Source organism: Uranotaenia lowii, chromosome 3 (assembly GCF_029784155.1).
Source record: "Uranotaenia lowii strain MFRU-FL chromosome 3, ASM2978415v1, whole genome shotgun sequence".
In the NCBI taxonomy this organism is placed as follows: Eukaryota; Metazoa; Arthropoda; class Insecta; order Diptera; family Culicidae; genus Uranotaenia; species Uranotaenia lowii.
In genome coordinates, this window is record NC_073693.1 from 273,894,088 (window position 1) to 274,038,266 (window position 144,179).

Consider the following 144,179-nt stretch of genomic DNA (forward strand, 5'->3'; position numbering starts at 1 on the left):
GTATTTTTGATTTTTCTCTGTTATCAATTCTTTAAAGGTGTTTTCACTTTAATTTGTTAACTCGGGGCGAACAGAGCTCCATTGATCGGGGCACAATGAGTGTTTTCTGCCAAGAATCTAGCAGCGAATTCAACTCGATGAAGTCATCTGAATAAGAGAGCTACAACTGACTTGTTTTCATCTGACGATTTACCTTGTTGGTAAGATGTTCTGAAGACTCGAGTTCGAATCCCGATCTAGGTGATATTTTTTCATTTCCCATTCATCATCGATTATTTTGATTGTTGCTTTATACGGCTAATAATATCATCCGCCAAACAAAGCACCAGAAACAGAATGTATGAGTGTATGTGAACTGTTTGTATTCTACAAACAGACATATATTATTTCGTTTTTGCTTTGATTGATGGATCTACGACTCATAGTTTAGTGCAAAATGCATAGATCATGAATGGTAAATGAAATAAAATCACCTTGGCAAGGAATCGAACTCGAGCCCTCTGATTATCTTTCCGGCACCTCACCAATACCCTAAATTTTCAGATGAAATTTGTCAAGTTGACTTCAGTTGATTCTTAGAGTTGAAATTGCTGCAGGATTCTAAGTAAGAAAAAGGCTTATCGTGCCCCAATTAATGGTGCTTATACTGCCCAAAGGGGGGTTCTCATTATGCCCCCACAGTGAATAATTATCCGCTTTTGGCAAAAACTTTTAAAAATGCATTTATAACATAATTTATAACTTTTATTTGATAACAAGGCAATAAGAGAGTTCCAAAATAAAAAAATGTCTCTAAACCAAATCAATTCCATATGTCACTTCCAGGGTTTCGTTCCAAGGTCCCATGACAACATTTCTAACCTACATTCATATTTCAACAACGCAACAAAGGACGGAAGGACTGCCATTCGTCCCACAACAACGAGAACGCAAATCGGTGCATCGTCCTTCAGCATGGGATCCCCTGTTCGCTTTTGACCTAACGCAATAATGAATTCCATCACGTGACATCACCCTTTCCATTCCTCGTCGGATGGTTTTCTTATCAAGGTTAACTTCGGGAAAAGTATGTCGATTCGAGGAAAAAAAAAACTTACCGGTGGCGTCCGTCCATCGTCTCCGGCAGCGGCGGCCGTCGTTCCAGCGGTAGTTGTTGCACTATTACCACCACCGCCAGTTGTCGCCGCCGAGGCCGCCGTCTGCTGATATCCACAGTTGCAGCCTTCGTCACAACATATTCGAACCAGCTCGTGTTCCCCGCAGGTGCACGGTTCCTCGTCCTCCTCGTCGTACGGGCAATCCTCCCTGATGAGGATGATGTAGTCCGCTTCGAAGAACTCATTTCGGGTCTCGTCGAAGACGACCCGGTTTTTGCGGAGCGGGGGTGGTCGATTCGGTTTTTTGAGGAGTCCCCTCAGTGTGCCGGCCGTTTCGCGCATATCGATCGGTTCGGTCCGGTAAATGGGAACGGCTTCTATCACACAATCACACGCGGTCGGATGGTTTTCGTCGGTTGAGATTAGGAGGCCGTGGGTAGTTTCGCTGGGGGGTCCCAAGAGGAGGCCCCCGACACTTCCGGTTTCGCACTCTAGCTCCTCCTCGAGTTCATCGTAGCAGTAACGGATCTGGTAGACAGTCGGTTCGTAGTGAGCGAGGTGCCTTGTGTCGAACTCGCAGTTGGTGTGCGGATCGGTGGCGAGGATTTTTTCTAGGTTGAGAAATTCTAGGGTTTCTTCTTCTGTGGCACTGTCACTGAGGTCCGGGTCTAGGAGTTCGTCTTCGGAGGGAGTTTGGGAGACTGGGGGGTTTGAAGGGAGCTCAAGATCGGTGTTGGTCACTCGCGGTTTTCCACCGGGGAAGATTTGGGAGATTTCTTCCGATTCGACACTGGATTCGGAGGGGGTGGCGCGATTGAAGGGATGTTCCGGTTCTGATTCCGATGATTTATGGACGTTGTTGTTTGCGTCTTCGTCTTCGGGGATGAGAGGTTGTTTTGGGGTAAGGGGAGCTGGGAAAAGGTATTGAGGTAGCAGGGAAGGGAGTGAGGAAGCTTTTGATAGGGCTTGCTGGGTAGGATGATCTAGATTGAGCGAGGTACGGATTCCTAATAGGTTTTGTTCTGGCTGATTGGAATCTTGATTGTTGTTATGGTTGGTTTTGGTGTTGGTGTTGTTATTGTTGACTATGTCCTGGTGCTGTTTCTGTTGTCGTTGTTTTCGTTCGAGATCGATACAGGACAGCGAGAGGAGCGAAGATGCCGAGAGGGAGAGAAGTGAGGAGGACAGTGGGGGTAGGATGGGGGCTATCCGTTTTGATTTGAAGCTGTGGGAGTTTTGGTCGTGTTCAGCGAGAGTATCCTTCTGGAGACAGCTGAGTGATGATGTTTTCCAGGGCGACTGTAGGGGGTTGTCGTTGGGTCGAGTCGATGATGCTGGCAGTGCAGAAGTCGACGAAGTTAGAGGCAGCACGGAAGCTGCCAAGTTAGTATTGGTGCTGTCTTTGGTATAATCTGCGAGCAAAGTCGACAAGGAACTAAGCGACGATGACAAATTTTGTGGGGGTACAATTCCACTGGAGGAGTTTGATTCACGTAATATTTTCTTAGTGTAGGCAAATCCTCGGAAGCGTTCCTCCAAACGCTTTAGCCGATTGCTAGCTTCAAAACACTCACTTTTATCAAGGGGGAAATTGTTTGACCCACTACTTTTAGATGGAAAGGATGGGTAATCTTTTCGTTCATCTGTTTCCGTTTCACTTAAGCCAGAATCGGTTGGGGCACTGCCGTCTAGATGGCGTAGGTCGGAATCTTCGTTTTCACATACTTGTACACTTATTTCACTAGTAGATTTGTTGGGGCCAGAGTAAGGGCTAGAAGGAGATCGAAAAGATTCGAGATGGGACGAAGTTTGGGTATCCTGATCCCGACTTTGCTGACCAGCAGATTTCCTAAACTCGGAACTACCAGCTCCTAGCACTATTGGAATTGGTTCACAGATTTCACCTTCTTCCGCACTAACACCACAATCGTCGACGTCATCGTCGATAATAATAATTCCACTGTCAGCACTCGATGGGGTAACGTTGCTGGTGTTGTTCCTTCCACTGTTCCTGCTGGTATTGGTAGCAGAATCCTTCAGAATCTTTCCGTCTGCGACGACGAGACTTCCTGGACTGTGCGAAGCAGCTGCTGTCGCAGCGTTGAAGAAGTTAAAATCACTTAATCCATGAACACTGATATGAGCGTTGAGGGTCACTTCCACGTTCAGACTTCCGTAAGAACCTTCCGCGACACCGTGGGACGTGACTGACGATGCTGACGGTGGCCCCAGTAGAGGTGGGGAGCAGGTGCCATAATAATTTTCACTCTCACTGTCCGAACTTTTGTGGTAGGAATTTTCCTGCTCCTGGTTCTGGTCGCGGAAATTGGGCGTAGAGCAACCAGATTTGAAAGGAATCCGATCCGTGGACGGCACTTGAATCGATTTTTCACACGATGAATCCCGAATGAGCTGGTTTTCCTGTCCAAATTCCAGCTGTCCGTGAGCAGAGGTACGCGTTCCTGCTGTTACAACATTTTCTACTTGTTTGACCAGTGGCTGTGGACTACGACTGGATTCTGGCTGTTCATCGATTCTTTCGCGGAGGACCCTTTCGGCTCCCGTTCGGGTACAGGACGTGCTGCCAACTTGGTCCTTTCCGTTGAAATCACGTTCAACGTCAACAAAATCTACACTGCGAGAGGCAGCACTACTGGAATCGATCCACGACCGAGGCTGTTTCAGACTGCCGGAAGAAGAGCTGCCAGCCGATGCCGCACATGCGTTCTGCTTCCCTGCACTCTCTACGCTCCGGTAGTTGTCCTCTGGCGATGGAATTTCGTCGATTTTGCTCTCCCACCTCGGTGTCATCGGTGTATCGGAATTCAGCACCACTTCCGCAGCTGTGTTAGTGTCCCCGTTGTCTGATAAGGTGGCTAAGACTCGAGGAAGCTCCAGGGATGCTGCGCCCCCTTTTGAGGCTCGACTTGTCGAATCTAATACTGCTGGATGCTGGCAGTTTTGCTGATGATTATGATGATGGCAATGTTGTTCGTGACCATCGTAATGTAACATCGGACATGCGCACTGGAGCATCTCCTTTGCCTCCGTTTCTGTTGTTGTTGGTACACAGTCAACGTGACCACCAGCAGCGGCAGCAGAAAGGGATCCGGTGGCACCTGTCCTCGCTCCCCTCGTCTCCCCACCGTTTCCAAAAATCGAAACAAAGTCATCTGTTTGCTTAGTCTCTGTTGATATTTCATTACCAGCAACGCCTTCGCTAGTTTTCCCCCACCCACTCGTTTCAAACCCAATGATGGTATCAGTTACATCCCATTCACCTTCTTTTGTTACAACATCGCTGCCGATTTCATCGTCTCCCGACTCACTATCGCCTCGACCTCCATCCTCTTCCTCCTCCTCATCCCGTTCGTCAAAATCATCATCCAAAAGAAACGTAACCCGTTTTACTTTCGCCTTCGGCTGCTGCTCCTTCTCATTGTTCCCGAGAACCCCCCCGGGCTCGGCAATCTCCGTTTCGAAATCAATCAAATCGATTAGGGGACCACCATTGTCTACCTCAACATCGGCAGTCGCAGCAGCGGCATCATCATTATCACCACCATCAGCATTGTTTTCCCTCCGATCTCCAAACACCAATCGTGCTGTATTCGGAGGACTATGAAACAGATCCCGATGCCACCGTTCTAGAATCTCCGCTTGGCTCAGTTCCCTCATGGGAACTGAGTCCTGCTTTTGTTGCGGTTGCTGCTTCTGCTCCTGCAAAACAGCTGTTGTTGTTGTCGTCGACGGCTCCGACTCCAACTCCTTCCCATCAAAGGGAGTAGGTTGCTGCTTTCGGAGGGTTCGCTTCACTGCCACCCCCACAATGACCGGGGTCGTGGCCGCTGCCGTCGTCGAGCTACTACTACTGCTGCTGGTCGTTGGCACCAGCGGTGGGATGAAATCGTTGACCGCGTTACTGCTGCTGCCTCCATTAGTTGTTTTGAAGAGGTCATCGAATATTAGCAGAGATTCGACGGCAGACGGGGGTGGCGGCACTGGCGGTGGAATGCTCGTTGTCGTCGATGTCGGGGGATGTTGCAACAGTAAACTTTTGAGCGTTTCCATTCTTGTTGGCTGCCTATCTTCGGAATCGGAATTTATTAGCTACCGGAGCTATTTTGAGGGTATTTTGTCGAGCATTTTTGTGGTTCTGTTCGACGAGATGACGCTCCTCTGGAATGAAACCGAGAAAAAAACGGGAGAAGAACTTTATTAATGGATGTAAATTTTGGGGGGGAAAAGCAGTTGGTTAGTTTTTTTTTATTTCTTTTGGGTGGGGAAGGGCAATGACTGGAAGTAGGTAAGTATATTGCTGGTATTTCGCAACGTTGCGACAGATTGCGACAGCATTTGAATTGTTTTGTGGTAACGAACTGTAGTAAACGTACTGCTTCAATGAACACCTGGTAGATGTGTAGATAAACCAAGCGTCTCCATTATTTTTTTTTTTTTGGATATTTGATTTCGTATGTTGAACTATTCTAATGGAGGCGCATGGTATAAATTTGATAAGTATACCTTTTGAAAGTTTTGTTAAGTTGAATCTTTCAATTTAATTTTCGTACCATAAAATAAAAACTAATCAACGAAATAATAGCTTCTCTAAATAGCCTAGCTTCTCTAACATTAGGAAGAACAAAGTTTTAAATAATAACTACTTTCGTTTAACGTGTTTTTATTTCAAAAGTCATCTTATGCCAACTATAGTTATAACAGCAAATTTGATTAGGAATTGAACAAACTAGAAAAAGTCAGAAACATTAATTTATAATCGAAACGGAAACATCTCAAATTCATTCTTTGAAAAAAAAAATGTGACTTAAAATAATTTTACTACTTCTACGTTTAAAATAAATCGGAATCATCATCAAGTTCGCATCACTTGATATTTACAGATTTTGAACTATTTACATTTAATTCTATATCAAATTGAGCTTTAAACAAACAAATTTTATTTTTATATTGAAAGACATCAATTGATTGATCAAAAATACCCAGCAAACCCGACTTATACATACAAGTCTTAGCACCAGCAGTTTTTTTTGGAATTTGTGCCAAATAACTTTGAAAAAAAAACATATCCGTACATTTTTATGACATGAATGTCAACACTTTGGAAAAGAGTCACGAATTAAAACAATAGAAATAATTTTTATTTATAAAAGTTTTTAATGTCAATAAATAATTTACAATCAAAATCGTTATCAAGCCAAACAGTTTTAAAGAGAAATGCGATTTTTTCACGTCAATCGGTACAAATCATGAAGCCATAGCGAAACAATTTTATATGATTTAGTAAATACTATTAAAGCAAGTGGAGGTTGCTTTGCTGGTAAAATTTTTATTTTAAATTTGATTTGTTTTATTTTAAACTATTTCAGAAATTCTTATTCACCATTTTTTTTGCACGTTTTTCGAATGCACGTTAACTGTAATAACTGGGTTTGCCAGAATGCCCGGATATTTGATACAAAATTTGGGAATTGTTCAGTCCGGCCCGGTTGCCCGAATTTCATTGAAAATTTCCGGGTTTTGCCCGAACTTATTGACTTTATTTGCCTATTTATTATTTGTGCTTCCAAAACGAAAGTTTTTGAGCAAATTTTTTTAAAATAATAATCAAAGATTTTGTTAAAGCCATACACACGATTTAAAATCTGCTGATAAGTTTTGATGAACAAAGTTCCTTTTCAAGTTTTTTTTTTCTTTATTTTTGTTGAATAATTCCCGGGTTTGTACAAAATTTGCCCGGATATTACCCAGATTATCGGTTGACAATATTGAAATCAAATGCCTGGTTGTTGCCAAGATTTTAAATCAAAAAGCCCGGATTTGTCCGGCCCGGATATTTGCTGAAAAGTAAAAACTTATCACTAAATTAGTTTAATTAATATTTTTCTGCTTAAATTATTTAAAATTAAAAAAAAGATAAAAAAAATAAACAGTTTTTGGACATTTAGCTTGCTCTATGTCCAAGGAAAAAAAAATTAGAGAAAAATCCAATTTAAAAAAAAACAGAAATTTAATCTACATTTATTAAACCTGCCTCAAAATAAATATGGACTTTTTGTAAAGATTGAGGAATAAAATTATGTAATTAGCCTCTCGCTGTTAATAAATTAATTTTTAAAATATATAGTTTTTTTTGTACATTAATATGATGACCGACTTCTTGATTAAAAATGTATCTGAAAAAAAAAACATCAGAACACAATAAAAGTAAAAAACTTTCAAAAATAAACAACATAAATAAAAAATTTTAATTCATGAAACGATACAAGTATAAATCCACACAAAAAAATTACAATCGCTTGAACAACAAATGACAACAAATTAGTCATTGATTAATAAAAAATTAAGGAGAGAAAACTTATCTATCAGAAATGTGGACAAAAAATTAAAATTATCTTCCAAAAAGTATTTTAACGAATTTATTAATGAAAGAATGATTTCAAACGTCAGTTTAAAAAAAATTTATACAAATTGAAAATTCCCAGTTGAGTACCTACATTAGACCGCTGCAAGCTTTGTATGGAAATTTTAAATTCTTAAATTTTTACACCTCCCATAACTTTTTTTGGTTATTTTTGCTGCCAGAAATAGCAATATAAATTTTGGAAGCGATCAATCCAGTCCTGAATTAGCGCAACGAGTTTTAATTTTGTATGGAAATTTGTATGGGAAATCAAATTTTTTCATTCAAAAATCGCCAAAAAAGTTCTGAAAGTTCCAAAAAATATATCTTTGGATGAAAAATATTTCTTGATTCTAGCAGTACATTTCATGTTAATAAAACACAAACCTAAATTATACCCCAGAAAAGATATTGAATGTTAAATAAAATTTTTGTTTTCAAAAATAATTTTTAAAATTTAATCGTTTTTGACTGTTATTTTAAAGCTGTGTAACAGTAGGATGGAAATTAAATATCTCAAAAAACTGCTTTACATTGCCAGAGAATTTATTGATGTATACAGCATTTGCAAAAACATTTCATGGAATTATTAACAGCTCTAGCAAGCAAAGTCTGCCATTTTTGAATATTTTTCAATGAATTCAGATTTTTTATTTTGAAATGGTTATAACTTTTCCCATGCAATTTTCAGCTGCTTGTCATGTAAGCAAAAAATGAAGCTTAAGAATAGTCAAAACCAAAAATAAAAGACCGACTTCATTTCAAGCTTATTTGAATTTTCTGGTTGATTTAATGTGCAAAATTTCTTCTTCCATACAAATTTCCATACAAAATTAAAACGCGTTGCGCTAACTCAGGAATCAACCAAATCATCTCGAATTTTACACTGATGCTTGGTGACCCAAAAGGTATCGAAAAAACATATGGGAGCAAAAAGTCATTTTTTGCAGCAGTCTAACCTACATATAACGTCAAAACCAAAACATTATCTTTTTTTAAACTGCGACCCAGAGATGGGTCTTGACTCAAACATTCAGTCAGCAAAACTATTCATACGCCAGGTTGGTCTCCTGTAGTAGAATGTTAGTACATGGGCCCCGGGGAGGCGCAAGATGTGGGTTCAAGTCCTACCGGGAGACAAGGCGAATTTTTTTTGCATGTTTTTCAATATCGATTTTCTCTTATCTAGTCCCTGAAATTTCATATAACACAGTTGGATTCATTTCTCTACAAAACATTATCATTTAGTTAAAATAAGCGGTGAATTAGGCTGATGGAACTGAAAACTAATGATAAAGATCGTTCTCTAAATCTGTGAATTGAATCTTTTAACTAAGCTTTCATACCAGTTTTAAATGGAGTTTTTGCATAGAATACGAATGACCAAGTTGGTAAAAATCCTCTATAAATAAACGAAATTGATTAGAATAGAAAAGTCTTTTGAAATTTAAAATTCAAAGAAAATTTTGTTTAGACAGAAAAATAGTCCAGCTTAATATTAGGGATCGACTTTCTGATATTCTATATTTTGTTGTTTTCATGAATCATTCATCCTATAAAGTGTGAAGTACATGAAAGAAGCACTTTGAATTTATTCGTAGTTACAGTTTGAACTGAAATAAATTTAAATGTACGATTTTCTAAATCTAAAATCTAGAAAATTTTCTGTCTTCACCGACCGTGAGGATAGCGTTTAAGTTTTCTCAACCAGATGTCATGAGATCGAGTCTGGGTCACGGCATACATAGTACTCATTCGGTGGGCTGGTGGTGTTAGCATTAGTACGATGCTAGCCATGAAACTCTTGAAAGATGTACGCTTTAGTCTTAAGCAGAATTTAAGTCTCTTCAAAGAAACATGGAGTTTCACTGAGATCCTATATGTGTGTGTTCGTTTTTAGGAGAATTTGTCGATCTTGGATCGATCTTTTGAACTTAAATTATCGATTTTTTAAATCGATTTAGTTGGATTATTTCTGAATCTATCTTTTGAATTTTTTTCTATGAATTCCAAAGATTTTGAAATTGAATGTCCAGTAAAATTTTTATATTTAGTGGTACACGAAATACCGCTTTTCATAATTCGTACCACCATGTCTCTCATTGAATCAAAACCGGTTCGATAGATAGAATTATTTTATTTTATTTATTTAGTATTTCATCACACGACATAATTTGATGAATTTATAATTCCTCCAAATAACCTGGCCCATGGCAATCGTTCTTCAAATTCTTTGGCATTACACATTTGCCAGATCAATGAAAATCATATTTGAACTTATATTGAATGCTCCAGCAACTAAAAGTTTCATACAACGGTCACCTAAAAAGTAATTCAAATCTGATTTAAGTATCTATAACATTTTGTTTAGCTCAAAATTTAAGTTTTAATAGAAACTTTCCAGAGTTCCAGAGTCGAAACTGAGTAGAAGGCTATTCAGCTTTTGAAAAAGAACGAAAAAATGTATTTAAAGAGAAATAAAATGTTTTAACTACATTTTATTATTACATTCCTCAAATTAATTCTTTTATATTTCCTCTCCATGTAATCAAAATTCAACTTCCCTAAAACATTTTGATACTTAAAGAATTGAACCTGAGCCCACCAGGTGATAGCTGATTATGTTACCTCTGTACCATGACTGAAGATGCCAGATTGCCCGATTTTATCCGGGTTCGCCCGGATATTTAATACACGGTCCAGTTGCCCGGATTTCATTGGAAAATTGCTGGTTTTGTCCGGATTTATTCACTTTATTTGACAAAAGAAACGAAGAAAAAAACAAATTGTGATTTAAATTGTTTTAAATATGCTACCAAAGCAAAATTTCCAAGAAAACCCGAGACTGATAGCCGTTAAAAAATCCTAAAAAAAAAGAGAAAATTTTATAAAATAATCATGAAGGGTTTTTTGGAAGCCTAAAATACAATTGAAAATCTTTCGAAGAGATTCGATGATTTTTTTTTAAATTTTTTTTTTTTTATTTTGTTGAGTAATTTTTGGGTTTTGACAAAATTTGCCCTGACATTGCCCGGAGTCGTCAATTTTGAAACCAAATTCTCAGATTTTGCCAGGTTTTTATATCAAATTACCCAGATTTCTCCGGTCCCGATACGTGCTCATAAAATCTGGAAACCTCAACAATGGAGTATGACTGAATTGATGATATTAAAAATACCAACTAAAAAAACCTGATACCAATTTCAAGAAAAAAAAAAATTGACATATCTAAAAATTTACCACTTTTAAGAAGAGACTCTCCTCTGTTCAACGCACTATTCAAAAAAAAATTCTAACGGGGGGTCCACAAAATTTGGTATTTAAGATTTGAAATTAAAAATTTTTGATACAAATTTCATCGAATAAGTTCGAATTAATTTTACATTTTTGAGCTCATTCCATCAAAAATAAATAATAACTTCTAAAGTTTTAATAAAAAATGATTTCTAATACAGTTTTTTTTTGACAAAAAAGCTAAATTTTGAAGGAAATTTGAAAATTTACACAAAAAATAACACAAAATTTTCAAGGATCCGCTTAGCAAGTATTGTATTGAAGAATGATTGAATTTTAACTTTCTTCATTCAACTGAAAACTACATTCTGTCTTCGATAGAAATGATCACCTTCTTTATCGTTCTTTTTATTTATCTCCTACAGTGCTGTCAGTTAATTTTAAGAATAATTCAAGACAGTGCATGTTGTAAATTATCAATTTTTCTTCGAAATTTAGCAATTTTACGAAAAATTTTGATTAAAAATCATTTTTTTCAAAATTTTTAAAGTTATCTTTCAACAAATTTAGGCTCAAAAATGTAAAATTTGAAGTTTTTAGGAAAATTATTGGCATAATGCGAAAACTTGAAAATTTTGCTCGTGTATTTTGTTCGCAAATATTCAAAAAAAAAAAATGCTCTAGGTGGGGTCTAGACCTATCGATTTTTTTCCTGAATAGTGCGTTAAGTAGTGGAGAGTCTCCTCTTTAATGCGGCAAATTTTCAGAGACACCGATTTTTTCCTTTAGATTTTTAGAGGTCCAGCTACAAAACACATTTTAAAACTGAAAAACTTCATCAAACTTCACATCGGCTGTTAAAACACCTGTAAATACCTTGAATCAGTTCTCGGCAAAGTCACATTGTATCTTTGTGGTTACAGTTATGAGAAACTTTACTAAATAAAGTAAAAAAAAATCTGAAAAAATCACCAAACATAGTTTGAAATATGAAGAGTCGTTTGACATTATTCACTTAAAATCGATCATTTTTGCACTTATACTCCTTTGGAACTCAGGGCCTCATATTTATTGACAGAGGTTTACAAACCCATAAGATGATTGAAAACAGTTTCAAAAGCTTGCGTTGTTTCATAACAAAGCTTTAACGCTGTCGATTTAATGACTTATTTGTTTGGAAATATTAATCATAGTTAGACCGTCATCGCAAAACGGTAGTAGCTGAATCCATTCCATTTCTAACATTTTTAACGACTAACGACTATAGTAAACCTATTTCCCTTCGATGAGCATCTTGAATCATTCATTTTCATCAACATCGTAAAGATCAGAAGTCAAACATTTGCAACGGAGCAGGAAGAATAATGAATTTGAACTTTTTTACAACTCACAATCGTTGGTTGAATCATTTTTACAAAAACTGATGAATTCCTAGGATCGACGATCCTTTGTTGGTCTCGTTTCATAAAATATTCTAAGCCATTAGTCCCTGAGCGAACATAAGAAAACGTACCTTGGTTTACAATTGCAAATGAAAATACAAGCAGCCCTTTCATTCGACATCGGAGATCGGACTGAATCTTACAACAACAACAATCATGGAACGTTGATTGATAGCATCACAATCATTATCATCAACTTCGCCATCATCATTGCCATCAGCATCATTTCTCCCACAGTGGATTTCTTCATCCCTAGCATAATATGACTTCTTGGGTGGCATAATATGTTTATCTACAATCAGGGTTGCGAACTTTCTATGAATTTTTTCAAATTAGGTAAGGTAATTTTTAGTTCTTATTCAAGATTCACAATTAGAATTCTAAATCTTTCTTCAAAGTCTTTGTCAAAAATTAGTTTAAAGTCATTTTCTTCCTGAAATTCACAAAAAACCGATACGAGTTTTCCAATCCCTGGCAACCGTTTTCGATAAAATGGGCACCCCCGCTTATTTTTTATTTCTCTCTTCACTATCTTCGGCTTGCCATTTTATTTGAATGCAATGCAATGTGGTATTTTCCCTAGCAACTGTTTTACGTTTAACCACTTCTTTTTTTTTGCAACTCTCTTTACCAAAACCGATGCCGATGATGATGGTGATGCTAGAGGGTCGTATGATGTAATTTATGTGTGAGAAAGTTCGTAAATTATACAAACCATTGGCATTGTTCTCGGATTGGTTTTGGGTTCCTCTCGCTCGCTCGGTTTTAGGCTTACTAAAGGGCTCTTGTAGATCTTTACAACTCATCAGAACTTTTGAAAAACAATTTCCTTGCTGAATATTGCTTAAAAATTTTATAATTTATCTTCCATTGAAAAAAATAAACAATAAATTTATAAAATTCTACGGCAAAAATAAGTAAAACTGCACTGATGTTTTTCCAATTAAGTTTTATCCTCATTTAAGGGTATTGCTTTTATTCTTCTTCAAAAATTTTCAAGAAAGACTATTTTTCCTGACATCCCTTACGAATTCAGAAAAACTTTAACTATTACGTGTATGGATGCTCCCTGATAGTCTAGGTGTTGAGCTTGAACGAAAATTTCTTATTTAGGAAATATGGACTAAGTTCATCTCCCAAACTATTTGAAGTTATCTTATGTATATAATTATCTTCATAAAAAAACACTCAGAGCTTTTGAATTGTCGGTATGTTTGAACTTAAAATCTATAACTCTCCCAAGTAACACAGATTAAGTCGACTAGCATTAGAAAACTTAATAATGATTTTATAAAAGCATTTTACATGCAGCTAGTTTTATAACTGTTTTATTATTGTTATCTGAAATGCTCAGATTCTTGATACAAACCTATGTTTTCAGGTAGTTCTGAAAACTCTAAAAAGGCTCTTATACACTGAAAATAATTTTCACTTAAAATTTAAGTGACATCTGGAGTGAATTTCGGCCATTCGTATATTCATGTGAATTTTAAGTGACCGTCAAGTGAGATTCACTTAAGTGGACTATCAAGTGAATTACACTATGACGATCAAGTCAAATTTATTTGACTCTCGAAGTAAGTTTCAAGTTAAATTCAAGTGAATTTCACATGAAGTAAAACTTAAACGATTTGTCTTGAAATATAAATTTAAATATAAAAAGATTTTTCATTCACGAGAGCTTTTGAGCTCAAAATAAAGAATACAGAATAAAGTTTAAAAATAATTCAATCTTTTATTAGAAATACATTTTCATATTTTCATCAGCCACTTTACAATACACACTTAATCTAATTTACAATGCTTTCTTTACGTCTAATAACAATTGTCAAAACTATTTTTCACTCTGAACATAACTCCACCGGAAATGAAATTCAATTTTATTGGTGGGCCATCGAAGAAATTGATTTCAAAAATTAAAAACTGCGAGGTACTACCTTTGGCTTCATATGCTAAGAAATGGTTATTGTATATTCCTACTTCCCAATTATCGCAAACAACGAAAAGTTTTTCTTCGTACAAAATGAATTCAACAATTTCATATAAGTTCATTAACGAATTTTCAAATTTGACTAAAAAGTAACCGGTTTTGTATAATGTTCCCTTGAACTCAACTGAACTGCTGCAATTCACGTTTTGAAATTTAATACTTGTTTGAATTGGCTGAACAATTTTCCCGAAATAATGTCTACATCTTATATCACATACTTGAAAGTCCCCTTCAATTTCTTTTGTAAAAAAATTAAGATTAATAAGATCATAGCAAAATTGCAAGCTAGCTTTGATGCACAATGTGTAGCATATATTTTTACGAGACGATGTAACATGCGCATATTGTTTAAAGCCACGATGTTTCGCTTCATTCCTAAAGCACATCATGTTTGAAACGGGACCAGATGTTAATATAACGGTTGGATAATGTGTAATTATATGGTGTTTGGGTTTTAAATATTTTCCAAAAAGTTCTACAAACATTCGATGATGTGCCTCAATTTCATTTGAAAGCTTCGCTATGTCAGAGTTTGAAAATGATCTTTTCAGGCATAAATCTACCAACTTTACTAAACACAAACAGTACTTCCAAATCATATCTTCATGTGGAACAAATTCTCCTACCAATAGTGTAAAATAGTGGACAAAACAGCGCATCTCACTGGAAGTCATTTTAAACGTAACGGACTTCTGTTTTTGTTTAGAAAGATACATTTCTCCAACATCTGGCATACGTTTTAGTTCCGTGTCAATGCAAGTATTTCCTATAATATTTCTTTGCAAATTCAATTGTTTTAAACTAAAGTAGCCTTTCTTATAAATGCAATGATTTAGTATTTCTGTTAATCCTAGTTTACATATACCTTGGGAAAAAAGATCATGCATAGGATCTACACTCATGTTTTCCACAACATGAAACGATGGAAGGTCATTGAAGGCTGAGTACCCAGAAATTCCGGTTTCACCCTGATTGGCGGTTAGCAAATCCTCATTATAGTTAGTTTTGTTCCTCATGCTATCAGAAAATTCATGTGTATCATATTTTAACAAATCTTTGGGTCTTTTGCAGAATCGACAGTAGAATCTAGCATTAAATCCACTGGATAGCATTAGCATACTGTGAATTCCGAGATTATCTCCTTGGAGCAAAGATAGAACAAATCGAATCTTAATGGTTTCTCCATTCATATCAAACAAAATTCCTCTGTTTTCGATTTCTTTAAATTTGCATATCATTTCATTCATAAGCCTATTTATGCCAACATTTTTAATGTCATGTTTTTTTAGCATCCCGGCAACTAAAATGTTGCTTAATTTAGCTTTATAATGGTCTGGAATGGTTGGAATGTTGTAGTACACACCACACACACTATGCCTTGAAGAGTGGGAGCTTAGGCTATCGTTTATTTCGAACTCATCACTATATAGCCACACTGGTAAAACTATATCATTTCGATATTTATTTTCAATTGATTGCCATAAACTTCCGTTGACAAAGTTTTTTATTGCTGATGACTGCTTGAGCTTTGTAGTATTATCAAGCGTGGCTTGCAAAACATTTGGAGCATTAAAATAAGCCTTGATTTGAAATTCTAATGGCATTAATAAAAGAAAATTTTGTCTTGGTTCAAATTCATATTCTATCGTTGTATCAATTGGCATACTAATAATTTCATCCCGTGCGATAGTGATAATAGAAGGCAATGCAAAGCAGTTTAAGTTTTCCAAATATTTGAACAATTTGTAATCTGTGTTGAAATTTTTGAACAAATTTTTCATTGTACTAAGGTGGTTTTTAAACTTAAATCTAGTTTCTGCATCTGAAGCGTCTAGGTTTAAATCTTCGATTGCGCACGCCAATTTTGAAGCAATCTTGCTGACTTCGCTTTGGATAAAGTAAACATCCTTCCTGTTTATGTTGTGCCTCATGTGCATACCTTCAAAAAAAGAAACTGACATTTAACTAAACAGGAGTTACAGAATATTTACGCATACTTAATGTGAAATTGACTGCAGCAATCTCCGTCTGGTCAGGGTCATCAAATGACAAGGTCACTCCGTCTTCAGGTGTGCTATTAGTTATATTAAAAGCTGTTGTTTCTGGCTGATTAGATGGTCCGGCGATTTCAATTGAATGTGTATCAACTTTCCTTTTTTTATGGCAGGGTACAGAAGCAAGCTCAACAGATTCTGACTGATATTTTGAATAATCGTTGAACGATTTTCCATCTATAAATTTGTGTTTCATTACATGTCTCTTGAAGTGGCGCCATATATTAAATATCTGGGGACAGTTTTGGTACGTGCATTTGTAATGAAAATCGTGCTTCGGAATTTTGTGTACACTCTCCAAGTGTTCCAGATATTCGTGGGCAACCGGAAAACTTTCCGAACATTCGTCAACCATGCAGTTCATTTTCAGTCAAATACCGCTGGAGCTTCAAGATACTAGTGTAGGATTCTATTTGGTCTAGTTGATAAATTTCGGATGAGATGAATTGCCATACAAGCCTTGAGAATTTAGAATATTGGAGTCCGAGAACGGCTGTTAGCTTTATAAGAACGTCCAGTGCCCTTTCTACAGAAGCAAATTTGTAACAAAAGTCCAAGTAGAAGATATAGTATGGACCAGTTACTTGTTTGTACCCATTGCCAACAATCACCAGTTTTGGTACATTGGGTGAGTTGTACTGGGCGTACGTTGCATAGACGTTTTCAACTGATGTCCGTATCTGGTCTTCAGATTCAACCCATACAATTATGTCTTCCTGCGCCTTTAATATGGTAGGTTTAAAGCTAGCGGTAACAGCTATCGGTGGTAACACGGTAGCCAGACCAAGCATCAATGCGCATAGCTTAGCATCTGAAAAAAAATAAAGATATCATTAAACAACATTATGAAAAAATCTTTTGAAGCACTTTTATGAATAATCAGCTATTTATCAAAACATTTTAAAAGGCAATCGAAACATACTGTTGAACAGGACCAATGATTTCTCCTTTCGCTCCGATAAAACGCAACCCTGATACCTGGACATTGAACAGCCTCAGGGTAATATTACCCTCATATGTCAAAAATTCTGATTGCTGACAATCAGCTGATCGTTTGAAAATTGAGGAAAAAATCTTATTGATTATTGTAAAGTTTTAGATTAATATTCAAATTTAACAGTTCTGAACTCGACGTGGACTCTATTGAATAATGAATAGAATCAATCATGTGCCCGTCCTGCATAGCAGGAACAAAATCGGTGATTCTACGTTTACAGAAACAATAAGTTATCATAACCAGATAATTATCCTTCTAAACAACCAAACTGGTCAATCGATGCACATACTATCTGAACTGAACTATGTGCACCCGGAAATTTACCCAAAATACGTAACTAAAGCTGATGATGGAAAAATGCAGTAGTTAAAATTGGTGCTGGCATCCGGACAACTTTGTATAGGCTGTGGATCTGAGGATGGCTGAGGATTATGGATTATGGACCAAGCGTTACTTTTGGCATAGCAGACAACTTACATATCTTTATCTTCATCAATACTTATACGGTAAAGAAATGGAATTCAAAGAATCAACATTAGTTGTTGATAAGTGGTAAACATTATAATTTGATATACTATAAATCAAATTTTTTGGTAATGGTTTTTTTTTAATTTGATCATTGCAGGTAGTCTACAACAGCCTCAAATTCATCCTAGATTACATAAAATCACTTGAAAACACTTTCTTGCAAACTGGAGATATTTAAAATGATGCATTAAGAAATACGTTAGATCCGAAAATGAAATTGATCAGTGGCTCTATTCTCGGAATTCAAAAAGCTGTACAGTATTTTTTGTTGAAAAATAACTTCAAAAAACAATTTCTTGTATTCTAGAGACGTCTACAACAATCGATCAACTGTATTTTTCAAAAGTATCTCACTATCAAAGGAAATCATTCATCGCCTATCTTTGAACTATTATAGCTTCACGATGGATGTGGAATAGTTGCAAAAAAAAAGATGTTGATGAGGAAAACGGATTTCGTTTCTATTTGCGTATTGTATTGTCATTGTAAAAAAAACGCTCTGGAAAAAAATGCGGAAAAAATACTAGCACTACCATTAGTGAACACGCTGAACGTATTGAGAAAAACCTGTAACTTATAATTATTATTTTATGTCTATTAGAGTATTATAGTTATGTGAAAATATAATAGGCAATGACATTGCTCGACGAAAAATTATGTTGTACAACTCAAATAGAAAACCTGGAATGTAGCTCTAAATTGAGATGAAGATCAGGTTTAAAACCTTGATTTTGATCCATTAATATTAAGTTTGAAAAAAAAAACGTTTTCATAACATTCGTATAGATAAAATGACAAATTTTCATATCAGATGAAAAAATTTCAATCTCATTTCAATTTGACTTTCTGGTTTAAGGTTTTAATTAAGAATTCATGAAATATTCTAGTTAAATATGTTAAATTTTAAATGAGTTTTATATAACCATAATAATTTTCAATTTCAGATTATAAATACATAAGTTAATAGCATACCTTCACACGTTGAAACATCCTGCAAAAGCTGGACTATGTCAGCCGCAGATGGATCTCGCGCTTTTTTGGAAATATATTCCGTAATACTCGGTATCAGTTTCACAAGGCGGTTGTTGCTATAACGATTCCCAAATAAAAACCGGAAATCGATATCGAGCTGCAAGAAAAAAATAATATGTAGTTCAAAAGTAATACAGTTTTCAAATTCCAATCCTTTACCAGTTGGTATCCGTATTCTAATTTGTAATGGGGAAACGCTGCAAACAGTTTCACAATGTTTAAATTGCTTTTCAACAGTGGTTTTCTCAGAACAAAGCAAAGCTCCCACTGTTGCAGAACGGTTTGCCAAGGCTCCTGGTTCAGCAGCAACCAATCATGAGCAGCTTTGGTCTGACCATCGATTTCAGCAACCTCAATACCCTGATCTAACTGCTTCGTATGTTCTTTTTCCCGTGTTGCTATTTTTCGTCGTTTAGCTTTCAAATTTACCAATTTGTTGGCGATTTTGCCTCCAGGATTCCTCCGATTTCCGGCAGCCGGTATGTAGTATATGTTCTGTAAAAAGTACCAAATAATAAACTTGTATAAAAAGAAAAAAAAACTGTACTTTTTCCTCATACGGGAACAGTGATCTTATGACCTCATCATAAAGCTGCAGATCTGCGCTAATTATTCCGCTCTTTGCTCCTTCGTGATAGTCACATACGATGTTACACAACTCTTTCTGATTATGCTCCGATAGAGGTCCAATTTTTCCTTTGGCTAGAATACTCTTTCCACCTTCGGATTTGTTCAAAATTCTTTCCAAAATAGATGGACAAAATATCTCCAATTTTCCTGATTCACAGGATGAAAATGGTTGAGGTTTCACCGAGGATGTACCGGATGTTGACGCTAGTGTCGGTTCTTCGTAGACAACTAAGAACGCTTGTTGTTCTAGAGGATTTGAAGGATTGTCCCCAGTTTCTTGGGTTTCGTGTTCAACCAAACGAATTTTTTTTCCTATCGGTTGACTGCCTTCTGGATAAGATGGTTGTCCCCCTTCGAAAAGATCGCGAAAATTTTTTTTCTGAAAAAAACAATAAAATGTTTAATCCGCTCGTGATCACTGGCGTTTCCAAATTAAAGTAAATTGTATAACACAAAATTTTGATATCTTTTTTATACTTACATTACGTTTTCTCCAAGAAATAATTATTTGGAAAATCCCATCGTAATCCCAAGGCAGATCAGATACCGCGGAAAGTGCCACTTCTAAATCCTCTTTACTAATAACCAGGAAATCAGTCCAGTCTAACCCACAAGCTGAAAAATATAACACTTTTGTATCACTTGTACTTATAACACTTTTAACACATCCTACCGTCAAAATCAACTAACAAACAATTTGGAAAATCCAAATCTAACATAAGCTTGAAACGTAACTCTGTTAAATCAGCCATTTTGAAAAGCAAAAACAAAAAAAAAACACATCGAAACCGACATTCACTTAGAATTCAAGTGATGGGTAAGTGAATACTTGTTCTCTCACTTCAAATCCAAGTGGCGGCTAAGTCGGTGGGAATGGATTCACTTGAAATTTAAGTGACTGGCAAGTGAAATGTACATGTCTCACTTGAATGTGAGAAAATCACTGGATCCTTGTTTTTAAGTGAATCATCAGGTGTATTTTAAGTGTGAGTTTGGGTTCAGTGTACTAAATAAGGAGTGTATTCGAAAAAAATGCAACACTTTGTTGTGTTGATAACTTCTGCATACATGAATGAAAATTTATGAAATTTTCAGCGAAGCTGCCTAGTAATGTAATGTTTGCATGTGCAAATTTTTGTGACGTTCTGTCAAGTAGTTTGAGAATGCGTCCAATAAAGAAGTTCATCGACTTTAAATTTTGGACGCCATCTATAATGCACACTATGAACCAATCTTTTCCAAATCTTTGTTCATTTCCCTAACATCTAGCCGAGACCTGTCAACGAAAAGTGACTGACTGAAACCTGCCAGGAGCCCGCTAAACAGTTCGTTTTGCTGTCCTTAACGAAATATTTCAAAATATCTCCCCGCTAGTGGTTCCAATATTTAGCGCACGATTTGACCACCGTATTTTGTTTATTTTTAAGACGGACAACTTTTTTTTTGCAGGAATGAAGTCAGGCGTGTTTTAGTAAGCTCCTTAAATGGTTAACCATATGAACTTAGTCAAATAGTTTTTGAGGCTCCCACTTGGACTTTCCTGAATTTCGTGATCCGGTTAAAAAATAGTTCAATGACATTGGATAATTGGATATTGGACAAAAACCACAACCGTCACAAACATTTGCACATGTAAACATAACACTAGTAGGTAGCTTCACTGAAAATTTCATCAATTTTCATTCATGCATGCAGAAGTTATTAACAAAACAAAGTGTTGGTTTTTTTCGAATACACCCCTAAGGTATACTGTTTAAGTTGTTTAGAAATAGTTGAATTCTCTATTTTAACTCTAATGAAACATAAACTAAGAAGCTTGCTCCAATCTTTTTAGCATGTTTTATAAAGGCACGCAGTGTTTGATTTTTAAACCGTAATAAAATTAGATGACAGTTCTAGATCAATATGTCAGAACAGGGCAGACTCAGGCTAGATTGCACATATTTGAATATGAATTTTTTTTTTGAGTTCCATAACAAAAATTAAAAAAAAAAACTTAAAATACTTCAAATCTTCGAAAGTGGTATGCATATCCTTATTATATGAGTATTGAGTGAAAGGATTCAACTAATGGGAGAAAAAAATTGTTGATTGACGCCATCATTAATTCAAGATGGCGGCTTCCACTTTTGATTGCAAAGCTTTAAATGACTGAAAATCTCATGAATCCCCGGAATATGGGTAATAGTTGGAAGGGCCCAACGAGTAGATGTCAAATTTCGTTATCCGACATAATATTGAAATTTTTTGTTTTCAAACCTGTATATTATTGATAACACTAGTTTACAAAATTTAAAAAAAAAATCGTGAACTTTATTAACCGACCTATATTTTTAATGTAAAATTGGGTGCTGAATCCAAAAATGAAATTAAAAAAATCTCAGTAGAACAGTTTTTGAGGTATGCTCCAAATATGAAATTTTGGAAAAATAAAAAAAAATAGGTACTTGTACTTAGATTGAAATATCTCGGACTGCATAACTGTAATTTGGAATCTCTGTTTTGCAGATTAAAGGTGAACAAATTGGCTATCGATTATTTCAGCATTATTTTTGCACATCATCAACATTTTTGTTGATATCAGTGGCTTCAAGAAAGAAAAAATTATACAAAACGCATTTTTTTAGAGAAAATTTTGTTGGAGTGAAAGTTTTAGACTCGATAGTAACATTAAAAAAATCTGATTTTCTATTGGACTTAAATGTGAATTCAAAACAAAGATTTCGAGTGGTTATTTTTCAAAATCGGTTGAAAATTTATGAAGTTACGGTTACTTTACCATAACAGTAATTTTCTGCATTTTTGAATAATTTAACGAACCGCAGTATACTAATCATAGTATAGGAAGAAATAAACATGGTAATTCCCACTCCCTCCAAGTCAAAATTATTGTTAAGCTTACGAGAAGATCACATGCCAATTTTCAGAACGATCTGACCATGGGGAGGGGTCGCTTGAGTCTCAAACCTGAATAGGATTTTAAGGTATAATGCTCGGGAGAAGCAAAATATACTGTTTTTTTCAATAATATATTTTTTCTTCACCAGCCGATTATTTTTTATGGTTGATATGATAAAAGCCTATGTTAAGATAAACATTTCACTCGAAGACTGTAACACGATTGGACTTAAAACGAAGAAGTTATTGCGGTTCAAAGATTGTATTTCAGCAGAAAATTTTCGTATAAATCGCAATGCGTAAAAAGTACTCATTGCGTGTTAGATAAAATTTGCGGTCTTTGAATCATATATCACAAATCACAAATCAATCATAAAAAACAATCGGCTGGTGAAGAAAAAAGGTATTATTCAAAAACCAGTATTTTTTGCTTCTCCCGAGCATTATATCTTAAAGTCCTATTCACGTTTGAGACTCAAGAAACCTCTCCCCATGGTCACATTGTTCTGAAAATTGGCATGTGACCTACTGGTAAGCTAAAAAATAATTTTGGCTCGGAACTAATGAGATTTACCATCTTGATTTATTCCTATACAATGATTAGTATACATACTGCGGTTCGTTAAATTATTCAAAAATGCAGAAAATTACTGTTAAGGTAAAGTAACCGTAACTTCTTCAATTTTCAACCGATTTTGAAAAATAACCACTCGAAATCTTTGTTTTGAATTCATATTAAAGACTAACGGAAAATCAGATTTTTTAAATGTTACTATCGAGTCTAAAACTTTCACTCAAAAAAAAATTTCTTCAAAAAAGTACGTTTTTTATAATTTTTTCTTTCATAAAACCACTTATATCAACAATGCTGTTGATGATGAGCAAAAATGATGTTCAAATGATCGATAGCAAATTTATTCACCTTAAATCTGCAAAACAGAGATTTCAAATTATAGTTGTGCAATCCGAGATATTTCAATCTAAGTACATGTACTTTATTTATTTTTCCAAAATTTCATATTTGCAGCATAACTCAAAAACTGTTCTACTGAGATTTTTTTAATTTCATTTTCGGATTCAGCGCCAGATTTTACATTTTAAATGACCTTCAGTTTACTAAGTTCAAAAACGCTGTAAACTAGTGTAATAGCTTGAAACTACCAAACATTGAAAATGAAAGGGCAAAACAAGAAGAAGTCGAATTGGCGGGTTCTTCTTAAGCTCAAAATGCTGTAAATCACTGAATATCAAATGATCATGACTATTTATTGAATGAAAACGCTTTACTAAACGAAGTCGAACTTGGTATTCTGACGCAATCTTGAAATCCATGATGGCGGCTTCGGCTTTTCTTTTCAAACCTGTATATTATCGATTATCGCTTGAAACCCCCTTAATATGGGTAAAAGTTGAAAGGACTAAACTAGAAGAAGTCGAATTTCGCTGCTTTACGTCATCTTGAAATCCAAGATGGCGGCTTCCGTGTAACTTGAGAATGCTATAAATCGATAAAAATCGCATGAAATTTAGAGGAGATTTTTAAACTGCGACCCAGAGATGGGTCTTGACTCAAACATTCAGTCAGCGAAACTTTTTTTTGTAGAGAAATGAATCCAACTGTATTAGATGAAATTTCAGGGACTAGATAAGAGAAAATCGATGTTGAAAAACATGCGAAAAAAATTCGCCTTTTCTCCCGGTAGGACTTGAACCCACATTTTGCGCCTCTCCGGGGCCCATGTATTAACATTCTACTACAGGAGACCAACCTGGCGTATGAATATTATACTGGTTGAGTGTCGATGTCTATCGGAATGTAGGGAATAGTTCTCCCATGTGATCATAATCATTTTTCTTGTTCTATTTCTATTCCCATCATTTCATCTTACGGTAGTTGGAATCAAGTTTGGACATTTTTAAAGCACGGCAAGATTTGCATTGCCTTCTCATATCCTGCACGGGTTGTCAGTTATGATGAGAAATGATGCGTTTGCCGTATTTGGATATCCAGCCAATTTCGGTGTTTGGCACCGCCTTATTTCTATTAATAGAGTGTACGGACAAATTCATTCGTTACAATATATCAAAAACGCATAAACTTTAAATTTTGAAAAAAAAATAGGTCGGATAGTACTTTTTACAGGCAACAAAGTGCTGTCATATTTTTGAGTGTCTTATTACTAGTAAACGAGGTTTTAGCAAAAGAAAGTGTCCCATTTCTAAAAGAACTGAGCTTTATTTTGAAGCAAATTTCTACTTAATTAAAACCTTATTTCATGAAGTCTTTTTGACATGTAAATTTTATAAAACGAATTATGGAAATATTCCAGTTTATGTTAAGAAGAATCAAAAGAGTGGTTTAATCATTCACATCTTAATATGAATTTTAATCTATTAAACCTATTGAAAAAATACAAACAATATTGACGGTTCCTGGAAAGGATCGAAAAAATTATAAATAGTGCATAGAAAATATCATCAATAACTGAATTGATCATTTTTCCTATGCATTATTTTTAGTTTTTTCTGTCCTTTCCGGGAACTGTCAATATTGTTTGTATTTTCTCAATAGGTTTTTAGTTTACAGATTCCGTAAGACAGTTATGAAATGCAACGTAAAGTTCATTTGTGTTTCATTCAAAAATTCTCACTTCAGATGCATTTTCTGCAAAATAAAAGTATTTATGAATTTATTTTGGGTTATTGCTATACAGATTTTTAATGTTTTTATTTATTAGGAATCCACCAAAACTTTTTTATGAACTGCATTCAAACACCAAATTAAGGTTCCCTTTTTCTAATCTGATTTGGTTCTCTCAATCTGAATTCAAATTTAAAATTTATGACCTAATTTATTTGTTTTTCAATCCTTTTTCAAAAGATTGTCTTATTTAAAGTTCGATCAATAGAATGAAAATTCAACATTTTTCTTTGAACAAAAGATGAATATTTTCAAGAAAAAATCGATAAGTTTTTTTAAAAGAAAGTCCTATTTTGAAGCTTCTTATATTTTAATGATGATAAAACTCTAAAATTAGAGTTTGTTTAGAGTCAATTGTGCCTAGAAAAAAACGACAAAAATCATGTGATATTATTTTTGGCAATCGTTTGGGAAAAAAAACTCTTGCGTACCAACTTATAATTTGAGGTCCTAAATTGATTGTCCTTTGATATAAGAAAACAAAATTCAACGAAACCAGATTCAAACATGATTTTCTGTTGGTTTGTTTGTTTATTTTTTCTACTAAGTGAAAATCTTCAATGTAATGTAAATTATATAACTCAAATCCATAAAATGAAACATAAACTTAAAATTGTTTACCTAAATTAAGATTCTGGTCAGTAAATAATGTTTTGGTATGCTCGGGCTTTTGAAATAACTATAAGCTTAGCTTAGCTTGATTGACCACTCACATCCACCTTAACCAATGAAATCCGAAAATTCTTCATATTCAGTTTTCTTAGTTAACAAAAACTATCTGTTTTAGATGGCATTAAACCACTTTCCTGTTAAATCCACATTAACGCAGACGGAGAATGAGAAATCCACATCGCCAACCATTGCTACTCCGCGATTGACCGATCCATCAATTTAATACAAAGCTAAAAAAAATGCTACTTGAGATTAGTAGCACTGTACAAAACTGATGTTCTTTCTTTGAATCTCTCTATCAATAACGGCGCCGGCCATGTCCTAGTGGTCATTAGACAATTAGCAAAAATAGAGAAAGGGGTGAAAGCGCTTTAGGACCAACTTCACCTCTGCATCCTAGCGAATAATTTTGTTAAAAAGAGCGGGTGCAAGGATATGATCTGGAGATTCTCCGAAATTCATATATTAATTCGAACAGAGGTAGAAAATGCTTCAACAGTGGACGAAAGATTTTGTTTAAAAATTTCATCTATATATTATTGTTTTAATTGATTTGTGTTATACCAGTGTTGAATATCTTGGACCTGTTCATTAACTAGTGCTTCTACCTCATTTGTAATAAAGTTCAGCTAAGCAGTTACAGAGATATGAAGTTCGAATCTTTGAATTTTTCGCTAGGATTTTCTTGCTGTCTAACATGTTCGTCAAATTCTGGCTTATTATGTTTTTAGTTTATAACTAAACTATTGAAATTTCTGAAAAAAATTATAAAAATAAATGGTACTGTGAAATGGAAGGAAACCAAAAAGAAAATTTCCGATGAACAGGGAAAATTTTAAAAAAAATTCTAATGAATAAACTTTTTAGGTACAAATTTAAGAAAAATTTTATGAAGAGATTAACCACCGTAATTTTTGTTTGTTACTTTGATTTATCGGCCTAGCGGTGAAAAGTGATGTCCTTTTTAGTAGGGACATCTAAAGATTATGAAATTTTTTTTTTATATATAGATGGATAGAAGGTTAGAAGAAATGAAAGATGGTGAAAATGAGCGGGTAGAATTTGTCTAGAAGCATACCATCACATACCAAATTTTTGTTCCTCACGAGCCTACTACTATGAAGTGGTAGATACAGATAGAGTTGCATCTACCACCACACATTAGTAGGCTTAGCGTGGTCCGCCCCACAAGCGAGAACTTGAAGTGCGGACGAACTACAAGTTCTCGCTTGTGGGGCGGACCACGCTAAGCCTACTAATGTGTGGTGGTAGATGCAACTCTATCTGTATCTACCACTTCATAGTAGTAGGCTCGTGAGGAACAAAAATTTGGTATGTGATGGTATGCTTCTAGACAAATTCTACCCGCTCATTTTCACCATCTTTCATTTCTTCTAACCTTCTATCCATCTATATATAAAAAAAAAATTTCATAATCTTTAGATGTCCCTACTAAAAAGGACATCACTTTTCACCGCTAGGCCGATAAATCAAAGTAACAATTTAAGAAAAATTTCATCCTTTTGGAATATTAATTTTCAGCTCCAAAGCGAAGAACTGATTTTTTTTTTCAAACGAATACAAACACATACAGCATCTCAATGAAACTTGATGTTTCCTCAAAGAGATTCCCTTTTCTTAACTCTAAGCGTATATCTTTCGAGGATATGATGGCTAGCATCTAACAAATTCTAAAACCACCAACCCACAGAAACTGTACTATGTTTGCCGTGACCGGGAATCGATCTCATGTTCGCAGGCTTAGAAGACTTGAAGGCTATCCTCTACGCCACGGGCTGCGGCATGCGTCCATATTATAAAAAAGTCTAGTTTATGAAGATCGCAGGTTTTACATTTGAAAACAAATCAGTGTTTAAACTTTTCAATGAAATTCTAGTATTATATTTAAAATTTTAAAATGATGATAAGAAAGCAAACTTAATCTCACTTATCAACTAAACTTTGTTCCTTTCTTTCCAATTTGTTTATCCAAAAAATATTAGTACCCAAGATTTGAAAAAAAAACAATGCAAAAAACTGCTTATATATATAACATAACAAATTGATTATCGTTCTCGAAAGGTCTTTAAAGTCTCTTTCAACAAAAATAACTCAATCAATACAGAGCAAATAATTTGGAAGATTCTGAAAAATATTTGGTTTTTACCATTTTTGGATAAATTCCGTGCATTCAAAATTCCACACATGCATAACCGAGTTCATTGAATTCCACCGCACATTAAAGCCCGAAACCCCAGCCAAATCCGTAAATCCTCCTTTAGGGGTAGTTTTTTCGAACTCCCAAGCAAGCAGCAAAAAGATAACGAGCAGGCAAGCAAGGGGTGAATGAAGGAAAAACATTTCCCACCCGATGATGCTGGCTGGCGTGTATGTTGCAAGAAAAAAAAATTATAAAGAAGGATGATGCCAGCAATGCAGAGAATCATTGTTGTCTGGAATCTCCTCCGTATTCCGAAAATAGCTGCAAACGGATGTCAGCTTCGATGCAATGCAATGCAATGTGTGTCTGTCGGTATGTTCTGTTTTTGTATGCATCTGACGATGCGTATTTTGGGCGATCGAATGTGAGTTTTGGGAGGGGGGAGGGGAGTTGTCCGAAGGAAGATTGCATTGTGAAAAATTAGTTTCCTTGGTGCTTGACGGGAGTCGAAAATTTACGATCTGAGGATGAGGAAACTTCTCAATGCTATTCCTTAATTTTGCTTGGATCGCAAGTTTTAGTCTAAATCTCTCATGTTTTTTTTTTTTAATTCCAAACAACCAAGGATTTGGGCATTATAAGAATATGGATAGCGACCTCCATTAGAAACCTTAATTCAGCCGATATGGAACTTTAAATGCACGTAGAGGGAAACACAACTAGATGATGCTCATTAACAACATGAAAAATTTCTATTGGCAAATATTTACCGAAAGATGCAATTAGATGCCAAAACATCAAAAGAAGTTCAACCGAACTTCCACTTAGAAAGAATGTTTCGAACTAGTAACTATTCACTTGAAGTTGGCAATCATTTCAGAATATTCATTGAGGACGTCAACAGCAAAAACAAAAACTCCAAAGAATTTACATTGTTTGGCAGTGCAGAAAGCAGCTCCTACACTACACTCTGTCCTTCGTAGCGCAGCTGATAAATTCCTCCCTCGGGGCAACAGGAATTTTCCCTAAAAGGCGCTGAAGCAAAGAAAAGAAGCGAAATTCGTTCAAGGACGATGTTTCTTCTCCATTCTTAATCTGAAAGTTCGCTCCACAATCGAATGTAACATCAGCAGCTAAGTCAAGAAAGAAAGAAAAAAATGGGTGACGATGAAAATTGTTCTATGCACTTTTGTCAGACTGCCGCATCACTGCCCTATGTCAAGGATTTTCTTTGTCAGAGTACCTATGTAAGCCCAAGGGATGAATTGGAACGAACGCTGACATCTTCAGGGAGATGAAACGTGATTCACGAGAATGGAAAATGGCGCATTTGGAGTCGTTGTTGTTTATTTAGCAAGGTGCAAACATTAGTGTAAACGCTCGTAATTTTGGTATTATCGGATAATGCAAAAGTAGACTACTTTTTGGAAAAATCATTAGATTGATTATAAGGAAAGCAAAAAATTTGACCCCAGTTACCTTCAAAGTCTTCAGGTTACTTCAGGTCAAAATTAAGTAACTTCATTTTAAAATTTAAAAGTCGTTTTGCTTCCATATGTTTTTTTTTTCGATGCCTTTTGCGTCATCAAGCATCGGTGTAAAATTTGAGAGGATTTGGTTGATTCCTGAGTTAAGAAGAAATTTTTGCACATTAATCATCCAGACAATTCAAATACGCTTGAAATGAAGTCGGTCTATGATTTATAGTTTTGACTATTCTTAAGCTTCATTTTTTGCTAACATGATAAGCATCTTAGAATTTCATGAAAAAAGTTAAATCCATTTCAAAATAAAAATTCTGAATCCATTGAAAAATATTTAAAAACAGCAGACTTTGCTTGCTAGAGCTTTTTAATATTTTTATGAAATGTTTTGGCAAATGTTATACAAATCAATAAATTTCCTGGCTATGCAAAACAAATTTTTTGAGATTTTTTATTCTCACCCTACGGTTTCACAGCTTTCACATAAGCAGTCAAAAACGCTAAAATTTAAAAAAAAATTGAGAACAGAAATTTTGTATAACTTCAAATATCTTTCCTGAGGTAAAAGTTAGGTTTGTGGACATGAATTGTATTGCGAGAATCAAGGAATGTTTTTCATTAAAAGTTATGTTTTTGGAAATTTTCAGCACAGCTCTGGCGATTTTTATATGACAAATTTTGATTTCCCATACAAATTTCCATACAAAATTAAAACTCGTTGCACTGATTCAGGACTCGCTGGATCGCTTCCAAAAATTTTATTGTTATTTCTGGCAGCAAAAACAACGAATAAAAGTTTTTTTTCTTTTTTTCTTTATTTTAAGAGACGAATAAAAGTTGTTTGAGGAGTAAAAATTTGAAATTTTCATACAAAGCTTGCAACGCAGCGGTCTGATAACCATTGAACAACCTCTTGTCTGTTGTCAATGTATTTCTTGAAATAAATTAGTACCGTAAACTGGAGAAACTTTGATAACAACGAAGTAACATAACATGTACAGTACCGTTCATAGTTGTATAGAAATTAGAAGCACGCACACTGTCACTTCGACTTTGAACTTCCATAACACTTTACTCTAATGATATTTTTTATCAAATTTTCTGCGTTTGATGGATCAACTATCACACTGTTTTACCACAAAATTTGAGCTTTCTGGAATTTGTGTGGCCTGGGATAGAGTAATTCTACGAAAATCGGACTTTTCAGACTTTGCTCATTCAAACTGCAATATCTACGAACAACAATGCATTTTTTATTAAAATTTTGCAGAGTGATTGTTGAAGTATAAAGCTAGCATGTCTGAAGTTTTCGAAAAGTTCTATCGAGGGGATCAAAAGTTACGCGAGGTACAATATTTCAGGCATGAAACAAGAAATGCGATTTCTATAGAATTTTGGACGAATGTTTCCATCGTGAAATCCAATTTTATGTTTAACAACCAGAAAATCTATTTCAACTGAAATATCAAAACAATTGTTATATTTTAACCCAAAAACCTTAACAATTTACTTCAGCATGTAATCGATGAAGAGTAAATGAGAAAAGAGAAAATACTAAAAAAGGGGACATGAAGCCCTGCAATGCTTTGCCCAATAAATGCTGGTTCATTACATTTTGGATCGTAAAGCTGAACACTACCCGTCTTATTTATTTTAATATCCGTCCACCTCGACTTTGGCTTTTTTCTCCACCTTAAGTTATATCAACAATATCGCGAGATTCTGATTTCAAAACACAAATGGATCATTTATTCCATTTTTTCTTTTCTTCATTGCTTTTGCCAGACATTTTTCGACTGATTTGTGGATGGAAACGATATTGTTCTCATGAATCGTCCAAAATTCTATAGAAATCGCATTTTTATGTTCATGCCTAAAATATTGTACCTCGCGTAACTTTTATTCCCATCGATACAACTTTTCAAAAACTTCAGACATGCTTACTTTATATTTCAACAGACACTCTGCAAAATTTCAATGAAAAATGTAGCGTAGTTTCTGAGATATTCCAGTTTGAATGAGAAAAGTTCAAAAAGTCCGATTTTTTGCAGAATTACTGTATCTCAGGCCACACAAAATCCAGAAAGCTCAAATTTTGTGGTAATCATCAGAGTGAAATGTTATGGAAGTTGAAATTCGAAGTGGCAGTGCGCGAGATTTAAATTTCTATACAATTATGAACGATACTGTATGTTTCCTACGTATGAAATTTTATACATCAAACTTCAATTAAGTAAAATTTGGGTTCTATTCAAAAAAATTTAATTTTTTTATTTTAAATTTCAAATTTCTAAAAATATTTGTTTTTTTTTCGAGTGGCTTCAACAAACGGTTCTGCTGAAAAACGGAAAGAACTTGGAAGGACAATGTTGACTTCACGTAAAAATTTAACTTTTCGGCTCTGTGTGAGTATAATTTTAGTGATTATGTTATAGTTATTTTGCAATCTAATTTGGGATTGTTCCAAAAAAATATTTACACTAGGTTCTTCCAAAAAAAACAAACCTGCAAAAAAAATTTTCAGGAACACATCTAAGAGGTGACTTTAAATAAAACAGAAACAGAAATATTACACACAGTAATGGACAAAACAAAGTAAATACGCACTTGCTATCAATATTTTCAAATCCCTGAATCTTTTTTACACATAAGGAATATCAACTCATTGTATTCAGATGGATTGTAGTATTTTTGATACACTATTGACGAAAAATTATGTCCAAAAATTTAAAACGTTCTTCAGTGTAAATGTTGTCAAAGTCAGTTTTCGCTTGGACAAAATAAAATACGCATTCTTATTAACCTTAACAGATCGCTATTTCTCTCCTTAGAAAATTATTCCGTCTTCTTATAAGTTAAAATGGATTCTTATCCCTGAAAAAGCCGTCGAAGCTAAGGTTTTCATTATTCGTTTATTCACGAGGGGCACGATTGAATCCGATAAGATGGTGAAAAAGCAAATATCCGTAGATGATCGTAAACTTTCAGCCAAAAAGCGTCAGGAAGATTTTTTTTTTAAAGCTGTACAACACAATAGAGGAAGCAAGAATCTAAAATCAGAAATATCCGTTGAATTCTTCGGGAAAAAGCTAAAAATCCTTTCGCCACCTTGAATATTTTCCTGATTTATTTCAAAAAATGCTGATGCCGCCCTTATTCCAGAAGTCATCCATACCAAGGCCCAATAGCTCATACTTGCTTTTTTGGGTTCAGCTTATCAGAATTCTATAAAATTTTCTGATATGAAAATCAACCTAAATTTTATGCTGAATGCAAATTCGAAAAATTGAACCTATAGTCTTCGTTCTATTAATAATTTTACCTTATGCTCACGATTTGTCCAAAATCGTTATATTTAATATTATTAAGAATCATCCAGATGGTAAAATCGTAGATTTTAAAACATTTCTCAAGAAATTCAACAGTTATTGCTGGTTGCCAGATTGCTTGGTTTTATCCAGGTTTGCCGGACATTAAGTTCAAAATTTGAGAAAAGTCCGGCCTAACCTGGTTTCCTGGATTTCATTGAAAAAAGCCCCGATTTTGCCTCTGGCAACCTAAGTTTATATCCTCCTGTTCCAAATTAAATTCAGCGTAGTTTCAAGCTATTGTTCTAGGAAATTAAAAAAGCTTCCTGACGCATTGTGGCTTGAAGTTTACGCTTGCGAAGCTTGCTTTTTAATCGTCTTATCGTGCCCTAAAAGGATAACTCTGACGGCTTTTGCAAGGAATTGAATCTTTTTTTTTTAACTATTTTGTTCCATACAACTCTTATTTTGTCTGTTGTACGAAGTTATTTTTTTTAAGTTTCATATTTTTACCCCTAAATGTAGGCAGCCTCATTATGCTTTTTCGAAAATAAGAGTTGGTGGATGAAAGTGTGATATTTTTCTTTAAATTAATTCAAAAATGATTGAAACTGACATTTTCAGGCTATGATAGTTGTTTGGCATCTAAAATTCGACTCAAATATTGGGGATTCGGCTTGAAATCGGTTGGGTGATCAAAGTTACTCCGAAATATGAAAAAGTTTTTTGGGTTAAATATTCAAATTAGCATGTCAAGCCGTTCGAAAATTTTGTGATTAACGTTAAGGTTTTTTATTTTTTATCATAGTAAGGGATTTAGAGCTTTCAGGTGTCCAGGTGTTGAAAAAAGAATGAAAAAAATGTGCCAAGTTCTCCCAGTTTAATTACGATATATGGGTAATCAGGAACAGTTTTCGAACTATCCTCGTAATAAATATTTCTGTCGAATTTGTCTAGTTCGTATTATGATTTAATTCAAATGGTGTATTTGTACTTTTTTTGTGTTTTGTTTTTGAAAATGGTAATCGTTGTGCAAACTGCAAATCAAGTTTCCTCCAGAACTAGTTCAATCGATGAGTTAAAAACATTCTACCAAACTTCCGTTTTCTATTTCCATTAGATTGTATGTATTTATGTACATATGTTGTGCATAAAAAATTTAAATTCCCGTGATATAAGGTATTGATTCAACAAGTATCCAATTTTAAAAAATAAAAAGATCTAAATCAAAGAACCAAAAAAGTATCATATCCTATTATTACAATGATTTACAACAAAAGCATAAAATCAGTACCGAACAGAAGTTGGTAAATCCAAATGGAAAAATTATCGAATATCTTGTCACTTCTAGAAACGTAACAATTATCTTATACCTTACTTTGTTTTTTTTTGTGTCTTCGTATAATATTATAATACATTTTCAAATCAAGTTATTTTCCGTCTTTAAGAGGTTGCTAGTTGAACCTAAACAGAATCATACAAACATTCCTCCTTTTTTTCCCCATTGACTACCAGGACGTGGCCGGCGCCGTTATTGATCCTTTTCAAAGGGAGAGCATGAGTTTTGTACATTGTGAATGAAATGCTATGAACAATATGTTATCTGAAGTTTTTTTTATCGTTGGTTGGTGTATGAACATATCTTCACAGCATTCCGAAATCAATGATTTAAGGTTTAAGGATATGAGTAGTCAACCAAGCTTAGCTAAGCTGAAAATGGAAATTGTTGTGCCTAAACTCAGGAGCAAGGCTGGTAATTTTCAGTATATTTTATTCGATCCGGACCAGCGACTTATAGTCAATGTCAAAGTCGTCTACGAATTGAATGATCAAGCGACAAAATCAGACAGGCTGCAATTTCAATGTTGTATGACATTGTTGTATTCCACTCGAATTACGCAATTGGGCAGCTTTTTTTTATTTAATTTTGTGATTAAGTCGGAGAGAATCTCATGTTATTTGTTGCGCAACAATTCCAAAAGAGAAATCTTTTACTTTTAGTTGATCTTTCAACTTGGTCATGGCATTGTAAGCTTATGTCGAGGACCAAAACTTAGTATCGCATAACATAACATTTTTTTTTTAATTTTTTAAGCTTAATGATATAATTTGAAACTATATTTGCTTTGACTCTATGAATCATGGAAGTTATTGGACTTGAAAAGGAAACGTAATTCTGTGTAGAAGGCCAGATATTAGCATCATAAAATATTTCCTATTTTTTATTCAAATGTACCTTATTTTACTGTACCCTCGATCAGAAATGAACAATTATTCTGTTAAAGTTAATTCCAGTGTGAATGTCACTTTCATTTCTCAGTTCTGTCATACATTTTTTTCTTCTTAATCACTTCAACTTAATTGGCTACACAACTAAGAACAATTTACAATACAAAAAGGATCAAGATAAGATTCCAGATCTTTATTCTAATCCTGTTCCGGATTCAGTTCTCGATCATGATCTAAACCTTAATCCTGTCTCTGAATCGATTCAAGATCAAGATCTTGATGCAGGATTTGAATCCTGATTCTAGAACATCATCTCATTTCTAGGTTTCTAGATTTTGATCCTGAACCATATAATGAACTCTGATGCTAATCCCAATTAATATTCCAAATCCTGGATCATGCAAACTAGTTCTGATTTCAATTTTTATTCTGGATCTTAATCTCTAATCCTGATCTTGATTATAAATCCTGAATTATCATTCCAGACCTTGATTCTGATCCACTATCCACAATTTCGACCCGGATTTCCCGGACCAAACTAAACTTATCCTGGCTTTTGGTGCTGTTAGGAGATGTTTTACAACAAATTAAAATATGAAGTGAATCCTTCTAATATGTGTTTTGAGCCTACTTGGTTGATTCAGGAGAAGTGAGTGTTAATTCAAGTTTTAACTCAGATAAAAGGCTAATGCCTAGGATCCAAATAAATAAATCGCAGATATTGAACCTGGATAATTCTTTCGAATTCGGGATTCTTAATCCTTGGGTTCTAATCCAAATTCCTATATTCTGACCCCTCATTTTGATCTCCCTGCCTTATCTCAAATTCTGTTTCATGTCCTCGACCTTAGACCCTGATTTGAAATCATCTTGGTTTCCAATGCTAATTTTTGAATAGAGAACCCTGATCAAGAATCCTGATGCTGATCTTGGATTCTATTTCTCATCCCGGATATTGATGCTTGGTTCCAATACTGATCTCGCATTCGCGATCTCGATGCTTGATCCCTAGTTTCAATCCTGGATCTTAATCCTGGTTCCTGATACTGTTTTCAGATATCAACTACTCTACCGTTTTAGTCACGTTACACCGAAGCTCTGAGCAACGAATGGATGGCGAAATGCTTTCAAAAGGGATGTTCTATTAGTCATCAGGATTACAATCGTCTCGTGACGGCATCTCTGCCTTATCCTATTGCTTCGACTAGAGAAATATTGAGTTATTAAACTCTATTTAAAAAAAATGGTGATCATAAATAATATTCAATGTATCAGCATTTTTATGGAAGGTATTTCATTTAATATGATCAGTATGATTTTGATATATGAGTTTTAATACCATTAAAACATGTACAACCCTTCTTTAGAATCAATCAGTTTTAGTTGCCACCTGACCGATCTCATCAATAAGTTTAAATGTTAAAGTAAGGTCTCTTTGAATTAAATAATTTGATTTGAGTTCTGTATCCTAATTATAGAAATGGAATCGAAGTTTCAAATAAACTTCAAGCGCATTTTCAAAAGTTTTGTAAGATTGCAATTTGAAAGTTTAAACAACAATTTTTTGTTCTAACTATTCTTTTAGAAAGATTGGAATGCTAAGACAAAAAAAAATCTGTTAATTTGTTTCTGAATTTTAAAGGTTGTTCTAATATGTCTCTAAAAATAATGACAAAAGTTATTTATGTATATTTGAAGAAAAATATTTTCTAAATTCTAAGTTTTTCTGAACAATTTTAACAAAAACGTCATATTTGTACATGAAACAGTGAACATTTCAACATAGTTGACAAAACACAACTTTAAATTTGAATTGATTGTGACGTTAGTAGTTTTGAATATATTTTGAATCTTAACCTGTGCTTAATTTATTTATTTTCATTAAAAAATATTCTTGAAGTTTTGAATCGTCTGGAAAAAGTTAATGACTGGAACGATTTCAATAACGTATCGCAATGAGATTAAGCCACTGATATGAAAAAAAAAACTCAATTGAATTTCGCTGCAAGTTTCTCGGATTGTGGGTTGTTGTGACGTGACATCTAATTCGCAGACTTGGTACCTAATCGCATCAGGAATCAACGGCAAACCACAAAAACAAGCGGCTCAGGCTAAGCTCGAGAGGTTAAATCAGGCTGCATTAAACTGTCAGCTTTATTCTATGTATATATTTCTACCATATAGCCCCAGTGAAATAAGCAAAAGCAGATTCTCTCATAAAGCGCCTCAGGGGGGCTTCAATGAAGATGAACACAACAGCAATATGCAGCAAAGAAATGGGGGTGGAAGTTCAGGTTTATTTTCGTTGCCGTTGCCGTAGGTTTTTTTTTTATTTAGTCTACCTTCCGGTTGACTTCAGCCTGGTGTAGCGGTCGCACCATTATGAAAATTTTGAAACTACTTATTCAGCTGAATCGGGCGCCTTTTAGTAGACTAGCAGCTTTGATCGATTCGCTGACTTTGTCGATCGTTGCATCGAAGATTGAATGCCATGCTTACTCGTTTCATGGCGGCTTCATGTTGTTTGGCGACATGATTTGGAAAGGAAAAGCAAGACCCGAATCAAAAGTCGATAGAACGAGCGACAAACCAAATTCGTCAAAACCCCGAAGAATTTCTAAAGACTTCGGGATTAACGTAGTTCCGCTTGGGGTCAACGCCCGATATCGCTTTCCCTGAACTGAGGAACACACTTCCAACCACTTTGATCTGATTTGTGATCGCGCGTGGAAGTGTGGTTTTGGTTCGCGAATCGTTTGCTGACCTTTCGATTTTTCAAAAGGTATTTCTTTAAAGTGATGTAGTTCAGAAATAATTTAGTTACTAATTCTTTTTGTTGTGTAGCCCCGCATCTATAGGCTACACTTCGCGAGCTAGGACCGTATAAGTGCGTGTGAAATAAAAATTAAAGCCAGGTAAAGACGTGCGTTAGGAACCGTGCCCGTGCATGTGCTTAATATGTTGCCGTATTGGCCAGCCTTTCATTCACAGCGAGTTGGCAGCAGCACTTCCGATCACAACGGATCAGCAATTCCGGCCAATTCCATCATTATAAGGGTTGATGTCGATCAACCCTGCCGGAAGCGCACATCAACCATCGTAGCTGTGAAACATCGCAGCTCAAGTGAGTTTTCCGACCCGCCCCATCGTGTTCCGTCAAAAACGAGTGGAGCGGGGGCGAAGCATCCCGAGAAGCTCATTTACACCATCATCATCCATTTCGGCCAACCCCGCCGAATCAGGTCCGTCACGGGCGAACCCATCAGGAGCGCAGCATCGAGGAGAGCTACGACAGGAATCGATCGCAGGTTTGGTTGAAAAACGCTATATCGGTGAGTCATTTCTCATATTCCTCGCCTTTGTATTTATCCCGCAGAGTGCCGTCCACGACGGATGCAACATTGAAATTGTTGAGAAATTACGCGTTAAACGCACTCAAATTTTGCTGATTTTCGAAATGATCATGATCTTCAAAATTTATAAAATTGAAAACCACATGTGGTAAAAAGTTGGACGACCCCTCCAACGAGAGAGAACGTACCTAGCAACCTAGCATGCTCTAGCCTTTGCTCTGCGGTACAGTAACTGCAAGATTTTACGAACCGGAACGTCGACGAAAGCACTGCACGGTTAGTTAGTTAGAGATTCGCACGCACTGGTAGGAGAGATTTTTAGCTGTAAGAAAAATGTAAATAGAAAATTAGGCCTAATTAATGAAAATGTATTAAACAACAAATACTTACCCGAAAAGTTTACATGAAATGAACTCTACTTTTGTTTGTACATAAAAACGCTTTAAAATGCTAATACAGAAAATTGAAATAATATATTTTTCTGATGTTAATCTCCACCAAGAATTTTGACTTTATCATTTATGAATTCCATCACTACGCGTGGCGTGTTTAAATTTGAATTTGAATGATTTTAGCTGTCTACACTTCCACAACCGTTCACCTTTCGGGGATGGGTTTTTGGTAGTCCAATGATGATAATTTCAGGTATGGGTGGTATCGTACCGGATGTCTTTGGGAATATCTTCTAGGATTCGATAATTTTGGGGAGTGAGTCCGAGGTTCCCTCGAGTTCTATCGGTTTGCTGATACGGAAGTCAACCTTGTTCGATCCTTTATCTAATCGTATAAATTACATGGACTCGCCTTGAAGTGAGTCTCAGCCGGGCAATTCAATCTTGGGGTGCTGTCCCTTTTAGGGTGGCGCATAAGCAGCACGCTTACTTCGGGTCGTTCAAGGCTGACTACAAATTGGCGCCCAACGAAAAGGTTTTTAAGGGAACTTTTAAACACTTCGTTGCAGAAAACGGGTTCAACTGAACTGCAGGTTCTAAGGCTGCAGTTGAATGAAGAACAATTCGGATCTTATTTCGTTTTTGGACTTGTTTTCATATTTCATATTTCTTATTTAATCAATGCTATGTACCTTTAGGGTTTAGGTCAATAGACGTTTCAAGTATTTTCTGGTTTATTATTTGTTTGGATCACCATTGCTTAGGAATGCTTTCATACATTTAAATTCAAAAATATATTGCGTATAGTAGAAGACTATACTGAGCCCCGTGCGCCAAAGCGCGCAGTCAGTTTTAAAAATCCTTAGAAAAGATCGCTTTCAAGAATTTTCGGAGCAGGAGAGTAACTAAATAAAATAGTTGTTGGTTTCTGTGTTCCTTCCAAAAATTTGCTCATTTTTTTTTGTATTTTCGATTTTTTTTTTTTATTTTTTTTTTTTATACATATTTCAAATTTATCTTTCAATATTTTCTATGTTTTGTTTTATTTAATTTTTTTTTAATAATATTTTATTATTTATTTATTCGATTAAAACAAGTATTTTTGTTTTTAAATCAATTTTCTGCTGGTAATCAATAAAAATGGACAGTTTTCCTCGAGTGGACCATTTGTCCAACGATGAGGTCAATTACGAACTCTTGATTCGGGGCGAAGCAAAAGCGTTAGAGGGTGATTACGACGACAAATGTAGATTGTTGAGGAGATTGTTTCAGGAGGATATGAAAGACAATCGCGATTACACGTCTCCTTACACGATCGAACAGGAATTTGATCACATCGCAGGACACGTGAACGACCTGCGCCAGAAGATGGAAGAAAAGTCGGATGAGGTGAGCTTCTCACGCTTGAAGCATTACCTGCAACGAACTTTGAGAAGTCACGCGCCGGATCAGGCATCGAAGGAAATGGTGAAGGAACTTGCTAGCGATATCAGGTTGATTCTGGGGAAATATCGGCAAACAAGGGCTTCGAAGAAAACTACCTCGGAAACAGAGTCGGATAGGGACCCACAGAAAGCATTGTCGGTAGGAAAACATAGAGGTTTGGGAACGGCTGGTCAGAATTCACCTCCTAGGTCTCGACATGAATCTAGACCACCTGGGACACATCAGCAGGCCCCACTTGGGAATATTTCTCCTCTCGTACCGGTAATGAAAACGTGTGTAGGGGAAACGTCAGCTGTGAGTATAGACCATTCACTTGGGAATGTGACTATACCACAGTCTTACTATTCTTCTCCGTCGTTACCATTTCCGGTAACGGTTCCGAATTTTTACACTGCACCATCGGCTTGGCCCATGGGTCCATATCCATTACCTCCTCCAGTACAAACAGTGTGGTCACAAGGGGTAAAACCATACACTGGAACCATCCCTAAGTTGCAGCATACGGAGCAAAACCAAAACGGGAACGGAAATGGCTCAACGGATCAAACCACGGCAGCATTGTTAAAGAGGATCAAAGAACTGGAAGAACAGCTTCTAAAATATCAGAAGCCGACTCAAGACGGAATTGCAGAAGGGTCGAACCGTAAAACAAATCCGGAACCCCCAAAAGTAATCGCAGGGAAATCTCTGATGAATCGTACGTCTAAAAATGCGGAACATCGATGGAAGAAACAATACGACGAGTTCCAGCAAAGGCTGCCGGATACGGAAAGCGAATCTGAGGAGTCGGGAAGAGAAGGAAGCCGTGAGCGTAACCGTAGAAGATCCGATGTTTGGAATTCGAGGATGAGTCGGGATCCAGGAACCGATGAACATTTTTCCAGAGCCAGAAACGAGGGACGCAGGAGTGAAGGTGGTTGGCGGAACTCTAGACAAGATTACGGGTCGTCAGAAGAGGAACTGTCTTCAGGAACGCGACGAAGGCAGAGGCAACGAGTAATCAGCGATGCTGAAATTCAAAACGCAGATCGCAGAATGGAAAAATGGCACCTGACGTTCGACGCGGATCCACGCAACAGGTCTTTGGAAGATTTTCTTCACAAGGTGAGAAGGTTAGCCAAAATGGACCGAATCGCGGAAGATGTCTTACTACAGCGAGCTCACACGATTCTGAGGAAAGAACCATACGATTGGTACCTCAGCTACGCAGAAGAGTTCACGTCTTGGAGGGAATTTGAGAAGGGTCTGCGATACGTGTACGGTAATCCAGGTAAAGATGAGGGAAGTCGCCAGAAAATCCATGAGAGAAAGCAGCAGAGAAACGAAACGTTCCTGTCTTTCAGAATGGATGTGGAGCGAATGAATAAAATGCTCTCGAGGCCTCTAAGCGAAGAAGATTTGTTTCAGGTTATCTTTGAGAACATGCGACAACATTACAGGTCTCGACTGTCGTGTAGAACCGTTAAAACCCTGAGTAAATTGGAGTACTACGCGTATAGGATCGATGCAAACGATCCCGCGCTCCGAAATTTTCGCGAAGGGCCTTCGAAGTCGTCGAACTTGCACCATATTCAAGCAGCGGAGGAATCAGATCAAACTTATTCGGAATATTCGGAGACGGAAGAGGTGAATGCAATGTCAGGAAAGTTTCAAGACAGGCGTCGAAATACGAACGAAATCGGAGCTCGGAAACAACCGTTCAAAGAAGGCGATCATGCAGCGACAGCAGAGAGGCCAGGGACGTACTGTTGGAACTGTCGGAAGCAAGGTCACCTGTGGAGACAGTGCAAGGAGGAGAAGCGAATTTTTTGCTACATTTGTGGGAATCCGGGAAAAACTTCAACATTCTGCGATAGTCACCCCCGCAATCCACGTGCGGGAAACGAAAGGGGGAATGCAAGAGAGGGAACGACAGCATTCCACCAATAGATCAAGTTCCCAGCGAGGAGACCTTTAGTGATCCGTTTATGAAAGTGTGCGAGGTGAGGGTCCATCCAGAAACTTGTCCCCACGTTAAAGTTAGAATTTTTGATCAGGACTACGATGCTTTGTTAGACTCGGGCGCTAGCGTCAGCGTAACTGGAGTCAAGGACATAGCTGAAAGAAACGGATTGAAATTACACCCGAGTCCGCTTAAGATTGTGACTGCGGACAAAACAGTCCATGAATGCTTGGGGTACGTACAGCTTCCTATCGAGTTCTGGGGAACAACCAGGGTTATTTCCACACTTGTAGTACCGCAAGTATGTCGGAGATTGATTTTAGGCTACAATTTTTGGAAGTCCTTCGGCATTCAACCCATGATCGAAGGAAGAGACGGGTTTGAACGAGTTCCAATTGCTGAAGGAGAAGATGGAAGGTCACCAACAGTTGACTCGATCGAAATCACCCTATGTCCTGTTGATACGTTACCAGCTCTGAAGCAAACCGAACCAGATGAAAGTTTGGATATTCCAGCATTGGAGCTTCCGGAACCGTCGAAGACAACACCTGAGACTGTGGAGACAGAGCACGAGTTAACCACCAGAGATCGAGCAGCACTTGTGGAAACCATTCGTCAGTTTCCGGTCACAACTGGCAATCGTCTGGGCCGGACTACAATGCTTCAGCACGAGATTATCCTGAAGGAAGACGCGAAACCAATTCGTCAACCCTTGTATCGATGTTCGCCTGCGATCCAAGCCGAAATGGACATCGAGCTGGAAAGATACAAGAAGTTAGATGCGATTGAGGAATGCACGAGCGAGTGGGCTAGTTCGTTAGTTCCTGTGAGAAAATCGAATGGGAAGCTTAGAATCTGCCTGGACTCAAGAAAAATTAACGCCCTAACCAGGAAAGACTCCTATCCTATGCGATCGATGAGCGACATCTTCCACAAGTTGGAGAAGGCGAAATTTTTCTCGGTCATCGATTTGAAAGACGCCTACTTTCAGATACCGCTGAAAGAAGAATCGAGGGACTACACGGCGTTCAGAACGAGTACCGGATTATGGAGGTTCAAGGTGTGCCCTTTTGGGTTGACAAACGCCCCATTTTCAATGTGTCGTCTCATGGCAAGAGTAATTGGTTTCGACCTCGAGCCACATGTGTTTGTGTACTTAGACGATATCGTCGTAGCCAGAAACACATTCAGCGAACATGTTCGACTTCTAAAGATAGTTGCAGGAAGGCTTTCTGGGGCTAATCTTACTATTTCTCTCGATAAAAGTAGATTTTGTAGGAAACAAGTGACTTATTTGGGCTACCTACTAACAGAAAACGGGGTGTGTATAGACAACTCGCGTATTGCTCCAATCCTCGACTACGCTAGACCAAAAAGCGTAAAAGATATCCGCCGTTTACTTGGTTTAGCAGGATTCTATCAACGCTTTATTAGGAATTACAGCCAGATCGTCGCTCCGATTTCAGATCTGCTGAAGAAAACCAAGACAAGATTTACGTGGGTTGAAGCGGCGGAAAAAGCGTTTACAGAGCTGAAGGGTGCTCTAGTCTCTGCGCCGATATTAGGAAATCCTGATTTTAATCAACCTTTTACGATTGAGTCGGACGCGTCAGATAATGCGGTAGGCGCGGCGCTAACGCAAGAGTGTGAGGGACAGACAAGGGTGATAGCTTACTTCAGTAAGAAGTTAAGCAGCACCCAAAGAAAATATGCAGCTGTGGAGAAGGAGTGTCTGGGGGTGCTTCTAGCAATAGAACACTTCCGACATTACGTCGAAGGAACACAGTTTCGGGTTGTGACGGACGCACGAAGCTTACTTTGGCTTTTTACCATGGGTGCGGAGTCAGGAAACGCAAAGTTATTGAGGTGGGCGTTGAAGATACAGTCGTACGACATTATACTGGAGTACAGGAAAGGGAAAGCGAACATTCTGCCCGACTGTCTTTCACGGTCGGTTAATTTCGTTTCAGCAACACCCATTGATGACGAGCATCGAGAGCTGGCCAAAAAAATAAAAGAAGAACCGGCGAAATATCCCGACTTCCGAGTCATAGACGGAGAGATTTGGAAATACGTGAAAGCCAATGGAAGAGTCGAAGATCCTCGATACCAATGGAAAAGCTACCCTGCGAAACCACAACGAATCGAAATTGTAACCCAAATACATGGAAAGGCGCATCTTGGAGCAGAGAAGACCTTGGCAGCAGTTAGGGAGCGATACTTTTGGCCATTGATGACCTCCGAAATCAAAAAGTACTGCAAGTCTTGTTTAGTCTGCCAGACGAGTAAGGCGACTAACCAGAACACAACACCTCCGATGTCGTCGCAGAAAAAGATAGCTGAGTACCCGTGGCAGTTCATAACGATGGACTACGTCGGGCCATTGCCAGTTTCCGGAAAGCGACGCAACACCTGTTTATTGGTCGTGACCGACGTATTCAGTAAGTTCGTTATCGTACAACCGTTTCGTCAGGCAACCGCGGAATCGCTGGTCAGTTTTGTTGAGAATTCCCTGTTTTTGCTGTTTGGGGTACCGGAAGTTGTCTTATCCGACAACGGAGCTCAGTTCGTATCGAGTAGGTTCCAGAGTCTTCTACAGAAACACGGCGTGACTCATTGGCGGACACCCAACTACCATCCGCAGGTGAACGATGCAGAAAGAGTGAACCGGGTAATCACGACCGCGATACGAGCATCGATAAAAAAAGACCAGAAGGAATGGGCGAACAACGTCTACGAAATAGCTAACGCCGTACGAAATTCGATTCACGAGGCTACCCGTTATTCACCGTACTTTGTTTTATTTGGCCGAAACATGGTGACCGACGGACGCGAATACCGAGGTCTTAGGGACACGACCGAGGGTAGTGGGCAGTTGGAACCGAAACAGAGGGAGAAATTGTTAGAAGAAGTGCGAGAAAATCTGAAAAAGGCATATCAAAAACATTCCACCTACTACAATTTAAGATCCAATGCTAACTGTCCGACCTATTCCGTAGGAGAGAAGGTCCTTAAGAAAAACACAGAGCAATCAGACAAGGGAAAAGGATTCTGTGGGAAACTGGCCCCAAAATACGTGCAGGCAGTGGTCAAACGAGTGGTGGGAAGTCATTGTTACGACTTAGATAATTTAGAAGGAAAAAGACTAGGAATATTTCACTGCAAGTTCTTAAAGAAACTTGCAGATCCCTCATAAAATTTTTTTAAAGTAAAGCTACGTAAACCTATCTAGTAGGCAGGACAAGGTGCCATGACATTAATGATCTGGTATATGAAACATCGTACACTCTAGTGAACGATTATTCTTCGCGAAGTTCTGAGATAGCTTCTCTTATTTTAAGAAATGTTGCGGCTAACTAAGCGTTCCCCTCGACATGAATAATAGAGCGAGTTCCGCGGTTTTACTGCGAGAACGATGACCTTAAGTCCACAAAACTCGGAGTCGGAATGACGTTGATGAGGAGTACGAGAAATCGGAAGCATAAAGCGTGAGTTCGGCAGTGGGGAAACCCGAACGTTGATCGCGGTAAGACTCAGAAGTCGAGCAGGCGCGAGACAATGTTGAGCAAAATTAAGTAAGTCGAGCAAGCTGCGACATGTTTTAAAATTAAGGAAAGTGGTCTTAGAATGAACGCAAGATGTCTAAAGAAACCACGAAAACATATCGAAATAGAAAAGAGATAAAACCTAAACCGTCTGGAAACAAGACGAAACCGAACGCGAACGCGACTGTACATATTTGTAAATAAATAGGAAATGAGATTGAGGTGACAAATCTTGCATCCGCTCATTTTCCCTAACCTTAGCCTACATTTTCATTTACCTCATCTCATTGTTCCTTTCAAGTTCTTTTCCTTCAATAATGTTAGTTTTTAGTTCACAAGCTTAACCTATTGTTAGTTTTAAAATTAATGTGGTGTTTTTGTACCCACTTACATTTGTTTCTTCCCTTACTTTCTATGATTACAATGGGTCCTTATTGAATCTAACATAAGTCCTTATTGAATCTAGGTGGAAGAATTAACTTTTTGTAAATATTATTAGAATTTAATTTATCAGTTTGAATTTTTTTTCTTTGATTTGGTTTTTGAATTATTTTGTATATATTAATGGAATATTTTAAGGCAGTTTATTAAACGTGGAGTTGGTAAAAACCTTATCTGCCACGTTAGGTTTAGGCACGTTTGTTTGCCGAAAATCTGTCCAGTGTGGGACATTTTTCAAATCGGTGGCTCACCATGGGAATAGTTTTATTGCCACGATTTGGATCGATTATCCGCAACTCCGGTCCATGTTGTAAATCCGCAACGACCAGGGGACCAACCAGGGGAGTCAACAATCCGCCGAGCGTTGACAAAGCATTGTGTCGCTAATCCAGCAACAGGTTCAACAACAGCAGTAGTTCATACGACCCGGAACCGGATGGAGATCGAATGTCAGGCGGTCATCGTTAGCACCATCATAGCGGGCACTTAAATCCACTTCGAATCGGTTGAATCGCTTGGAAAACCTTCTTCCGGCTGCACCTAAAAAAAAAAAAAAAAAAAAAAAGGATTAGTAAAAATTCAAAACTTTTACCTTAGGACCGAATACTGATTCCTTAGCATGATGTTGATTGGAGAAAGTTCTTCAAAACGGTCGAGCGATTGGGAGATTCGTTCTGGTTGGTTATCCTGGTTGGTTATCCGCGTTGACAAAGCATCAGGACGCTAGTCCAGCAACAGGTCCAACAACAGCACCAGTTCATACGGCCCGGAACTGGATGGAAATCGAATGTCAGGCGGTCGTCGTTAGCACCATCATAGTAGGCACTCTTAAACCCTCTTCGTAGCAGTTGAATAGTTCGGAGAAACCTTCTTCCGGCTGTACCTAAAAAAAAAAAGAGCATTAGTAATAATTCAAAACCATTTACCTTAGGACCGAATACTGTTTCCTTTGCTTGTTGATGATTGTAGAATATTCTTCAAAACAGTCGTGTGATTGGGAGTTCGGTTCTGGGTTTTAATCGTCCATCACGACTGATGGGAATACACACGGAGCTGGCTTATAGTGCTGCTAAAACACCCTAGCGCAAAGAAGCTGTTGTTTTCCGTCATAGCGAACATCCGAGTACATTTCAAAAAATGAACATCCACCATGGCCATTTTAGGAAGCTTCCAGAACATCTATCGCATTGGCTCACATCTCGAAGCAGTGCAAGTACTTTTGCAGGAGAGGGTATCTTTTTTGGTCGGAAACCGAAGCATTGTGATTAACAGCAGCAGCGACCAGATCCAGCAGCAAATCGTTACGGCAGCAATTCTCCGGCAGTCGTAATTCACCCGTTGTCGCTCTCTAAAAGAAGAAAAAAATATCATTAACACTTATAATTATGATTACCTGCAATATTCCGTACAGTTTCAAGAATTTCTTGTAGTATTTCCCAGATAAAAATTAAATTTTTCGGAACACAAAAATTTTCGCCACAACTTTTTTGTTTACATTCGCGTTTTGACATCTTCCGTCTCGCAAACATGGGTTGCTTGATTTTGCGAACAGACATTTTAGCTGTTCATTAAGGTTGTGCGGTATGCAAATTTCGAGCACAAAATGAAAGTGTCGAAAAATTATTTATGCTCAGTGCACTAGCTGGGTGTTCATTTTATCAAACGAATGTTTGAGGTTAGAACACTAATGCTAGTTGAATAATTAAGTGGTTTCATTTGGCAGGGATTCGTTGATCGGTCAATATACCGGTGTTAGTAATCTGCCTAAATGGTATGATTCAGATCACTGAATCTTGTTACTTACAGAGTGACAAGGTCAGATGAGTTCAGGATAAAACTAATATGAATGATTATTTTGTTTTAATGGGTAGGGATTCTTTGATCGGTAAATGTACCGGTGTGAAAAATCTGCCTAGATGGTATGATTGAGTTCGCTGGGTTTGTTACTAAAGAGTGACAAAAACAGACGATGTTAGAATAAACCCACGTGAAGTTTTTCCAACAAATGGATTGGAGTGATCAAGTAGGGATTATCGGTTTTGGGTTTAAAAGAGAAAAGTGTGAGTGAAGCTCTGAAGGAAAGAGCTGGGAGTTGATGAGGTTTTTCAACGCCAAAGCCAGAGGGAGAAGTCAAAATGCGAAAGTTTACTTTTCTTAGGGGTGATTCAAGAATATTTGATATGTTTGTTTTTGTAAATAGTAGTTTAGTTAGAATTAGGTTTATTCCATTGTACATAGCTATTAAAATTTTCAGTTTAATTTCCCCTTACGAAAATTTGGTTTTGCTCCGAAAACCAAATTTTCGTAAAACAAGTCCGGTGTTATGTAGCGGTCGCACCATTATGAAAATTTTGAAACTACTTATTCAGCTGAATCGGGCGCCTTTTAGTAGACTAGCAGCTTTGATCGATTCGCTGACTTTGTCGATCGTTGCATCGAAGATTGAATGCCATGCTTACTCGTTTCATGGCGGCTTCATGTTGTTTGGCGACATGATTTGGAAAGGAAAAGCAAGACCCGAATCAAAAGTCGATAGAACGAGCGACAAACCAAATTCGTCAAAACCCCGAAGAATTTCTAAAGACTTCGGGATTAACGTAGTTCCGCTTGGGGTCAACGCCCGATATCGCTTTCCCTGAACTGAGGAACACACTTCCAACCACTTTGATCTGATTTGTGATCGCGCGTGGAAGTGTGGTTTTGGTTCGCGAATCGTTTGCTGACCTTTCGATTTTTCAAAAGGTATTTCTTTAAAGTGATGTAGTTCAGAAATAATTTAGTTACTAATTCTTTTTGTTGTGTAGCCCCGCATCTATAGGCTACACTTCGCGAGCTAGGACCGTATAAGTGCGTGTGAAATAAAAATTAAAGCCAGGTAAAGACGTGCGTTAGGAACCGTGCCCGTGCATGTGCTTAATATGTTGCCGTATTGGCCAGCCTTTCATTCACAGCGAGTTGGCAGCAGCACTTCCGATCACAACGGATCAGCAATTCCGGCCAATTCCATCATTATAAGGGTTGATGTCGATCAACCCTGCCGGAAGCGCACATCAACCATCGTAGCTGTGAAACATCGCAGCTCAAGTGAGTTTTCCGACCCGCCCCATCGTGTTCCGTCAAAAACGAGTGGAGCGGGGGCGAAGCATCCCGAGAAGCTCATTTACACCATCATCATCCATTTCGGCCAACCCCGCCGAATCAGGTCCGTCACGGGCGAACCCATCAGGAGCGCAGCATCGAGGAGAGCTACGACAGGAATCGATCGCAGGTTTGGTTGAAAAACGCTATATCGGTGAGTCATTTCTCATATTCCTCGCCTTTGTATTTATCCCGCAGAGTGCCGTCCACGACGGATGCAACATTGAAATTGTTGAGAAATTACGCGTTAAACGCACTCAAATTTTGCTGATTTTCGAAATGATCATGATCTTCAAAATTTATAAAATTGAAAACCACATGTGGTAAAAAGTTGGACGACCCCTCCAACGAGAGAGAACGTACCTAGCAACCTAGCATGCTCTAGCCTTTGCTCTGCGGTACAGTAACTGCAAGATTTTACGAACCGGAACGTCGACGAAAGCACTGCACGGTTAGTTAGTTAGAGATTCGCACGCACTGGTAGGAGAGATTTTTAGCTGTAAGAAAAATGTAAATAGAAAATTAGGCCTAATTAATGAAAATGTATTAAACAACAAATACTTACCCGAAAAGTTTACATGAAATGAACTCTACTTTTGTTTGTACATAAAAACGCTTTAAAATGCTAATACAGAAAATTGAAATAATATATTTTTCTGATGTTAATCTCCACCAAGAATTTTGACTTTATCATTTATGAATTCCATCACTACGCGTGGCGTGTTTAAATTTGAATTTGAATGATTTTAGCTGTCTACACTTCCACAACCGTTCACCTTTCGGGGATGGGTTTTTGGTAGTCCAATGATGATAATTTCAGGTATGGGTGGTATCGTACCGGATGTCTTTGGGAATATCTTCTAGGATTCGATAATTTTGGGGAGTGAGTCCGAGGTTCCCTCGAGTTCTATCGGTTTGCTGATACGGAAGTCAACCTTGTTCGATCCTTTATCTAATCGTATAAATTACATGGACTCGCCTTGAAGTGAGTCTCAGCCGGGCAATTCAATCTTGGGGTGCTGTCCCTTTTAGGGTGGCGCATAAGCAGCACGCTTACTTCGGGTCGTTCAAGGCTGACTACACTGGATAGATAGAAATTGGCTCGTTGTCGAACAATGTCTAACCGAAAATCCTCCCGAAGAAAACAGAAACGAGAACCAGATTGGACACCGAATAAACACATCCAGTCAGCTCCAGGATGATATCGATTACACCTGCCTGCTGGCTGGCAGTTCCCAAAAATGTTTCAGGGTAAACTTGCTCAGCCAGACGAAAATTGTTGCCTGAACTCTTCGGGAGGCTTTGAAAAAATCTAATTCGAACTTTCAGTCCACAGGGTTTAAGTCAATGCAATATGTAAGAATATTTTTATTTACAATCACAAGAAATATAGAGAAACTTACCATTTTCTTGAAATCCTCTGTAAAGGTAAACCTGAAAAAGAAACAAACTTTTATTATTATTTGATTTATTTTTTAAATGGAAATAATTTACCGAATGCTTAAAAAAATATTTCAGATCCAATAAAATTCAGAAACTTAAAATTCAACTATCTTTTTCATTTCTGTCATTTACCACTAGACCTATATTTCAGAATACAAAACTATGAGAAGAGTGGACTTAAATTTACTTTCTCGATTAATGTTAAAAATTCACTACTAACATGGAATTCGTCCCTGGTGAAATCAAAATAACTTGATTAACGAGAGTCTAATGTACGCTTTGTTACGGATTATCTTTCTTTCCGGTAGTTCTCATTCCGATAAAATCAAACTCACTGAAACTTCTTGGACTACCTCAAGGTCGGGAAAAATATTGAAATTTGGTACCTCAACGATTCGTATCTCTGAATAAAGAAAATCTATCATTGGTTAAACAATTAATCCCGACAAAAGAATTGCAATTTTATTAATTCATTAGATTAAAAACCAAGTAAACAAATTAAAGTTTAAACTTTTGGTGGTTTAAACACGGTGAATTTAAAATTTGAAAATGATGACAAAAATAACTAAAATAACAAAAAGACAAAAATGACAAACAAAAATGACAAAAATGACAAAAATGACAAAAATGACAAAAATGACAAAAATGACAAAAATGACAAAAATGACAAAAATGACAAAAATGACAAAAATGACAAAAATGACAAAAATGACAAAAATGACAAAAATGACAAAAATGACAAAAATGACAAAAATGACAAAAATGACAAAAATGACAACAATGACAAACATGACAAAAATTACAAAAATTACAAAAATGACAAAAATGACAAAAATGACAAAAATGACAAAAATGACAAAAATGACAAAAATGACAAAAATGACAAAAATGGCCAGCAGATCGTGGCCTAGTGGATAGCATACTTGTCTTCTAAGCCAACGTTCATGAGATCGAATCCCGGTCGTGACATAACCTGGCACACATAGTATGATGAAGGTTGGCGGTTATAGCATTAGTGAAATGCTAGCCGTGTATACCTTGGAATTGTACGCCTCAATAATGCAGCACATGCATGTGGATGGATCTTTTCAAGGGAACTTAGATTGCACTTGGAGATCCTACCTTGATGTGTGTGTGCTCGTAGTGCTACCGGTAAACAACTGCAGCTTCAACCAATAGTGCAGGGGTGTCAAGTAGCATAGCAAAGTAAAAATAGTAACGCGGGGTAATACCACAATAGATCAACTTAATGGTCGCAGTGGACTCTCTCCCCAACAGGAAAAAAAAAAAAAAAAAAAAATGACAAAAATGACAAAAATGACAAAAATGACAAAAATGACAAAAATGACAAAAATGACAAAAATGACAAAAATGACAAAAATGACAAAAATGACAAAAATGATAAAAATGACAAAAATGACAAAAATGACAAAAATGACAAAAATGACAAAAATGACAAAAATGACAAAAATGACAAAAATGACAAAAATGACAAAAATGACAAAAATGACAAAAATGACAAAAATGACAAAAATGACAAAAATGACAAAAATGACAAAAATGACAAAAATGACAAAAATGACAAAAATGACAAAAATGACAAAAATGACAAAAATGACAAAAATGACAAAAATGACAAAAATGACAAAAATGACAAAAATGACAAAAATGACAAAAATGACAAAAATGACAAAAATGACAAAAATGACAAAAATGACAAAAATGACAAAAATGACAAAAATGACAAAAATGACAAAAATGACAAAAAAGACAAAAATGACAAAAATGACAAAAATGACAAAAATGACAAAAATGACAAAAATGACAAAAATGACAAAAATGACAAAAATGACAAAAATGACAAAAATGACAAAATTGACAAAAATGACAAAAATGACAAAAATCACAAAAATGACAAAAATAACAAAAATTAAAAAAGTTACAAAAACAACAAAAATGACAAAAATCACAAAAATGACAAAAATAACAAAAATGACAAAAATGACAGAAATGACAAAAATCACAAAAATTACAAAAATAACAAAAATTAAAAAAGTTACAAAAACAACAAAAATTACAAAAATTACAAAAATTCAAATATTTCATAATTTCTATTCCATAAATTACAAAAATAACAAAAATTACAAAAATAAAAAATGAAAAAAAAATTATAAAAGATTTTTAATGTAAATTTTTTTGAAAAAGTAGTGTTCCCAAAATTGTTGATATTCTTACAGATTTGAAAATTAATAACAATTTTTTTCGTTCTCAATCATTTCCAAACATTTTACTGCATCAAACGAAAAGTGTACTGAAAAAATTACAAATTTCAAAAATTATTTCCATTCTAGTTTAGAAACGTCATTCGAATTAAATTTTATTATTTTTCCATACCAATAGTTGACCCATACATAAAATGCATGCATTATTGGGTGAAAAACTGAGAATAACTAAGACTGAATACAGACAAATGAATAAAAAATATCAGTCGAGTTCAAGAATCAGAGTGAAGGAGATTGAAAATTCATAATTTTCGTCCAGAACTTGATACTTCGTGACCGTTAAACGTAAGATCAAAGTTCAGATGCAGAAAAAACACCCATTATTCAACAGACATACGAATATTCTACGAAAATTCGTCAACAGTAAATCTCACCATACTTTAAAATTCATGAAAAGCAAAATTATAACCAGCATAATCCAATACAGAAACCCAATGACATCAGTTCAAGATAAGCCAAATCAAGCTTAACAAGAAAACGACACATTATCATGTAACGGCCCGTAGTAGGCAAAGTGGTAATATCCGTAGTATCTCCAATGCATAATTTGAACATGTATCATGTCAGTCTTATTGGGAGTGGATCTTTGTGTGCTGAAATGTGAAGTTTCGGTAAAATGGAAATTCCACCCATAAGGACAGCAGAATAACTTATCGTTATTCTGACAGTCACCATAAGCTACCAAAGGTGGCTTTTCTATGGGAGGATGGAAAATGGAGTTTTCTTGGAGACCAAAAAGAAAACCTGGAGGTCTTAGCATTTTGATCCTGGAGTTGTTCGGTCGGTTTTTGTCAAATAAGCTGCATTTTGAGTAAATCGGAGTAAGGCGGTTATTATCCTACTGCCTTCAAGTATTTTCCCCGTAAATTCGCCGTAGTAGTACGTGCCGCGCAAGTTGTGAATCGAGTCAAAGACGATCTCGGGAGTTAACGGCCTATACGTTTTGGCATCCAAACCCAGGCCGGGAAGTTCTCTGGCGGTAGCTTGTGTGCAGGTGCAAGGACGATTTTATCGGTAAGTTTGCCTTTTAGTTACCTTTGTGAACCTCTTTTTAAGCATTGTGTTTGGTCATTTTATGCTGCGGAGAACTACGGATATTGTGCGGCGACTAAGTTCGTGAACCTACACAAACTTTCCTCATTTCGCCAACACCATTTTGGTTAGTTTTCTTTGGAAGCCCACCCCTGGGAAGAAAGTCCGGGTTTTAAGAGACTTCAGCACATCAACTTTTTAAGTTGTTGGCGCTTAAGTGCTGTTAAGTTGAGCTACGCAATTTTGCTAATAAAATTTACCTTTCCTTTAGCACGAAGTGGGATTCAGTCCTGATTAGAATCAGTGGCTGTTGGTTTTTGAGAGTTTTGTCGTCTTGTTTCAGCTTCGACTTCCGAAGGAAATCGAGACGGTACATTTGGCGCCCGGCAAGTAGGCTCATTTTGGATTTGTTTTTTAGAAGTAAAGTTGAAATTTTTTATAGCGATTCAAATTTGAAATTCCAATAAGATTTGGTTTTGGTTCCGTTTCACATTTTTGCTCTAAAAAGAGCTTTATTTCAGTATCAGCTGTTATAGTGTTGAAGCGGAGAAGCTGAGCGTAAGGCTTGAAGCCTTATTCTAATTGACATATTCATTTCGTTCCACCTATTACTCAGGAGAAAAGTTCCGGCATCTAATCATAGATCAGAGCTGATCAGGGAGAGTGAGTACCCACATATCGAGGTTGTTCATCGACTGTAAACACCTTCAGTTCAGTTCATTCCTGATCGCGTTCCTGTAAAGTCATCGCTCGACTCGTAGTTGTTAACGTGTTCGGTAAGATCGGTTTGATTGGTGATTATTTTATACGAAATATTAGTGTATTTTGGAATATATTTTGATGATATCTTCGGTATATGTGATTAAGAAATAATTTTTGGTATTCAAAAAAGTGTTTTTTTTTGAAAATATTGGTGTGATTTTAGAAAAAACTGGTGAAACAGAATTGGAAGAATTGGTGTGAGTGTGTGTTGAGAGTGTGTATTTTTCAGTAACCCAGGGTGTTATTTTAGATTCTTTTCTTCAATTTCCTATTTGCAACAATTTAGCTCGTTGTTGAATTTTGGACTGCGATTAATCAAAAAGTGTAACAATTGGGTACAGATTTATCACATTGGTTCTAAACTTGGAGGTTCGGCCTGGTAAGTAATAAACATATCACATTAACTTGTTGTATTTTTTGGCCGGTGGCACTATTCTTTAGAGTTTTTTTTCTACATCTATTTCACGAATACAGTTAAATAAAATTAACATGTCGATGGTGGTTGCAGATTTATTTCCTGAGCAGATCGACTACGAATGCTCTATCAGGAAAATTTCTAAATCGTTTAATGACGGTTTGCGAATAAAATTTTTAAACCAAACGCTTATCAAGGAACAAAACGGCGATATAATTACCCCCAAAGCAGAGGTTCGTACAGATTTTGAGAAAGAAATCTGTATTTTACGACAATATTTAGAGGATCTGATTCCTTGTTTAGATGAGGCGGTGGTTCTGAAGGATTTTGCCAAAGTTAAGCCCTTTGTTTCCCAACTTTACCATTTACAACAGCGCGCTTCTAGAATCCTTTCCGACGACGACGTTTTGGTTCGTGATAGAGAAACGTTATCGATTCAAATAAGTTGCCTTGCCGAGGACTTAGAACAGAGTTTTCCCGCGGAATTTGGTGCTAGTGCGTTAGATTTGAGTGACACAGTTACAGTAGCGGACGAAAAGCTAGATAGAACGGTAGGTGATTTGGAAAAGCGCGTTAATCTTTTAATGAATAAATTTAATGATGAAATTGTAGTGGATGATGGTGATGAATTACCTCCTTACGATACTGTCCTCAGAACTCCGGTTCGTAATAATGGTGCTATCAGGAAAACAAGATTCTGTGCCAACTCGACGACATACGATAGAACGAGTGATAAACAAGATCAAGGTACCTTTTTAACTGATGGATTGCGAGGTAATAATGCTGCTCTTGTTGGGGGAGAAAATCAATCTTTGGTGATTGGGGAGGTGAGTAGGAACGAAGTCAATTCACTTACCCAGAAGCTAGAGCAACTAAGCAACTCCATTAACAACATCGAGAGTTTTCTAAGTCGTGAGGGCAATCGTACCCGAAGAAATGACGTTTCGCTGTTAGGTAATTCGGCTTCTTCTCTATCGAGGTCTAATGGTAAACCTGTTCACCAATGGAAATTGAGTTTTTCCGGAGAAGGGGGGTTAAGCGCAAATGATTTTTTGGACTCCGTCTCCATATTGCAAAATGCAGAAAAAGTCTCTGATCAGGATATGTTGTCCTCAGTTTTCCACCTCTTGCAAGGAGCTGCCTTGAGATGGTATCGCGAGAAATATTATGGTTTTCGTTCGTGGAGAGATTTCCAAAAAAAGTTTAGAGATCAATATCTGCCGCCACACTATGATGAGCTACTCCTCCAAGAAATAGATACGCGATTGCAAGGTGAAGAAGAGTCGTTTGCATCTTACAATTCGGCCATGTCTTTGTTATTTCGGTGGATTTCGGTTCCTTTCAGTGAAGTTCAACAATTGTTTTACTTGCGCAAAAATTTAAACCAATTTTACTTTGAGAAAGTAGTTACGCATGACCCAAGGACTGTTCAGGAATTGGTAGACCTTTGTAGGAAAATTGAGTCTGCTAAGTTTTTAATGGATAGGCGAAAGTTCGTCCGAAGAATGCCATTTTCGTGTTTACTTGAACCTTCTCTTTCGGCTCCTAGCCGTTCTCGAGCGTTGAATGTTCTCGATGAGCCTGTCAAAGGAAGTCTGGATGAAGGAAATGCAACAGTTAACTATGAATTAGATTATTTGAGGCATGCGAAGCATACCTCGCTTAAGGTCGATAAAGCTACCTCTACTTCGTCAGGTGCCGATCAGCTTTCAGTTAGGATTCGGAATTGCTGGAACTGTGGGTCTAATGAGCACTTTTTGCAGCAATGTCCTTTTCCTCGCGAGTGTCTCATTTGCTACAAATGTGGTCAGAGGGACACTACGGTCAAGAATTGTCCCAATAAAGAACAGCATCGGTCGGACCCGGGAAACGAGCAAGCGAAATTGCAGTAACTGAGGATTGCTGTACTTTCGCATGTGAGCCCTCTCCTCACCATAATTCTTCGGATTATCACATTCCAGCTACTTATCCCGACGAACAAGTTCCAACTTCTAGCAACTCGCTACCGGTTTCGAAATCAGTTTTCCAGAATACAGATAACGAAAACATCGATTATGACTTAGACTCGTCGAGTGATGATTCCTGTATATCCATTCCCCAATTCATGTATGAGGTGCCTGATTCTGGGGTATGTTCTATTTCGATTGGGGCAAACGGGGATGAACGTCCATATTTATCCGTCAAAGTTTTTGGCAAGTCGTTTTTTGGATTGCTTGATTCGGGTGCTAGCGTGACCATAGCAGGTTCACACGAGGACTGGCGTTTGAAACAGCTTGAACTTCAAGAATTTCCATCAAATTTAGTGGTCGCAACGGCGGATGGTACCAAGCATCGGTCTAGTTCGTTTTTGAATGTTCCATTTGAAGTTGATGGTGTTGTAAGAGTCCTTCCTGTTCACTTGGTTCCATCAATAGCAAAGCCGCTTATACTAGGTATCAATTTTTGGAATGCCTTTGGTATCCGACCGTGTTTTTGTGATACTCTGTCCGCGGAAGATCCTTTACCCCATTCAGTTAAACCGAAGATTCTATCAAAACTACAACAAGGAAATTTAGATTTGACTATTGGCCTTTTCCCTTTTACTGTTGAAGGAAAACTGGGTAGAACTTCCATAATTGAGCACGAGATCGATACGATGCCAGACCAATTAAACAAAGGTACTATCCTGTTTCAAATCATCGCCTTCAATTGATGCACCAAGAGTTGGATAGGATGCTAAGCTTAGGTGTTGTTGAAGCTTCGTCTAGTTCCTGGAATAATCCGATTGTTTGTGTGCCTAAGAAAAATGGCAAAGTTCGGCTGTGCCTCGACTCACGTAAACTTAATGAAGTGACCAGAAAAGACGCTTTTCCCCTGCCGTATATTGAAGACATTTTCAGTAAGATTGAAGGAACCAAATATCTTTCTACCATTGACCTGAGTGATAGCTTCTGGCAAATACCTTTGAAAGAGTCGGACCGTTGCAAGACAGCCTTTACCATCCCCGGTAGAGGTTTATTCCAATTCAAAGTCATGGCCTTTGGGTTAACCAATGCTCCTGCTTGCATGAGCCGAGCTGTTTCGAAAATCTTAGGTCATGACCTACAGCCGAAAGTTTGGACCTTTTTGGATGATATCCTTATTGCAACAGAAACATTTGAAGATCATATCCAGATGCTTACGGAGGTTGGTAATCGTCTTAAAAACTCAGGAATAACAGTTAATCGAGAAAAATCTGCCTTTTGCGCTCCCAGTGTAAAGTATTTGGGTTATGTGTTGGACAAAGAAGGTGTCCATACGGATCCGGATAAGGTGTCAACGGTTGTTAACTACCCTACGCCACGTTCTTTAACGGAAGTGAGACGGTTTTTAGGGATGACTGGGTATTACCGTCGGTTCATACCCCAATACGCTACTGTTTGTACGCCACTCACAAACCTCATCAAGAAGTCCCAGAAATTTGCATGGACACCGGAGGCCGATGACGCTTTTTCACTTTTGAAATCTGCCTTAATATCGTCCGCTGTCTTATCTATCCCGGATTACACTAAGCCATTCCGAATTGAATGTGATGCCAGTAGTTTTGCAATAGGTGCCGTTCTTTGCCAAGGTGTTGGTGATGAGGAACGCGCGGTAGCCTTCATGAGCAAAAAATTAACCGGGGCTCAAAAAAATTACAGTGCTTCCGAAAAAGAGTGCTTAGCGGTCATCAAAGCGATAGAGCACTTTAGACACTATGTAGAGGGCTCGCACTTCACTGTCTGTACAGACCATAAGGCCTTAACGTGCTTAAAGAACCTTAGAGATCCATACGGAAGATTGGCTCGTTGGGCGTTACGTTTGGCCGCTTTCGATTTCGATATACAGTATCGGAAGGGTTCCCTTAATGTTGTTCCTGATGCCTTATCGCGCATACCGGGGGAATCTTTAAGCGTTGATGAGGAAGTGGCTGTGGATACGGTTGATTTCGATAAAAAAGATGAGTGGTATGAGTCACTGTTATTAAAAGTTCAGAGTTCTCCGGATGACTTCCCACAGTACCGTGTTGTTAATGACCATTTACAACGTTACGAGCCGCTTAAGACCCCAGATGCTACCCTCGCGTGGAAAATAGTGGTACCAGTTACAAACAGATCTACTCTTCTTAGTCAGTTCCACGATACTACCAACGGTTGCCATCTTGGTGTTCGGAAAACAGCTCAAAGACTGTGGCAACATTATTATTGGCCTGGGTTGTCTCGCGACGTTAAGCAATATGTTAGGAAGTGTGATGTGTGTAAAAGCTCGAAACCTACGAATCGGAATGAAGTTGCTCCAATGGGTGCTCAGAAACCTTCAGATTATCCTTTCCAGGTAATTTCAATGGATTACGTTACTCACTTTCCGCGCTCAAAATCCGGTAATTCCGCCTTACTCGTAGCCACGGATTGGTTCACCAAGTGGGTAATCGCTAAGCCCTATCGTGCAGCAACGGCCGCGAATGTAGTTTCTTTTTTCCGCGAAGAAATCTTGTATAAGTTCGGAACCCCAGAAATTGCAATTACAGATAACGGAAAACAGTTTATTTCACAGAGTGTTTTGAATCTTCTAGCGCAGCACAACATCAAGCATTGGAAAAATTCATTTTATCATCCACAGTTTAACCCCACCGAACGAACAAATCAAATTATAGGGGCTTCTATCAGGAGCTTGTTGCAGTCCGACCAAAGGGAATGGGATAGATATTTGCAGGAAATAATTTGTGCCATTAATACCTCTATTCATGAATCTACCAAGTTTACTCCATATTATTTAAATTTCGGTTTCGAAATGAGGACAGAGAACTCAGTTAACAAATCTAATGATTGTTCGGATCCCAACAGAACCCTTGATAAACTTAAAGACATTAGGGAAATCGTCAAGGTAAACATCGCCAAGGCCTACAACACAAATAAGACTCGATATGATCTTAGGGCTAGACCTATAACCTATGCAGAAGGCGAAACTGTTTGGCGTAAAAACTTTGCTTTATCGGACGCAGCAAAAGCATACTCTTCAAAATTAGGTCCATCATTTATAAAATGTGTGGTTGTTAGTAAACTAGGTTCCAGCTCTTATAAACTCAAGGATCTAAACAGCCAGAAAGTCGGAGTGTACAGCACAGAACACATTAAGCGGGATTGATTTGTCCGAAAATGATTATTTTCCCCATATTCTTATTAGTTATTTTTAAATTTCCGGTGCAGGTTTAATTTTAAGCATATGGAATTTATTTTAGAATAAGATTGAATGAATTTTTTTTTATACCGTGAAGGAAAGATTTAAGTTATAATAGATAGAATAAGATTAATTGTAAGTGTGCTCTTTTAAAAATCAACCTTATTTTCTTAAAAACATTTTAAAGTTTGGTACTGAACCATTTAGTGGTATGAATAAGGTTTAGCAATTGCTTCGGTAGCTTTTACTTAGCTCGAAATCAATCAAAGCAAAAGTCCAAAGCATTTGCTTAGTTTGGTATGAATAAACATTTGCTTAGCGGATGTGTACTAAAGTCTTAGAACATAGCTTTTGCTTCGAAAAATAGAGCTATCCAACCAGCAGAATCTGAAGTTTTCTAAAGTAAAATGAAAGAAGACGATCAGAAAATTGAAAAGTACGGCTAAAGTAGCCTTGAAGTCGACGAAGCGGGTGGTGGGTGTAAGAACGACCGGATTTTTTTTGTTAATGCGTGCTCGTATGTTGATGTTTAAAGAAAAATGAATACATATTCGAATATTGTCAAACAAAAAATGGCCTAACTTTAATATTTATCATAAGCTCTCCCACATGTATTCGGATCGGGATAATCCGATGTATAAAAAATATAGGCAATAGACGCGCATTTTAATTTAGATTTATTTTTTAATCTTAGGATTAAAAAAAATTATATAAAAATGAGAGATCTGTATAATGTTTTAAATTATTACAATTTATTTCTTACTTTGAGCCAATTGGGACTTCTTCCACTATAGCCGGATTTTTTTTAATTTGAAATATTTACTAATTGATTTGTTTATTGTCATCTTAGACGAATGATTTTATACAACGACAGGAATATGAAAAAAGTTGGGTTATCGCTTCGATTTTGAAGTGTTTTGAAGTGAAATATTGCTAATTTGATAAGTTCTTGACGTTGTTAAAGAATTTTTTATTGGAAAAGTCTGCTACCGAGCATGCTTAGAAAATAAAGCAATTGCTATGAGATTTGTCGAGCAATTGCTTCAGATTTGAGCTTTATTCATACCAAACAGCTTGTTCTAAAAGTAAAAGCTCCTGACTGAGAAAACAGCTGTCAAAAAAAAATTTATTCATAACAACCGAAGCAATTGCTTTAAGCGACTGCTCGACTGCTCGATTCAGTTTAGCAAAAGCAATTACTAATTTTTTTTCATACCACCCATTATGCTTCTCGCTGGAGACCTGAGTTTTTTTAACGCTGACGGTCAGTAGCTTCTAAAGTGAAATAGAGTTGTAGCTTTCGGGCAATGATCAAATATGACCCCGAGTTGCATCATTGGTTTGGGGGCCTTCTGTTTCAGCCGATTGCTATTCGGAACGGGGCATGAAACAACACTCTTAGAAATCACAACCCGATTTAATTGCGAATTTGGTACCCGCGGGTTGCTTCTTGCACGAGGGAAGGGGTTTTTTTTTAGTAGAACTGTATAGCGCTTCTTAGTACTTGGTTTTCGGTCCCAGGTGTGGTTTTCCAACGATTTTTTTCTGAAAGTGGCAAGGCGCATACATTATAAAAACCTGGTTTTTATCTTGAATGAGGGGGTAGTGTAACGGCCCGTAGTAGGCAAAGTGGTAATATCCGTAGTATCTCCAATGCATAATTTGAACATGTATCATGTCAGTCTTATTGGGAGTGGATCTTTGTGTGCTGAAATGTGAAGTTTCGGTAAAATGGAAATTCCACCCATAAGGACAGCAGAATAACTTATCGTTATTCTGACAGTCACCATAAGCTACCAAAGGTGGCTTTTCTATGGGAGGATGGAAAATGGAGTTTTCTTGGAGACCAAAAAGAAAACCTGGAGGTCTTAGCATTTTGATCCTGGAGTTGTTCGGTCGGTTTTTGTCAAATAAGCTGCATTTTGAGTAAATCGGAGTAAGGCGGTTATTATCCTACTGCCTTCAAGTATTTTCCCCGTAAATTCGCCGTAGTAGTACGTGCCGCGCAAGTTGTGAATCGAGTCAAAGACGATCTCGGGAGTTAACGGCCTATACGTTTTGGCATCCAAACCCAGGCCGGGAAGTTCTCTGGCGGTAGCTTGTGTGCAGGTGCAAGGACGATTTTATCGGTAAGTTTGCCTTTTAGTTACCTTTGTGAACCTCTTTTTAAGCATTGTGTTTGGTCATTTTATGCTGCGGAGAACTACGGATATTGTGCGGCGACTAAGTTCGTGAACCTACACAAACTTTCCTCATTTCGCCAACACCATTTTGGTTAGTTTTCTTTGGAAGCCCACCCCTGGGAAGAAAGTCCGGGTTTTAAGAGACTTCAGCACATCAACTTTTTAAGTTGTTGGCGCTTAAGTGCTGTTAAGTTGAGCTACGCAATTTTGCTAATAAAATTTACCTTTCCTTTAGCACGAAGTGGGATTCAGTCCTGATTAGAATCAGTGGCTGTTGGTTTTTGAGAGTTTTGTCGTCTTGTTTCAGCTTCGACTTCCGAAGGAAATCGAGACGGTACAATCATTAAAAAAACAACAAAATTTTAAGTCGATTTTTGCTAAATTTACAATAAGTTTTAGCCCCTGATGGAGCTCCAATAGGGGAAGAAACGTTGAAGTAAAAAACAGTCGTTTTTGCTTAAAAATCCGAGACATATAGTCGATAATATACTTAAGAAAAATCAACCAAAACAGTCGTTCCATTCATTCAGATAATTTTGTTCTATATAAACCTTAAAAAATTCATCATTGATAGTCAAAATAACTTGAATGTCAAAATTGAAATGAATTTATGAATTAAATTCCATTTTATTTCCAACTTAAAATAACGCAAAGAACGCAAATTTTGCATGTGAATTCCGATAAGCCAGAGATAAATTTAAATCTGAGGCGCGTAAAACTTTCGGAAGTTAACTTATTTGAGCCACTAGTGGAGAGTTTATAAAAAAAAGGTTTGGTATCGATTGAAGGTTTGTCTCTTTATAGTAAACAAGTCATTTTTGTTGAAAAACTTTAGAAAAAAAAGAGGGGAATCTCTAGATTGAATAACTTTAGTATTCTTGTTTGGAAACTTGATTTGGCACCTACCATTGTTCAACGTAATTTTTCTCAACATGAACTTTAATTTATAAATATAAACGATCTCGAAATAGGTTTGATTTTGAATGTTTCGGAGTATACCTTCATTTAATTCTTTGAATGAAAACATTTATGGAATGTTTAGTTTTGATCAAACAACAACGGTTACCTACATATCTACTGAAATTTAGTGCCAAGCTAAACGGCACGGCCGGCGTCAAAGCGAGAATGCCATCATCAATTAGGGTTTCTCCATTTCGCACCTCATAACTCTCGAATCGAGACCTCAAACTGGCCGCTGATGATGCAGTCCGGCAACACTTCAGATTTTGAAAGCCTCTGTAGGTACGCAAGATGCCAATCATAAATTACGCAATTCATCTTCTTCATTAAGGCCCATCGGGCGGGCAGCAGCATCTTTTTCACCGCTTAACCGATTCATCTTGGGCTTCCTACTGCAGGTTGTTGGTCAGGTGCATCATTTCGCTTAAACCGTATCGCTTTATCGCCGGAAAATACAGATAATAATAATAGATCCATCAGCGAGCCCTATGGATGGAAGCGATAAATTTGTGAACTTATGGCAGATTGTAAATTGCTTTCTTCAGTATTTATGGGTGATTGTTGAGCGCGATTTGCCATATAGAAACGTTTGATGATGGGAAAATGAAAGCCAAACCGAAAATGCTCTTTCAGATAAAGAGAAAATCCTTAAGATACTTCAAATTGTTTAACTTTTCAAATTCGGGTTCAGAATTTCCATTTTTGAAGCTTATTTAACATTTTTTGATGCCGTTCATATTGCATTTAGTACGAGGTATTGGCTTTACGATAATTCGTACAAAGCTTATGTTGGAATTATCACTCTATAAGGGTATATACAAACGATAGTATTGGAGAAAAATTGGCATCAGCCATAACCTCAAATTTTGATTTGCCGGCGGCCTCACCAGTGATGCTAGGTGCGTTACTAAAATCAATATTTGCTTGTTACATTAATCAATTGATAATTTTTTTTAACTATCAACAGCTAAACGTTTGAATTCATTACGGGGCGTCCTTAAATGGATGAAGATAAGCCATAAATATAGCCATATTTTGCTAATGAATTTTAAAGGTGCATTAAAAAAAATCTGAAATATATTTTCACGTACTGCTTGGTAGATTAAAAAAGAGTTGTTTCTAACATCTAAACGAATGTAAAACAATTGACTGTTACATACAAGTACTTTAATGAAAGCCCCATTTATGTTGACTTTAAAAATAATCGCCTACATGCTCTAATTGTTTTAAAGATATCCACATAACTCGCTACATTGCTTAAGTGTGCGATACAGTAAGTTGTTAATTCTTAAGATAAATGATGCGTTTAATATCACATTCGAACAGAAATCGACGGGAAAGTTGCAAATTCTCTGTACTGATGAAATTTTTTTTCAATAGCAATGCAATTAAAAAAATATAATCATTTTCCAAATATCAATGCTTGGCAAGCCCGGAGCACCAAAAAATCAAAACACGAACATCTGTGTATCGCTTTTCCACAGGGCGAATTTGCGATATTAGTTCCGGAAAATCGCGTTTATCGTGCGCTCTTCTCAAAAATCGATTCTGTTCTCCCATGGTTTGGTTAGGTTAGGTTAGGGCTGAGGCCTCCTGCTAAAATGGTGTTAGTGTAGAACTGTCAATATATCTGTTAACATCAGCAACACTAAACACTGAACAGCTAACGCAGATTTCGAAACTGTCGAAACTGTCGAACTGAGAAAGGGCTTGCAACTAGCCAACTAAATACTAAAAAATATTATTTGACTTAAATTTGCTGAGCACAATTCAGTTTATTTTTAATATCTAGATCATCTTGTAATGACCAACTATACTTGTGTTTTTTTTTTCTAAATTCCTACCTAAAGGGTGTCCACGATGAAATTGACACACACAAAATTCAAAATTGATTCGCAAAATTCGAGTTTTCATCCGATTGCCATCAAATTTAAAGAGATTTAAAAATAACTATTAAACTTCATTTTACCATTTTACTCGTATTTTATATACAGTCCATACGAAAATGCCCGCACCTTGTCCTTAACCCCGAACATAAGATTCTGCACAACCTGTGAATCAGCCGTTTTTTGCATGTAAATCCATATTTTCTTCAGTTCCTCGACTGTCTTCACTACCTTAGGTCGTTTAAGAAGGTACTGCTTCATAATCGCCCAGTAGGGGAACATGCCCTATTCATCATTACATTTATATTACATTATTACATTAAATTAGGTGTTCAGCTCAATAATAAACTGTTCAGAGCCCTATAGTTAACTAGATAATAAAAAATTATTTATAAGATTTAAATTTGCTGAGCGCAATCAAGTATTTAATGTAGGAGAACACCATGTAATGGAAAAAATATTTTAAACTTAAAACTAAACACTATCCTAAAATAAAACTAATTATAAAGAGAACGAATCTCTGCGATGGAAGACTGCATCGATTTGCCTCTGAAGTTGGAGATGATTTTGTTGGCCATCTCTTCGATCGATTCAATGCCCGCAATCCGATGAAGATCTTCGGTGCTGGTGGAAGCCGCAAAATCATTTTCAGAACCTTGTTCTGAATCCTCTGGATGGCTTTTTTCCACGTCGCGCAGCAGCTAGACCAAATCGGAACTGCATACATTATCGCGGGTCGAAACACCTGTTTGTAGATGAGCATCTTATTTCGCAGACACAACCTGGATTTCCTGTTGATGAGAGAATAAAGAGATTTAGTGTATTTATTACATTTGGATTGAATATCTTCAATGTGATTTTTAAAAGTAAGATTCCGATCAAGTGTAAGTCCCAAGTACTCCACGTGATCAGACCATTCTCATGAAACCCCATTAAAAGTTATGAAATTATTTTCATTGGGTTTTAGAAATTCAGCTCTTGGCTTATGGGGAAATAAAATAAGTTGAGTTTTGGAAGCGTTGGGAGAAATTTTCCACATTTTCAAGTAATTCAAGAAGGAATTTAAATTTTGTTGCAATCTACTGCGTACCACCCGTAAATTCCGACCTTTGGCTGAAAGCAAAGTATCCTGATGATAAAATGATCTTCTACCTTTTCCTTCTGATATATCAGGAAGATCAGAAGTAAAAATATTGTATGAAATTGGCCCAAGTATACTGCCCTGAGGGACATCAGCTCTAATGAGTGTCTTTTCAGAGAATGAATTTTGATAGGCTAGTCAAATAATTTTGAATAATTTTGGTAAGATATACAGGAAAATCAAATCGAGCTAATTTAGCTACTAAACCTTTGTGCCAAACACTGTCAAAAGCTTTTTCAATATCTAGAAGAGCAACAAGTTGAATAACTTTCAGATTTGCTAGCGTTAATGATATTAGTTACACTCAAAGGTTGATGTGTAGTAGAATGTCCATGACGAAAACCAAATTGTTCATCAGGGAAAATAGAATTCTGATTAATGTGGATCATCATTCTATTTAAAATAACTCTCTCAAATAGTTTACTTAAAGAAGGAAGCAAACTAATTGGTCGATAACTTGAAGGCTGTAACAGTATCGATATTTTGTTGTTTTGCTTGTGCACCCCTAAAAGTTATTTTTAGAATGCTACTTCCCAGAGCATTCTCTGACTTCAAACCCTTAGCCACTCAGGGATAGTACTCCCAGACTCCCGCATCAGTAATTGGAACTCACGAGAGTGCTCTTTAATCGAGGCACTCAATGACGTCGAACCCCACCGCCCAAGAGCACTCCAGATATGACGTCACGAAGGAATCCCCTTATTTAAATGAGATATGATTGCAACTGGAGTAATAGCTGTGCGTTTGGTTTATATGAAGCCTGTCGTCACCAGCTGGTTGATATGCGTCCGGTTATTAACCCTATCTCTAGACTAGCATGAATGTAGTGGTAACCGGGGTTGTTGATTTCGCTCTACCCGAACTTAGACCCGAGATCGGAGATCAAAACCTCGGATGAGATGAAAAGGTCTTGATAAGAAGAAATTTTCTTCGGAGAACTTCGTGATTATCAGTTCGCTAATAATTACGAAGTTCCGGTTACGAAACCAATAACTTTTTTTGTTCTGAGGGCTAATGCTTTTTCTCGTCCACTTTTCTCTGGACTGTGAAGTAGGCCAGATCGGTAAAAATTTGTGTTTCGCGCGTACATAGTACACCAAGGTACTACTTATAAAATTAAACGTGGTCTTAAACAATTTTATAGAAGTTGCATTTTTTCCCTCAGTTTTCCCTCCGAGTGCAAGTTAGAGTGCAAATTGGTTGAATCGTGCGATAAAGATTTAAAAAAAAGGGTAATTGATAATTTTGTTATTTATAAAAGTGCGTTTGGCTATGAGAACCAATATATTAAGCAGATTCTCGGAGGAGCCGATCCACCTACAACCCGCTATCATCCAGCCAGGGAAAGGTTACCCTACGCACCCAGCGATCGTCAACGGCAAACCCATCTCCATCACGTGGTACGTTTCGACCGACAATAGACACCGCAGATTGGCGAAACGGCATACGCGAGGCGGCAACGGGTATTTTGGGGCATCACTTCATCCCACAGGCGACCGACGGCGATTTCCCGGAAACTTTTCCGCTTCCGGTGGAAAACAGGTTTGAGCCCCCAATCGATACGAGTGAGTACTTGAAAATTACCGTCCCCTTGTCCCATACAGAACAGCATTTTGACGGCACTCACCAACCCTACCTCGACAGCTCTGTTGGTTCGGGCGTGCATGTTGAAATTGATGTGTACCCCCGAGGTTGTGAGTTCGAGTCTTGGCAGAAACATTTTATTTTTGTAAGTGCCACGCTACGGCAGCACTTCCGAATTGATGAACGCATATCCGATGGGTAATTAATCATACCACACCACCCAAAATAAAACCCTAAAATCGCACCGAGATAGGAATTTCCTAGGAAAAATTCCACACATGGCCAATTGAATTAAAGCTGAAGCAAATGCACTCCATCTAAGATAGATTTCTGAGGGAAAAAGTAAGCCAGGCAGCGCTTGCGAGCGTTGAGACGTTAGGGGGAAAAATGCCCCGAAGGAAAATGTAAGGCAGCTAGAAAAATTCGGAAAAATGAATTTGTAAAACCCCACTAACACAATCCTATTTTTGGCTAATAGAAGACCTATTTTAAACGAAGTTGATGTAGCTTTTATTTTGATGTTAAAGGTCACGTTTTTTTCGGTTTACGCTTTTACTGGAAGTCTGGGTTGACTTCCGTTCTTTTCACTCGTCGTTTTCAGCCCCCTTTCTAACCTCCTAAGCAAATCTGGGGAATTTTGGTCGGGGAAAGTGGGCCCAGTGAAGATTTTATTTGAGAATCTTTCTCTTAGTAAGTTCGTGTTTTTAGTAGCCAACCGAAGAACTTATCTATTATCCAGGTTGTTTTCCTGCGAATTTGTTCGGGGATTTTGTTTGAGGGTCAACAGGTCGAGGAACGGTGGGGTGATTGGTAATCAAGGGCCATACATAATATACCCACCCTATTGATGGGTCTCTTAGCCGGGCAAGCATCAAACAGGAGGATGATCTCTTCGGAGTGGCGCATATAAATCATCCGCTTAGCACCCCGATTACTCCCACGCCCCAACTGCCTACCGTTGCAAGGCTCTGAAGCACTTTTTCCAGGTTTCAAAATTGGAGTAACTTTGGTATTTTTCCAAATTCTAGAGAAATTTGAGCATCAATTGGACTTTCAACGTTTAAATTAAAATCATGAGCAGACTCAAATTGTTGGGCTAACTTTTGAGCTTTTTCTGCGTTAGTTAAAATATGTTTATCCCCATCTTTCAAAGTAGGAATTTCCTTCTGGGGCTTTTTCAGAATTTTAGTTAATTTCCAAAACGGCTTTGAGTAGGGTTTTATGTCTTCTACTGCTTTTGCAAAATTTTCATTACGATTGAAATTAAAACGACGTTTGATCTCTTTTTTAAGGTCGCAATAAATAAATTTCAAATAAGGATCCCTAGTACTTTGATATTGGCGTCGACGAATGTTTTTCAGTCGTATCAAAAACTGAAGATCATCATCGATCAAAGGTTGATTAAATTTATGTTTAACTTTAGGTATTGAAGCGGCTTTAGCATTGACTATTGAAGTTGTCAAATTTTCTACAGCCAAATCAATATCTTCTATAGAATTAAGTGGAACGTTTACATCCAAATTACGTTCAATAAAATTCTTATATCGCTCCCAGTCAGCTTTTTGAAAGTTAAAAGTTGATTTTAAAGGGTTTTCAATGGGACTTTGAGATATAGAGAAAGTTACTGGAAGGTGGTCTGAATCGAGGTCCGCATGACCCAGCAAACATTTAAGAGGGTATATCGCAGGAGCAACAGAATTAATCAAACGAATATACCAGATGAAAAGATTGTATTAAACTTACCAAAAAAGCATATAGCTATAAAAGGGGAGGCGATATATCTATAGTGCCAAGATTTTAACGATTCGATTTCCCCACAAAAAGCAAAATATACGATTTGAAGTAAAAGAATATAACGAAAAAAAAACTTCCCCGACCGAGATTTGAACTCCAGCCTTCAAGTTGTCTGTCCGGTATCTTACCACGATACCAACTCATCAGTTGAAATGATTCGCGCTATAGCTCTATATGTAAGATTTTCTGTTCACGAACCGGTCAAAGGAAGAAAGAAGGAAGTATCGCCCATTTATCATAAATTAGTTCACTCAAATCGTAAATGTCGAATTAGCGTGTTTTCAACTATTTGAAGACATATTTACGAATTGACTAAACTGCTATCCGATTCACTTTTTTTTGGGCAAAGCTTGTCGTAAATGAATGATAGAAAATCACTCAATACCAATTTGTTTACGATGGTTATTGAAAATGTCTTAATATTCGATTTGGATTATCATTTCTATTACGATTTCATGTTAGCTGGGGAGTAACTAATTGACTACAATGCTCTCCTAAATCCGTTAGAACCAAATCAATTGTGGAAGGATTTCTAATTGAAGAAAAACAAGTATGCCCATTAGGATATTCAACAGTATAATAACCTGCAGAGCAGTCATTAAATAAAAAATACCCATTTGAAGTTGATGAAATATTATTCCAAGATCGGTGTTTTGCATTAAAGTCACCAATAATAAAAAAAAAATAGATTTGTTTCTGGTGAGTTTTTGTAAATCTCCCTTCAAAAAATTTTTCTGTTCACCGCTACATTGAAAAGGCAAATATGCGGCAATAATTATAATTTTCTCCATAGACGTTTCAAATTCAATTCCAATTGTTTCTAAGACTTTTGTATTGAAAGAAGGAAGAAGTCTAAATTTGAGACGACTATTGATGACAATAGCTACACCCCCACCTTGTCGATCAAGTCGATCATTTCGTAAAATTTTAAAGAAAGCATTGCTTTTCAAGTTATTGTTTGGCTTTAAAAAAGTTTCAGTGATGGCAGCAATATGTATGTTTTGAGTTTTCAAAAATAAAAAGAATTCATCTTGGTTAGCCAGCAAAGATCTATCATTCCAATTCATAATAATTAAACATCTATTTGGATCCATGAGGGAATCGTAAAGTCATAATAATTTTGTTAGCATAATTAAAAGAAGTTTGGAAAGCTTCAAACATTGAATTTGCTTTCAACATAAGTTGCATCATTTCCATTAAATTTTGATGCAAAAATTTTAATTTTTCCTCAGTAATCTCACCTAAATCAACAAAATTGTTAGGAGTTAGGATCAGAGAATGAAGGAGAAGAATAAGTATTTGAATTTCGGGGATTTTCCCAAGCCTTCACATGAACGTTGAGACTTGGTTTTTTCCCCATTTTTATTAGTTAAACCTGAAGAAGGCAATGTAGGCCGAGGCTGACTGCGAACAGGCAGATTGTTTGCCGGCCTGATGTGTGAAGACGAAAAAGAGGAAGGAGGAGAAGAAACTTTTCTGGAAACTTTGGGATTTTTCCTAGAAGCAATAATTTTTGCCCTAACAGGACAGTCTAGAGAATTCGACGAAGATTACCTGCTTAACACGCACACTTAAAAAATTCTGTTTGTGGCTTATCACCACCAAAAAGGCATTTAGACTTTTCATGATCAAATGAGCCGCAAAGCATGCATCTGGCATTCATTCTACAATTTTTAGTGCCATGACAAAAAGCTTGACAACGACGACATTGCGTAATATTTTGAAGGAAATTGGTAGAAGATTTTCGAAAAGGTTCAAATTTGACTCAACAATGAAACATAAGACGAGCCTTTTCAAGAATTTGCAATCTGATCCATTTTAAAATGGATCAAATAAAGCTCAGGAGTAAAACCAAAACTACTGGTACTATTCGTGTTGGTTCTTTTCCTCATTTATTCGGCAAAGCTTAATGAATTACTATGTTCTACAATATTGTAGAATAATGAAGGCCTCTAACTTATCACAGTTAGGAAGTAATTTTCGGATCTCAGAAATCTTATGAACACCTCTTAAATTTCTCCATCAAAATGACCGCCTTAAGTTGTTGTAAGAGTTTGTCTAAGACAACAAATGCATCAAACTTAAGGGGAAGACTCTAATAATTGTTTTCCGCTAAATTTCATTTCTGGACCACTGTGCGATGCACAAAGGGGAAAAAAGTGTATAAACCGCGAAAAAATTCAATATCTTTCCTCCTACATAAACCAAATCTCTAAAAATATACTATCCTTTAGTAAAAATGTCCGGAAAATCGATTGAACATAGTATCAGACGCCGCACAAGCTTACGAACGGAAATATAATGCCTTATCAACCCCTAATTGCCCTCAATTTTGTAAAAAAAATTTCAACAAAAATAGACCTATCTTTTGAATAAATAGATATAGACCAATGATCTTTTTTTTTCGAGAAATCGAATAAAGGTTGTTTCAGCCACCGCACGCTTTGGAAAATGGAGTTATGGCTGATTTTACCCTCAATTTCCCTATACTGTTCAATGATTTATGAAAAAAGTTAGTTCGGACTTGAAATTTCAAAACCTCACGTGTTCAAAAGAATTCAGTCGAAGGGAACCAAAAGAATTGATGAAAAACTGGTTTTTCATGTTTCTCCCGAACAAAATGTCTCAAAATCCCATACAAACTTCAGGCTCGTTGAGCGATCCCTTTCCGTGATCCGATCTGACCCAAATTTGGCATGAGATCAGGTACTAGGCCTAGGATCAAATTTAGCCTGCAGCGCATAACTTTTTCAAAAGTCGGGTAATTTTGGGCCCTCTAACGCTCATGTGTTTATAGTTTTTGTACACATATTCGATGTAATATTTGATTAAATAAGTATTCTGCTTAAAAGGCGCATATAGCCTGTATGTCCCATGTGTACGGTAAGGTGTAGAATATCAAAAAGGCAAAAACTTGGTAAGGCGGCCAAGTATTCAAAACACCGCAGTGATTTCTATACTGGAATTTACCTCACATTTATGAAAGTTCCATGAAAACATTTTTTTGTTAGCAAGTAGACAAGTGAATTCTTCAAAGGATGTTCTTTGGTGTACGTAACTGGAAGGATGAGATGTTGAAAAAAAGTGTCAACCATGCTTCAGGTGCCAAGGTTGGGTACATTTATCTTATACTTTTTTTAAATATATCTCTATTTTTTCCTTTTCATCATCACATTTATGTTACATTATTACTTTAAATAAGGTGTTCATCTCGATATATGAACTGTTCAATTTAGCCTACTCAATACTAAAAATTATCCTTTGACATTCACTTCCATCTGTACCGTTGAGCCGTCAACACGTACGCCGGAGCATCGTATCGTTGCTGTGTACCTGCAGGAACATTTTACATTATTTATTTTTTCCTTACCTGTATTTCAATCAGCACTTTTCAGTGCTAAAATTATTTTCATTTTCTTTTATTCATATTTTCTCTTATCTTTCCAGCATGGGGAAGTCTTCGGCCGGCTCAAGGGCCGGAAGAAAACGGATTGCTGAACCTAATCCAGGGCCATCTGCCAAAAAAGTTGAAATTTCCAATTCATTCGATGTCCTTCATAACATCGGTGATGAGGAAATATTCATATTTAATTCTGATAAGAGTACTAAGAAACCTTCTTCTTCTTATACTCTTAAAAACGAAAAGATTCCACCAATAACGGTCACGATTCCTGACTTCAAAGCCTTTCGAAAAGAAATCGTCACTTCCGTTAAGGATGTGAAGATTTCTTTTCAGATCGGTCGAAGGGGAACTGCTCGTATATTGGCGGAATCTTTTAATGATTTTCAAAAGGTTTTAAATTATTTGAATAATAAAAAACACCAATTTTTTACGTACGACACTAGAAGTGATCGTCCATTTAAAGTTGTACTTCGTGGTCTTACTGGCGATCAGACACCGGATGAGATCACAGCTGAATTAAATTCTTTGTTAGGTTTTTCTCCAATTCAAGTAATTCAAATGAGGAAAAGAACCAACACGAATAATATCAGTAGTGTTGGTTTTGCTCCTGAACTTTATTTGATCCATTTTAAAAAGGATCAGGTTAATAATTTGCAAATTCTTGAAAAGGCTCGTCTTATGTTTCATTGTCGAGTCAAATTCGAACCTTTTCGTAAATCTTCTACCAATTTTCTTCAAAATATTACGCAATGTCGTCGTTGTCAAGCTTTTTGTCATGGCACTAAAAATTGTAGAATGAATGCCAGATGCATGTTTTGCGGCTCATTCGATCATGAAAAATCTAAATGCCTTTTTGGTGGTGATAAGCCAAAAACAGAATTTTTTAAGTGTGCAAATTGCGCAGGTAATCATTCCTCGAATTCGCTAGACTGTCCCATCAGGGCAAAAATTATTGCTTCTAGGAAAAATCCCAAAGTTTCCAGAAAAGTTTCTTCTCCTCCTTCCTCTTTTTCGTCTTCACACGTCAGACCGGCAAACAACCTGCCTGTTCGCATTCAGCCTCGGTCTACATTGGAATCACGGCTGGGTAATACCCGAAGTGATTTTAATGTTACCTGGGCTGATTCTGCGCCCCAGACTCGTTGTTTATCGTTCTCAGAGGTGGTTGAAAATGGGTTGCCCTCTTCAGGTTTAACTAATAAAAATGGGAAAAAACCAAGTCTCAACGTTCATGCGAAGGCTTGGGAAAATCCCCGAAATTCAAATACTTTTTCTTCTCCTTCCTCTTCTGATTCTAACAATTTTGTTGATTTGGGTGAGATTACTGAGGAAAAATTAAAATTTTTGCATCAAAATTTAATGGAAATGATGCAACTTATGTTGAAAGCAAATTCAATGTTTGAAGCTTTCCAAACTTCGTTTAATTATGCTAACAAAATTATTATGACTTTGCGATTCCCTCATGGATCCAAATAGATGTTTAAATATTATGAATTGGAACGCTAGATCTTTGCTGGCTAACCAAGATGAATTCTTTTTATTTTTGAAAACTCAAAACATACATATTGCTGCCATCACTGAAACTTTTTTAAAGCCAGACAATAACTTGAAAAGCAATGCTTTCTTTAAAATTTTACGAAATGATCGACTTGATCGACAAGGTGGGGGTGTAGCTATTGTCATCAATAGTCGTCTCAAATTTAGACTTCTTCCTTCTTTCAATACAAAAGTCTTAGAAACAATTGGAATTGAATTAGAAACTTCTATGGGGAAAATTATAATTGTTGCCGCATATTTGCCTTTCCAATGCAGCGGTGAACAGAAAAAATTTTTGAAGGGAGATTTACAAAAACTCACCAGAAATAAATCTAAATTTTTTATTATTGGTGACTTTAATGCAAAACACCGATCTTGGAATAATATTTCATCAAATTCAAATGGGAATATTTTGTTTAATGACTGCTCTGCAGGTTATTATACTGTTGAATATCCTAATGGGCATACTTGTTTTTCTTCAATTAGAAATCCCTCCACAATTGATTTGGTTCTAACGGATTTAGGCGAGCATTGTAGTCAATTAGTTACTCATGCGGACCTCGATTCAGACCACCTTCCAGTAACATTTTCTTTATCCCAAAGTCCCATAGAAAACCCTTTAAAATCAGCTTTTAACTTTCAAAAGGCTAACTGGGAGCGATATATGAATTTTATTGAACGTAATTTGGATGTAAACGTTCCACTGAATTCAATAGAAGATATTGATTTGGCTGTAGAAAATTTGACAACTTCAATAGTCAATGCTAAAGCCGCTTCAATACCCAAAGTTAAACATAAATTTAATCAACCTTTAATTGATGATGATCTTCAGTTTTTGATACGACTGAAAAACATTCGTCGACGCCAATATCAACGTACTAGGGATCCTTATTTGAAATTAATTTATTGCGACCTTCAAAAAGAGATCAAACGTCGTTTAAATTTCAATCGTAATGAAAATTTTGCTAAAGCAGTAGAGGACATAAAACCCTACTCAAAGCCATTTTGGAAATTAACTAAAATTCTGAAAAAGCCCCAGAAGCCAATTCCTACTTTGAAAGATGGGGATAAACTTCTTTTAACTAATGCAGAAAAAGCTCGAAAATTAGCCCAACAATTTGAGTCTGCTCATGATTTTAATTTAACCGTTGTAAGTCCAATTGATGCTCAAATTTCCCTTGAATTTGATGATATTCTTTCTAAACAAAATGTGTTTGAATGTTCTTGTGAGACAAATATTGATGAAATTAAATTGATTTTCAAAAAATTTAAAAATATGAAAGCTCCAGGGGAAGATGGGATTTTCTATATTCTTATTAAAAAGTTGCCTGAAAGCACTTTAAATTTTTTAGTTAAAATCTTCAATAAATGTTTTCATTTGGCTTATTTTCCCAATAAATGGAAAAATGCCAAAGTAACTCCAATTTTGAAACCTGGAAAAAGTGCTTCAGAGCCTTCAAGTTATCGACCAATTAGTTTACTTCCTTCTTTAAGTAAACTATTTGAGAGAGTTATTTTGAATAGAATGATGATTCACATTAATCAGAATTCCATTTTCCCTGATGAACAATTTGGTTTTCGTCATGGACATTCTACTACACATCAACTTTTGAATGTAACTAATATGATTAACGCTAGCAAATCTGAAGGTTATTCAACTGGTGTTGCTCTTCTTGATATTGAAAAAGCTTTTGACAGTGTTTGGCACAAAGGTTTAGTAGCTAAATTAGCTCGATTTGATTTTCCTGTATATCTCACCAAAATTATTCAAAATTATTTGACTAGCCGAACCTTACAAGTAAGCTATCAAAATGCATACTCTGAAAGGACACCCATTAGAGCTGGTGTCCCTCAGGGCAGTATACTTGGGCCAATCTTATACAATATTTTTACTTCTGATCTTCCTGATGTACCAGAAGGAAAAGGTAGAAGACTATTTGCTGATGATACTTTGCTTTCAGCCAAAGGTCGAAATTTACGGGTGGTACGCAGTAGACTGCAACAAAATTTAAATTCCTTTTTGAATTACTTGAAAATGTGGAAAATTTCTCCTAACGCTTCCAAAACTCAACTTATTTTATTTCCCCATAAGCCAAGAGCAAATTTTTTAAAACCTAATGAAAATCATTCCATAACTTTTAATGGGGTTTCATTAGAATGGTCTGATAACGTGAAGTACTTGGGACTTACACTTGATCGGAATCTTACTTTTAAAAATCACATTGAAGATATTCAATCTAAGTGTAATAAATATACTAAATCTCTTTATTCTCTCATCAACAGGAAATCCAGGTTGTGTCTGCGAAATAAGATGTTAATCTACAAACAGGTATTCCGACCAGCGATAATGTATGCAGTTCCGATTTGGTCTAGCTGCTGCACGACGAGGAAGAAGGCCATCCAGAGGATTCAGAACAAGGTTCTGAAAATGATTTTGCGGCTTCCACCTTGGCACAGCACCGAAGATCTTCATCGGATTGCAGGCATTGAAACTATCGAAGAGATGGCCAACAAAATAATCTCCAACTTCAGAGGCAAATCGATGCAGTCTTCCATCGCAGAGATTCGCTCTCTCTACAATTAGTTTAATTTTAAGATAGCTTTAGTTTTTAGTTTTAAGTTTAAAATATTTTTTACACGACAGGATGTTCTCCTTTATAAAAATGCTTGATTGCGCTCAGCAAATTTAAGTCAAATAAATAAATGTTAGTGATTATTTAACTATAGGGCTCTGAAAGTTCATTATTGAACTGAACACCTAATTTAATGTATTAATGTAATATAAATGTAATGATGAATTGGTACAAATAAAGATATATTTAAAAAAAAAAAAAAAAAAAAAGTTACTCATGCGGACCTCGATTCAGACCACCTTCCAGTAACATTTTCTTTATCCCAAAGTCCCATTGAAAACCCTTTAAAATCAACTTTTAACTTTCAAAAGGCTAACTGGGAGCGATATATGAATTTTATTGAACGTAATTTAGATGTAAACGTTCCACTGAATTCAATAGAAGATATTGATTTGGCTGTAGAAAATTTGACAACTGCAATAGTCAATGCTAAAGCCGCTTCAATACCTAAAGTTAAACATAAATTCAATCAACCTTTAATTGATGATGATCTTCAGTTTTTGATACGACTGAAAAACATTCGTCGACGCCAATATCAACGTACTAGAGATCCTTATTTGAAATTAATTTATTGCGACCTTCAAAAAGAGATCAAACGTCGTTTAAATTTCATTCGTAATGAAAATTTTGCTAAAGCAGTGGAGGACATAAAACCCTACTCAAAGCCATTTTGGAAATAAACTAAAATTTTGAAAAAGCCCCAGAAGCCAATTCCTACTTTGAAAGATGGGGATAAACTTCTTTTAACTAATTCAGAAAAGGCTCAAAAATTAGCCCAACAATTTGAGTCTGCTCATGATTTTAATTTAAACGTTGTAAGTCCAATTGATGCTCAAATTTCCCTTGAATTTGATGATATTCTTTCTAAGCAAAATGTGTTTGAATGTTCTTGTGAGACAAATATTGATGAACTTAAATTTATTTTCAAAAAATTTAAAAATATGAAAGCTCCAGGGGAAGATGGGATTTTCTATATTCTTCTTAAAAAGTTGCCTGAAAGCACTTTAAATTTTTTAGTTAAAATTTTCAACAAATGTTTTCACTTGGCCTATTTTCCCAATAAATGGAAAAATGCCAAAGTAACTCCAATTTTGAAACCTGGAAAAAGTGCTTCAGAGCCTTCAAGTTATCGACCAATTAGTTTGCTTCCATCTTTAAGTAAACTATTTGAGAGAGTTATTTTGAATAGAATGATGATTCACATTAATCAGAATTCCATTTTCCCTGATGAACAATTTGGTTTTCGTCATGGACATTCAACTACACATCAACTTTTGAGTGTAACTAATATGATTAACGCTAGCAAATCTGAAGGTTATTCAACTGGTGTTGCTCTTCTTGATATTGAAAAAGCTTTTGACAGTGTTTGGCACAAAGGTTTAGTAGCTAAATTAGCTCGATTTGATTTTCCTGTATATCTCACCAAAATTATTCAAAATTATTTGACTAGCCGAACCTTACAAGTAAGCTATCAAAATTCATGCTCTGAAAGGACACCCATTAGAGCTGGTGTCCCTCAAGGCAGTATACTTGGGCCAATTTTATACAATATTTTTACTTCTGATCTTCCTGATGTACCAGAAAGAAAAGGTAGAAGATTATTTGCTGATGATACTTTGCTTTCAGCCAAAGGTCGAAATTTACGGGTGGTACGCAGTAGATTGCAACAAAATTTAAATTCCTTTTTGAATTACTTGAAAATGTGGAAAATTTCTCCTAACGCTTCCAAAACTCAACTTATTTTATTTCCCCATAAGCCAAGAGCAAATTTTTTAAAACCTAATGAAAATCATTCCATAACTTTTAATGGGGTTTCATTAGAATGGTCTGATCACGTGAAGTACTTGGGACTTACACTTGATCGGAATCTTACTTTTAAAAATCACATTGAAGATATTCAATCTAAATGTAATAAATACACTAAATCTCTTTATTCTCTCATCAACAGGAAATCCCGGTTGTGTCTGCGAAATAAGATGCTCATCTACAAACAAGTTTTCCGACCAGCGATCATGTATGCAGTTCCGATTTGGTCTAGCTGCTGCGCGACGAGGAAGAAAGTCATCCAGAGGATTCAGAACAAAGTTCTGAAAATGATTTTGCGGCTTCCACCTTGGCACAGCACCGAAGATCTTCATCGGATTGCAGGCATTGAATCTATCGAAGAGATGGCCAACAAAATCATCTCCAACTTCAGAGGCAAATCGATGCAGTCTTCCATCGCAGAGATTCGTTCTCTTTATGTTTAGTTTAATTTTAAGATAGTGTTTAGTTTTAAGTATAAAATATTTTTGCTATTACAGGATGTTCTCCTACATTAAAAACTTGATTGCGCTCAGCAAATTTAAATCTTATAAATAAATTTTTATAATCTAGTTACTTATAGGGCTCTGAACAGTTTATTATTGAGCTGAACACCTAGTTTAATGCAATAATGTAATATAAGTGTAATCATGATTTGATACAAATAAAGACATATTTAAAAAAAAAATCCTTTGACATAAATTTGCTGAGCACAATTCAGTTTTTTGAATGTCTATAACATCTTGTATTGACCGACTATAATTGTTATTTTTCAAACTTCCTACTTACGTCAAGATGGTGTTTCACCAAATTTTCTTATTTCGATGCGTAAGCCGTAAAATTATATGTGGACATGATTGTTTCAGAAGTCATTGTAGTTGGAAAATGTGGCATGTTTTACGATACGTTACGAAGTTTCCAAAACTTAAATTTTTGTAAAAATCGATTGAGAAAAAACCGAGATACAGCAGTTTTATTTAGGAGTGTCAAATTCATACTCCTAGAGCTCTAACGGTTAAAATAATCTGAGACGGATGACGATTAAAACGATCCCTGTTGATGAAAAAATTCGTATAATACAACTTGTAACTCTGCAATCTGCCTAATAAGCAACAGTGATTATGAATAATGCCACATTACGACGAAACTGTAAAGCATAATACAACGGAAGCTCCCCCCAGAACCAGAACAGCCCAGAATGAAAGTCCCGAAAAATCATTTCACGACGACGACGTCTCCGGAACCGTTTTATCATTGCCAGAAACCATTTCATTTTCGCACCAGCACTATTAGGTACTGCTATTGGGCTACAACGACGAGAACTTGGTGGCGGCGTCGCTAAAAAAAATGCACATAATTTACCATTCATTAACAAGTTTTTAACGGTCGGCTGCATTCACTTCAGCAGAAAGGTAGGAAGGTAGGTCTACCAGAAGCCGAGCCAAATGTCTGAAAATTATGCTTCCATCCAACGGCTCGGCGGCCACCTTCTGAAAAGTTTAACCCGGACCGACTTGTGGGAGACTAACTAAACAACACTTCGAAATTATCTGTGCCGTTGCTGGTGAATTTGCTGAATGTGTGTGAGTGTTTGTGTGCGGGTGAGCACTCGTTCTACTCCAGTGCACTTTCCCACGACGAACGACCCTTCCTCTTCACCTTGCACCTAGTACGCGTAGAGTGTTCGCTATTTAGATCTTAACTTCGTCTTTGGGGATCTGCTAGAGCTTCGTCGCTCTTGATGGTTGTTGACGAGAGTTACAGGTGCTGGAACAACTTCTTCGTGGTGATCAGCCGAGACTGAGTGGAAACAAACCACCTTGATACGGAAGAGGCGAAGGGAAAAAAATAGTAGGAATCGTCGAACGCCACCTGTTGCCACATTACGAAACGGCGTCGTCGCTACCTCTTAGCTTTAAGTGTCCCCTAGCCGACTTTAGGTGGCCTCATTCGGTCAAAACTTACGCACCAATCGATAATTTAAAGGGCGACGACCATACTGAAGTTTGAACTCGGAGAGGGAAAATAAAGCGACTTTCATTAGATGTTTTGTGGCCGTCGCGGGGACACTCTGTTTGGACTAGATTGAGAAGAAAAAAGCCGGATCGAAGAAGGCTCTGAAGGCTATTTGCCAGACGATTTTTCAAAGTATTAAAATGAGTGGAAAAGTCGTTGGCATACGTATATTGAAGTGGAAGGAGATTATTTTGAAGGGAATACATTTGATTTGGAAGAATATTTTAGAAATGGAAAAAAAATCTGTCTTTCTGTCTTTCTGTCTTTCTGTCTTTCTGTCTTTCTGTCTTTCTGTCTTTCTGTCTTTCTGTCTTTCTGTCTTTCTGTCTTTCTGTCTTTCTGTCTTTCTGTCTTTCTGTCTTTCTGTCTTTCTGTCTTTCTGTCTTTCTGTCTTTCTGTCTTTCTGTCTTTCTGTCTTTCTGTCTTTCTGACTTTCTGTCTTTCTGTCTTTCTGTCTTTTTGTCTTTCTGTCTTTCTGTCTTTCTGTCTTTCTGTCTTTCTGTCTTTCTGTCTTTCTGTCTTTCTGTCTTTCTGTCTTTCTGTCTTTCTGTCTTTCTGTCTTTCTGTCTTTCTGTCTTTCTGTCTTTCTGTCTTTCTGTCTTTCTGTCTTTCTGTCTTTCTGTCTTTCTGTCTTTCTGTCTTTCTGTCTTTCTGTCTTTCTGTCTTTCTGTCTTTCTGTCTTTCTGTCTTTCTGTCTTTCTGTCTTTCTGTCTTTCTGTCTTTCTGTCTTTCTGTCTTTCTGTCTTTCTGTCTTTCTGTCTTTCTGTCTTTCTGTCTTTCTGTCTTTCTGTCTTTCTGTCTTTCTGTCTTTCTGTCTTTCTGTCTTTCTGTCTTTCTGTCTTTCTGTCTTTCTGTCTTTCTGTCTTTCTGTCTTTCTGTCTTTCTGTCTTTCTGTCTTTCTGTCTTTCTGTCTTTCTGATTATTTGGAACACCCCCCGCTTTCCAATGGGGTGATAGGAAGGGGGAAGAGAGAGGGGGATATAAATACTATTATTTGAATAATCAGAGAATTAACTGAGATAATGTACGAAATTTGACATGGAAGCATTTTTGTATACAATTAATGTTTCTCTGATGGTGTGAGGCCACTTTCTCCTTCCAATGGGAAGATAAAAAGGAGCGAGAGAGTCATCCATACAATTTTTTTAGAAACTCAAGAAAGTATTGGTTTTACGAAAAAAAAAATCTGATGTTTTGAGACTCTTTCCTGCTTCCTGTAAGGACTCCTAAGGAGAGAAGCTCACTAACATATTTTTATAATAGCTTAGTAATGCATGACATAGACATTCGGAGCACTATCAAAGTCGACTGACATTGGTTCATTTGCAACTCTGGTTTTGTATATTTGAAAAAAAAAAGATGAGTCCTGTAAACCTATTTGCGTATTCATGATATACCACCATTTTGTTAAGTTTTGAATCCTCTTTTAATTATTATATATTTAATTGTTTATGTATTTCTTCAGTTTTGCGTCAGCTGAATGTTGAATAGTTACTAATCACCACTGAAAAATTTAGTATTAGTGAAAGAGATTTAGAAGGAACAAGTACCAGAAATAGCACCTTATTGGACCAGAACCATCACCAGATTATGTAAACTGGTTTTCCACAAAATGTTTGAAAAAAGTTTTAAAAAAGTCCTAATTGGCTAAGACTAAAGATAAACTAAAGATAAAGATAAAATTTTAGAAAATCTAATTAACCAACAATGATTAAAGAACAAATTTTGAATCAGTTTTAAAAAATCATTTAAAACTAGTGGATAAACCATAGTTTTATTGAGCTTTGAAATAGAAAGTTTTCATTCGAAAACAGTTGCATCTCATTGATTTTGAACAAATTTAAAAAAGGGTTTTCAATAAATTATCTTGGAAAGTCAAAGTTCGTTTGTGCACTAAATTTGAAAAAAAAAATCTGGAAAACAATTCGATTTGCGTTGTTTTCTGTCTAGATTATATATGGGTTATTCCATGTTATATAACAACCACTAATTCTTTTTCAAATGATGTTGATTCTCATACAAATGGGCTCCCATACAATATCGAAGTATAATAAGATACAAATTAACTAGTTTTCAAGCATTTTTTGCCAATTTTATCACACAAACAAACTTTGATTTAAAATTGCATTGAGAATTTAAGTTACGGTAGAATAAGATTTGAGTTTCCAATTCCTTAGCAATCACTAGAAAACTTATTGATTTGAGTCGTAGTTTACATTTATTTTCTATAGCACTTTTTTCAACTTTGCTATAACTGCATTGATGTTAACATGGCACTTCATTATTTTGAAAGCGGGTGAAGTTATTTGAAAGAAAGCCAATAATTTCATATTTGCTAATCAAGCAAATTTTATCAAAAGTACATAAAAGTTTAATTGCTGTTTTCGAATTTAACGATTATTTTGTATGGGAAGATAGTTTCAATAAAATTAGTTTTCCAAAACTTGTTTGCGCCAAATTCATTAATTTTGTTCCTCCTCAGTGGTTGTAAATTGTAAGTAAATCAATTTGTTTGTTAATCAATATGACCAGAAATATCTTCAAATTGTCCGAGTTATTATTATTATTATAATTTATTTAAGACCTTTTAACCACCCGGGTCATTCGGGTCCAAGTTGTTTTACAGATTTCGCGCGGTACTTCTCCGTTTTTTAAGTTGAAAAGGCCACTTATCGTAATGTGAAAACTTGCATGTGTAGTACACAGTGTTTATCTTTCAAATTTCACGAAGACCACATGAAAATAGGTATCAGTTAGTGCCAAAGGAAGGACCGGTTCATGGGGGAGGGGTTCTTTGATCAATGAGGTACACTTTTACTAAGGTGGCGCAAAGGAACGCACACTATTGCACGTCGGAGAGAAAAAATAAAAATAAACATAAACAAGCCCTATGCGTTGTCAGGGAGCTTCATTTATCCTAGGCAAAATGCGTCGCGAAAATGGTCGGTAGTGTCGTCCCTTCTGTCATGGTAACTATGTTTACGAAAAAAAACTTTACTTCTACTTTTGCAACGTTTCTTTCTCATCACCTCTCTTTCCACCACATTGGTCTTTGATGACATTTTTTTCCTACACAGTAAACGAAAATAACCGAGTTCGGTATTTTTTTTACTGAAATCCTAACATGTGTATCGTTAAACAGTTCGGTAATTTTTTCGGTAAAAAAATAAACGAACATCGGTAAATGAAGAATCGAGGATAAATAAAGTTTGAGGCTTTCAAACTAGTTCCAACAGTTGAAAGAGTGAAAGTCAAACAGTGGAAGATGGGAATTGAATCACCTTTTGTATTCGAGATATTTCAAATTTTAGATCTAAAATAACTAGTTTTTTAGATTTTGTGCAATGTAGATTTTGTGCAAGTCTGTTTCGTGAAATTTTTTGTCCAATTTAATGAAAATTGTTTTTTTTTATCCCACCCTCGTGATTTCTCAACTCCAAATGACAAAATAAGGACTTCAAATTTGTTCCTGCTTAATTGTGGAGAAAAAAATTTACATTTGAATTAGAGCTCCGTACAAGAAATCCTTCAGTAATTTATTCGAAACTCAACTTGTGAATCTAAATGAGAATTGTGATTGAAGAAAAATAAAACTGTTATTTTTTTGGATTTCATGGATTATGAAAGTATCTTAATATCCAATTCTGCATAGGAATTAAACGTATAAATTTCAATTCCATATCTTGAAAATAATTTGAAATTTGAAATATTATCTTTTCATACTTCAATATGGTGTGTTTCGAGTTTCCAATATGAAAAATGTATCCAGTTTAAGTTTGAAATGATAAACCAAACTTCGAATTAAGGTTTTCTCCAAATGATGATCCAAAACTGAAATTAAAGAACTGGAAACAGAACCCGAAATCTGATCATATACATCGAATTCAAAGTTTATAAGCAAATTTGGATCCACAAAATTCGGAATGATCCTAGCCTAAGCTTTTCGGTTTTTTTTTTCGTCAGTATCAGGGCCGTGCTAATCCGGGTTACTTTCTTTAATATCCGTCAATATCGAAATTATTCATAAAAATCACGAAGAAAAACACTTGAAACATTGTTTTTTATCGAAACACACCAGTCAACTTTAAATCATATTTCAAGCTACGCGATTCACAAGACATCTTTGGAGTGAAATACATTTGGCGTGGTAGAAGGGGTGCAATTTTGGTGAAGACGGAAGAAAATTCTAAGCCTGACATGGTTAAAACGAAAAGTGGTTTTTTTTTGTTTATTTGTGACACTTCACCAACGCTTTAGCATTCGTGTCAAACGAAAAGTGATGTTAGTCGTGTTATGCATAAATATTTAGGTTTAATTGAAAAGGATATTCCGTCTCCCAAGTGCAAGAGGGTTTGAGTTTTTTAAATGTCTTTTGTTTGAGATGTAAAGATTTTAAGCTTTTAATGGATAATTTAATCTATAGAAATAAATTGAGTCATAGTATTTTAGATTTTATTGCCTTGAAAGGGAATAGTTCAAAAATTTACGGACTTTCCAATGGAATTAACGAAGCATGATCGATCTGGAAAAAAAATCAATTTATTCGAAATTATTGAACACTCTAAAGTAATGTTTAATATAATTATTGCAAGTGAAACATGGCTTTTGAACGAAAATTGTTTCCTTGAACGAAAATTGTTTCCTATACAAGATTTCTGGATACCTCATGAAAACCTGGAGTCACTGTTGTCTTCCGTTCACGACAATCATTCTTGTTTTATAGAAGGTGACCTTAACGTTCCTGCTAATTTAGAAAACAACAATACTGTGATAAAGTACAAAACTTTCTTTGAATCCTTTGGATTAATTTGCTCCAATACCCATACTACAAGACATAAGAGCAATAACATTTTAAACCACGTAGTTTGTAACTACACCGACACAACACGTATAAGAAACCATACCATTTTCACCGAAATTAGCGATCATTATAAAATAGTAACGACCTTTGATCTCCAATCCGAAAAACAAAATATAACATTACAAAAAAAACCACACCCACGTTAAAAACCGACGTAGTCGGGTTAAAAACATCGCGAAATCGTTCAAAATGCTCAAATCAACCGTGTGCAGCGTTCTCAAACGTTTTCGTGAGATGCATACTATCGATCGGCAGGTTCATACCAAGCGTTATAGTGGACCTAAGAATCAGAAACTGCATTTGAAGGTGTTGAGAACGATCAAGGCAAACACAGGGTAGTCGGACTACGACATCGCCAAGAAATTCAACGTCGACCGGTACACCGTCAGAAGGATTAGTCTGCGCGAAGGAATACGATCCTATCGGGCCAGTAAGCAACCAAACCGAACATTGAAGCAGAATTTAGTAGCCTAAGGACGTGTCCGGAAGTTATACAACAACATTCCAACGACGTACGACGGATGCATCCTCATGGATGACGAAACGTACGTGAAGATAGATTTTGGGCAGCTTCCTGGCCAAAAATTTTATAAAGCCACTGCAGTGGTGCACTGCACTGGTCAGGGTGATGTCCCCGCTAAGTTCAAATTCGTTATTGCCGATAAGTTGACAAGAAAGTGTTTGATCTGGCAAGGTAATTGCAGCTGCGGACGAAAAACCCGGTTTTTGTGAAAAACAAGACCATGGACTCCGAAATGTACAAGGAGGAGTGCCTTAAAAAAACGTTTTTTTTTTCGTACATTAGATCTCACAAAAGACCAGTAAAGTTTTCTCCAGATTTGGCATGCTGCCACTACAGCTAGGAGGTACTACAGTGGTATTGGGCCAACGGGTGGATTTTGTCGAAAAGGACATCAACCCACCCAACTGCCCTCAATTCCGCCCTATCGAAAAATTTTGGGCAATTGTCAAGCAGAAGATGAAGAAGAATGGTAGGACGACTCGGAAAGCAACTGAAATGATGAGATTGTGGAACAAAATGGCCGCTGAGGTCAGTGAATAGGGTGTCCAAACTTTGATGAGTGGTTCTAGACGAAAAGTTCGAAATTTTATCAAAAAAACATCGAAATATTTTTTTTTCTTATTTTTCCTTTGAAGTGCAATAAAAACCCTACATTACAAAACATTTTTATTTCATTTACATAAATCCGAGATAAACCCGTTTTAACGCGTCCAGATCTGTAGTGATCCATGCTTTAGTAAACAGTTTTCAATTTTTTTTACCTTTTTAGTTAGTTAATTACGATTATCTGCAAAAAATTGAGGTTGATCAAAGTTACCCCGGTGATCAAAGTTCCCCCAGCTTACGGTATTGATTTTTTTTTTCTTTTTTTGCTGCCAGACCTGCTGAGAACAGTAAACGTCCATAACCAGGGGGCTCAAATCGAGCTTTTTTGTGGGCCGATAGGAAATTAAAAAAAAACAAGCTTCCAAAAATCGTGTTTATGTTAATTTTTATTAAATTTGCTCGAAAAAATTGAACGCAAAGTACATAATTCTAATTACTAAATTAAAATCTTTGCATGTTTTAGAGTAAAGAGTGTAAAAATTCAGGCAAAATCTGGATAATATGGCTTAAGATTGGGGCTTAGTCATCTTTTTATTTGATATTCGGTACTAGATTTCTATCAACAAGTGAGAAATTTAAAAAAAGAAGTTGTAGTAGAATTGTGCATCTGGGATAAAATTTAATGATTTTGACGTAAGTTGTGTCTCAACAATTTATTTTTGAATAATTTTGATCGTTCAACAAAATTTGAAATTATAATTTGAAAATTTGAGTTGAAAGTAGAACATTTCGCTTTGCATTTTTTGAACCCTAATGGGAAGGGGGTTTACCTACGGTCACGGTATGAGTTATGTATTTTTTCCAATAGATACAATTGTTTCTATAGTATAAAAGGTCATGAAGCATTCTTTCTTTTTATCATTTAACAGCTCTAAAAATACAAACTACATAATTTGGATTCAACTACTCTGAGTTAGTCCGAAATTCAGGATTTCAGAATCCTGATGTATTGTTATTTATTCAACAGGATCGATAGTTAAAACTTTGCTTGCTTTTCGGCTCCATCCAAAGCCTATATCTAATGTAATAAATATTTTTTCTCTTGAATCCGTTTTCTCCCGCTCGGTCAAGGCCGACACTTTTTACCGGCCTCTACAAATGGTAGACATACGGCATATATTTTTTTGTGGTATGAATTATTCATGGGCACACTTCAATGCACTTGCTGCTGTTCTCTCTAACGGGGATGTATTTTTTGTTTTGTTTTCAAACTTCGACAATGCAAGACAGGTGTCACATTTGACCGGGGGAAAGTTGTTAAACCTCGATGTTTTTAGACGCTTGAGCTATACATTAGCTGTATAAATGTTTTCAAAAAATCCTTGAAAAATTAGCCTAGAGCAATCTGCTTTAAGTTGCTAAAAACACAATTTAGTTAAATTTTAAACAATTAGTTTCAAATTCATCCAATAGCTACCTTATGACCGGTTGATTTATTCCAATTATTTGTTTTAGTCCAAGCGATTGTTGTCATTTAAAAACCATTCATGCGGAAAATTATCGCTCCATACTAGGAGGGCAAACCGATCCAACTGTTCGTGACATAAACAAGCGAAAGGCACAAAATGTAAACTCTAATGTAAGCAAATAACGTTCGTGCTGTACCGGAACGTGTTTGGAAATTCGTTTTGTAACCCCTCCCTCAATCCTGGTTTGGCTTTTTGTTGCAACGTCATTCGAAAGACAAAGAAAGCCCACCAAATTTACTAACTGAAAGATATGGATTTTACTTTCCGGCTCATTTCACTTTTTTCGTTTTGAGTTCCCTGGAATGGGAAGAAACTTTGAGAGGTTTGTGACGGGACTGCTCAGTATGATTGGAAACAGTAGATCGCTTGTTATGAGTAACGATCAACTAAATCTTTTCTTGTAAGCGCTTCGATCATTCGACGTAAAGCTGTTTCGAATAAATAATAACTTTAAAATTTGTATTTCACATATAGAATATGTTGTCCAGACTGCAAATATTCTAAATGAAAAAAATGCGACTAGTTTATGTCAGTTTATGTATTATTTTTGTAATAAAACTGTTTGATTACATTCTGTTTCATACGACGTAATGAAAGCTCACGCGAGATATTGTCTTTCCAGACACAGACTCAAGCTTAAGTTAATTTACTTTTTCTCCACAATAACGAACTGATCCGCCAATCTATGTCGTGTCTAGAAACGCAAGCCATAATTTTCCCCTTCCTCCATCTCAAATTGTCATTGTTGACATTCTTGGGGCGATTCGTTTCCAGTGGAGACAAAACATTACTCCTACCCTCATACCTTTCGGAGTTGAACCCTCCCATCAAAGAATATCCATAACGGTCGGCTGGAGACAGCATATGTCTTGAATGGGGTTTGACAGTGCAATTTTTCCCTTCAAGTAAAGACAGAAGTTGGAGTCGATAATAGCACTAGTTTACAGCATTTTTGAACTCAGTAAACTGAAGGTCATTTCCAATGTGAAATCGGGCGCTGAATCCGAAAATGAAATTCAAAAAAATCTCAGTAGAACCGTTTTTGAGTTATGCTCAAAATATGAAATTTCGAAAAAATTAAAAAAGTTCTTGTACTTAGATTAAAATATCTCGGACGGCATAACAGTAATTTGAAATCCCTCTTTTGCATATTGAAGGTGGATAAGTTTTCTATCGATCATCTCAACACTGTTTTTGCGTTAGACCAACAGTATTGCTGATATTTGTGACTTTATGAGAAAAAAATTATAAAAAACGCATTTTTCTAGAGAAAATTTTGTTTCAACGAAAGTTTTAGAGTCAATGGTTGCATTTAAAAAATCTGATTTTCTTTTGCGATTGAATGTCAATTCAAAACAAAGATTTCAAGTGGTTATTTATTAAAATCGGTTGAAAATTGAAGAAGTTATGGCTACTTTACCATAACTGAAATTTTTGGAGTTTTCAATAATTTAACGATTCGCAGTACACTTCTCATAGTATACGAAGAATGAAACATGATAAATCTCACTCGCTCCAAGTCAAAATTATTTATTAGCTTACCAGAAGGTCACATGCCAAGTTTCTGGAAGATTTGACCATAGAGAGGGGCTGCTTAAGTATCAAACGTGAATAAAATTTTGAGGTATTTTGCCCGGATGGAACGAAAAATACTGGTTTTTCATCAATAACTTTTTTCATCACTAGCTGATTGTTTTTTATGGTTGATTTTCTTGAAGCCTAAGTTGAAGTTGAGACAAATATTTCACCCGAAGACTGTAACTCGATTGGATTTGAAACAGAAAAGTTATTGCGGTTCAAAGATTGTATTTTGGTCGAAAATTGTCGTATAAAACGCAATGCGTAAAAAGTACTCATTGCGTGTTGGACAAAATTTGCGGCCTTTGAACCGCAATAACTTTTCTGTTTCAAATCCAATCGAGTTACAGTCTTCGGGTGAAAAATTTGTCTCAACTTAGGCTTCAAGAAAATCAACCATAAAAAACAATCAGCTAGTGATGGAAAAAGTTATTGATGAAAAACCAGTATTTTTCGTTCCTTCCGGACAAAACACCTCAAAACTTTATTCACGTTTGAGACTTAAACAACCCCTCCCTATGGTCAGATCTTCCTGAAACTTGGCATGGGACCTCCTGGTAAGCTTATAAATAATTTTGACTTGGTGCGAGTGAGATTTATCATGTTTCATTCTTCGTATACTATGATAAGTGTACTGCGAATCGTTAAATTATTAAAAACTCCAAAAATTTTAGTTATGGTAAAGTAGCCATAACTTCTTCAATTTTCAGCCGATTTTAATAAATAACCACTTGAAATCTTTGTTTTAAATTGACATTCAATCGCAAAAGAAAATCAGATTTTTTAAATGCAACCATTGACTCTAAAACTTTCGTTGAAACAAAATTTTCTCATGAAAATGCGTTTTTTATAATTTTTTTCTCATAAAGTCACAAATATCAGCAATACTGTTGGTCTAACGCAAAAACAGTGTTGAGATGATCGATAGAAAACTTATTCACCTTCAATATGCAAAAGAGGGATTTCAAATTACTGTTATGCCGTCCGAGATATTTTAATCTAAGTACAAGAACTTTTTTAATTTTTTCGAAATTTCATATTTTGAGCATAACTCAAAAACGGTTCTACTGAGATTTTTTTGAATTTCATTTTCGGATTCAGCGCCCGATTTTACATTAAAAATGTTGGTCAGTTAATCAAGTTCACGATTTTTTTTTAATTTTGTAAACTAGTGTAGTTAGTATAGTAAAAACGATCCCGCACAGAACAACAACCGTTACAGTCCATCAGTTTGTCAACAAACTCCGAAGGGTAGGGGAGCCAGTAATAAATTTGCCCCCAGGAAGGTAGAGAACACGCAAGGCGCTCATTTTACATTTAGTGTACTGTCTCGAAATCCGTCACGCAGTTTAGCGATGAGCACATTCCAAACAAAAAAAAACACAACATCGCGGAAACCAACGGGATCGCATGTTACTACATTAGTTGGGTGGACTAATTTGACAAATATTCTATTTTTACTTTAGCTTCTTGGGTGGGAGTGAGTTTGGAGTTTTTTTCGTCTATTCGTAAGGAGCCTGAAGGAATATGAAAGTAATTTATCAAAGTCTGTTACCTGGAATGAAGGATAGGCAGGCTAACCGCAAAATGAATAATAAGTAAGTTTATCGAAACCACAATGAATTGAAATGTCAATTTGTCTAGTCCTATTTCCTCTTACCATTACATTCGAACATGAAAAAATCACGGCAAATTAAGTAAAGGTGTAAAAATATACCAGTGAGTCCAGGCTCATTTTAATATTACTAAACACAATTCAAACAACACCATCAATTTATTTACATTAATCTTCTTCTTCATTACTATTTAGTCACCGATGCTATTTTTAGCACGACTCGGCATTGTTTTATCAACAAAACTCCTATTACTGAGACTATATTGAGCAGTAGAGTGTGTCGTTTTACAACTTTTTTCGAATTTCAAACACCCTGTGAATACATAGTCTAAAAAGTTTTCTTTATGGTCAGAACAAATGACTGAATTTTTGCAGATTTTGAAATGAGATTTTAGTACCCGTGTTTTTATTTAAAGTTTTGAATGAAAAAACGCAAAAAATTTTGAATAATTTGTTTCTCAGGCAAAACAAATGAAATTCAAATATATGGAGCTAACCTACTGGTAAACTTTCTGGCTACAACTTTGCCGAAGACGGTGAAGCTTATGGAGACGGTTGAGTCTACAGAAGTGATAGAAGTCTCACAAATCATCAAAATTATATAAATTGATGCTCTAAAGACACATTCCACCGTGACGTGAAATCGCTTTTCCAGGCTTTTTTTAACCTGTTATCATTCAAGAAGTCAACCAATTTACTTGGAAATAAAAATAAATTGTAGCAAACGGTCGCAATTTGAATTTTCTCCAAAACGAATATAATTTGGTCATTACAAAATTTATGTAGTTTTGGTTGTGGTCGATTACTTTTAAAACGTGAATTCACGCTAGAATTTACCCTTTTTCACTTCAGTGCCAACAATTTCCTTTTCTCTCTGTGGAAATAGAATATTGCTGTCTTAAAATAAGTGGTAGAAAAAACAAATACCCACAATTTGATGAGCGTAGCTTTTTGTTTGATCTACAACGAACAAAGTTAAGCTTATTCAAATTTTTGACGTGAATTCACTTATTTTAAACAGAACAGGGTAGTTAACTGAATTCACGTCACGAAATATCAAGTTATTCTGAACCATTCTTTAGAGCTTTCGAATTTAATATACACTTTTAAAAACGATATTTTGTTGTTCCAACATTTACAATCATAAATTTTCAGTATCTTCACCTACCTTTTTCCTTATTTTGATTGGCACTTGAATAGCAACATATTGAGGGATCATACTTTAAAATTACTGCTGTTTCTCACAGTCTTCATCTAAAGATTCACCAAAAAAAAATTATTTTTATTCTATCTTCTTTTTTTTTTAAATAACGAACTTATTAAAAAATCAACTAAATTAATTTCGATTTGTAAAAATCCGGCCATCTGGAGGGTCAAAATAGCTTTCAGGAAATATGCTCTTCCTCATGAAATTTTACAAAAAATCAAATTTTGTGACGTAGTTTCACTCACTCGCGCTGTTGTAACTCAGCTGGATTCCAACCGATTTCTTTAAAATTTAGTTTTTTAGAATCGTCTTATTATTTTCAAAGAAGATCTCATTTTTTATGTCCGAAAATGTCAAAACTTGCTCGTAAAATAAAAAAAAAAACCCTTTTTGTGACGTGAAATCACTCATTTCCGACTATTTTTGATTGCTTTTCAAAACAACCACATTGGATATACACAAATTCATTTTTCTACAATATGAAGCAGTATTTTTTGGTGTATTAAATTTTTTTTTCAAAACCTATAAATCCATATAAATTACTAATTATTTTGAAAAATTTGTCAAAATAACAACTTTTTCCAACAAAAAAATTTGATTTTCAAAATCATATGAAACATGTTTAATAAAATTTTCTCTCTTTTTTCCGATGGTTTTGTGTGATTTGAATTATCAAAATTATAGACAAGGTTGAGATTTTTTTTATACGCGAGCGGATAAAAAACACTTTTGAGCGGTACAAGCGCGTGGAATGTGTCTAAAGTTCTTTTGAAAAAAAAAAAAAACAATCAGAAAATTGAAAAAGATGTTAAACAAAACCCAAAATCGTTTTTTGATTCTGAAAAACGCAAATTAAAAATTCAAACTTTCCGTCCCGATATACACTAGACGGTAGCATTGCTACATTTTTCAAAAAAAAAAAATTACACCTCGTTCTTTGACCCTGATAGAAAATACTTCTCATTCTTTTCAGATTTAGTGTGTGACTTTCAATAAATGAAAATATAACAGTTATGTTTAAAAAGGGTTAAGAAATCTTGATGCTTCTAAAAGAGCAAAGCCTGGTGGACTCTCCCCTTGTTGCTTTAAAAACTTAGCGACCGAATTGACTGAACCTCTTCTGATTCTTTTCAACATGTCGTTAATCTATAGAGAAGTACCCAAATTTTGGATAAAAAATCTTATTTAATTTGAATTTTCAAGTCCGAAAAAAATAAGATGCACGAAATTATTAAGGAATAGCTATTCTTTGTTGAATTCACAAACTCTTTGAATCAATAACTAATAAGAGTATTAAAAAAAATTATAGATAACTATTGATTGAATACACATAATTTCTCAGATATTACTATTATTCGTAACGTAAGAATGAAAACTAAATAAAAATCGTTTTCGTACCTGGCTGTTATGGTGCGAGCATTTTTCAATTTTTTTTTTTGTACGGGATTTTCATCTTCTGGAATGACTCTGGAATCCCTAACACAAAAAAAGAAGAAAAAACCTGCCCAATTTTTATATATGTACCCAATGATAGTTGAAATCTCTGCACTGTACCCTCGGCTCGCAAAATCTGCTGAGAGCATGGCCGGGAGAGCCATAGATTTTGTTCGACTTAAGTTTTCCCGGTGGGTTGTGCGTTGCGTGAAGCTGTATACTCACTTGCTACAAAACGTTGAAAAAACCTGACATATTTCTGTAAAATCGGAAAACTTTGCTACAAATTCAAATAAAATCTCATAAAAGCATATCAATCGATTGTTGACATTTTAATCTCTCACTGGGTGCATAAAAAGTTGGCAGTTGTGATAAACATTTTAGAGAAACCACGATGACCAAATAAAAAATTAATAAAACCTTTCGGCCGGGTACAAGCACTCTGAAATTTTGGATTTTTTTCATTCTCATATTACAAATAACAGTAACATCTAAGATATTATGCGATTTTCGTGAAAATAATGATCAAGTTACCACAATAAAATTAAAATTTGAATTTCGAAAATTGGTTCAACTTAGGTTGAAATAAAACGCTTCAAAGCAAAATGTAAAAGATAAATTTCTTTCGAAATTCCAGGTTAACGGCTGAAACTGCTGAAACTTCCATTTCACCCCCAATTTTTATATATGTTTGAAAAGAATTATTTTTCACAAATTCAAAATAAATAAAATAACTTCAATGCGCCAAAGCGATTAGAAGATATAGGAATTCTGAGTTGTCTTTTTTTTTCAGATGTTTTTCCGTTCGGAGCATAATCCAGACGTTCGGATAAGTAGCATCAACTCTATATTAAGATTGCCAGATTGCCCGGTTTTCTCCGGGTTTGCTTGGATATTTAATACGAAATTAGGAAACAGTCCAGCCCGGCCCGGTTGCTAAAATTTTATTAAAAAATAAAAAGCCCAGATTTATTATTTTTTTGGGAAAATAAACAAGATAAACAAATTTTGTTGTATTTTTTTTCCTGGAAAACGAAATTTTTGAGCAAGTTTTATAAAAATAATCATGAAAGGTTGTTTAAAAGCTTCAAATGCGACTTGAAATCTGTCGATTAATTCAGAAAAAAACTTTTTTTCTTGATTTTTGCTGAGCAATTTCTGGGTTTTGACAAAATTTGCCCGGATATTACCCGGAGATTTGATCGTCTATTTAGAAATCAAATGCTGGCCTTTATCCAAGTTTTTGTATAAAATGGCCCGAATTTGTCCGGCCTGGAAACGTGCTGAAAAAAAATTGTCTACCTTACTCTATAAACAACATCCGTCCAAAAAAGAATGAAATCGCCTGTTGGACAGTAATGAACTTATTTTAAACCAGTCCCATGATGATCACGTCAATCGATTTTGATTAATCTCGGCCTGGTACTAGATGAAAATTTTTTACATCTTTTGGCCAAATTAAAGTACTTTCAATGAAAATTTTCAACAAATACAGCGTATTTTATGCAGCAATCTCAAATTTCCGTTTTACGAGAATAGCTGTATCTTTTTTTTAATCATAGTACAGTCTTCAAATTTTGTAGAGTGTTAATTGAATAGTTGAACTAGGTTTTGTAAAAATTCATGAAAAACTATCAACCCAGCCAGAAATGGCAGCTGGTTAAATTTGGAAGCGAGTGGGCTGCTTCATGCGATTTAATTCTTATTTTAACGCAACTGTATACCCTTTTGACTTTGAGGGCCACCTACACAGATTCATACATATGTTCTAATTTTCCTATCGGTACGCTTCATTGCGACGAAAATCGATCAAGCGTGATTTCTATGGAGGCCCTCTGATTTTAAACACCAAGCCAAATTTTAAAGAAGGATACGATAAATCGTCCCTCGAAACTCCCCTTCAAAAATTTTATGGACTCTTTAAGTGGACCCCACTTTGGCAAAATCCAACCCCATTTTCTGTAATGTACACAAATAATTAACGTAAATTCTGTTTAAAAAATTGGATTATGAAATCATATACATACATGCACGGTCCTATGGGGAAGGCGATCGAGGTGATCCAGTTTCAGCTTATAAAAAAAATGAATATTGCAATTGCTCCTTCACAAGAACACAGCATTTTAGAGCATATCTTTTAATTACTGTTTTGAAAGGTTTTTGCGTCATGAATTCGAAAATTTCGTCAGATTTAGTCTATCACTTCTAGTTTTGGTGCTATGGGTTTTAATATTTACTGAATTGCCTCTGAATGAAAAAAATGATAATAGTTTTATCATAATGCATAGAAACCAAAAAAAAATTATTTTAAATCTGTTTATTTTCCTTTATTTTTTAAGGATCAAGATTTAGCATAGATTTTTATATTTAGAGAAACAATACTTTAGTTAGAAAAAAAATTGTTATTCGACAATGTTTTCAAAATTCAATTGAAAATGATAAAACTATTTTATTTCTGACATCACAAAAGAGCGTTTAAAATTTTTTGATATTAAAAATTCCAATTTACTGAACATCTATGTAGAAGACGTTTTGTTTTTAAAAATATCTGAGATTCAGACATGTAAAAAGCTCAACAATAACTCTGTTGTGTTGTTAGCCTACTTGGTTGAATGATTCAACTGAATTCACTCAACAATAACACTTATGTTACTTGTTCATAGGAGTCAAAATTACTCGCAGTCATCGACAAAGTTGATTATTCATTCAGAGCCTTTATTTTCAATGGCTTTGTAACATTTTACAGTGATTTAAAAAAAGTGCTCAAACTGTTCAACACTACCAAATCAGTCAAAATTATCTCTTGAATTTTGTGCACCAATGCGTTTTTTGTTGCCTTCTGCTATAAGAAATTGATACTTCACTTCATTCTCATTAATTATTTGTAGAACATAGTTTTAAAAAAATTATAGAAATTATGAAGGACACAAGGCATAAAAACCATTTTTCTTTCTTTTCATAACCTCGTTTTTGCAGTTCTGTTGATATTCTTAACAGATGATTAAAATTTCATTTCATTATTTGCAGATTGAGTAAAATTTTAAAATAAAGATATTTTATAATTTTTTTCAGATTTAAGTTTAGATTTAGAAAGAAATAGTGATTTTCGAATCACTATTCTGATAATTAAATAATTAAATTAAATCAATTCTAATTTCAGAGCAATAATTCTAATTAAACACTTATCTGAAATATTTGGTTTTCGAGTGTAGCGAATCGAGAATCATTAAAATTACGTTGTAATTACCTTGAACTTATATTGAAAAGCTTTGAAAAAAATTGATTGATGAAGACTATCTTAAAATTCTCTTCTTTTCAACAACAGGTGTATTATTTTAATCAATAAAATTACATTTATAACGAAAGATTCCTCATTGAGCTCATGAGTCAATTTTTGTGCACGAAAAAATTCGGGATTTGCAGATTGAAGTTGTATCAATATCGAAGATAAACAGAAAATGGGTTAAAAAAATTTAAATTTCTTCTTTAATTTTGAAATTTTTCAAAATACCTTAAATTTAGTTCAATGAGATCAAATTGGAGCAAAAGGGGTAGGGTGAAGCATCCTTTTACTCCCCACCCATCACTCTTTCAAAATAAATGTTTATTTAAGTTCTTTGTATAGGTTGATTTTCGAAAATTTGTGAAATAACCCAATGATCAATGAAAGTTTTAGAGCATTTTTTGAGTGAATTGTGTGTAAAGTTAACGTTTTATTTTGATTTACATTTGCTTGTAACCTTACAAGAGTTTAGATAGTTTAGAAATCAAACGGACAAATTTGAATATTTAATGATGTCTGGCCCTCTCTAGATATTTTATTTACACCAGATATACTATGTAAGTCAGGCGCGGTCCTATGGGGGGGGTGATCGGGGTGATCACCCCCCCCCCCAAGCGGCAAAAAACCGTTACAAAATACCCGTAAATGCTTAAATTTCTACAAAAACTTTGAACTTCCCTTAGTAGATGTGCTTTTGAATTTTCAAAAATTTTCCACTCCGTGGGGGTGTTTAATCAAAAAATAGTTTGTTTATCACTTCAAGGCTCAAGATTGAAGAAAAGTTGATCTACCAAACTCAAGCAGCTGTAACTTGCAATTCTCTGGACCGAATTTTATCAATCAATTTCTGTTAAATTACTTAGAGTGTTGACTTTGAATTTGCTAACCATTTATCTACTTAACATTTGAGCTAGGTAATGAAATGTAGGGACATTTTTTTTAATTGTCGCTAATATCTCTCATTTTTTCCCTCATTCATCCCCCATTAAGTCAAATATATTTGACCCTATAGGGGAGTGAATATTGTTATAACACTGAAATATTTGAATATTTTTTCTTCTGAAGCCATACATTGAATGCCTTTTATTCGATAAAAAAAAACTCAAACGATATACATATGTACGGAATCATAAGATTGGTTTTTCCCATTAATTTTCAGAAATCACTATCATGTGTAATGGAATTACAGATCTTGGTCATTCTAAGAAGTGAAAAAATACCCTTGGACTTTAAGTGTTAAATTGCCTTATTATTGAGAAATTCAAATTGTAGTCACATTCTCCATTAGTAAGTCAGTTTTCCAGTATGCGCTTAAGAAACGTGTGACTTCAATTGACTGTCTTTGGTAGCTTCTAATCTTTCTTATTTAATCGTTATATACATCATGTTGATGCCGCATGAAACCCATTTTCAAGGAAGATTCGGCAACGGAAAGTAACTCATTAGGATTTTTCTTTGTAGTTAGAAATATCTCAAAAACCGGAGGAATAGGGACAAAATATTATATTAAAACTTAACTTCAAGAATAAAAAGCTAAGACGAATCTGAAATTTAAATATTTATAAATTATAATTTCCAATTCTGTATTTTTTCTTTTGTTTACAGTTTGGTTTATTGACAATTTTCTCTTACACGAATTCATCTCTCCCTCGATTTTAAATCATTCAAATGTGAATTATGAAACTTAAAAATAACTTACATATATTAAGAAATTCCGAAAAAAAATTAGATCCAATTTGTTTTAATTTGATTTAAAATTTATCACATCACGCATTCATGTAATTGATGACCGTAAAAAGATTTAAGTACATACAACCATAAAGAAATTGAATATGAATTTTTTAAATTTTTAAAGTTAGAGTTTAAGTTTTAAAAACCATTTAAAGATATCTAAATGAAATTTAATGCGTTATTAAAACGCAAGAGATGCCAGAGCAACAATAAATCAAAAGAAGACTGTGGGCAGTTATAGTAATTTATGCGTTCTCTTTGAGTTCTTAGAGATAAAAAGGAATAAAAACTATTTATGAAAACTGTTTAAATATGAAGGATTTGGAATTTTGGGATAGAGATTTAAAAGCATCTTCAACACTCAGAATCTATATTCCCAATTTTAACATAAGGAAATAAAATTCATACTTTTCGAGCTGCAATGAAAAAACCGACTTTGTCTGCATTATTATCACTGAATGCAAATTTATATTTTTTCTATCTGCTCTGTTTTCCGGTATAACTTTTTAAAATACAAGGTTAAAATTGATCAAAAGCGTATAGTACCAAAAAGGTTTAGAAAAATGGTTCTAACTTCATGATCATTTTTTCTAAAGACGGTGAGTAATTTATCGTGAGTTCTTGATAACAAAATTGTAGAATTTAAAAAAAGTTCAATTTATTTTTTTCAAATCGTTGTTTATTGGGAACAAAATCTGTATCGTTTCTTTCGGAAATTTTCCACTTAGTGGCATTTTTCCCTAAAACCTGCATTGTTGAATGAATAAATGATAATTTATAGATTCAAAATAATTATTTGTTGTTTATGTAGGTCAGTTGCTTCATCAGTTAGCATTGATCGATTAAAATCTAATCTAAAATCTAAACTAATCCAGTTAAGGACGCATAAATTTTCCAAAATCAGTTTGCCTATTTTTTTTTTATCTTGTGGATTAACAGTATCCCGTTATCAGTTGATTATATTTTCGGTAACAAGGCAATCGATCAAGCTTACATTCGAATGAGCTTTTTATGACTTTTGACTTATACTGCTAAATTTCAAGATCTACACCAATTATATTGCCGAAACTGCTTTCAGCTCATCCGCATAATGATTTTGAAATTTTAAGTTAAATCCAGTTTAAAGTTTGATAATCTACATATGAGAGTTTGGCTATTTCAATTGCAATTGATAAATACTTTTCACTAAATTAACCCTTAATGGCTTCATTCCATGTTTTTAAATCATAAATCAATATCATTTCAAGAATTTCTAATTATGAATCGGTATCTACATGAAGAAAAAAACGATTTTTTACTTTCTTTATAATTTATTTGTTGCTATTTTATTTGATTCAGTATATTTAAAATTGAATTTTTTTTTTATTATAAACTGAAATTAAAGAGCAAATCAATTAAATTTAAGTTCCAGAAGCTTCATTCTTCTGTATCTGATTTAAATAATCTTATTTCAACTAAATTTATATTTAGAGTTATGATTTTTTGTATTGAGTATTTGAAAAATCAAAACCAGAATCTTGAATGAGGATTGTGTTTCCAAATTAAAAATAATATTACAAAATTTTCAAATCACTATTCAGTAAATTACTCCTATGAAAAATTTAATCACCGTTAATCAGTTTGAAATTCATAGCAGTAATTAACCAAAACTTAACTAAAAATTAAACCTTTTTGTTTGGCCTAACATTATTATTCAAAAACTCAGCGACGTGCGTATAATTTTCATTTGTAAAATGTCATTTATGCAAAAATCTTTGGAAATGATAATTTCAAACTTCCAAAAAAAAAAAAAAAATTAAAATTAAATTTCAAAATTAAAAATTATGACAATTTTGTTTTTATTAACACTTTTTTTGCAGTGAATATTATAGATTTGCTGGTTGTTCTATAAATATTGATAAAGTTTGTTTAAAGATTTCATTATTCTTTCTTTACATCTGATTTTTGACACGAATACCACGAAGATGGTAAAGTGTCACTAATAAAACTAAAAAATAATAACATCTGATTTTGTTTAGTGAAATGGGAGTGGGGGAGCAAAAGCAGTGTGCAGCTAATATTGCACTCATTTTAATGTGGTAACCTTCACTAACCCCCCCCCCCCCCCCCTTCCCCTTCGCCACTTTTCGCTCTTTTAAAATGGTCGTTTGTTAACCAGATATTACGTTCCTTCATATTGACTGATTTTTTAAATTTGGAAAATCACCCCCCCCAAGAGCCAACTCTAGGACCGCCCCTGATGTAAGTTAGGGTGGCAATGGATGTATGGCACGAATTACAAAATAAAATTTCGAAAAACGACCGTACTCATTTTGAAGATTTGCCCAAAAGACTGCCTGTGCAAAATTTCAGCTCAATCGTACTTCATTAGGGGAGTCTAAAAGCGCTCAAAGTTAATTCTATTTACCCTCAAGAATCACAAAAAGGGACAAAAGGAAAAGCCAAATAATTCAGAAATGCAGGAAATGCCAAGAACTGGTGTTATATCGATGAGAAAAAAATGCGAAAACTCAACTTTCTAAGTTTTTGTCAGGAAAACTGTCCCTGAAAATTTAAATTTTGATTTTTACGATTACCTTTGGTCCCGCCCTTTTAAGAATAAAATGGTTAAAACTGGAACTTTAAGCGTTTTGAAGAACACTTACTGATTGAACTGAAATTGGGCACAGGTCAGAGTTTTTTGGGACAATCTTCAAAATGAATATGGTCGGTATGCGAAACTTGACATGAACCATTTGGCTGCCACCCTCATGTAAATATTTGTATATAAGGAGGTCTGTGCACCCATTTGATGACCATATAAGTATCTTTTATTCATGTCCATGAAACTAGTTGATTTAATCGAGTGTCCAAATGCTTATCCATGATGTGAAGCATTTCATTGAATCTTGAAAGCTATTCACAAAAGAGAACTTTAATATACCTTCATTGTTTATGTTATGTTTATTGTGGGAAGAAACATTCCTTACCTATATGTACCTATGGGGTAAATAATTTGGCACTAAGAAAAAATGTCCAACTATGAACTCCAGTTGGCTCTGGCGAAAAATCAACGGGAAATCGCGAAAAACAACATACTTGTGTCTCATCTCCGGAAACGATGAAAAAAGATTGCTTCCGATGACTACGAGGAAAATCTTCAAATAGATATATGACGTCTTACTTAGTTGAACCGAAAGTTTGGTTCAAGTAACCCACTTCTCAAATCGGCTCTTGAATATATGGGAAATTGAAAGAGAAAATTGGCATCATGACCCCGCTCGCTCCCCTTTCGTTAGTAAGAGTAAATTAATTGAGTCCCCCCGTTTTGCTGCAATCGACATGATGGTAGTTTCGCAACAAAAAAAACAACAATAATTATGGGTCCATAGGTCTAGCAGATTTTGGGCCACCGATAGGAAGGGGGCCCATACAGAAAAACGAAACGTCATTATGTGCTTGCGATGCGACGACGAGTGAACAACAACATTAGAGTTTTTTTTCATCTCTGGTTTTTTTTTCAACTTGGCGTCTCTGCTGGTGAGCTACCGGCTGATTCGAATCTTTAATTAAATAGCAAGTTTGCGACTCATGTTTTCGGTTCGGCCTAACAAAGCTTGACGTTGTTGTTTAAGGTTTGTTATGCTCTTTTTCCGGTTCAGTGGTTGAAAGATTGGGCTCCATCAACAAGTTTCTCATGGTTTGTTTCTGATTTTTTTAAGAACCATTGAAATTATACCGTTTTTTGAATATTATTATTTATTTTTAAATTCTGCAATTTGAATAAAAAGAAAACATCTTCCTACATTTGATTGCTTCTCTGAATCATATTGCATTTTCGATTTTTGTTTATTTTTTAACCTACAAAATTGAGGTTTGATAAAAAAATATCTCAATATTTTTTCCAGAGTTCGACAACAAGCAAACAAGCTCATAAAAATTTTATCCACGAGCACCTGCCGGTCCTGCATGTGACGAAACGCTTGAGTGCTTCTAACTTGATTATCTTTTTTTTGTTCCAAGCTCTTGCTCTCAGTAAAACTTCTTGGCCATGCATCTGTCCAGTGGCTTCAGCAAAACCACATTCGAACTACCTATAATCAAAAAGTATCAGCCCAAGAAAAATTCATTCCCAAAGTCCACGATGCAGCCAACAAAGTCAAAAAAGGTTGCACTTTCTTGTTTGGATGCTTCTTTCTCAAAAAACAGACCGGCAGACTGACCGATGAGAAATTATCGGCGTTGACTGGAACCGACCAGAGTGTAACAAATATGCGAGCACGCTTCGGCCAAAGTGTGAGAAACATTCCGAGCTGCTCGAAGCGCAGCAATAACAACCATACCCAGGAAAGGATTCCGTGATGTGACCTCACACATCCGGCCCGACGGTAGTGTGGATTTCAGAAAATTCCAGTCGATTGAAGCATTTTTTTTTTTGCAACACTACCACCACCATTACTACTCGAGCCATTTCATTTGGGTTGATCCATGGAACAGAGATCCCAATCGCTGACCGGTCTTCTGTGGCTCTTGAAGTCGATACCTACGTTATGGGAACCAGCCCGGTTGATTGAGGTTTCCGTTCCGGGATTTTCACACCGTGTGAGAACTCACACGGTGATTTTCTGACCAGATGTACGCTGGTTTTAGATCTTTTCGACCTTGAGTTAATTATGAAAGGGTACATATTTTTCAAAATTTTTGCATATCCAGAATAATGATCTCTTACATACGTGTTAATCTCACACTACAAAGTTGATATGAACATACAGTCTGACTTTAAATAATTAAATTCACTTATGAAGGAAGAGAAAGGTTTTTGTGTAAATGGATTAAACCGACATCGGGTCATCCGCCCCAAGCGTGCACGCAGTCGCTAAGTCGGCGAGAAAGAGAGTAAGTCAGCAGTGTGTGTGTGTCGTTCCTCCGGCATCTCGTGATCAGACGGCGGCAACGCTATTCAAACCGTATGGAGCACATCTTTCGGATTTCCCCTGTTTTTCCCCTCGTTTTGACAGATTTAAGCTTTTTTCTTCAGATTTAAGCTTTCGTCTCCTATCTTCTCAAGGTAAAAAAAGCTCAAATCCGAGGAAAAAAAGCTTAAAAACGAGATTCACGACCACTTATTTGAAAGATGTTGGTCACACGATACATAGACAAAACGTGTAACGTTGCCTCCCTCTGTCTCCAGTACGGTTTCCGAGTTTCGGAGCTCCTGGAAGCTCCTCTGCAAATTTGGCGACCGAAACAAGTAATTTTGCGTAAACATCGAAAAACGAGAAATTCCATTAAAAACAATAGTCCTAATTGCGGCTGGTAGTGTTCTTTATATTATGCTGGTTGTTTCACCAACACTTTTCAGTTTTGGGACAATCAACCTCAAAAACGAACATGTTCGTCGACCGGCTGCACGTTTTTTTGTACCGAGAGTTTTTGAGGTCCCATAAAGGGTGATACGGTCAAAATTTGGTCGAGGAAAAACGCGTGTAAATCGGTGAAATCGTTTATTTAAAAAATCAAATTAAATTTCTTTTTCAAGTTTAATTAGTATAAAATTCAGGAAAAAAATTCAGTTAGGCTTCCGCCTTTACAAATCCGAATTGCCGGGCCTTACGCTTAACCCCTGCCATCAGATTTTGTACAGCCACTTTGTCCACCTTCTTCGCCGCAGAAAGCCAGTTTGCCTTGAATTGCTGCTCGTCCGTAGCAGTTTTTTGGTCTTTTTTAGGTTCCGCTTGACAATAGCCCGGGCGGAGCTCTGGCGTGTTGGGAGGGTTCTTGTCCTTGGGAACCACCTACGCGTTGTTGGCGGCGTACCACTCCATGGCATTTTTACCGTAATGGCAAGATGCCAAATCCGGCCAAAATAGTACGAAACAACCGTGTTTCTTCAGGAAAGGCAGCAGACGTTTATTCAAACACTCTTTCACGTAAATTTCTTGGTTGACAGTCCCGGAAACTATGAAAATGCTGCTTTTCAAGCCACAGGTACAGATGGCTTGCCAAACCAGATATTTCTCCGCGAACTTTGACAGTTTCATGTGCTTAAAAATATCTGCTACCTTTCCCCTTCATTTTTTCGTATAAAACTCCTGTCCCGGAAGCTGCTTGAAGTCGGCTTTGACGTAGGTTTCGTCGTGCATTACCACGCAGTCAAACTTCGTCAGCATCATCGTGTACAGCCTCCGGGATCGCGCTTTGGCCGTCGTATTTTGTTTATCACCGCGATTTGGAGTCACTACCTTCTTGTAAGTCGATAGTCCGGCTCGTTTTTGGCTCGATGCACGGTTGTAGACGATACACCCAGCTTATTTGCGGCATCTCGGAGAGAGAGGTTAGGGTTTCGCTTGAAACTATCTGCAACTCTCTTTGTCGTTTCAGCGGCTTCCGGTTTTCGATTTTCCCCGATCCAGACATCCTGGCTGTCGACAAACGTTCCCCAAACACTTTAATTACATTTGAAACGGTTGATTTGGCAATTTTTAGCGATTTTGTCAGCTTTGCGTGCGAGTAGCTCGGATTTTCGCGATGCATGAGCAAAATTTTGATACGCTGCTCTCCTTCCTTGGACAGCATTTTGACAACTGAAGAGTGAATTCCAAAATCAAAATAGGAGCAACATTCTACACACATACACCTTCAAAATGAGGGCTGTTCAGGTTTTTGAAATGCAAAATTGATAGACATACGTCAAGTTGAGATTGACCAAATTTTGACCGTATCACCCTTTATGTACACGCTCAGCAAGTGTGCGTAAGAAATGTCAGAAACAATTCTATTGAACCAAAAAGATAAATAAATGTGATAAACGATTCATGCTGGAACAATTTTCATCAAACTTGCATTAAAATCACGCAGTTTGTTACCCGATACGAAAATATGTCGTAAAATGAGTAAACTATGTTAAATATAAATTGCTGAAATTATTTGAAATAGCACATGAGCGAGATATGAAATTATGCCGTAACTGGAACTGATGCGGTTAAAAAATATTCAGCGTAAGTCAGGTTTTGTTTTAAAAAAGGAATAAAATTGAAATGTTAAGCGACAGCTTGACCATGTTCACAATTTTAAGCCGGTTGATAGGACAGCTTGAAATTGAAAGGCAAGTTGAGAGGACAGCCTGGATATATCGATAGAAATTTCAAGCAAGTTGAGAGGACAGCTTGATATTGAAAAAGCGAGTTAAGAGGACAGCCTGGACATATCGATAAAAATTTCAAGCGAGATGAGAGAACAGCTTAAAATTTAAAAGGCGAGTTGAGAGAACTGCCTAAATATATCGATAAGAACTTCAAGCGAGTTGAGAGGACAGCTTGATATTAAAAAAGCGAGTTAAGAGGACAGCCTGGACATAACAACAGAAATTTCAATAGCTTAAAATTTAAAGGGCGAGTTGAGAGGACTTGCTGGACATATCGATAACAATTTCAAGCGAGTTGAGAGTACAGCTTGAAATTGAAAAGGCGAGTTGAGAGGACAGCCTGGATATATCGATAAAAATTTCAAGCGAGTTGAGAGGACAACTTGAAATTGAAAAGCCAAGTTGAGAGGACAGCTTGAACATTTCGATAAAATTTCAAGCGAGTTGAGATGACAGCTTGATATTGAAATAGCGAGTTAAGAGGACAGCCTAAACACATCGATAAAAATATCAAGCGAGTTGAGAGGACAGCCTGAACATATCGATAGAAATTTCAAGCGAGTTGAGAGAACAGGATAAAATTTAAAAGACGAGTTGGGAGGACAGCCTGGACGTATCGATAAAAATTTCAAGCGAGTTGGAAGGATAACTTAAAATGGGAAGACTAGTTAAGAAGTTAAGTTAAGAAGTTAAGAAGACATTTTGATAGAAATTTCAAACGAGTTAAGAGGACAGCATGAAATAAAAAAAGGCGCGTTGAGAGGACAACTTGAAAATATCTACAAAAATTTCAAGCGAGTAAAGGTGACAGCCTTAACATATCAACAGAAATTTCAAGCGAGTTGAGAAGACAGCTTGAAATTGAAAAGCCAAGTTGAGAGGACAGCCTGGACATATCGATAGAAATTTCAAGCGAGTTGAAAGGACAGCTTGAAATTGAAGAAACGAGTTGAGAGGAAAGCCTTTACATATCGATAAAAATTTCAAGTGAATTGAGAGGACAGCTTGAAATTGAAAAGGCTTATTGAGAGGTCAGCCAGGACATATTGATAGAAATTTCAAGCAAGATGAGAGTACAGCTTGAAATTGAAAAGGCAAGTTGAGAGGACAGCCTCAACATTTCGATGAAAAATACAAGCGAGTTGAGATGACAGCTTGGTATTGAAAAAGCGAGTTGAGAGGACAGCCTGGATATATCGATAGAAATTTCAAGCGAGTTGAGAGGACAGCTTGAAATTGAAAAGCCAAGTTGAGAGGACAGCCTTAACATATCGATAGAACTTTCAAGAGAGTTTAGAGTACAGCTTGAAAATGTAAAGGCGAATTGAGAGAACAGCCTGGATATAAATTTCAAGTGAGTTGAGAAGACAGCTTGAAATTGAAAAGGCTTGTTAAGAGGACATATCAATAGTAATTGCAAGCGAGTTGAGAGGTTAATCGAGAATTAATCGAAAAAATGGAACCAGATCTTATTTGTACACAAAAAATGTTTCTCTGATGTTTTGAGACCCTTGTTTTCTTCACGAACTCGAATTACTGCCGCACAGTGGTCCAAATCCATAAAAAACTGGGTAAAATTCTTTTGTTCAAAAGAATGGTTTTTATTCGCTGTGTTTTGTTTCATAGGGTTAGTTGCCCTACTTTGGACCCTTTAAGCGGTGGTTTAAATAAACTCATGTTTTTATCATACACTGACGGGTGTTTTATGGTTTTCAGAAAACCCATTCGTAGTTAATAGTCTTATCTGCAAGTTTCAATGAGAATTTTTATCTTTGATTTTGGATAGAGATATGGATTATCAAAATTTCCTACTTTGAACCTACTGTTCCTGTTTTGGTACTAGACTTGTACCTCTTATTGGATCTAGATCTTAATTGCCAGTAAAAAAAAAGATTTTTCGAAAAAACATCATAAACCTAGCAAAATATTTTATTCTAAATAAAAAAAATACCATGAACCAATATTAGCGATGTTCAATGATTCATATAAACACCTTAAACTCTGTTATGAATATTTCAAACTTTTTCCTCAATAGCATATTTCTCAGCAGCATAATAGTTAGAAGGTTTTTTGTGTTTACTTGTAACATATTAACCTAAAGCTGACAAAAAATGTTGGAAATGCTTAATATAGGTTCTTAATTATTCCCTTATGAAAATTTGCACCTTGATTGATTGGTAAGTATTGAAATAATTAATGTCAGGCCTAAAAATGGAACATCATGCCCGAAAGTCTCCTATTTTTGGACCCTTTAGCTATTTTCTGGGTTTACAATGATTCTCTATTATTTTATGAAAAATTGATAGTATAGTTCATATTTATCACAGCAATGGTGGTTTTCCTTTAAAATTAGACTTGGCCTGTTAAATAACGTAATTTATTCTTAATCTCTCTGAATTCATGGAATGCTTCTCACTAATTGAGTTGTCTGTTTTACCACCAAAGAGAAAGTAGTTTTTTAAAATCGTTGAAAATGTTATTAGAATAACTTTTTATGGTGAATAGTGGTATGACTGGATAAAGGAAGAAGAAGAGTTCATTATTTGCATTGGAGTGTCTTGAATCTATGCAAACAAAATGAATTATTTCCGTTTTTCGGCATTTTAGGACTAAATTAGGCTCTAGGTCCAAAGTAGGAGCGCTCACCCTATTTAGCAATAATTCAACAACACAAATACGCGAGGGTTTGAAATGTTAGTTTTTTTTTTTGTAAAAGCGTTGCCGTTTAAGGGGGATACACATTCCGCTTGTGGAGCAAACCACGATTGGCCTATTTATGTGTGGAGATAGATGCAACTTTATCTGTATCTACCACATAATAGTAGTTGGCCTGAGCTGAACAAAAATTTGGTATGATAGAGATTACAATTTTAAGCATTTCATCAGAACATTTAAAGACTCTAAAATCAATAACTTTCTTGTTAGAATAATATTTCTAAAAATTGGACGGAAAAGCTGGCAGTGTAGCTAGATTCATTTCACAAAAAAAGAATACTCTGTTTGGGACTATTTTCTTGCTACTCCTATCGCTTTGCCGTCTTTGTTTTTAAAAAAAATCTGCGAAAATTATGTCGATTGTTTTAACTCAAAAGCAGCTCTTTGGACTACAGGCATTCTGAAACTAGAAAAAAAGTTGCAATTCGGCACACCCCAATGTACAAACATGAGTGAACCCAAAATCAAAAATAGGCGCAAAGGTGAACTACAATTTGACATTTAAACATGTAAAAGAATTACAACAATCTTCTTATCAATGAATGACAACCAGAGAAAACTCGCCATTCATCAGCTTGATGCACATTGACCTTTTCCAAGAACTAGTCTTACCGGGCAAACTCTGTTGATTTTTGCTTGTGAAGTAAATTAAAAATGGTCCATGTGTGACGTTTCTTCTGTTTATGTTTACATGATTGATTTGTTTATATAACTATCATCGGTATGTTATACACTTTGTTGCAGTGATTTGCAACAAATACGTATGACTAACAGTGGTGCATTAAAAAAAACAACTTTTCCATTCATGAATTAGAACATGTGTTAAAGTTTTTATCATTTTAACAAAGAAATAACCAACTTGGCCTTAAAACATATAAAATTCAAACTTGAATGAAAAAGTGTTTATCTTGATGAATACTTTCTATTCGATCAAATAAGTTAAAAAACAGATCATTTAAATTTAAAGTTAGTGAACAACCAACTTTCAACACAAAAGTGAACAACTAACTTTTGATTTTTGACTTTTTTTTTTTAATTTTGCAAGAGTTTCTTTCTAAGACAAGGTATCCTCAGATAGTTCTCTTAGAAAGCAACGAACCAACTGAAAGAGTCAAGATTGTCAATAATTCCGATTTCCCTTGTGAGAATGTATTCCTGCCACGTTTTCAATATTTGTAAACAAAAATTCTAATCAACATTTAATTAATTTCGAACACAACCGCCGTAAGCTTCAAAATACTGCAAAGAAGGCTCGCGTGTAAAAATATTTTCCTGTGTTCAATTCCATTTCTTAGCTCACACGTTTCAGGACAGTTCTCTACTCAGCAACATAAATTCATATAAGTAGTGTATTACCAAAAATTTAGTTCAAATTAAGGAAGTGTAAATTAACATGAAGATCGCCATACTATTTGCTGTGCTGTTTGCTTATTGTGCTGTCGCGGTTAGTGGAGGTCCAGAAAGCAGACGTAAGGATTTTTTTTAATTTATCAAACTCAATCAGAGCTTAATATTCCAACTACTGCAACAGATGCCACGGGAAACTGCAACCAGAACGAGGAGTGGTTTCCCAATGGATGTGAAGATGCACCTCTAAACTGCCAAAACTATAAAAATCCTAGCACCCTGAAGTACGGAGGCTGCCACGGGGGCTGCCTCTGCAAGGCGGGATATGTTCGGCCGGTTCGAAATTCGGAGCACTGCATCCTGCCCCAGGACTGTCAAGACAGTTGAAAGAATGAAATCTTTAAAACGACGAAGTTAGTTGATTATGAACTCTAATAATTCTGCAAGATATGATTTTATTTACGAACATATGCCTTAGGATAACTTTTTTTTAAATATAAGTGAGAATTTGGATCACTATGTACCTTATGCATTTATCTGTTATGTTAACTTTAAAAAAATGTTTAATTCAGTGGTTTTAATAGTGTAATTCGATAACGAAAATAGTAAACATGGATAATAACTAAGAAGACAAAAAATCAATTATGTTAAAACAATCTTATAACAATTGTGTTGGCAAGAAAAACCCCAGTAAAATTTCATTGCGCTTTGTACCTTTCGAAAACAAAAATCAAAGCTTGATGTCAAATTAATCTCATTATTCGTATAAGAACAGTTCCAAATTGATTATTTCCCAAACACTCATTATTTTTCAAGTAGAATCTATCATTTCTAAATAAAATATTTAAAAAAAACACACAGAAATAGATCGTAAAACATTTTTTAAACATGTACAAATGTCGTCTTTGAATTTTAAGAACTACAACAAAATTAGATGAAAATGAACCGACACATGAACTGAACAAGAGCCTGTCCTATAAAATAGATTATATAGGATTGATGTATTTGAAGACCGAAGGCAGAGAACTTTTTGATTTTTTGCAATTATAAGTAAAAGTTATCAATAAAATAAACCTATTTTCATAACTAAAAGTGAGAACATGCATTTTCCGGAAGACACATACACTTGTCAAAATTGTCTCCTGATCATATCCCACTTCCCCTATCCACAATAAAATTATTTTTCTAGGATGCAGAGGTAACATTGGTGCTAAAGTAAATATTTGTTTTCTATCATACTTTTTTTCTTATTTTCTCTCTATCTATTGACTGCTAGGACGTGGCCGGCGCCGTTTTTGATAAATAAAGAAAGAGCGTCAGTTTTGTTCATTGTGAATGTTATTTAGCCACTCCTGCGGTTATGGAATTCGAAAAAAACTATTGAAAAAAAAACTAATCAAATCAGATTCAGACAAAGTTCTAGGCAACATTTCGGGTTCAATGACTTAAAGTTGATGTGAGTATTCAATCAAGTTAGGGTAGATAAGCTAGTCAAAAATTTGGATTTAAAAAAATACAAACATAGGTAGGGTAGGGTATTAGGCATGTGTGCCTAATATTAGTAAGGCTATGATCATTTAGTATCCGGGCACTTTATTTCGGTGATAGCTACGTTAATAGAGCTCGGATATGCAAAACTTTAGTAGCGTTGTATTTGTTATGAAAAGGACTATCTTGTCTATTTTTAATAGGTTTTTAAGTTAACGTGTGTTCGAGATATATACGATATAATTTTGCGCAAATTTGCTCCTTTTACGCATTTGGCGCCTTGAAAACTCTTTATTGTTGATTTGAAAGCTCATGAACTGTTGATTTTTTCTGATTTTTTTTTCGGACCAAATGGTTAAGAAGTATAAGGAGCCACTCTAGGATCCACACGAAGTTCAAACCAACCATCGGAGTGCGACCCGTGATCTTAAATATGGAAAAAAAAGTCTATGGTTATTGGGGATAACTGAATGCAAACTCCTTAAATAATGCAAAAAATCCATTTCCGGCTGGCAAAAAGTGTTGCCTGACTAGTAGACACCAAGTAAATAACTAATAATGATCAGTTCCAAAGATCGCAATCTGTGCATCCGGTTTTTATGCAATATGACAAATGTGTTCTGACGGACAAAAAAAAATATGTTCAAACCCGATTTAAGAGATCAACTTCTTCGAGATGCCTACTCATGAAAATGTTCCAACCATATTCCAATTGCTTTTTTCAGATGAGTTTGTGTAAAATATCATGATTTTGCAAAGGTTTTGCCTCTGTGGTAAAAAAAATAAATCAATACATGACTGAAAAAAGTGTGCAAAGATAAAAAAAAAGATTTTATGAAAAAGTTTGAATATTTCTTGAAATCATTGATAACTTTTTTTTTTTACATTAAATGTCATATTAACACCTTCATTTCCTCCATAGAAAGTTTTTCGATCAAATGAATAGTTTTTGAAATACACACGTTGGTAACTGTCCAGATTCTAAATGATCATAGCCTTATACCGCTTTGATTTTGACTGTTGGTGACATTATTTTCGACTTATCACAATTACAAAACAATTGATTATGTAACTGATCATCTGAACTTGAACATTAATCATACATACAATTTAGTTTTCTAACTCCCATGACTCCAAGTTGAACGGGATTCATAGCATGTTTCTTAAAAAACACTAGATACTTTAGAAATGAAGAAAAAAGCCGAATTTGAAATTGTTTATCACCATGATTTTGTATAATTAGAATGTTAAAACCATGTTTCTTTCAATAAAAAATAAAAAAATGCTATGTCCGTGATTAGGAACACCTTTTTCAGTGTATTCCTAATGTTCGACATAATCATAGTGCTCCAAACTATATCGAAGCTATGGCATGTTTTTTAAATGAATATAATAATGTTGTTGAAACTAATTATATGTTCACTTTATTTTTTAATGTTTGTTACTTTAAATTTATCGGCCTTACCGGTGAAAAGTGATGTCCTTTTAGTCGGGACATCTAAAGATTATGAAATTTTTATAGATGGATAGAAGGTTAGATGAAATGAAAGATGGTGAAAATGAGCGGGTAGAATTTATTTAGAAGCATTGTCATCACATATCAAATTTTTGTTCCTCACGTTCCTCCTCCTCTATCCATCTATACAAATTTCTTAATCTTTAGATGTCCCTACTAAAAAGGACATCACTTTTCACCGATAATGCCGATCAATTAAATGTAACAAACATAAATTACGGCGATTAATTCTTGATAAAATTTATTTTTTATTTTTTTAACCTTTGTATATTTCAAAGCTACATATCTTTAAGTCGAAAAAATATTTTTGAAAGGTTTTATAGAACGCTATATAAGGAACCCGAAGAAGTGCTGGAAAAAGACCTGAAGCTTCACAGCTTGAAGAAACCATGGCTACAAATGACCCAACAAACATAAAATCGTATCAGAAATGATAACTTAAGTCGTTTACAATGGTTTTGCAAATCGCTATTCAACCTCATAGTGAAAAGATCGTATAAAACGTTGTCAGAAGTTAGTTTAAATCGGGTATGATCGAAAGTCCGCCATGTTTGTTGATTTGCTGACCTTACGCAAACAACTGTGAATACAATAGATTCAACTGTAATAGTATAATTAATTCAAATTAAAATAAGATAGATTCAATTACAATTGTATGATTGATGATAGTATGTATGCTTGACATTCAACAATAAATACATTAGATTCAACTGTTCATTCTCGCACAATTGACTTTAAATATGAAACATTCAACTAAATTTGTTTAATAGAAACTATGCAATGACCTATAAGTATAGTGAATTCAAATATATGTACAGTACCGTTCATAATTGTATAAAAATTGAAAGCACGCACTTTGTCACTTCGACTTTGAACTTCCATAACTTTTTACTCTGATGAAAGTTTTTGATCAAGTTTTCTGCGTTAGATAAATCAACCATCACACTGTTTTACCATAGAATTTGAGCTTTCTGGAGTTTGTGTGGCCTGAGATACAGAAATTCCACGAAAATTAGACTTTTTGAACTTTTACCATTCAAACTACAATATCTCAGAAACTACGCTATTTTTTTCTATTGAAATTGTGCAGAGTTACGTGCAGAGTGCAAAAGTTACGTGAGCTACAATTTTTCAGGCATGAACCTAGAAATGCGATTATAAATGGAAGTTCAAAGTCGAAGTGACAGTGCGCGTGCTTTCAATTTCTATACAATTATGAACGGTACTGTATGTTTATGATTGATCGTATGACACCACGGATAAAAAATATGAAAGATGTTCCAATTATTTTAGCTTTTTATACCAATCGCATTTATAGTTGATTTTTACGCCTATAACTATAGACATAATAAATTAAACTTTGTACTGTTGATTGACCTTATGTAATCAACTATAAATAAGATAGACTAAACTATAATGGTTTGCTTGCTTTAATTATCAGTATGATGAATTCAACAACAATTGTATGATTGAATTCAGACATTCAATTATAAATATAATAAATTCAACTATACACTACTGATAGACCTTATGCAACGAACTATAAATGTTAAAGATCCAATCATAGTGGTATGACTGATTAAACTATAAATATGATAGATTCAACAACAATTGCATGATTGATTTGAGACATTCAACTCTAAATATCTTAATTTCACTATACTTTTATGATTGTTATCCACAAAGCAAAACCAACCAGGAAAATACGTTCAATACTTCCACCGAAACTCCCGGCCGAAGAAGCCAACAATAAACGAACTACAGAAAACTGAAAAACGTAATCTACTTGGAGAATGACGGTTGTTTTAATTGGCTCTTGTTAAGTGTGTTGCTTTTTTTTTATCAAAAATAAATACAAAAATGAAAAAAAAAGAATAGGAATAGCAACCAGCTACAGAAAACAACCAACAATAATAATAATGACTTCTGATATAAACATAAGTTGAACCTTCAAAATCTAGAGATGAACTCAATAATTTAATCATAAAAATATAATAGAAAATATCATATTTAGAAGCTGAATCAACTATACCAGTATAATTGAATCTACAATACTAATTGTTAAATGTAGAAAATCAATCATAGGACATAAGTTGAATCTATTAAACTGATGGTTGAGTGCGTAAAATCAATCAAACACATATAGTTGAATCTATTATATACATTGCTAAATGCACAATATCATAATATGATTACCCGTGGGGCTTGTGATATAGCTCAGTTGACAAGTCTGTTGTCTCCTGAGCCGATGTCCGCGAGTTCGAGCCCAAGAGTAAACATAGAACACAGTTGTACCGGATAAGTTTTTCAATATCGATTCGCCAACTGTAACGTTGATAAAGTCGCGAATGCCATAAAGATGGTAAAACGACTATAATCGAAACAAAAAAAAAATGATTACCCGTAAATGCAAAAAATAAATGTTGTTTAAAGTACCAAATCCTAGAATCAAACTATTTATTTCCAAAACGTGTGTATATTTTAGAATCAATGAATCAATTTTGAATAAAAATCAAAGTTTATCATTTACAAAAAATATAATTCTTAGACAGACTCTGTTTTGTTATCAATCAATGTAACCCTCAGCAAATTTTATATTTCAATTAAAAATGTATTGTACTCAAAATGTAGGGTTTTTATTGCACAACAATAAAAAAGTCATTCCGATGATTTTTTGATGACATTTCGAACTTTTTATAGAATACCACCCATCATAGTTTGGACACCCTATTCGCTGACCTCAGCGGCCATTTTGTTCCATAAACTCTTCATCTCTGTTGCATCCCGAGTCATCCTACCATTCTCCTTCATCTTCTGCTTGACAATTGCCCAAAATTTTTTCGATAGAGTTGAATTGAGGGCAGTTGGGTTGGTCGATGTCCTTTTCGACAAAATCCAGCCCGTTGTCTCGATACCACTGTAGTACCTCTTTGCTGTGGTGGCAGCTTGCCAAATCTGCTGTTTTAAAGGCACTCCTCCTTGTAAATTTCGGAGTCCATGGTCATGTTTTTCACAAAAACCGGGGTTTTTCGTCCGCAGCTGCAAGTACCTTGCCAGATCAAACCCTTTCTTGCAAACTTATCTGCAAAAACTCATTTGAACTTGGCAGGGACATCACCCCGACCAGTGGCTTTGTAAAATTTTTGGCCAGGAAGCCGCCCAAAATTAATCTTCACGTACGTTTCGTCATCCATGAGGACGCATCCGTCGTACTTCGTTAGAACCTTGTCCTTTTGACGACTGCCCTGGGTTTACCTTGATCGTTCTCATCATCTTCAAATGCAGTTTCCGATCCTTAGGTCCACTATAATGCTTGGTATGAACCTGCCGATCGATAGTATGCATCTCACGGAACCATTTGAGAACGCTGCACACCATTTTTACAGATTTCAAGATTTTTGAACCCAACCACGTCGGATTTTTGACGTGGGTGTCCAAAATTAATTTTCGTCTCGCGGCTTCCATCACGTGTAACTTTTTTGGAACAAAACGAACCGTAATGAAATTTTCAGCACTGATAGAGGAAACATTTCCGATCAAAGTACATACTGTCAAAAAATTCCAGATCCGACAACTAGGGGCGCTGTGGTTTAATAAACAGTGCGTCCAGATTTTGTGTGATTCATGCTTTATGTACATGTGGGGCACATTCAAAACAAGTGCAAATTTGATGAAATGCTGAGGTTCTCTCCCTGATTTCTAATTTCTGAAGGTTTGATCGTACATATTGTAGTTGAATTTTTCCACAACACAAAATTTAGCAAAAATCGTTGAAGAAAAAATCGGGTTGATTAAATTGATTTGAATACAGAGACAAAATTTCCATAACTAAGAGACGAGGTTACTATATCTGTGCCATGTTAATAATTATAGTTTATTTAATGTCATTTTCATCGTACGTGTTGCGTGTTTAATAAGACTCATGTAATAGTATGTGATGTAAATATTATGGCAAAAAATTGGAACACTCTACCATTAATTGGTAAAAAAATTGGAGATCAAACAAAAACACCCATTATTAGTTGGTTGCTCTGCTTAGAAAGACCAAAATTTCACTTCTATTAAAAACATTAATTAGCCCGTCCGGCTAGCCGGAGTTAAAACCCCAACTATGACGGAGGGTAGGTACCTGAACTCATAAAATTTTCCGAATATTTTACTTACCGATTTGTTGCTGTTCACTTTCCGTCGTTGTTATTATTTTGAATAGTGAGCACGCAGTCCATCCAAAATCCAATCCAATTATTTTCGACTGCGACCAGGACTTATGCAATTGGGCGGCTACCCTCCCAAAACATGAACATCAAAGATCACTCCAACAACAACGACCGTTTGGACGAGGTCTCCTCACTCAATTTGGCTCAATTTCACAGCTCACTCTCGATCTCGATCGTTATTCAAAAAATTGACCGCTTCACACTTCTTTTACACCTCTCTTTCACTTTGGTTTGGCTATTGTTTTGGATTTTCTTCGATTTTTCCTTTTTTCGTCAAATTCGAGTATCACGTTCATCACGTTTTAACACTTCTTTTTCCCCGAAGACATCATCATAAGCCTACAACCGTTTGTTTTGGTTTTTCGATTTCATTAACCATCAGCATGATTTTCTTCTTTGATTTGATTTTTTGCTGAAAATGACACATCACAGGAAGGGAACAAAAATTAAGGCCTATTGCTTATTCACAGCAGAACCAAAATGCAACGGTAAAAATGGCATAGATGACGATCGCACTCGACAGCGCAAAGCCCAAGATCACGCAAAACATCATCTTCACGACTTTTGGTTTTTTTTCGTTCGTTCGATTCGACTAACACCCCCTTCTTTTTTTTGCCGCGAGGAGGGCGGTCGGCTTTCGTCTTCTGAAGAGTCTTTTTACCGAACTTTTATTTCTTCTAAATTATTATTCACTCTAGGCAGCGAGTAGTGGCCCAATAATTGCAAAGCACCGGGCACGAAATACCACCAAATTACCGGGGCTACCAACAATTTGAATCCTCAGCCATCAAGCGAACCTCCCCGGGTTCCGAAACGTCGCAACTGTCGCAACGAAATCGCTCTCACCTTTCAATTATGGCGGCGGCGCCAAGTTGAAAATTCTTCCACCTTTTTTCATTCACCAGAAAATCGTAGATAACGATGGCTCACTATGGATTTCACTCGGAAAGATTCGGATAGATTAACTTTTCATGAACCCGGTTGGCTGTCGGAGTCCATTCAATGGAAATTGAGTGACCCAAATGTTGCCTCCAGCTAGCTAGAGAGGTTCCACTACTGATTGATAGAGTTGTCACCACTCTCTGGCTGATCCACTTCGTCGTCGTACGGCGACAATTAACTATTGAAGTCTTGCGTGGGACCCAACTTGACGCGACAACTTGACTACTTCAGGGCGTTATCGGGGGCCAACTTTGTGGAACCACAATTCCGGTTTTCCGAGCTGTTATGAGCAACAAACCTCTCTGCACCTTTTACCCTAACTACCATCACCACCACCAATAATGAAAACCCGTCCAATTTCTTCCTTCCTTTCCTTTCCCGGGGTAGGAAATGCCGTGGGGGAGCAAAAAGTACCCAATCACCCCTCGCAACGCACCAGGTGCCGAAGTAACCTCTTCGATGGAAAAACCGGTAGATGCGCCAGGGAACCTACCAACTTTATGTACTATTACGACACCGGTTCTGGGTCAATCGGTATAAATCAGAGGAACGGAAGAAGCGGGAGTAAGTGGCATAATTGGCGCATTTACCTACCAGGTTTCCAGATAACATTGTTGGAGTTCAATTCTATCAGGTGTAAGCTTTCAGCGAAGTTGAAGTTGGTACTAATTTCATCAAAAATGAAACTTTGAAACGATGTTATTGTATAAAATTTAAAAATTTGAAAGAGGATGTCTCGATTAATTCTCAACTATTATCAAAAGCATTGAGAAAAAGCATATGACCAATCCCAAGAAACAATTTTAGCTTTATTATGGTCAGCAAAATTTCGTTTCGCATTAATCTTCATAAAAAGCTAAAGCGCATTCTATAACATCACCTGGACTCTAATAAAGCCAAAATTAGGCTATTTGGCCCTACCCTAGAAACGTCATCATGACATATCATTGTTGGTCATCAATGTTGGTCACCAAAGCTTTTAAAAAGCTTTATTAAACATGTTATGAATTTTTGTTTTTTTTTCGATTCTGTGAGTGCTCAGAGTTTTATTTTTATGGTTGATGGTTGATGAATGATGATTGCATTATTGAGATATAATCTGGTAAAATTAATAGCCAAAATATCAATGTTTTAACCATATTATGAGCCTCTTTTGTACTGCCAGTCAAGATTTTAGGTAAAATGTGTATGAAATAGTATCTTAAAATAAATGCGCCTCGTCAAATCTGATGGTCTATCATGATGTAATTGATGGAAAATGGGCCTGAAAAAATATTTTTCAATGCTTGCATTGTGAATCCATCAGCATGGCGTCATTTTGTGCCCTTCGATTTTGCAACCAACATGGCGTTAGTCAATTCGATTTGACGTTTCTCTCGCAAACCAACCAATTACACGCTTTGGATGAGTTCCTCATTTCTGAGTTGTTAATCCTTAGTACAGTAAATGAGGACAGACATTTTAAATAAAAACGGATTGGTTGTTAATCACCCGTGGACTAAATCATGAGTTGAAGTCAAATTTTGTTGTCTGACGCCATCTTGAAATCCAAGATGGCGGCTTCCGCTGATCTTTCAAATATTGTAAATGACTTAAAATCGCATGAAACCCCATCAATATTGGTATTGGGTGAAAGGGCTAAAAGAGTAGAAGTCAAATTTCACTATCAGACGCCATCTTGAAATCCAAGATGGCGGCAGCCGCTGAACTTTTAATGCTGTAAATGACAAAAAGTCGCATAAAAAAACCACTATATGGGTATTGGTTGAAAGGGCTAAACTAGAAGAAGCCGATTTTTTCTTTTCGACGCCATCTTGAAATCCAAGAAGGCGTCTTCTGCTGAGCTTTGAAATGCTGTTAGTCACTGAGAATCGCATGAAAAGCCCACAATATTTGTATTTGATGAAAGGGCTTAACTAGAAGAAGTCGAATTTCGTTATCAGACGTCAACTTGAAATCCATGATGGTGGCTTCCACTGAACTTTAAAATGATGCTAATCTTTTAAAATCGCATGAAACTGCCACAATATGGGTATAAGTTGAAAAGGATCAACGAGTAGAATACAAATTTCGCTATCAGGCGTCATCTTGAAATCCAAGATTTCGGCTTCCACTGAACTATAAAATTATTGAAATCATTGAAAGTCACTAGAAATTACCACAATATGGTCATTGGGTAAAATGGCTTAATCAGTTTAAGTGGAATTTCTCTATCAGATCATCTTGAAATCCATGATGGCGACTTTCGCTGCACCTTAAAATGCTGTAAATAACTAAAAATCGCATGAAGCCCCCACAATATGGGTATTGGCTAAAAGGGCTAACCTAGAAGAAGTCAAATTTCGCTATTAGGAGCATCTCGAAATCCAAGATGGCGGCTTTCACTGAACTTTAAAATGCTGTTAAACACTAAAAATCGCATGAAACTCCCACAATATAGGCATTGTGTGAAAGGACCAAACGAGTAGAAGTCGAAGTTTTCTATCAAATGACATCTTGAAATCCAATATGGCGGCTTCCACTGAGCCTTAAAATTCTGCAAATGACTAAAAATCAATACTCACATTGTAGAGTTAATCATTCCACTTCCGGTAATTCGAAGTTTTCATAGATTTTTATAATTTTTTATTATTTTAACTCAAAATCAACACACAGAACTTATCAAAAATGTGTTAAAATTTGAATTCCAATTCAATTATGTGCTATCTAATCTGAGCGTGTCCTGTTTTGACATCTTGATCGAGAACTGTCACTAAGTTTTATGGCGGTTTAAAAATCAGGCACTGAGTGCTATTATAGAACATGCAAAAGAAAGCTTGGAGCCAACTTCTAAGTTTGTTTTTTATTATAGTTAAAACATAGCATACCTAACTCTTTCTAAATAACTAAAACAGTATGTTTAATGGAAGATTTATGAGCGTTTTCAAAACTATCTGAAAACAGATGGTCGATTCAAGAATATAAGCATTTTGCATGACCATAATAAAACCATCATAAAACGAGCTGCACAAAAAAAGTCATAATAAAACCATAATAAATGCTAGTGCTGCTTGATCTCGAAATGCTAGTTAGCTTGATCTGTGTTACTTGGGATTCCAGCGTGACATCACAACGTTTACCAAACATTTTTTTGGTATATTACATGTACATTTTTCGGGTTATTGCGCACAATGCAGAAATTATATATATATATATATATATATATATATATATATATATATATATATATATATATATATATATATATATATATATATATATATATATATATATATATATATATATATATATATATATATATATATATATATATATATATATATATATATATATATATATATATATATATATATATATATATATATATATATATATATATATATATATATATATATATATATATATATATATATATATATATATATATATATATATATATATATATATATATATATATATATATTTATATATATATACCTCCAAGTTAAGAATTTAAATCGCTACTACATGGAAGCAAAAGTATTTGTATTGAACGAATAGCTAGGGGAAAACTGTACAAGACACACCACTTGGGTAAGATGGCATATGCCATTATTTCTTGAAAATACGCTAAGCTTTGGCTTTGAATGATGTTTTTCTGCATTTTTAACGTGGCAAATAAGATTTTGTATCCTTGCTTAGGTAAAAAGTTAACTGAAACGATTATATTTCTTAGAAACAGAAGGATTAATCAACTCTGCGTGAAACTTGTTGTTTTTCAAGTTTAACATATGGTCGGGATTGGACCAGACCGAACTAAACGCCATAAACTTGATTTCGAGATAATTGAGTTCAAAGTTCACAGCCTTACCAATAAGTAACATTTCATAAGATTTCTCATTTTATCATTTTACCAACAAATTTAGGCTCTTATCAAGGCATTTGGGCTATACTGGTAGATTTATGATATCACATCTAGTAGAAAATCGGATTTTGATAACTCTATGTTTGCACATAGTTCCCTCTGGTCGCACCAAAATGTTGAAAAAAACCGCCATGCATATCATTTGACCGGGCAATATGTTCTAAACGTAGGAGCCTAAATTCGTTGAGTCAGAGTGAACCGAGCCCTATAAATTTCCCACATTCTGATTAAGAGATATTCAAGATTTAAACTTAACATTTGTGTTCTAAACGTTAGTACCTACGCAATAAAAGTAAACTGCTTTTATCATTAAAAGTAAAAAATCCCACTTTTTTAACTGATACTTTGAAAAAAAAATTAAAATTTTATTCAAATGCTGACAATCCGCAAAAGGAAGTTATTAGCCACGAGAGCGTCCTTCATCATAAAATTTATCAGATTTCAGTTCTAAACGCGTTGTACAACAGTATCGAATCGAAAAATCAAATGGACTGAAGATTATTCCGCATAAAAACAATTTTCGTGACCAAATCGTGTTTTTATCTTTCCCATCGAGTTGTCTCTCAGTTCACTTTGGCGCAACGCATTTTTTATATTTCTACTGCCAGCAACATTGAAATTGTTCAACAAAATCTTAAAATATTGGAAAAATGTCCTGATTTTCATAGGGTAGGTGGTTTAACATGTTTTGCGTCCGTTGCAATAGATAACTGAATTTTTTTTCAACTTGGCGTTCAGTTCGGTCTCTTCGAATCCCGGCCATATAAGGTTTTATTGGCAACCAGACTGCGCAACCTGATTAAAATACAGCTTATCATTTTTCCACTCGTAAGCACTTTCGGAAGACACTAAATATTTAGTTGAATTTCACTAACTTCCCACAAATTTTCACTAAAATCAATCATATCAATATTGGGGCAAAATGCCAGCAAGCCTAAGTGTTTACGCTCAAATTTTGGATGCTGATAACTTTTGAGAAAAAACGAACATCAAAACAAAATGTCATTCTTTGTATTTGCTGACTCCCAAATGCCGATAATCATGAATAAATATAATGAATTTCGTCACTTTTCAAGTTTAAAAGGTGCCCTAATAATGGATTCTAAAAAGTCATCTGCCGCCATGTTTGTCGCGATATTAGCCAAGAAATAGACTTTCGTTGCCTACTTGAAGGCGTTTTACCTATAATGATACAAAAAAGTGTTTTTTAAAACTCGAAATATTCGATGATTTTTGCAATTACAAATATATTTTTTGCCAAAGTATGGTTAGTTTACAAAAATACGGTCATCGTGTTATAAAACATTTCATGTTTCAATTGTTACATTCCGTATAATCATTGTTCCATTTCTTACCACCCTTTCGGTATGGTGCGTACTGTCCACTAGTTTTGACGTTCTACCCCGCGGTGTGTATTTTAGATGTTTTAGTTTTTTACAAAAAAAAATCAACAAAACCGTGTTTTTATCATTATTTGTTTTGTACAGTTTTCCCCTATCAAATTGAAAGCAATAGAAATTGTGACGTCACAAAGCGCCACTTTTTCCACTTTTCTGATTCTTTTTTTTTTTTTCAAAACCGTACTTTCTGCTCTTCTATTCGATCAAATTTCATGAAAATTTCAGAAAAGTATTAATTCATTACAACTAACAAATTGCCGTTTTTGATTTTTTTTTAAATATTGATTTCAATTTATTTCAGAGCGATTAAGTTTCGTGTCGTCACAACTAGCCTATTTTTTGAAACACGTTGCGACGAGCGTTGTGACGTCATGAAATTTTATGTACAGCTACATAAAATAAATCAAGTTAAAGGGTACTTGATCCCCTTTTCTTATTTTCATCATATCTTTTTTAAAACAAAATTGCAACTCGCCGTCTAATGCATTTTCTGACATCTTGTAACTTCAAATTTATATGCTCCAAAAGCTAGAACGATATATGAGCCCATAGATGAACTAGAAGCATTTTCGTGAGATGAAAAAAATTGTGATATTTTTTAAGTTAAAGGAAACTTGATCCTTTGTTCAAAGAGTCCTAAGTCTTGGCCCAAATCAAGCACAAACAGAAGATAAATGTCCTTTTTGCCCATGTGAGTTTTCATTTAACAGTTTGTAAGTGTCAGACTAAAATAATTCTAAAAGATTGTCTTCTACCCTAAGTCATGGCATACTTAAAGGCACATTTTTTAATTAATGAAAAACGGTATTTTTTGAGTCCTTTTTATCAGGTGATAACTGGATTTTAGAGATGTGCCGAATAGTGGAATTCAGCCAACGGCCAGATACCGAATATTGCCCTTTTCAACTATTCGACCAAATATTCGGTCGAACAAAACAAAAGCGAATGTTTCAATTTCCCTTCAATTTCTTCCATTTTAATGCCTCTTATGTTTTTGAGTCGATCGATTTCAAACAAATTATATTCCCAGATAAACTCCAGATAAGAATTTTGAATTTTGTGTTTGATTTTGCAAATATATTGAATAAACTCGGACAAAATCCGGGAATATATCCGGGCATCACGGATAGATTTTTGTTATCTCGAATTCTTTATTGGATTTATGGTCAAGCCTGAATATATCCTGTGCGATGCACAATGAAAGATACCCGGATACACCTGAGATATTTTATTGAAACCATGAATTTGTTAATGATTGAGAGCTTTTTCAACATTACTTTTGAATATTTTATTGATTATCCAAAATCATTTATAAACTTTGACAAGTTTGTTGTCAAAGTCTCCTCCCCCTTCGAAATTTCCAAAACGCAGAAGGGTGTAATAAATAAAGTTTGAAGTAATTTATGAAAATTTCGAATAATTTATCAAATATCCATAAGATCTGTAGGAAAATTACTTAATTTATGGGTTTTGTGCAACGATGTAGTATATAATCTTGTTGCATACAAGCATTCGTGCAATTAATTCCAATTTATTTGTTTTTTGCATTATTTTTCATTAGGCCCCCCCCCCCTCACGATGTTCCAACTCCAAGTGACAAAAGTAGTATTTGATATTTGTTCCGCCCTAATAAATATTCGGCATATTCGGCCTATATTACTTAGCTCAACTACTCGGTGACCCGAATATTCGGCTTAACGGTTTTTGGGCAGTATTCGGCGTCGAATATTTGGTACGTCTCTACTGGATACATGTTAGTTTTTGGACCAATATTAGTAATTTCGTGCTAAGCAATGATCACGATCCATTCAGAAAAAAAAAAATATTTTTATGAGCTCTGGGAATCAATTGAACCCATAAAATACATTTCGGAATACTTTTGTTTAAAAAATGATGAGAGTTTACTATTGCTTTGAAAATATATGGCATAATGAAATTCATATTATACTCGAACGATTGACATATTAAAATCAATAATTTGATATTTTTGATGTGAGAAAACATTTAAAGTGATAAAAATAGATCTTCAAGTCATATTTTATATGAAAGCTTTATGAATTTGTTTTATATAAAAAAGTTGATCTTTAAAATCGCGCATTGTTATGTTAAACTTGTTTTGAAGAAATACTACCAAATAAAAAGTCTTGAAAGTCCCTCTAATATATGCTGTGAGCCTTCTTGGTTGAATAATTTTACTGAATCAAAGCAATCGAATGATTCCTTTTAATTCAACCACGGTAAATGAAAAGTTCAGATACCGGTATTTTGATAGCAACTTACTATCTTCTTCAGTGAGCGTGAACGTTTTCGACAAAATGTAAATCAATTTAGGGAACATCCATAAATGACGTAGCATTTGGGGGGGAGGGAGGGGGATTGACATTGTGTGACGATGTGTGACGAGAGGGGGGGTAGGGGTTTAAGTAAAGCTACGTAGCTTTAATTAAATATCGAAAAATAAATTGTTTTGAGTAATTTTCACTTGATTTTTTTTTGACTGATTGAAATCCTTTTTTAAACTTCCATTAGACTGCCCCAAATGACCCGACTTTTGAAAAAGTTATAAGCTGCAGGCTAAAATTGATCCTGGGCCTAGTACAAGATTTCATGCCAAGTTTTGGCCGGATCGGACCACGGGAAAGGGTCGCTCAACGAGCCTGAAGTTTGTATGGGATTTTGAGACTTTTTTTCGAGAGGAACATGAAAAACCAATTTATCGCCAATAACTTTTGTCTCCTTCGACCCATTTCTTTCAAAAATAGGTTTTCTTAAAGCCTTAGCTATGACAAATATTTCATCGGAAGGTTGCATTTCAATTCAAATTAAGATAACAAAGTTATTAAGCTTCAAAATCTGGTTAACTTTGTAAGGTGATATTCATCACTGTTTCAATGAGGCGACTAAATGTCTGACCAGAACACATGTGAAATGCATGCCGTTTCGTCAAATAATGACCGATTTTATGCATTGTTGTTTCGTTCGATTGCAATTTTAAATGCTTTTCTAATATTTGAGTTTGGATGATATTCACTTGATAGTTCGGAAAGAAGTAAGGGCGGAAAAATGCTTGACAATTTTTAAAAAAAATTGCATAACCACAGGGGCTTAGGAATATGACTGGACGATTTGTGATGCCAAACTCAAATATTATAAAAACATTAAAAATTGCAATCGAACGCAACAACAATGTTTAAAATCGGTCATTATTTGACGAAACGGCATGCATTTCACATTGAGTGTTCTGGTCTGACATTTGGTCGCCTCACTGAAACAGTGATGAATATCACCCTTAAAAAAGTTAGCCAATTTTTGAAGCCTAATAACTTTTTTATCTTAATTTGAATTGAAATGCTACCTTGCGATGAAAGGTTAGGCTTTAAGCAAACCCGTTTTTGAAAGAAATGGGTCGAAGGAGACAAAAGTTATTTGCGAAAATCTGGTTTTTCATGTTCCTCTCGAAAAAAATGTCTCAAAATCCCATACAAACTTCAGGCTCGTTGAGCGACCGCTTCCCGTGGTCCGATCCGGCCAAAACTTGGCAACTTGGCAACTTGGTTATTTTTGTATTATTCTTGAAAAATGCTGATAATAAAAGTAAAAATTAAAAACCTATTTTTAAAAATTGGGGGGGGGGCTTTATTAAAGCTACGTTATTATCTAGGGGGGGGGGGTCTATGACATTGTGACGAAATGCTACGAGGGGGGAGGGAGGGTATAAAAACTCAAGAAAAAAAGCTACGTCATTTATGGATGTTCCCTTACGTGACGTCACAATGCATTCTTTACCCGGGTCCAACTCACAACCTTCTAAGCCAATTTTCATTCTGAAATCCTCTAGAAAAGTTTGAAGAGACCCCCAATTTTCGAAAATATGTAAAGCTTAAAGGAACCATGAATTTAAAAACATTTGAATATTCGTGACGTCGCAAAAATAGATAAAATAGGAAATTCCGATTCAAGAGCCTTTTCTAACATCATGTTGTAATTTTTTATTTATTTTTTTTTGAAATAGTTATATTTTTGACAAAGTTTTAATTTCTACGATAACATACTCAATTCTAAAAAAGGTAACTGAAAATCTTTTGATCGAAAATAACGCCTAAGTAATAACCTTCCTAATGGTGTGCAATTTACTTTTGATCAATGAAAAATAAAAATCGGTTCTCCAGTTGAGGGGTATTTGGAATGAGTCATTTATGTATACATGGCCGTAGGTAGGAGGGGATGGGGGCGTTTGGAGGTTAAACCTCCCCATGAAGGTTCAAAAATTCCAATCAAAATGTTCTCCTCTAAACTCTAAATAATAAATTCCTATCAAATTTTGATAAACGACTAAAATGATTCAAGTTTAACAAAACGCGACTCAGAGCAAAAGCCAAAAACTCGAAATCTCATCCAAGGGCAATAATTCTAATACAGTTTTTTTAAAAAATGTCTTACATGTTGATAGAAATTTAGTCCCGAATAACGAATTTCAATAAGATCAGAATATGCTTGCGAAATCGCTCAGATCTTGCCAGATTGGTTTGCTTTATTTTCAAAATCAAACAAACATTCAAATTGAGTTATTTAAATTACAAATTTGCATCTTAATTTTTTTGAGAAAATTTTATCAAAATTAAGGTGAATTATTTTTTGAAAACTTTAAATATGATTTATTTCGATAACCAAATGTCAAGTGTTTTTCTTCATGAATTTGATCTAAAAATTTTGATATTTGCAGATATTGGAAAAAATGTCCCGCATTTGCACGATCCGAATACTTGCGGAAAAATATGTGGAAATTTTAGGTTAGAATAATTTCGAATTTCTGTAACTCAAAATATGCTTCAAAACATAAAAAATCGATGTCTGTGTTAAGAATTTGGATTCTGTATCCAGTTTTTTGTTACTGAACTGAAAATCAATGGGAAAAAATCCTGGTTCGCTTCGGTTTTGAATTTCAAACTTCTCTATTCGAAACTCATCATTTCGGAATATGAAAAGAAAATATTTTTAATTATAAACTAAGATTTGAAATATTTACTTTTAATTCTTATGCAGAATTGGAACCAGAGAATGTTTCATAATGGTGATCCAGAATTAAATAATCTGAAAGAGTTGCATCATTCACCATTTTTGTTCAGATTCACAAGTTGAATTTCGAATGATTAACTGAAGAAAGAATTCAGAATTCAAATAAGAGATTTATGGTTGAAATTCTGATCCAAATTTCGCTTTTGGCTCATAACCAATAAGAAATACTATCTGGAACTTAGATTCAAAAGTCCTCAATTCAAATAACTGATTCTGTGTTTTTAACATTTGATTTCTTTTTTTTTTTCAATCGATCATTTTTGCACTTATATCTTTTTTGTCACATTTAGAATAACAATTTGGTAACAATTTTTTTTATCTTATGAGAATCATATTCATAAACATCTCATCAAATGTTTTTTTTGTGTTTCAAAGACATAAAATTGAAAAACGTGATTAATTAACAATTTTTATTTGAAAATGCCAGACACAATCTTCGACGCAGACAATATGGCTATTTGAAGACTGTATAAACTGTATATTGAACTCATCTTCAGTTCGTTTATGCGTTTAACATATTTTATTTTTCTGGGATTGCATTTGAAAAAATAATCGAATCATAGGGGCCTTCCGAGGAAAATTGCCCCGGCCTCCCCGATGGCTAAATCTGGCCCTGATCATACCAACTTTCTACCACGTGTATCTTTACGGTTGGGCAATTCAGTAGGATTTCTTGAAAAATTTGGAAAAAAAGCCAAACCAAAACAAAAACTAGGCATAGCTCCAAAACGTACTAGAGAACCTAAAATTCAAAGTTTTCATGGAATTACAACAGCATTGTTAAAATCGTATTTGAAAATTTAACAAAAAATTATGTTTCTTTTACATTTTTTCAAAAATCGAACGCTAAGTCTTAAAATTTTCAAAGAGAAATTTATTTCTTATATGATTTAGAAGATTATCTAAATAATACTCGGGAAAATCCTGGAAGTTATAATCCATATCTGGGCATCCCGGCTTATTTCGAATTCTGCATTAGATTTATGGGTACGCCCGAATATATCAAGAAAATCTGAAATGAACAGTTATCAGAGTATAAAGCTATCTATAGTGAAAGATACACGGATGCATCTAAGATGCTTTACTGAAACAATAAGTTTTTGATGATTGTGTAGCTTTTTCAACATTACTTTTGGATATTTTATAAATTATCCAACATCATTTGAAAAATCTGATAGCTCTTGTATAGATTATAAAATAAATAATCAGTCTATACGGCCGAATTCGGCTCAACTATTCGGTAATCAGGTTTTAGGGCGGTATTTGGCGTCATTTATTCGGCCGGCTGAATATTCGGTACATCTCTACTAAAAACAATAAAAAATTTACTAAAAATAATATAAATGATAATAAAAATGTTTTTTTTTTCTGTAAAAATAAGTGAAAAAAGGTTGAGAAAAAACCAACAATCGATTCTGGCAACACAAAATGTTCGGGCGAGTTGAGAAAACCGAACGAGGTCTGAATTTTTAAAATACTTAATTTTTTTCTGCTGTTCAATAAAAACCCCAGTAAATTAACTATAGCAAAAAAAAATCATACTAATATACTTTGTTAAAAATTCTTGAATTTAAAATTTTAAGAGCAAACTTAATAAAAAAAAATATTAGTAATTCCTATCATAGTTTTTCATACAAAAAGTTTTTTTTTTATATTTTCTCTGTTGCTGTATATTTGTTGGTAGAATTTTATCAAATGTTTTTAACTTCCCAATTAACATATAACTGTTCTAATTGAACATAACATTAGCCAACAACATTCCTCAATGATTTCAAGTTGGCAGTTCGAGGTTAACAGTTGAGCATAGTGGGTCTCCGATTAAAAAAAAACTGCTAAATAATAGGTAAATGTTATCTTGATCTTCGAAACCAACCATAAACAATCATTCTCTAAACTGGCAAATCTGTCAGATATGCAATCACCGACAAAGCCCACGTTAACATCACCAAGGCAACGGGAACTTATTTTTCGTTTATCAACAAACAAATCGGCCACATCACTTGTGTGTATCACAAACATGCGCACCATCAACAATAATCGTCATTATTGTTTTGCATAGGGTACAATAACAAATCCGCACCGCATCGCAACTGCCCCAAACAAACGAACTCGAAACCATGGAAACAGCCAAACCCCCACCAGCGGCACTTTACCCCCACTCTCCTATCCAAACCATCATGCCGATATCGACAAGATCACACCATAAATATAATAACAACACTGCATACCGACACGCAACCCATGCATCGTCTTGGGCTCGCTGCTTTAACAAAACTGTCAAAAAAACAAGCCGTTGAAATTACGGTTTTGTGGCTAAGAATATTTACCGAAAATTCCCTATTAACCTGTGCGCTTTCTTCGTTCATCACAATAAATTTTGAGTTTCGGGAAGCCTAGCAGCAGCTAGATCGATCAAATTTCCATCACTTCCTTTTTCGGTTGTCTCCATGAGGTAAATTTTTGGACACTGAACTGGCAGGAATAAAGCCCTTCCAACAGAATAGGCTTCCTTCCAAACCGGGTTTCCGGTTGATTGATCAGGTTATAAATCTTCCCCGGTTCACTTGACGCATTACCATTCGTGGGAAATCCGATTCCGGGAGGTCCCAATCTGTTTAACGGTCGCCATGCGATGATTGCCAATTGAAAGGGTCAAATATGATTACACTCAGAAAAAAAATCGTTACCAGTGAACTGCTCACTTGAAGAACTCACGCGCGCTTATTACGATTCAAAGTGTTTTTTTTTTCACAGGGACCCTTTTCCAAAAGATCTTATTCCTCCGAAAGGGTCTCGTCGAACGAAAGAAAGCCGAATCTCGTAGACGCTTCACCTCCGCAACGGTTTGCAGCTGATAGCGAACTAACGATCGGAGTGACTCAACTGAATAGGACGCGCACGCTGCTTTCTGCTCTGCTGTTGTGGCTGAGCCGGGTCAATTTTCTTTTGTGCCTTTGTTTCTTCTCTCAGGGGGCTCAACTTCGCCCGAACCGAAGCTCGATCTAAACAAGAGAACAACCACGCGCGAATCAACACGATCGCGGTAGATTTTCATTCATTCATTTTCCCACTTGTTTTTCTTTAGCATTATTTTTCTCTCCTTTTCTCTTCGCCCTCTCGATTTTTGATGCTTTTCACGCTTGTTCACAACATAAAACATGTGCAAGCAATCGACGGCCCTTGCTTGCCGCTTAATTTTTTATCTGAGTAACAAAAAGAACTAGCGGGAGTTTAGAAGGTAGGAACAGGTTGCGTCAAACGATGGAAAACAATCAACGACTGCGGCAAGTTGTTGTCAACGGTCTCCGGTTGATATTTCATTGCAGACTCATTGTGCTCAACTAACTCAAACAAGAACACCTTAATTTAAATAAGCTGACTTTTTTAATGACAATAGAGAATGAGTTTGAATTCCAATTCTGAAATGTTTATTCCGCTTTAAAACTCGGATTGATTGATGGTAAGCAAATTTTTGGTGAACTTTTTTTTCTGTTTCTGTTATAGTCGTTTTACCATCTTTATGGCATTCGCGACGTTATCAACGTTGCAGTTGGCGGATCGTTTTTGAAAAACTATCCGGTACAACTGTGTTCGATGTTTACTCTTGGGCTCGAACTCGCGGACATCGGTTCAGGAGACAACAGACTTGCCAACTGAGCTATATCACAAGCCCTTTTTGGTGAACTGTTTTTTACATTTTACATACAAATTTTACAAGAAGTCGTTAATAACTACATATGCCTAAAGTTTACTTACATGCCTCGAGCTGTGAAGCTATAGCTAATACCTACTTAAAATATTTTTCGGGGTCTTTTTAACTATGCTCAGGTAAATAATTCAAGGTGCTGAAGAGTCCATTTTGTCCATTTGCATAATCGTTTACACTGCTCGTACACTACCTTACCGAAAGGTCTAAACCCTAACCAAGGCCGTGCGAACGGGGGGGGTTTTAGGGATTTAAACCCTACCACCCCCACCCCCCCTCCGATGGAGATATTTTCCAAGTAAAATTTTCACCGTAGTATCGGAAAATTACTTCATCTTAAAATGTGTTTAAAAATAAGTGTTAATAAGCACGTGCTGACGTACGTCAGAAATTTGGATTCTTGGGAATTTATTCTTAAAATACCCTAGACTTGAGACATTTCATTTTAGGACATTTTATGAGGTTCACAAATTGAAACTCATTTCTAATTGTAAATTTCGATTTGCAATTAAATTAACCTTTTCTATTAAAACACTAAACTTGACTTACGTAAACTTTAACTCGTATAGCGAATGGGTTTTTATTAAAAGTGTAACAAACAAGAACAGTGTTTGAAATGAACTATTTTACCTTCAAAAAATTAATTAATCAAATACTAATTTTATATATCGACAAGTTAGCCACCATGGAACAGATGTCTTCGTTGTTTACGATGTTTAAGGGTGGTTCACAGAATTAGCAAAACAAATCAAAAATCTAATAGCCTATATTTTTTACTCAAAATTAGGAAAAAAAGAAAAAAAAACGTTCATGCCATAATAAAGGTTATGCTGATATGAAATATACTTCAAGAATACATTTTTAGTCTCAATTAAATTTTTGTCCTTGTTCTTCTCAATGCTCAACGTAAACCTAAGTCCACAAAATTCACATTTTTCCGAGGTGCAATGAATTTAAAACATAATTTTGACTAAGTTGAGTACCCTATATCTAAATAATCAATTTTTCTGTTAGCTTTTGTTATTAAAATAACTTTTGAAAATAGGTAAAAATTTTCTGAGAAAGCTCTGCACTTTTCGACAAAACTTTAAAACAAAAATTTAACATTTTATAAAAAAGTTTTAAATCAATTATCAACTTTCCTCAAGCCTCCAAGAAATTTTGAGTTCTGCCTAAAAAGTTATAGAGGTTTTCTATTTGTTTACATTTCCTCATTTAACGATTTTAAAAATAAAATCAGATAATTTTTAGAGCAAAAATCTCATCGTTTTGCCGGTTTCAACATATTTGCTAAATGCAATCAAGTTTTTTTTAACTTTCGGCAATATTGTCAAATATACTTGTACTTGATCATATTTTTCCAAATTTTGAAAAACTGATGAATTTTACTTTTTTTGATCAGGCATCATCATCATCAACAAGATCAGAATCCGATTTTTTCTTAAATGTAGGTTTCATCGGTAATCAGTTATCAATGATTGATTACACTTGAAACTGTCACATTTAAAAACTCCATATCACCAAAACTAAATGTTATAAATCTACCAAATCAATAACTAAAACATAAGCACCAAAATGATTCTCCCTCGAGTTATCAATCAAATTCTATAAATAAGTTTTTATAATGGTGGGACGTGTTTAATGAAAAAAAATCCTTCCTAAACGGTGAAAAACCTTTCATTTTATTTACCATATTTCATTTTAATTTTAAAATTAGTTTACCGAATTTCATTGTACAGTTTTTTTTTACATTCTTGAAAAAGTAAATCGAATTTCAAAGTTAAACAATTCAAAATTTTGAGGAGTTTTTTGATAAGTTTGTCTATGTTTTTCAATTATAAATTTTCGGTGTTCTAGAAACAAACTTTTTTTCTAATCAAAGATTCACATTTTCAAATTCAAAACATTTCAGCAGAATATTTCAATCAACGGTTCAGCTGAAAATGAAGAAAAGAAATATAAATGAAAATGAATAATAAATAACAGTTTTTATTATTTTCCTAACAATTTATCATGGTGAATTTTCAGCCTGATCTGACACTAATTTTAAATATTTTTTTTCTCTAAATCTGTGTTTCGGGAGTATTTATTTAAAATTTGCTAACAAATTATTTTGAAGAAAATTTCCAGTTCTGAAACAGAAACATTATTTTGAATAATTTATCAATGACTTGCAGAAAATATCATTGATTTGAAACTTTCATTGTGATTTGATCTGGAAGTTTTGATTTATTTTATCAGTAAAATATATTATTCTTGAGTTTTTGTGACGATTATGAGTAAGAAAATAATGTTAGAAATAGATCTCCTTATTATCTTGCATTCTTGGTATTGTTATTATTTTTAGCTAAATTTGAAGTTTGAAACCCCCCGGAGTTCACGCGGGTTGCCGAACGGTTCGGGTCGTTGTTCTCTTGCGCGTATTTTTCGGGATGTTTATTCGGGGAAAGAGTGGTTTAAACATGTCCAAAACATCTAAAAATGTTAAGTGTCATGCGGGCTGTGTGCTGAAGTTAATTATGGATACAAATAAAGTTCACAAGTTGCAGCTTTTTCGAACGAAAAAGTTGGGAAATGGCGTCAGGTTTCAAAAGAGGTTTCCATATTTGATGTGAGAGGTGCATTTTTCACATTCTGGAACACGCCGAGTGAATTAGTGAGATGGTGTGCGGTCGAAGAGGGTGAGCGAGTGTGATAGTGATAGTGAGAGTGATGCCTGCGTGGTGAATTAATTGGGGGAGAGAAAAGAGAGCGAAAGCGCTTCGCCAGTGAAGGCATGCAGGATTAAAACAGTGGTTTTCAAACTTTTTTTACTCGCCGCCCCCCTGTTTCGATATTTTAGAGCTTACCGCCCCCCCTTGGAGTATTTTTGAACAAATTTGTATAGAAATACAGCAACAATGGATAGTTCTGAGCTCTTTCACCGCCCCCTTGCAGGCTCTCAATGCCCCCCAGGGGGCGGTAGGGACCACTTTGAAAATCACTGGATTAAAACATGGCATGAAGGTGAAAAAAAAATTATGCTAGGGACAGAGGTATTTTTGATTAGCGGTGAAATGGATTTTAAAATAACCCTGCGCTGGTTTCATCTTCCAATAGTTTGGTTTTTTTTTTAAATTTGATGTGGCCCTGACAACGTTGGTTTTGGCTCTGAGTGATTGAAGTGTTGGTCTCGGTGCGCAAATTCTGAGGCTGTCGGAATGGCTTGGGCACGCTTATCAATTTGCCTTTTGTTAGGCCGGGGGGAGTTTCTGGTAGTCCACAGCTGGTTTAGCGAGGTTGATGGCTGGAAGCGGGTGGCGGGTTGATTGATCAGATTAGTGCATTGATATTAAGTAGTTATGTAGAAGGAAGTCCTTATGGTGCGAAACAGTGAATGAGTGTGCGTGTGTTCCCAATCGTGGAAGAGAGTGAGAGCGTAAATCGTTCTCTTGAATCGAGACTGTCCTCAATTGAGATGCAGGCAAGATGGTGAGTGAGTGTTGGTTTTCGGAGGGAGTCAGCTGAAGTGTGGTGTTCATAGTAGCTTTACACAGTGAGTACGGTTGACAAGGATGAGTTTGGTTAAAATGCGAATCGTTTGTTTTTTAGATTTTACACATGTCTAATAATTTCTGATTTCGTCGTAATATGTCAATTGTTGTTTTACTGGTTATTTTTTATTTATCTCTGTTCTAGTTTTTAGCTTTAAGCAAAGTCGGCAACAAAGTATATAATTATATTTAATTTCAGAACAAAAACAATACTAAAATGAATGAATCTATTGTATAAATTTCGACTGATTACTGAAAAAACCATTGTTATATCACTTACATTTTAAGTTCTGCCATTCTTCTATGAATTCACCTTTTTTTCTCTGATCATTTTAATCAATTTAATTTTAAATTACGCTTTGACGATACAAGATTTCCGTTGTCCATTATTTGCAAAATTCCATATTTTTTAATTTCTGTTTATCATTTATCAGTTTATCATTTGTGGATTACAGGTAAGAAGTGCTTTCCTTATCGAAGAACTTTTTCAAACTTATTTATCTTAATTGAAGGATGAGTATTATTCACATCAATCAAGACGTTTTACTTATTCCATAACATAGTATAAATATGTATATAATAAAACTTCACTTTCAGGGTTCATAAATATCAATTATTACGTATTGCTTACAGATCATCGCAGGAATCACAGCTTTTTGAATTATTTTATGCATTGAAATTTTTCAAACTCATTGTATTGCATATTTTGCCTACTTTCATGATCGTTATAATGGAGTTAAATTAAATTTCATCATATTGGTAGTTGTATAAGTATATTATATCTATCTATTTTTTAATTTTCGTACATTATCATAAAACAACACATATAGATGTTTGAACGCGTCCAGTAAGTTGGCAGTATGCGTGAGGTGTAAGAAGAGAGATGAACATGTGGAGATTGGTATGCTAGAACGTGATTTTCTGGATTTTTTCTTCTGTTTGTGCTTAAGGTGTGACTAATGTATGGGACCCTCAAGACATATGTATGTATCTAATGTGATTCGATTTTCAGATACCGGTGGCAGTGGCCCGAATGAAGAAATGAAGTGTAAAGCTTCGAGTCGCAAAAAGGCCTCACTGTGTGCAAAACAAGGAAAAATTGATTGTATTTATTAATATATATCTGACATTGGTTTCAGCATCTGATTTCAGCATACTAAGACCAAAGATAACAGAAAGGATCAACATTTACAGTATCTCAATTATTAGAAAATGTATAGTTTTTCGAACACTATCACTATAATTTAAGCACACTTTTGTATATTTTATGACATAACTTATAATTACAGCACAGCCGAATTATTTCTTTTTCATTTTTATGAGTTAATGGTTCAATATTATTATATTTAATGGAGTAATTTTTTTCCACGTTCTCAACACTTTTACATTTATTAAAGTATTTGTATCTAGCTACCACGGTGTGAATATTTGAAAAAAAAAAGAAAAATAATGTTTACAATTAATCATTTTTTAAATTTTACTTAGCTTAATGATTTGTTTAGAGAGCGACAAAATATATCATTTAATTGCGTTTAAGCTGTTAACTAGAAACAATAATATTGAATCGACTTTTGCTATTTCGTTTTTGTGTTTTTATTATTTACAGAAATGTTTACTGTTTTTCACTTTTAATATTTTATAAATATTATTATAATTAATCTTCACTTTTAAATATCAAACATAATTTGCAGATTATACCAGGAATCACAACAGTGTGTTATTATTTTCTATGTCGTTAATGGTATATTTTGAATAATTTTGTTATCTATCTAATTTTCAATATCTATATTCAAACATCTCTCAACATAACACAAACTTTTTTACTACGTTACTAGCTAATCCGGTGTATCATATTTTAAGAAATGTCTTTGAATTATCAATTATATAATGAAATTAAAAGCATAATTTCTTACAGGCTATCTGGTGAATAATTTATCAAATTATATTGTGCTTCAACTGTAATGATTATTATTATTTTATTATTTATTTATTATTATAATCATTTTGAATATTTATGAGGAAGAATAAAAAATCTTTTTAAATTTATAATGTTTGAAAATCAATTAAAATAGCATTCAAGAAGAATAATTAATGTTTTATACTTTACAGTTTCAGCTTTCCAAAGTTAAATTGATTTCACCATTTATTTTGTTTATATAACAATATTTTTGTAAGAACATTATTATGTTTATTGTGTTTTCATACTTTAAAAATGTATTTTTATCAAATATCTTTTACGTGCTTGAACATAATCAACATATTTCATAACACTTTCAGCATCACTGTATCTCATCTTGCTGGCTCGGCCGGGGCAAAAAAATAAATTAATTCGTATAAATATGTTTAAGTATTTTCTATAGTTTAATGCTCCAGCCAATGATCTGCGATAACTCTTTTCGATTTATTTAGATTTTTTTATTTATTTAATCAGAGGGCCTACTATTATTATTTCTCACTGATATTATTCATTCTAACTTATTTCTAGCTTATTTTATACAGGTTTATCAAATCATGATTACTATAGCTGTAGGTGTTGCTGCTTTCTTATTTTGTTGTATTGTTATATTTTACATTTATCTATTTTTCATTTTTCTCCCATAATATCATATTTCATTATATTTATCTACTTATTTTGTTTTATGGTAATATTTCATATTAGATCATTGTTCACCATTTTATTCATTTTATTGTCAATATATTTGAACAACAAGGGCAGGGGCATCTGGGTATCCTCGTTTTACAAAAGGAGCGGTTACCGTGTATGCTAGTTCCCGTTTCGAATACTGGACGTTCCTCAATTTATGCCAAGGGAATTTGGCATGGTTGAGGAAAAGAAAGTGTTTGATTACTTTTTGTAAAATAAGGACGCACTCTTTTTTCGGAAGCCTTGGCGGCGGGATTATAATTTGCATGCTATCTTGGTTAGTCAACAACATGATTATAGCTTCTCGAGACTTTTCCCCTTTTCACCCTGGATACCGTAAGTGCCTCTGCTTACGATTCCATTCCCTTAGAAGTCTCATTGAGTGGTTATTATCGTGTTGCGTGGTAGCCAAGATGGACGTGTGGGTTATTTTTTTTTGCCACAACCGCGGCGCTGCCGTAAACCCAAGGTGGATACAATACATACATACATACATACAAATTTGAAGTTTGAAACCCCCCCCCATGGACGGGTCCTTCGCACGGGTCTGAGCCTAACCTCTAAACAAGAATGAAACGATTGATTTTGTCAAAAAGACTTTTGAATGCTTTTCAAATGCTACCCAGTGAAGCCTGGTCGATTAGTTTTTCAATATTAGCCATATTTTTTTAAAAACTCTTCTGAAATCATTATGAAAATCATAACTTAAAGCAAATTTAACAATGTTTTGAAAAATTTTCTTCACATCTTAGTTCAAGTAATCAATTTAACGTAAAATGTATACTTGTTCAGTAGTGACTTCATTCCTCAAATCCGTATTCAATTTGTTTATGTTTGTAATTATTATACGTTTGAAAACAACCTGGAGCAGTTAATGTGAAATATGCCCATTAGGATGGCCCAAAATTGTTCTATTTCTGGGATTTTGGAGGCTCAAGCTTCAAACGACAGCTTAGGGTGTAAGAAACAATATTGTGTATGGCGGCGACATAGAAAAAAGATGTTTAGAGGTCGCACTGGTTCGATTTTTGGAAAAAGGTCATTTTTTCGACATTTTGTCGTAATAACATTTTCAGATCTTGAAAAAGTATCAAACATGTGTCTCTAATATTTTTTAAATTTTTTTTATAATGTAAGTTTTAAACTAAAAATTAATTGGGACTGTTTTGGACTCTCAATTTGTATGTATGATTTTTTGAATTACGCAATACTATGAATTTTTGTGAAAAAAAAATTAACAATTAACAAAAAAGTGTACTTTGGATTAACATTTTCAATCAACATTCAATTCAAAAGATGCGCAACGTTATGATGTGCAACTTTGCAGAAGAAGTGTGTAGCTATTACTTGTCGTTAAAAAGTTATTCAAGTTTTTCTGAGTGAAAAGTCACAAATTTCAAACTTTTGCAAAGAGTTGCTCTATATTATGAGGTCGATGAGTTTCGAGCAATCTAAGAACCAAATAAACTTCTGATATAAAACTTGTTCATCCTTTTATCGATCCTTCAATCAGCAGAAACAACCATGACTAGTTTCTAGATTTTTATTTTAAATTTATTTAGTGGTTGTAGCCATAACACATTCGAATGTGATGACCAAACCGTCACCCCAATTATGAGTAACACGACCTTCAATCAATAAAAAATCTAGAAACTTGGAATGGTTCTTTCTGGTGATTTAAGAATCGATAAAAGGATGAAAAAATTTGATATCAGGAGTTTATTTGGTTCTTAGATTGCTCGAAACTCATCCACATCATAAAATAAAGCAATTCTAAGCAAAAATTTGAAAATTGTGACTTTTTTCCACAGTGAAACTTGAATTACTTTGAAACGACAAGTCATAGCTATACATTTTCTTCCGCAAAGTTGCACATCATAACTTCGCGCATCGTATTTTACGCGGTCGTATTTTACGCGCAGCTAAATATGATATCAATATCGTCATCGGGGATTTTAATGCTCAGGTCAGCCAGGAGGAGGAATTCAAACCGACAATTGGAAGGTTCAGTGTGCACCAGCTGACCAACGAAAACGGCCTCAGACTGATAGATTTCGCCGCCTCCAAAGGAATGGCCGTACGTAGTACCTTTTTCCAGCACCGCCTCCCACACAAGTACAGCTGGAGATCACCGTACCAAACGCAATAACAGATTGGCCACGTTTTGATTGACAGCCGGCACTTCTCGGACATCATCGACGTCAGATCCTGTCGAGGTGCCAACATCGAGTCAGACCACTATCTAGTGATGGTGAAGATGCGCTCAAAACTCTCCGTAGTGAACAACACAGGAAACCGGCGCCCGCCTCGGTTAAATATCGCACGACTGAAGCAACCTGAGGTCGTGGCAGACTACGCGCAATCGGTCGAAGCAGCGCTGCCAGCAGAGGGCGAGCTTGACGAAACCCCTCTCGAGGACTGTTGGGATACCATCAAGACAGCCATCAACAGTGCTGCGGAGAACGTCATCGGTTATGTGGAGCGAACTCGACGGAACGACTGGTTCGATGAGGAGTGTAGGAGGGTGATGGACGAAGAGAATGCCGTGCGGGCGGCAGGGGGAGGAGGAGGAGCTCGAGGAGCTGGAGCAGCTGCATCGTTCCCAAGAAACACGAAAGTTCTATCAGAAACTCAACGCATCTCACAAAGGCTTCGTGCCGCAAGCCGAAATGTGCCGGGATAAGGACGGAGGCATCATGACGGACAATCGTGAGGTGATCAAAAGGTGGAAGCAGCACTTCGATGAACACCTGAACGGCGCACATGCAGGAGATCAAGACGGTGGGGGAAGGTACATCGCCGGCGTAGCCAACGACGTAGAGGAGCCAATCCCAACAATGAGTGAATATAAGGAAGCCATTCGCCAGCTGAATAGAAACAAGTCGGCTGGGAAGGATGGCATCGCGGCTGAACTCATCAAAATGGGCCCGGACAAGTTGGCCGATTGCCTACACCGGTTGATTGTCCGGATCTGGGACATAGAACAGCTACCGGAGGAGTGGAAGGAGGGGGTAATATGCCCCATCTACAAGAAGGGCGACAAATTGGACTGTGAGAACTACCGAGCGATCACTGTCCTCAATGCCGCCTACAAAGTGCTGTCCCGAATCCTACTCCGCCGCCTAACGCCACAAGCAAACAGATTCGTGGGAAGTCATCAGGCCGGCTTCATGGAGGGACGGTTAACGACGGACCAGATATTCACATCACGGCAAATCCTCCAAAAATGCCGGGAACACCAAGTCCCTACGCACCATCTATTCATCGACTTCAAAGCCGCATACGACACGATCGACCGTAACGAGCTATGGAAAATCATGGACGAGAACGCCTTTTCCGGAAAGCTGATCAGACTGATCAAGGCGACGATGGATGGAACGCAGTGCTGTGTGCGGATTTCGGGTGAATTGTCGAGTTCATTCGAATCCCGCAGGGGGCTTCGACAAGGTCTATCCTGCATGATGTTCAACGTGGCGCTAGAAGGTGTTATTCGACGAGCGGTGGGCGAAATGCGGGGCACGATTTTTAACAGATCCAGTCAACTTATCTGCTATGCCGATGACATTGATATAGTCCGCAGATCATCTGCGGTGGTGGAGGAGATCTACCGCAAATTGAAACGCGAAGCAGGAAGGATTGGGTTGATGATTAATACGTCCAAGACGAAGTACATGCTGGCCTGTGGATCCGAGATCGACCGAACCCGCCTGTCCAGTAATAACAAGGTCAAGATCGACGGCGACGAGCTGGAGATAGTCGAAGACTTTGTCTATCTCGGCTCACTGGTGACCGCAGACAATGACACCAGCTGTGAGATCCGGCGGCGTTTTATCAGCGGAAGTCGTGCCTGCTATGGACTCCACAAGCAACTGCGGTCGAGAAGACTTAGCCCTCGCACGAAGTGTAACCTGTATATGACGTTCATTAGACCGGTTGTTTTCTACGGGCACGAGACATGGATATTGCTCGAGGAGGACCTGCGTACACTCGGAGTATTCGAGCAACGAGTGTTAAGAACCATCTTTGGCGACGTACAGGAGAACGGAGTGTGGAGGCGAAGGATGAACCACGAGCTCGCGCGACTCTACGGCGAACCCAGTGTCCAGAAGGTGGTGAAGGCTGGTCGGATACGCTGGGCTGGACATGTTGCGAGAATGCCGGACGACTGTCCTGCAAAACAGGTGTTCGATACGAATCCGGTAGGAACAAGACGAGCGGGGGCGCAACGAGCTAGGTTGTTAGACCAAGTGGAGCGTGATCTGGCGAACGTGGGGTGCCCAAAAATTGGAGAACGGTTGACATGGACCGAGTGAATTTTAGAAATAATGCTCGTCAAGTTATGTCGTGAAACGGAATATGTAAATAAATAAAATAAATAAATAAAAAATTTCTTTATAAATCTACTATGCAATATTTCTGTTGTTTCCAATTTGTTTGAAATTAACTATTTGAGGAAATATATAATACAGTGACCGAAATAAGATGAGTACCAATGTATTTTATTTGTTAAAATATGAATGGTTGTAAATCACCAAAGTTTTCTTCTACAATTTGTTTTGAATTGTTTTACTCAAGCAGTTTGATAAAGTATTATAGCTCAAATATAAAATTCCTTGACACTAGAAGAGCATCTCAACCTCTTTTTAAAACCTTTGAATACATATGGAATTCCAGAAAACTCCTTTAAAAAATGTAGAAGAAAATTTTGCCATTGAAAATAAGGCGTTTATATCTTTTCTCTGGGTTTTATTGTAATTGTAATACAAGGTAAAAAAATTAAAAAAAATCTCAATCCAACTTTTTCTAAAATCTCATAATACTTACTTACTTACTTAATGATCCCGCGCCGATCCTCCGGTGCATAGGGCCGTGGTAAAAGACCTCCACTGTTGACGATCCGGGGCCAGCGTCTTCACCTGGTCCCAGTCAAGATTATCGTCGACAGTTCGGATTCCAGCGGCTAGGCCTCGCCGCCACGAGTTTCTGGGCCAGCCAATTCTTCGATGACCTTCTGGATTCCAATCAAGCGCCTCTCTGCAAATCTCGTTTTCATCTTTTCGCAGCGTGTGCCCAATCCA

The 144,179-nt window shown here is 35.6% G+C and overlaps 2 protein-coding genes across 2 annotated transcripts; one reads left to right on the forward strand and one right to left on the reverse strand.

Annotated features, from left to right (window-relative positions):
• Positions 1 to 1,010: 1,010 nt before the first annotated feature.
• LOC129753425 (uncharacterized) lies at positions 1,011 to 118,548 on the reverse strand. Its single transcript, XM_055749249.1, has 4 exons — positions 117,844 to 118,548; positions 50,539 to 50,569; positions 1,098 to 5,276; positions 1,011 to 1,055 (listed from the first exon to the last, which is right to left on the reverse strand). The coding sequence occupies exons 3-4, from the start codon at positions 5,166 to 5,168 to the stop codon at positions 1,011 to 1,013; spliced, it is 4,116 nt and encodes a 1,371-aa protein (XP_055605224.1). The 5' UTR covers positions 5,169 to 5,276; positions 50,539 to 50,569; positions 117,844 to 118,548.
• Positions 110,603 to 111,767, forward strand: LOC129754922 (venom peptide SjAPI-like). The gene is made up of 2 exons (XM_055751190.1): positions 110,603 to 110,797; positions 110,860 to 111,767. The coding sequence occupies exons 1-2, from the start codon at positions 110,722 to 110,724 to the stop codon at positions 111,060 to 111,062; spliced, it is 279 nt and encodes a 92-aa protein (XP_055607165.1). The 5' UTR covers positions 110,603 to 110,721; the 3' UTR covers positions 111,063 to 111,767.
• Positions 118,549 to 144,179: the final 25,631 nt, after the last annotated feature.

Coding starts and splice junctions, on each gene's coding strand:
- LOC129753425 (XM_055749249.1), bottom strand. CDS start 5,168: ATGGAAACGCTCAAAAGTTTACTGTTGCAACATCCCCCGACATCGACG. Junction 1,056..1,097: donor ACGATGGACGGACGCCACCG/GTAAGTTTTTTT, acceptor CTTTTCCCGAAG/TTAACCTTGATAAGAAAACC.
- LOC129754922 (XM_055751190.1), top strand. CDS start 110,722: ATGAAGATCGCCATACTATTTGCTGTGCTGTTTGCTTATTGTGCTGTC. Junction 110,798..110,859: donor TGGAGGTCCAGAAAGCAGAC/GTAAGGATTTTT, acceptor CTACTGCAACAG/ATGCCACGGGAAACTGCAAC.